Source organism: Ptychodera flava, chromosome 2 (assembly GCF_041260155.1).
Source record: "Ptychodera flava strain L36383 chromosome 2, AS_Pfla_20210202, whole genome shotgun sequence".
NCBI classification, from domain to species: domain Eukaryota; kingdom Metazoa; phylum Hemichordata; class Enteropneusta; family Ptychoderidae; genus Ptychodera; species Ptychodera flava.
The window spans coordinates 48,369,543-48,491,438 of NC_091929.1; the positions used below are offsets into that span (position 1 = coordinate 48,369,543).

At 37.9% G+C, this 121,896-nt stretch overlaps 5 protein-coding genes and 1 long non-coding RNA gene across 13 annotated transcripts; 4 read left to right on the forward strand and 2 right to left on the reverse strand.

Moving 5' to 3' along the window:
• The first annotated feature begins 4,903 nt into the window (after positions 1 to 4,903).
• On the forward strand, positions 4,904 to 5,768 carry LOC139148859 (uncharacterized). Its single transcript, XR_011556026.1, has 3 exons — positions 4,904 to 5,040; positions 5,427 to 5,521; positions 5,652 to 5,768. It is a non-coding gene; the product is annotated as an uncharacterized lncRNA (long non-coding RNA).
• Positions 5,769 to 24,127: 18,359 nt separating this feature from the next.
• Positions 24,128 to 95,568, forward strand: LOC139122657 (uncharacterized). Of its 5 annotated transcripts, none has more exons than XM_070688260.1 (5): positions 24,128 to 24,239; positions 26,367 to 26,495; positions 26,984 to 27,027; positions 91,843 to 94,010; positions 94,508 to 95,568. In XM_070688260.1, exon 4 carries the CDS (start codon positions 91,861 to 91,863, stop codon positions 93,625 to 93,627), a length of 1,767 nt encoding a protein of 588 aa, XP_070544361.1. In that variant the 5' UTR covers positions 24,128 to 24,239; positions 26,367 to 26,495; positions 26,984 to 27,027; positions 91,843 to 91,860; the 3' UTR covers positions 93,628 to 94,010; positions 94,508 to 95,568. The 5 variants fall into 5 exon arrangements, 4 of the variants coding, with proteins under 4 accessions (XP_070544361.1, XP_070544370.1, XP_070544376.1 ...); XM_070688269.1 differs by lacking the exon at positions 24,128 to 24,239 and adding an exon at positions 24,252 to 24,472; XR_011549515.1 differs by lacking the exons at positions 24,128 to 24,239; positions 91,843 to 94,010; positions 94,508 to 95,568 and adding exons at positions 24,257 to 24,472; positions 28,186 to 28,964.
• On the forward strand, positions 39,348 to 48,405 carry LOC139150716 (NACHT, LRR and PYD domains-containing protein 10-like). Its single transcript, XM_070723134.1, has 5 exons — positions 39,348 to 39,802; positions 43,590 to 43,815; positions 46,691 to 46,759; positions 47,066 to 47,770; positions 48,308 to 48,405. Exons 2-5 carry the CDS (start codon positions 43,662 to 43,664, stop codon positions 48,403 to 48,405), a joined length of 1,026 nt encoding a protein of 341 aa, XP_070579235.1. The 5' UTR covers positions 39,348 to 39,802; positions 43,590 to 43,661.
• LOC139122643 (mucin-4-like) lies at positions 70,129 to 83,587 on the reverse strand. Of its 3 annotated transcripts, none has more exons than XM_070688238.1 (2): positions 83,155 to 83,587; positions 70,129 to 73,021 (listed from the first exon to the last, which is right to left on the reverse strand). In XM_070688238.1, exon 2 carries the CDS (start codon positions 72,816 to 72,818, stop codon positions 70,311 to 70,313), a length of 2,508 nt encoding a protein of 835 aa, XP_070544339.1. In that variant the 5' UTR covers positions 72,819 to 73,021; positions 83,155 to 83,587; the 3' UTR covers positions 70,129 to 70,310. The 3 variants fall into 3 exon arrangements, with proteins under 3 accessions (XP_070544339.1, XP_070544330.1, XP_070544349.1); XM_070688229.1 differs by lacking the exon at positions 83,155 to 83,587 and adding an exon at positions 78,936 to 79,137; XM_070688248.1 differs by lacking the exon at positions 83,155 to 83,587 and adding an exon at positions 78,515 to 78,666.
• A 5,865-nt stretch (positions 95,569 to 101,433) lies between the features above and the next one.
• LOC139122683 (uncharacterized) lies at positions 101,434 to 110,198 on the forward strand. Its single transcript, XM_070688301.1, has 2 exons — positions 101,434 to 101,591; positions 104,040 to 110,198. The coding sequence occupies exon 2, from the start codon at positions 104,111 to 104,113 to the stop codon at positions 108,068 to 108,070; it is 3,960 nt and encodes a 1,319-aa protein (XP_070544402.1). The 5' UTR covers positions 101,434 to 101,591; positions 104,040 to 104,110; the 3' UTR covers positions 108,071 to 110,198.
• Positions 110,199 to 113,766: 3,568 nt separating this feature from the next.
• Positions 113,767 to 121,601, reverse strand: LOC139122692 (PRELI domain-containing protein 2-like). 2 transcript variants are annotated; one of them, XM_070688311.1, is made up of 6 exons: positions 121,451 to 121,601; positions 119,213 to 119,270; positions 117,319 to 117,392; positions 116,815 to 116,975; positions 115,938 to 116,043; positions 113,767 to 114,862 (listed from the first exon to the last, which is right to left on the reverse strand). In XM_070688311.1, the coding sequence occupies exons 1-6, from the start codon at positions 121,523 to 121,525 to the stop codon at positions 114,812 to 114,814; spliced, it is 525 nt and encodes a 174-aa protein (XP_070544412.1). In that variant the 5' UTR covers positions 121,526 to 121,601; the 3' UTR covers positions 113,767 to 114,811. The 2 variants fall into 2 exon arrangements, with proteins under 2 accessions (XP_070544412.1, XP_070544421.1); XM_070688320.1 differs by lacking the exon at positions 121,451 to 121,601 and adding an exon at positions 120,986 to 121,335.
• Between the last annotated feature and the right edge of the window lie 295 nt (positions 121,602 to 121,896).

Consider the following 121,896-nt stretch of genomic DNA (forward strand, 5'->3'; position numbering starts at 1 on the left):
AGTGGATTACCCAGTGAGTCATAGCTAGTGTATTGCGCAAGTCCAGGACCTGACTCAGTGGGAATTCCCTCTTCCATGCATGCGCAAACGCGTAAGGGGGATTCCCATCTGACTCAGTGGGGAATTCCCTCTTCCACGCATGCACAATAGGCAAACGCGTAAGGGGGAATTCCCTGTAGTTAAATAAAATTTAATCACAAAAAACAATATTTACTTACTACTTTGTCAAACACACAAAGATTACGTACACGAATGCGAAAGGCAATTACGCAACACTGAGTATTATACACAACTAGCCAGTGACGACACAGAACAAACAGTAAACAAAGTAACGAACTATTAAACAAAATGTACGAGAACAAACACATCGATCGTCATACTTGTAAGTATCTTGATCCAGAAAGCATAAAATCCGTACCCCGCAGTGGTACTTATTGCCTAAAAATACACAAACCTCGGCAAAATTCTAAAAGACACACTATTCAATACAAATTTACTGAAGTAAAGAAACATAGAACAAACAAACTGAACCACCAAACGGACTCACAAAGAGACCCAAACATTAATATACTTGCCTCGCTACTCGAAGAGCAAGACCACTAAAATGCATTAAAATAATTTTTCACAAACATAAACTAAGGAAAGAATCTACAGTGCGACTGATGAGAAACCACACTCGGGTTTCAAAACGCAAGCCTCAAAGGGCCACTCTATCAACTCTGTACACAATAGGTCCGGCTGCGTCTCGCCATAAGCTTTCCCCACACAAACAAAACATTACCGTACACACTGATCCAAACTTCCCTACAAATATCCGAGGCGAAACAAACATTTTTGTTAACACAAACAATCGGATAAGAATGTAGGAACACATTTTTGAAACGAATCAAACACAAACTCGACACAAAAACATTTGAGCCATGGAATGAGAAAAGGGCCCTCTTGGCTAAAAAATCACTTTTTGAGTTTTTATCATAATATTATACTATGACACTTAAATTTTCATTTGATCAAGTTTTTAGGGTCAGGCCAGGCCTAATTTGCATATTTATGCATAATTTGCATATGTAATGAGTCAGTTTGGCTTCAGTAATGTTGATTACAAATACTTATATACAGCTAATTATTCAGGTTTTCCTGCAATTGTATGTTGTTTTCAATATTGAATACGATGTATTGTATTTCTGCCATATTGCAGGGCTTTCCTTTTCAAAACTAGACTTAATAAATTAAACAAACAATGATTGAAAAGGATGGAACATTGCCAGCAACTACAATATTTTAAAGATAAACTGAGAAACTAAGAAAAATATAACCAAGTCTCTCTAAAAAGGACAGTAGCTTTTTCTTTTGATAGTTTTCCAGTATCTTTGTTCTTTATATCAAATATTTTTGTCATTCTGATTTTAATAGTATGTTAAAACATTAACATTTGTCAAGCTATATTAAGTAAAACACATGACTGTAAGCCCGGACTAAAATTCATGCTGGCGACAGGATCACACATTTTGTGTGCTTACACTTGAGCATGTCTATGTGTGATTCTTTAAATCTTAACAAGTCATCACATCAAAGAGAGTACGACAAACGCTGTGAGCTTTAATACTGAAAAATTCATCGATCATTTCATCATTCATAATGTCTGTCTCTGTAATATTACTGTTGACCATAGTTTCTTCGAGTCCGGGTATTCAATGTCATGGCTTACACTGGCATTTCCGCTGCCAGCAGTACTCATACTGATACTGAATTCGTCTGCACTGTTCAACACAGCCGTCAACACTCATCGATAGAAAGATATTTATGTGCAATGTCCACGAAATAATCCAGGCCAGGCGTTTTGTCCAGAACTAATAACAGAGTCGCATTTTTAGGTGATAATACCTGCCTCTGTTAGACTCATTGGAGAAATACGACCCTCAATGCTGACGACGACAACGTCGACTGTGCCACGCTCATACATGTAAACAACGTTCAAAATGGCGGCTAAAGTATAGCGTTGATAACTTACCCTATTCTTAGAGGTCATATGATTACCCACAAGTCATCTGAGTGGGCAAAATGCGGGATAAAATCCATCAGACTCCGCAATGCATGAGTGGAAATTAGCTGTTTTCATGCGGGAACTTTAAACGCGTTTTTCTATTATTATGCAAATTTGCCGAGAGGGCCCTTTCTCATTCCACGGCCCATTTTGGATAGTTAGGTGGGAGCCTCTTTCACACTTTTTACATTCATGGCTCTTGTGTGGGGGGTTGTCAACCTGATGTAATCGCAAATCCTAAATTTCCATCTGATATAAGTATGTACGTACACAAGAAAAGTAAACTCATGAATTTTAATAGACGGGGTGGCTGAGACCAATTTCAATCAAGATTGGTCGCAGCCACCCCGTCTAAATCTGTGTGGGGAAAAGTTGTCATGTGGATCTACAGAACGAGTCTCTCCGAGAGTTTTGGTTAAACAGGATGGACATATTGTGTGCGCATATTCTAACCATTGTAGAGGAAGTATCACGGGTGTCTGCCAAAAGGTGTTACCGCTTGAAAATGGAGAATTCATGAAAAATGTACTTAGTTGTCTCAGAAACGGTCAGCGATTGGGGTTTGTTTCTCTTACATTTTATGAGAATTTTTTTGACAATTCGTCATTCAATGCCCTGATGGATTTAAACTTTGGAAGTTTGATGTTCATTATAAAATGAATACAATGGATTTCAAGTTAGCTGATCTTTTTTGAGCTGTTTCCAACATCTGTATCTGCTAATGAGAGAGTATCACCAGACATTACTCTTATAGTCTGTGGGACGACCCGGGCTATCGTTTCAAAAAGATCACTGAACACTCAAGTTTAAATCGAATCAGCTGAAATGATGAATTTCCACCATAAAGAAATAGAAAAACGATACTTAACCCAAATCGGTTTGTCCGATTGTGTGAAATTTGGCGGAAAAGTTAAAAATATATAATATATGCTAATAGGTGTCAAAGGTCATCATCGATGTTAAAGCTTGTGAGTAACAAGCGTTTTTATTGGTGGAGGCATCAATGAGCCAATCACGTAGTCCGATACATACCCTTTCAAAATGGCTACCTCCACAAGCATGAAATGTGTGTGTCACGTCGCTGACATACAAGACGAGCCAATCAAGGCTTTTACTGACCACTCTTGGACAAAATTAATCGAATGCGCTGAGATTTGGAAAAGCTCTGATGGCTTGGAGCGGGAAATTGCACTCCAGTTGGATCATGAAGCACGAGATCAGTCCGGCTTTCACCTTGGGTGCTATCAGCGTTTCGCTGGTAAACGTCGGCTGGCACAGGCAGAGAAACGCAGAGAAAAAGGTAAGCTACGTAAAAACGCTTGCCACAAGTGAACCGATGGAACTGAATGATGAGAGTGACAACAAGTGTCTCCTGTAAAGCGATACTTAAGGTCAAACCCTAGTTCAAGTTCCATTTTGTCAGTCAAGCGGAGAAGTATTCACGTACTGCCACCGATGTGTATATTATGCAAGGGTGAGAAACGAAGGGTTGACCCGATTTCAAGAAAGAGGTCAAATGAAAGACTTGTCGCCTGTGAAAGCGACGGACGTACATTACTTAAAGCTGCCGAATTTAGGAAAGACGAGAAACTTCTACTGCAGTTGAGAGGTCAAGACTTGGTCAGTATTGAAGTGAAGAATCACAAATCATGCTATCAAAGTTATGTCAGATGTGTCACTTATTCATACCAGAAGAAAAAAGAGGAAGAAAGTGGTATCATGTATGCACCATCCTTCAAAACGTTTTGTGATGAAGTAGTGCAGAGGAGACTAATAGATAATGATGAAGTTGTTCCAATCAAGGTGTTGAAAAATATCTTCATTAAAATGATCAATGACATTGAAGATATTGATGCATCATCATACAAAAACATGTATTTAAAGAAAAGACTCAAACGACGATTTGGTGATAAAATCAAATTTCTTCGACCTCACATGCAAAAATGTGAACTGGTAATGGCTCACAAAGAATCAGATTCAGGAGGCCGGATCCTGAACATTACTCATACAGATTCTGAAAGCGAAAAGACGAAGCAGAGTCACAGTCACTAACAGCACACTCTAACAGTCAGCAGCATGAAATGCTTGAGATGATTCACTCTGCCATGAATATACATGCCACTCTAGAGAAAGCTCAAGGTGTTGCAGAGTGGCCTCCTCGGGCAGAAGATCTAACAATCCAAAGAAGTAGAGATATTGTACCCACCAAACTTTTTAATTTCCTGGCATGGTGTACTGGCTATCACAGGACTTTCACTCACAAGATCGTGTTGATGTCCAGGCTGATGTTGAGAACAAATTGTTATCAATCTGTCAGGACATGATGTTCTTGTCTTCTCAAGGACGTAAACTCACCCATAAACACTTGTCACTTGGTATGGCAGTTCGTCATGTGACTGGACCTTCATCAATAATAGGATTGCTCAATGGTTTAGGGACTGCGTTTCACACTCAAAAGTGTTAGAGCATGACACAGCACTAGCTATCCAACAACTCCATGGCGATGGTTTGCCACCAGGTTTTTGTCAAGAAGTCTTTACAACATTGGTATGGGATAATAATGATTTTGGTGAAGAGACACTCAGTGGTAAGTACAGCTGATTACTCAGGTCTCAAATATCACATGAGTTCTGCATTTATTTATGAAATTGAAACTCTGTTACTGTTTGTGTTGTCTTTAATTTCCCAAGTAGATCATTAGTGTAAACAACATCTTCTGACACAATTTCTGTTTTAGGGAAAGGAACAACTCACAATACAAATGGAATTATAATTCAGAGGAGTCTTGGAGATGACACAGATGACAATGACAGCAACCCTTCGATATCAGTAGCAGTCACCAAGTCAAGCAAAGGACGCTTCAAGTTCCACCCACCAATATTATTGAATACCATGGCAGACCACGCCATGGCCCTGCACCGTCAGGTTGTACATTATGAACTATATGCTCATCACAGTCATTGTCTTCGATGCAGGCATGGTCAAACATTATCGTTGTAAGTAGCACAAATAAATGCACAACTCATTTACATCTCAAAGTTTTACATTCACAATATTATACATCAAATGTGTTTTTAAAAACCCCTTTCTTTCATTAAACAATTAAAAAATGTATATAAACAGTTAATACAAAGACATTTTACACATGCCCATCCATACTCCTATATCCTGTTAATATCCCCTTTATTTACATATTAAATCTCCCCTGTGTTAAACAACATAATTTTCAATGCACTGATATTTGTATTTTCATTTCCCAAACATTATATAAACAGTACTATATATATATTGGACAAGAATTGTTGCAGTTTTACAATATTGTTACGTCACTATAATGTTACACTGCCCTAGAGTAAAGCTTAATTTTTCAATCTACCTGTAGGCTTTAATGTGGATGAAATTTTCCAGAATCAGGGCAGAGAACAAAAAATTCCATTGAAGAAAGACTTGGCATTCTGGTTATGCAAGACTGTGCAGGTTAGTATACATTGTATGTTGTGTATTTCAGATAACATGTCAAGTTCTATGAATAAATAATTTTTTATGTTTTAACAAGCCAGTCATAGTGTGTTTAATAAAAGTAATACTTTTATTTTTTACTTTTAAGGTTGAGGGAGAGGAGTGCAACGTTTTACCCTCATGGACTGGATTTAATCAGAAACTGTCAGGCAGTGTCACCCCACCTGTCAGCAAAATTGGTTATCTGCCAGTGATTGATGCCAGTGATTGTTGTCACCATGGATCAAGCAATTTACTCAAAAGCACAAGAGATAAGCTGGCAGAATGAAGAGTATACACAACGTCTAATTCTACGTCTTGGAGAGTTTCACACAGCTATGTCATTTCTGTCTACAATAGGAAAGCGCTTCAGAGATGCTGGGTTAGAAGATATAATGATAGAATCCGGTATTTTAGCCCAAGGCTCTGCCAATGGTGTTATGAGTGGCCATCATTACAACCGAAGTGTTCGCTGTCATAAACTGGTTGCTGAAGCTATGCACCGTGTCCGCTTCAATGAATTCCTTGACAGCTTGACTGAAGAGGAACATTTAAGAGTGATCACTAGCCTTATCCAACTTCGTGAAAGCTTCCCCCATTCGCTCATCGATGAAGTGGAGACAGAAGATATTAAGCTATTACAACAGAAATACGCAGACCATGTACAGAAGTGCTGTGAAAGTAACATCAATTATGCTTTCTGGAATTCCTACTTGGAAATGGTACAGCTTCTACTCCTCTTCATTCGAGCAACACGTGAGGGTAACTGGCATTTACATCTATCCACACTAAGAAAGATGTTACCATGGTACTTTGCGTATGGTAGAGTTAACTATTCACTCTATCTTCCGGTGTATCTACAAGAAATGTCAGCTTTGCCTCAAACGCACCCAAACGTATATGAGAAATTTGTGAAGGTGAGTTTGCCGTGCAGCGATCTGATGACCATCTATTTTCGATGACTCCATGTGATCAAATTATTGAACAAACTTTCAATCGTGAGTAAAAGACAAAAGGTGGACTGGTTGGTTTCACACGAAACAAGGGTGCTCTCAACCGATGGATTCTCAGTCATCCAGCACGTTCAGCTATTGCATCAGGTTGCTTCACCCAAGCTGGTAAGACAGACAAGCAGTCAGATCACAAAGACCTGACACAAGCCAGGATGAAGAGAGATGAATCTGATGTACAAGAGGTGATATCAACCTTGCTGTCAATGGGGTCACCATTTACTGGTGATAGTGATGACCAGCTTGTTCATCTTACAGTTGGTACATTGGCTGGTGAAGAAATCACAACAGATCTCACCACAGCATATTTCAAAGGTGAAGAGGCTTACCAACAATTTAATAAGGAGCGTTTAACACATGGATCAAAGGATTTGCTTGACAAAATGTCTGTCCTGAGGGGTAAGACATTCGCAGATCTTACTAAGAAAGCAAAGTCCAAAGTTACCATGAGTTCGCTATAAGGTAAAGAAAACCGTAATCTTCTTGGGAGGATGCTGGTCATTGCACAGGTGCGACACCTTGATCTTCGTGAGGTCATGACTTATCCCCTTGGCCATGTCCAGCAATGTTAGCCAACTTTGATGAAACAATGACGAAGACAAACAAGGCTGTCCTGGCTCATCATCTTCAATCCACCTTTCCAGATGCAGTGTGGAACACTTTCTTCGAGATTATGGTCCACAACTGCATCTGGAAAGGTGGATTGAAGATGATGAGCCAGGACCATAATCTCGAAGGAAAGTGTGCTGTTCTAGAATCTAGAACAGCACACTTTCCTTCGAGATTATGGTCCTGGCTCATCATCTTCAATCCACCTTTCCAGATGCAGTTGTGGACCATAATCTCGAAGGAAAGTGTGCTGTTCTAGTCGATGCCATGGCCTTAATACAGATGCAAAGTAAAGTGCAAGCTACTTTTGGAGAATTTGCAGCCAGCATATTTTACCAGTTGGAGCAATCGCATCAAAGTATGGCGCCACAAGAATAGACTTTGTCATTGATCAGTACAGAGAACCATCCATAAAGAATGCAGAAAGAAAACGTCGAGCCACCACTGGTACCTTCAATGAGATTCGTATCACATGTCCATCCCTGAACATGCCAAGGCAATTAAAAAATTTCCTTGCCTCTGGTAAGAATAAAGAATCTCTCTTACTCTTTCTGTTTGAATCATGGAAAGAATATGAATCAGAGTGCCTGCAGGGTATCACCATGTATGTTACCAAGGGTGAGCTTTGCTACAGATTGCGTTCAGCAAATTGTGTCATGGATGTAACTGAAATACCAGAATTGCAGTGTGACCATGAAGAGGCTGACACAAGACTACTACTTCACGCTCAACATGCATCACGTGTTGGGGAGGCAGACAACATTGTCATTCGCAGTCCTGATACAGATGTCTTCATGTTAGCCGTGAGCTGTGCACATCAATTACAAGGCCAGCTGATATTACATCAAACCAGCAAAAATGGTCAGATAATACACATCAACAAGGTAGTAGAGGCATTGGGAGACAGAACTGCAGAAGCTCTTGTTGGTCTTCATGTATTCTCAGGTTGTGACAGTGTAAGTGCTTTCAAAGGCAAGGGCAAGAAGAAGATGGCAAATATGTTGCTGGCTAATGATAGCTATACAAGTACATTCCAACAACTTGGGGCAGCATGGATACTTTCTGATGAACTGTTCACACAAATAGAATCATTTGTGTGTGATGTGTATGGCCAAATTAAGTGCAGTGATGTAAATGAAGCAAGATACAATTGCTTTCGTCTTGGTTCACAAAATGATTGTGCCCTCCCTCCTAACAGAGATAGTCTGAAATTGCATACACAGCGTGCAAACTACCAAAAAGCAATCTACAGGCGATGTTTGCAGGCCAAAATGGATGCACCAAGCCCACATGGACATGGATGGATAGTGCAAGACTCAGATGTATCAATCCAGTGGATGACACTTCCCATGCACCAGATTCTGTCATCAATTTTGTAAGCTGTACAAAAAGTCTGGATGCTCGTCAATATGTTCTTGTAGAGAGGTGGACCTTCTATGCACAGAGTTATGTCAATGTTTTTCATGTTCAAACTCACAGAACGATGAGGAAAGTGAACCAGGAGATGACAGCGCTTCAGACATTGACAGTGACAATGAATGAATTGATAGATGCCTTGAAAAATAAAACCACATTTGATATTAATTTTACAGACAGTTATCATTATGAACATTAATTATTTCAAACTCTAATTTGAAGAGGGAAGAACTGTGCATTTATAGTTCCACCATGGTGAAAACGCTGTCACAGGTATATGTTATGTTAGATGATACCAATGTCTTGATTAAAGAGTCTCTTTGTATTGAACTCCCTATCATTTTGTCAACTCCATTTCAGACCTTTTATTCATGCACGTTAACAATTGAAAATATCCTCGACTGTGTTTTAGCATTGCGCTGCCTGACAAGAGTTAGGGTTGTAGGTGGAAAAATCACCACTACTGATAACTCTAAAGAAAAGTGGATAGACTTAAGTAGTAAAGAGTCACTAGAGATGTTGACGTTCAAAGGCTGTGATTTGAATAGTAGCTGTCAGTCTGCTTCCTTATGCACAAAGCAAGAGATGAAGTATAAACCTCTACTGATGCAGGTTTGGAAGATTGTCAAGCGGAACATTAATCGAGATTGGACTATTTATTTTGTCAGTGTTTTTGTGTTGTTGATTTGTTTGTTGTTTTGGTCCTGGTGATTTACTTGCCTTGAATTATAGTGATTTCTGGAATTGATTTGATGTCATATTGACCATTTTTGCAAAGATAGGTATATGTGTTTGTATGACCATGTACATTTTATGTCAAACATGCTGATCGGTTGTATCTGATAGTGATTCGATTCATGCATAATTGCTAACTTGTCTGAGGTATTCTAACATCCTCGGGGAATTTAACAAGAACACTTACACCCGAAGTGACCAGTTCTGACACAGTTGTAGAGTTTGCTGATCAGTGGGAAGCACCGTGGGGCAGTGGTTAGGGTACCGGTCTCACTATCAGAGGATGGTGAGTCCAAGACATGCTAGTCCAGAGTAACAGACTCACTGTCGGAGGATGGTGAGTTGGAGAATGCGGTATGGTGTCACAATAATTCTCTCAGCCTTACGATATCCTGCATATAATCAAAACTAATTTTACCTATCTTGATATTCCACTAATGCATATCTGATCCACCTCACTGTCAACTGCAAATCTAATATTGATATAGGAAAAATTACTATTTTAATTGTTGTAGCTCCACAAAAACATAACATTTAATATGTTTGCTTATGAATGTATATTAACAAGATATCTGCTGGGCATAGACGATGCCAATGTGAACGTCCAAATAAAAACCCCAGGCTTAAAGTTCTACGTCATGTCATACATTTTGTTCTTTTATTCCATCTTTAGACACACAAACACTTAGTTGCTATTTATAATATAATAATAATAATAATAATAATAATTTATTCATTTATAAAGCGACTAAATCCACACAAATAGTGTGATCAGAGACGCTGGGTAAAATACAATCAATTTTAAAAAGGTTACAAGAATTAAAAACAAAACAAAACAAAAAAAATACAATGAATGAGTTCAGTTAAAAGCAGAATTAAAAAGAAATGTTTTAAGACTTGATTTAAACTTGTCAGGCTTGGGGAGCGACGAACCTCAATTGGAAGATTGTTCCATAAAAAGGGGCGGCAATACTGAACGCACGATCCCCATATTTCTTTGTGCGCGACCTGCTTTGACACAGTTTAAATTGGTCAGCGGACCTTAGATTACGGGTTGGGACGTACAAATTAACCATGCTAGAAAGATAAGTTGGACCGAGTGAATGGATACATTTAAAGGTGAATATAAGAATCTTAAAAACAATACGTTGAGACACAGGCAGCCAATGCAACTGAAACAAAATCGGGGTGATATGCTCAGTGACTCTTGAGCGAGTTACAATTCTGGCAGCTACATTCTGGATACGTTGAAGGCGATCAATTGAATATTTCGGAAGACCATAAAGAAGCGAATTACATGAATCAATGCGTGATGTCACAAAAGCGTGAATCAACTGTTCCGTGTCTGATCTAGAAAGATATTTGCGAATATTTGCAATGCGTCGTAAGTGAAAAATAGCTGAGCGGCAGATATTGTTGACATGAGGGTACATTGTAAGACCAGAATCCAGGATAACTCCAAGACTTTTTGCCTGACTTTGAGCAGGAATCAGGGAGTCACCGACCCGTATCCCCTGTATTCTATCATCCGAAGCATTACTGGAAGATGCAGAGAAAGTTACAAATTCAGTTTTATCATCATTCAAACAAAGGAAATTAGCAGACATCCAGGACCTAACTTGTGAAATACAAAGTTCAAGATTGCTGGCTGTCGCAGAAGCTTCATTGATCTTAAAAGACATATATAATGATGAATCATCTGCATAAAAACTATACAGGCAACCATGACTTGCAACTAATTTCCCCAAAGGAGATGTATATACATTAAATAGTATAGGGCCAAGAACGGACCCTTGTGGAACCCCGGTATCAATTTGACGGAAACATGATTTTGTGGAATCGATAATAACACACTGGCTACGGTTAGAAAGATATGAGCGGAACCAATTAAGCGCATTTCCTGAAACACCAAGAAGGTCTGACAGCCGACTTAATAAAATATTATGATTAACGGTATCGAACGCTGCAGAAAGATCAAGTAAAACCAAAAATACATCACGTTTTGCATCAAGTGCTAACAATATGTCATTAGTAACCTTTAAGAGAGCAGTCTCTGTGCTGTGACCAGCTTTGTACGCAGATTGTAACGGATCACTCAGGCAATGACTAGCAATATGATTGGTCAGCCTAGTAGCAACTATGCGTTCTAATACCTTTGATAGGAATGGTAGGTTAGAAACAGGCCGATAATTTTTAAGAATCTCATGATCAAGAGATGGTTTCTTGAGAAGAGGTTTAACAACAGCATGTTTAAAATCAGTGGGTACAATACCATCACGTAAAGAGTCATTGAAGAGTTCATTTATGTACGGTAGTAACACCTGTAGGATTTCTGGCTGCTTCAGGATCTTGGTAGGAATTGGATCTAGGCAACATGTGGACGAAGGAGATGACCGAATGGTACGCAAGACTTCCTCAGTGGTTGTTGGCATTAAAGATTCGAAGCGACACTCGGGTTTCAAATCGCAAATCGGTGACGAGCGTTGATGGTGAAGATCGTCGGATGACTGGCTCAAGTTCGAAACTAGAGACTTCACACGATGTAAAAAGAAATCTGCAAAGCGATTGGCGATTTCTGACGGGTTATCATGCTTCGGAAGATGTACAGATCTCCGAGGTTGGCCGATTAACCGTTCAACGATATTAAACAACTGTTTCTGGTTGCCTTTGCTATTGTCAATCAAGTCTGAATAATAATGACGTTTGGCGTTTTCAACGAGGCGAACAACGTGAGTCCGCAACTCTCTGTAAATCTGTCGATGTACTTCTAGTTTAGATTTTCTCCAAATCCGTTCAGCTTTCATTCTTTTTGATCTTGCATTCGTAACAGACTTGGTGATCCATGGTGCAGGTTGTCTATTTTGAACAAATTTCACACGCGTAGGGGCATGGTTGTCAAATGTGTCACGTAATACGCGATTCATTATGTCCAATTTTCTCGATACCTCGGTGTTTGGCTGAAGCTGAATTGATGATGAGAGATCATTGGCGAATGAATCAGCAGAAAAACATTTCATGTTTCTTGATATTATACGCTGCCGATTTTCTGCAGAGCAATGGCGATGGTTGACAGTGAAAAGCAAAGGATAGTGATCAGATATGGCATAGATAGGTTCAACTCGGACGTTGGTAATGGTAGTATCATCAATGCGTGTGATTAAGTGGTCAATGGTACGACCAGCACGATGAGTGGGACCGGAGATCCATTGACGCAGGGAGAAAGAGTCAAGTAGATCACGGTACTTCCCGGCACTTGTGCAATTGTGATCGTCGACATGGAAGTTAAAATCACCAACGATGATTAATGGCGAATTTTTGTCAAGGTGAAATGACAAAAAATTCGTAAAATCCTCAACAAAATTATCGACAGTAAGACCGTTTGTCTTATTTGGCGGAGGGCGGTACACAGTGACAGCAGTTATGTGCGATGACGGAGTCTTTATACGCAATTCCAACACTTCCATCGAATTAAATGAGCTGGTTAGCGGAACTTGTGACACTGATAATGACGAGTCAAATATGACAGCGACACCTCCTCCACGTCGACTCCGAGGAACACTGATGATGTTGTAACCGGCGGGAGAGAGTCAGAAACTAATGATAAATCACTGGCGTCGTCGCGAAGCCATGTTTCCGCTAGGAAAAGTACGTCGAGGTGGCATTCATGCATGAATTCCTTGACGGCGGTAGGTTTATTACACAATGAACGGCAATTCATGAAAGAGCAACGAAAGGAATTGTGTTGTCTCTGAGATGAAGCAGGTTTTGAAACCGACAGTGGTGGGTTTCTGTGCATTGTTTCAGCAGTGATTGTTGTACTGACAGGGATATTAACGAGGTTGGCATAGTTGTTTGAGAAACTGTGATTGGTGGATGGAAACGTTTCAGCAGGTGATGAGGAGTTATCTGAGTTTGGATAGGTCGTTGCATTAGTCTGCCAGCAGTGCAGCCTCGCCTGGTACTCGCAGTCTTACAGATGTTCAGATCTTTGAGACACTTCCACAAATTAGCATTAATTCTCGATAAAGCAGGACTATTCATAACATTCCATCCAATATTCATCAAGGTGGCAGCGTTGTACAGCATCGAAGGCATGGTTCACAATGGCGATAGTAATTCGATGTAGTTGCAAAAGACAATTTCAAAGTTCAGGAAAAACTCAGGAACCGCAAAATTGACAAACTTCGGAGTTAGGTAGATGTGATGTAGGAACATTCATGAACAAGCCAAAACTAGAGGTAGACGGGATCCGGGCGGAAATAACGTAAAAAATGGGTCAATAAAGGAGAGGTAGTCGAGTGCAGCTCACAGCGCAACTCTATGAGTAAAAATAGAGTATATATACCACACAGTGTTATGTTTAAAACTTCACCAGGGGTGTTCGAACAATAGTTCTTTTACCGGTTCCATGATGCAGTGCGCGCCAGGGTATACAAAGCGTACATTACGCATAGAACTTTTAGCCGTAGGGTACACGCAGGGTACGTTACTAACAGAACTCTTTGGCAGATTACACCCTGACCTATATTTTCGCCGCTGATGGTTAGATGATACACGGGGCATTATTTGGTATTGCAAATTTGTGTCATTCTTCTATAACAATCCGTTGTACAAAACAAATTAGCATGTTTTCGCTGTTTTGAGCTTATATACGGTGTTTGATAAAGTCACTGCAATGCATTGCGGGAGAACCGGGAAAAGGTCTATACTGTTTTGATGTCAGTGGTTACCAGGTCAGATACTTATTCCCTTTTTCATATTGAGCCTGGTTTGGTTTCTTCAAAAATGTTCGAACCATTACAAAGTCTTGTTTTTTTATCGGTAATTAGAAAATTGTGTCATCCTTTCCTGTCATCAAAAGGAAAAAGTTGTATCATTGGAAAATAATTTGATATTTTGTTCTTTGAAATAAGTTCATTTGTAATATAACATACTGTACAGAGTAATTCTAGTTTGGACAAAAAATCTAGTCAATAAACAGTTACATTCAGAATTACACTAATATAATTGAACAGACAGAATAATGATGAACAATAAATTTCAATGTACATACAGAACAAAATAGTGAAAAAATACACGAAAACTTACAACTAAGATGCAACAAATATATGTGCTTTTGACTTTGCTTTTTTCATTAGTTTTACTCACCGTATTGTGTATTTTGTAAGCAATTTTTTCTCATTAATGTTGATTTAAAGCAATGATTTACTACATTGTGTTTGTTATGTTGTACAAGAAAACCAGGTCAACTTGACTTTATGTTCGTACTGTTGAACCAGTTTAAACCTTTACTTCATGACCACACACTGTCGATATTCATTATTTGTATTCAAATCTGTCTCTTTTAGTTTAAAGTTATAGAAACTCAATTTGTCTTCCACGCCACGACAGCATTGCCATATCCTGGATCAGCTCAGCAGAGAGTATTTTGTTAAATATAGCATTCTTTAGTCACCAGGTTTTTGACAGAGAATTTCCATGTTTGACAGTTTGTATTGTAATATGACAATGTTGTATCATCATGGTTTATCTCAATAGCATTCAGTATTACACAAATACAGTTGAACAGAAGAAATAATCTTGTGAGAAGAATATCAATTTACTAACGATAAAAATAATTAAAAAATAAAGGGTACAACTAAGATTCGGTGAACATGCATGCATTCTTCTTTGCCTCTGTCATTACTTTTGCTTATGATATTGTATATTTTGTATTATGTTATTTTTTCATTGTATTTAAAATCAACAAAAGTGTTCAGTGTTTTTAATATTGGTTTAAATCAACTGTTTACGACATTTTTCATTTTAAATAGGACTGAATCAACTTGACTGAATGGCGTGAGTAATGTAGAACTGTAGAACCAATTATGACTTTTATTTCTTGACCTTAAACTTTCAATAATCGTTATTTGCACACAGAGCTATCTCTTTTTATTAGAAGTTATAGAAACTCTAATTGCTTAACTTTTATTATAATATGCTTGGCTGGAATCCGGCAATCTGATTGGCTGGAGCCGGGGTTTATATTCTCAACAAGAAGACCTGCGCGCCGCGTACAATTTTTGAGCTCGCGCAAATTTCGAACGCCAACTTGAGAGTTCAACGCGCCGTAATGTCGAACAAGTCTATGGCTTCAGATTGTTTTTGATCGTTAAATTTTAGCTAGTGCAGCTTGATGACCAAAATATGAAGAGTTTCTGTAAGCAGCGGAGTCTGTGTAACAACATCACAATTTTTTAAAGTTTTATGAGCGTTTTTTTTTAAGAAAAAATTCTTCAAGTTCGATGTCTAATCGCGATATCGATGCGTTGCGTAACCGTAGTTTATGAATGCAACTGTGCACGCGCGCGCGTTCTGAAACGTTCTTTTTTAGAGTTTGTATGAGGCTGGGCGCTCCTGAACTGTTGTTCCAACTTTGGCCCTAATAACGAAATTGTGCACTTGTTTTTAACTTCAACATATTATAATGAGGTTATAAACGGTGCGCTCGGGTATTTGGTTGCGGATATAAGACCTCTGGGCTGAAAATTAGCATATTTGGGTGAAATAATCACCTCGCTTCGCTCGGTGATTATTTCCCGCCAAATATGCTAATTTTCAGCCCAGAGGTCTTATATCCGCAACCAAATACCCTCGCTTGCCGTTTATAACCTCTAATGACATTGCCATATCCTGGGTCAGCCGAACATTGAGTGTATTAGTAAATATACCATCCTTTCTTGACCAGGTTGTTGTCTGAGAGTTTTTAATTTGACAAGTTGTATTGCAATGTGATAATGTTGTATCATCACGATCTATCAATTCTTGTACAATTGTCAACGAATGATTGATGCTGTTAATAGTGGGATGCCTTTGTCTTATAATAGTGAGAACATGTTTTTTATCTATATTTATATAATAAACTTAACAGTCATTTACTTATCACTGCCATTATCAGACAACTTTCAAAGCCAAGAAACACTGGGTAGCAACCAACCTGTAAATAATATCAATGTACAAACTTTTGTCTTTCAAATACAGGTACATTCGTTTTATTTTGTAATAGCGCAGTGTGAACACTTAGGTTTTTTCTCTATGTCTAGATTATTAAATATGCCAGTATCACTGCTTTCATCAAATATCATTTGAAGACAAGACATACTTGTAAAAAACATCAAAAGTACAACATGTTTGTTTCTTGTATATTCCATTGTCATGTTTCTGACATAGGCATTTCTTTTAATATGCAGTGATGTGAGAATAATTTTCTGTGATTTAAACATCTTTCGAATAACTCACTTAGAAGAACGTGATTGTATATTTTACGCCCTTGTAGAGAAATAAACTGCATTAATATGAGATGATACAGTGTGTCATTGGTCTCTATCATACATTGTCAGTCTAAAGATTGTCAATGAGTCAATCATCTCTACATCAGAGAAGATAGTCATAAATGTCATAACCTGAATGAAGTTGTATCAATTATTGGTAAATTTTAGACAATTATCAAGTATGGTAAAAAGAAGTACGAAGCAATTTTCTTACTCAAAATGTATCCACAAACAGTCAGGTTCTAAGGAATGACTCATCTGTTTTTTTTAGGTTTTCATTTTCAAATGCAAATTTCTAAATTGTAATTTCATTGTGTTTCAAAATAACTCGGCAAATTGAAATGAGTAGGAAAACTTACAGGGAGCTAAGGTTCCTTATTTGATTGTTTTTTTTGTATGTGTATGTATATTTATATTATTTCGATATACAATAAAGAATAAAAAAGAGTTGCATTGGTGTTCATATTTGTCAACAAAGGAGCTTACTGCCAATAAAGGACTCACCCTCAGAAAGAGTGAGCGTACGGTCAGAGAGGTTTATGGACAAACTTGAGTGCTTATTCTCAATGGCAACGGCGGGGTATGCTTTATTTCATGATTTGCATATCGTCTTTAGGGGCCGTCGATAATAAAAGCTGACGCACAAGAAACGTAATTCCTTAGTTTTTCTTGAAACCCCCCCTCAAAACGAAAGTTTTTATGTGAAATCAATTTCGTACTATGATGGCGTTTCTGACAAACCTACACGCACATCTCCAATCAGCACGCCCATGAAAAAATACCGGAAGGGCATATTAATAAATAAACCTCCAGTTTACGTTTCACTATTTAAGACAGGTAATTTAAATGTATTTCGCACGTAGGAAAACGTTTCACGTTCATGTTTCACGTTGAAGAAGCATACAAGTTTTTATTTCACATTCATTTTGTCTTTTCTGTCTCCGTATTTTGTGGTCATTCTGTTCTCGATGAACGCGAAGGTAGTTTTGCGTTCTCGCTGTAAAGTCGCACTTCGAAAACAATAGCAAATCCTTATGCGATTTTGACGCACACAAAACGAAATGAGCTTTTACCCCTTCCAGCCCTCCTAAACGAAATAATTACGTTTGTCGTACATCAGCTTTATTATCGACGGCCCCTTAGTATGCTTATAACTATCTTCGGGGCGGTGAACCTAATCTCCACAAAAGTTTCACCAATATTGGAAAAGTTTAGACAGGCTACAAAAAAAAAAAAAAAAAACAACAAATCAAACAAGTGTCTGCTTTCTTATTGATCTGGGGTCACTCAGGGTCATCAATCTCTCAAGTTCAATTGAGTTAAAGAGTTTTATGCATGCCATGCTTCTTTTGTCCCCATTAATTTCGGGGAAATATTGAACTCATGCCTGATTCTTTCATATCTAAATGTCTTCCGGAAAAAATGTAATACTCTTAGTGTTATTATTGGATTAAGGTGGTACGCACCTCAAAAGTTTGCTCAACGTTTGCTCAAACTTTCCTAAAAGAATCTTTCAGCCATTTTCTCACCAAATCAAAAATCAGGGGTCACCGTACAAAATTTGATACTAGGGACACATATTATCTGAGATTCCCCGATGTTTGAAATTTAAAACGTCCGTCATCCCTGTTTTAACTAAAAAAGCAAATATCAAATTTTCGATTTTCGAAAAAATAAGACGGTGAAAGTTTTCTACACTTAAGAGCTTTAAAATAGGACCCCTCAAATGGTAGATCAGAAAAGAATTGGAAAAGTTTGAGAGTCCGAATATCTGTCCCCTGGGTGCGTTCTACCTTAAATTTTACCTACGTTTTGAGGCTTTTGACATGCTAGGCGGCTGTATGTTGAGAAAAGAGTCAGTCATACGCTTGAATATAAGCAAAATCTCCAATGCAAATTTATTTATTTAGATTTCAAGAGATCAAACCGGAAATTTTGGACATTTTGGCAACTTCGTCCGCTCCGGTGGATATTCCCCCTTGGTTACCCAAGGACGCCCTCACATGGCCAAGGATTCAACTTAGCTTCCTTGAATGGGATAACATTTTCTGGCGCAAACTGCTATACTTTCCATTGCGGAAAACTCTGATGCGAGGCAGTCTCTCTCATCAGATTCAATATCGATTGAAGCAAGTGGAAGCAAGTTAAGATTTGTCAAACTCGAAATTTGTTGACGTTTCAGCTACAACTATGCAAACAGGACGGCTATTGATCTCTGACGTAACTACTTTTCTTACTCACTATCTTCGTCAATGCTAGGTAATTTTCAGCAGAGACGTGTTGCTAATTGTGATATTATTATGAATTACAAGATGTCTTACTAAAGAAAATGAATGTAAAAGGGTTAACGACCTTTGGGTCACTTCTGATTTCTCGACTGTCTATGGCCAAATTTACGTATATTGCTTTGCAGAGCGGAAGGCGGGGCGCGACGTAATTTCAATTATGTCCTAGGTAGGGAGACATGTCAATTATTTTTTCACTTACATAAATATTTTGATACAAATGACAAGCCTGGATAAAACGATAGCTAGGGTCATTTAAACTTTGTTGCACATCGTAAACAGTATGCATAAGTATCTTCTTGTGTAAACAAAGCAGTCGCGGACCGACGTAGTGAACAGATCTCCAACATGTCTCCACAAAGGTTACACCATATTAGAAAAAAGTCTAGGCAGCCTACAAAAACAAAACGACAAAGCATACAATTGTTTGCATTTTGATTGGTCTGGGACCACTAAGGGTCATCAACTTCTCAATTTCACTTTAGTAAAAGAGTTTTACGCATGCCATGCTTTACTGTTTTTGGTCCCAATTGATTTGGAGGAAGTATTGAGCTGATGCCGGATTGTTTTATAGCTAAATGTCTTCTAGCAAGAATGTAACACTCTTATTATCGTTTTGATGGATTAAAGTTTACTTACGTGTGGAGGCTTTTATCCAAAAATTACTTGCTAGGTCGCTTTATGTTGAGAAAAGTTCAATTATATGCTTAAATATAAGCTAAATTTGCAAAATTTAAGCAATTTTATTTATTTGAAATTCAAGGGAAAAAAACCGGGAAAATTTGGCCAATTTTGGAATTTTGTTAGGCGGACTTTCTTTTTGTTTTGTTCCAAAGAACACCTGCACACGGATGTACACTCAAATACCTTCTTTGAGAGGGACGTGGTCACGAAGTGCTTAATTACTATATTGAGGCGTTCTCTCTCCTCAGACTCAATGTCCGATGAAAGCAAGCCATGATTTTTCCAACTTGAAAACGTTTAATGTTTGAGCTCAAACTAGACAAATAGGGCGGATGTTGGTCTCTGACAGACCTACATATCTTTCGCTATATATCTTTGATAATAACAAGTTATTTTCAGCTGACCGAGAAAGGCTGCTATTTATGATATAATTTTAATAAAGCCGCCACCGTAAATAGCGAATATCGAGTTTATATAGTCTTGCGTCAGCGAAAGGGGGGTCGGTTAGAAAACCTGGCGATACATCCAATTTATAATACAATTGTTAGGGACTTGTGATCAAAATATTACTGGAAGTCTTACGAAACCGAGTGAGTCCCAAAAGGTTGATGACCTTGGCAGGTTACCTAAATGTCGTCAAATTGATTTGGATTCTGAATACTTTTGGTGAAATTTTGATCTGAAATCCGTTTATAATTGATAATATAAATAGGTACATGTATTTAACTCGTGTGGTAACAAACCCGGTGAAAACCATTGGGGTATCCTACCCTCCCCAACCCCCTGGCCCTCCCACTGATGGCAGGCGATATGAATTTTAAAGGTAGTGGCTTTTTTTTCAAATTTTTATCACAAATAACAACTTTCTGATCTTATTTAAATAACTTTGCATTGACGATGATAGTGCCAAAGAAGAGTAGTTCTACCAGAGGGCAACAGCTGCCCTATTTGGGTAGTTTAAGCTCAAACGACATAAATTTTCAAGTTTGAAAAATAATCGCCTGCTTCAATCGATATTGAGTCTGAGGAGAGAGACTGCCTCACCTCAGAGCTTGCCGAAGTAGTCAGTCGTCGACTTATATAGAAGACCCTCCCCTGTTAAAGTCAACTGATTTGTACAACTTGAGGGCGCACTTTTACTCTAATTTCCTCAGCGTATGCCATTCTGATCGCTTGGGATCCGAATCCGATATCAAGAAATATGCATTTTCGAAGGTTTTGCACGTAAATATTGAAATGAAGGGTCAACAAGATGAAATCTACTTTCATTCCTGGCTGTTTCATCTAAACACTTACTCAAGTTTATCCTTCTCTATTCCTCAACAACGCTGCATGTCAAATTAAGGCGATTTTACTGAAGCCCAACTAGTTTTATCTTTAATATTTTTTGTGATTTTACTTCGAAACTTAAACAAGTCCTCGGGAATGTACTCATTGACAGGTGTGTGTACAAGTATTATTAACTGCCCAGTGAGACTGCATGTGCAATTTTGAACAAGATAAATAATAAATAAGTTACCAAACATAAATTATTATTGTTATAGACTTTATTTCGGCCTCGTCCATATAACAGCAAAAAGAAAATCTGGTAATAAATATATACAGTTTGGTTAATTTATACAAAAAGAAGCTTATTCCATAACTTTATCGTTTCAGAGTTTAAATATAATGAGTCATACACACATCGTACAATCTCATTACTGCTTCTCAGAAGTCTTTGCTTTAAACCATAAATTTGCCTTCTTAGCAAGGCATCAAAGTTATTGATTCTGTTAGATATAAATATAGAGCTTGCACTACTATGATTATCATAACCCAATAAAAGACGAGCAGCATTATTATAAGCAACTTTCAATGTCCTCATAATATTAACAGAATATTTCATCCAAATTGGACTGCCATACAATTGATAACAATATGTTTTGAAAAGGACACTCTTGACTTCAAAAGTACATCGAGAAAATGTTCTCATAAGCATATTAGCTGATATATAAAAGTATCTCATATCGTCACTCGATATCGTCATCATCACGAAAGTGATCGTTGAGAGCAAAACCCAAATGTGTCTTCTTTGTGACAAATACTAATTTAACTCCATTGAGATACACAGAAGGAATGTGACGAATCATAGAAGAATCGCATCTCACACACATACATTTGGTCTTTTGTTATTAAGTAAAATATCATGAGTATCACCACAGTCACTGCAAATATTGACTAACTTCTGAGTTCCCTTGACAGAAGGACTAATCAGACAAATATCATCAGCATACATTAAATGATTGACGAAAAGTCCTCCAATGTTACAACCTGTTTTGGAATTAGACAGCATAAGGCTCAAATGATCAATATAGATATTAAAAGCTTTGGTGACAAGATCCCACCTCGCTTTACACCATTGGAGACAGTAAAACCACTGGAGGTACATGCACCCCAGCGAATAAAAGTCTGTTGAGTTCGATACCATCTCAGGAGAAATCTGACAAAATACACTGGTACTTTGCGATCAATCAACTTTTTGAAGAGAACCCAGTGGTTGACTCTGTCAATGCCTTGGAGGCGTCCATGAAAGTGACAATGACATTACTACCATGCTTTCTATAGTAATTGATTACTTCTTTAAGTACAAAGACACACATATCGGTCGAGTGACCAGATTTGAAACCAAACTGGTAATGTGACGTTTCAAGAAAACATTCAATATTTCTAAGTAAAATTAATTCCATGAGCTTAGAAGCAACTGTCGAAACTGCAATCGGATGATAGTTTCTTTTGTCATTGATATTGTTGTTTTTGGAACTAAAACAGTATCGGAAAGACGACTAGGGCAAACACTATGCACAAACATCGCCGTAAAACACATACTGAGTAAAATGGAAACTTTAGTGCTAGCATACATAAAATGCTCAGCTGAGAGATAGTCAGGGCCAGCAGATTTACCAGCCTGTAGTTTCCCTATGGCATCGCTAATGTCACTAGGGTAAACAATGACATCATTATCGAGAGTACACTTTTCAACAACATCTAACACAAACTTCTGGTTATCTGTCGTATTCACTGAGTTGTAAACGCCATGGTAATGGTTACGCCACATATCAGCAATATTAGCTTCGCCAGTACAGCCACCCACATTGTTTGGCCTGGACGAACACTTTTTACTATTAACGGAGTGCCAAAATTTTTTGTGATTTCCACCAAAAAGATTTTTGGCCATAGCATCTGCTTTCATTTGCTCTTCATTAGCTCGACACGCCCGTAACGCATACTTAAAGCGAGCATGAGTACAACGTTTAAAATCATACAGTGGACCATGCTTGGGTTTATCAGACTCACGCCATAATTTAAATGCGTCACGGTCAATTTCATGAATCTCCGTTAAATGGTCATTCCAACCAACAACTGCACATCTTTTACTATTTTCGGTACTCGAGCTAATTCGGGTGCCAGCAAAATGTAAACTATTAATGATATTGTCATAAAAATCAGAATTACTGTCAGCATGATTCTTGTCTTTATAGTGAATATACAAGAAGTCTGTCTGAGACAGCAGTGTACATATCACGTGTCTGAGACAGCAGTGTACATATCACGTGTCTGAGACAGCAGTGTACATGTCACGGACAATGGCACCCCATGCAAATACAGCAAAAATAGTGTACATCGTGCATAAATCAAGTGGAATCTTCAAAGAAACAACAAAGTAGTCCAATACATAGTGCTGAATATTTGCCACTGGTACATCACATGCTTTTTTGTAATATTACCAGTTTTTAAAATTGCGGAAAATCAAAATAACGGTTAAAATTTACAATTCAATTTTCCACTTAAGAATGGTTTTATAAAGTAGTAAAGGACTAATGGGTAGAATTTAAAGAAAAACAGAGAAAATAGGAAATCTTATTTAGGTCAACAAATTAAGAGTTACATCTAGTTTGCTTTAACATTATTATTTTTTAAAAGAGACATTACATAGTTTATATCCGCTGTCTCTCGACAGGTCGCAAGTCAAAAATATCGAATATATCAGTGGATGTTATCGATTGCAATTTGGTATCGTCGCTTTTTTAAACGATCTGAAATTTATATTCAGTCACAGTTGTCTCCAGAAATATCGTTCGTCAAAAATTTGCTTTACCGTTTAATATTACAGTATCGTCTTGAATTGTCTTATTTTGACATTGAGCAGCACAGATGAGATGACAAACCAGTCATTGAGTAAAGAGCAATGTAGGGTTAACAAAGGAACGAGAAAAAAAACCGTCAAAATCATATCGTATTTCTTGCTGTTGATAACACAAATGGATAAATATGAAATTCAAAGTAATTCGCGCAAAAATAAAGTGACTAGGACAATTTTCATTAACTCGACTACAACAGTGCCTTCCAAAGTGGTGGATGAAATACCTGCAGGTCAAAGGTCGGACAGACATATCGTTCGTTGAATATTATCTGAACAGCAAACTGATGGTTAGTCACAGAGTTGGTTTATTGCTGTTTGCGTACAGACACACGTCAGTGTTAACTCTAATGTAAATAGAAAGGTTAACATACCGGATAAGTCAAGTCCCGTTTGATATTACAAACAAAAGAGCATCGCTGTCTGACGATGCTGCACACCTGAGATACAGATGTCCACTAATCATGATGGGTAAGCCAGTACTTGTTTTTGAAAGATGGATAAAAATTATTTTATCTCCATATCAACCGTTATTTTGACTATAATTTGCTTAATTCTGAGTTATAAATAAGCTTGTCATGACCCTCTACCGTTACTGCTAATAACATCACACCCATAGGTCTGTACGTCAGAGTTCATTTTATGATTAACCAACACCAGTTGTAGATTTCCATCGCACGTTTTGGCAACTGACATCAAAGTTGGTGAGTACATTTCAAGTGTGTAAACAGGGGTATACCTTCCTCGGGAGGATATTTTGTTTGTCCTCAACCATGGCATTTGGTTGTTTGAGGACAAACACGGCTGCATTCCTTCCCAAGGTCACTTGTCACTACTCCGTACTTAGTACTACGGGATGGACCCGCCATTCTGTCCTCCACTTCTGATTTGTTTGTCAGAGTAGACATGTTAGGTTCTGAATGACGCAAGGATCTCTATTCAGTTTACAAAACACTTGAAATATGTGCTCTTATAATTATATCATATATATCCATATACTGTATCTAGACGTGTCGTATCTAGCGTTCTTGTCGTCGCAATCTCTTGGTAAACTCCGTAAGAAAATTGCGTGTCACGTCCAGAATACCGTATTAGAAAATAAAGACAAATAAAGACACTGGTTCAATGCCTTTTGAGATGTTTTCCTTTGCAATTATTGGTCTAGGTGTTCCACTTTAACTTGCCACCGACTCTCAATTTAATTTAAAGTTCGCAAAGTTGACTTTTAATTATTTATAGCTCAGAAACAGTGTCTTTATTTGTCTTTATACGGTATTCGTAAGATTTGTAGACTTTCTGTCGTAATTAGATCTCCACAACTTTGCAAAGTTTAAATTAAATTGAGAGTCGGTGGCAAGTTGGAACACCTTGGCCAATAATTGCAAAGGAAAACATCGTGAAAGACATTGAAACATTGTCTTTATTAGAATGTTTACAGAGCAGCACGGTCATTGTGAAAAGCTAATTAATTAGCTTGCACACCGTATCATCATATCGCTTTTCCAATGTATTAAAATTTCTCTGTGTTTAAATTTATCGCGTTGTCCAACATTGGAAGGCGTCTTACCGTAAAAACACGTAAAACCGTTACGTTATCACTGAGAACAACAAGTCGTGACGTTGGTGAAAACGCATCCTTACTCAAAGGAAATATTAGTCAAATATTTACAGAAAGCTTTTGTCACATAGGTGTGTTAATATATATCTAATATTGATATATGGATTCTTGAGTCAGCAGTTGATAACCGTTGTGCGATCCCGCTGTCGTCATTCTATTGATATGTTTTCAAATCAATAATTACCATTCGTTATCATTTCCTTTGAAGGTAGTATGCACCTCGAAAGTGAAGGACTTTGTTCAATCTTTCCTCAAGGAATCTGCCAACCCTGCACTCTCTTTCAAAATCAAGAATAAAAATTTGAATCACCCTGGAAATTTTTGTACTAAAGAAACACATCCCCCAAGATTTATAGATATTTGAAATTCAAAATGGCCGCCATCGCTGTTTAAACGGTAAAGTTTTCTTACAGCATGAGCTTTAAAATCAGCCTCCACAAGTGGTAGATCAGAGAATTGTAAACGTTTCGGAGTCCGAATTGCTGTCTCCGGGGCGCATTCTACCTTTGTACTTCAAAAGAACGTGATCAATTCAACACATATGTGGATCGAAATTATGCCGAATAAAACAGAAATTACAAGTACTCATTGTTTTGTCGATTTTAATCGTGAAGTGTCTCACAAAGCAGTCAAATGGCAGCCATAATATTAGCATTGACGATATTGAAACCGTCAGGAATACAATAGTCTGTCAATAAGGATAGGTGCAGGACTGAATACTCGGTAAAATTAATCTAGTCATAAAATGTCAATAGAAACGTTCTGATGCTGAGATGCTGATATACAAAGAAATGTCAAGACACTAAATGATGATGTCATTATCTACATCCTGTCGCAGATCGGTATACTTTATATCTCACAGTAACCAAGTTACTGGAATGTCACTTCGTGTGTTTGATTTTGCATACGGTAGTACTGATGTTTGACTGTGCCTAACTCAACCACTCCTTGGTTTGGTTCGATTTTTCCATTCCATGTAGGTTTGTCTCCTATGATGACGTCACTGCTAGCCCTGCTTATCCTTCTCCTATTGGCTGGTTTTCTATCGGTCATTATTTATTTCACTTTGCAAGTCAAGTATCTGCGTGGAAAAGACTCACCTAACAAAAGTAAGACTCCGATACGACTGCCGTTAATTTATTCAGTCCAGAAACGAAGTGTGCTCAGAAAAAACAATCTTTCTTACTCTCTTCATAAATTTCATAATTTGCTTTTAAAGAGACTATATCTGTCATCATTTGTGATATGTTTTGTCCCGGAAAGTGACAGCAATGTCGTACTTTGATTATGTGTACAATATTGCAATGTTACCGTTGACAAATAAATTCAGTTTCGTACTGAAATTCAAAGGTTAATGATAATTTATAAGATTATACACTTTGTATTGTGTAAACTCTGAAATTGTTCACAAATCAATTTTCCGGACTTTGGAAATTACATCGGTACATGCTGTGTTGAATATTGAATACTAGACATCTCTACATAAATTGGAGTGGGGAGTGGGGCCATGAGGCAAGAACCTTCATCTCACAAACAGGACAATTATGGATCCCACATCAAAAGTTACTGTGAATTTATTTCTCTTTCTCCAATATAGTTCATCCAGGCGATGACGTTGAAATCAACGGCATGAAATTACACGTGAGTATCTTACCAGGATCTGATTGGTGTACTTCAACTCTAGTCAAGTTCAGGGGCAGCCAATCATCCATCATGTGAAATATTACCATAACACGAGAGGTTTTTGAAAGGTGAACAAACTGCACGAGGTAGTTTGAACGAAAGTAAATATGAATGGGGAAACTGCAACCAATTCATAACTGCCGCTCCACTAAGATTTGAATACCCCAAATTTACCGTATATTTCCCACTCCCTTCCAGGAAAACGCCCCTGCAACTGGTCTCTTCCCATTGAAAAGTTTCCAACTGCTTCCTCGTCGTCGCATGTATGATATAAATGTGCCTTGCAGTTTTTTCTTCAAAATTACGGACATAGAAAAGGAGTTATGGCTGTCCGTTTACCAAAGAACGTGTGTCAGTTCAGTAATATCATTTACCTCATGATGATTCTTTATTGAACATTCTACACAATAAATGTGATTATTATCCCTAAATGTGGCGAGCGCCCTCTGGTGCTGCTCGCTCCCCTTGTACACCAGTACAGTCTTTTCTCAAATACTAAACTTTCTGTTCTCAGATCCAGGTTTTATTGATCAGTTTCCTATGATCAGAAGCATGTCCTCTTATCCCCAAAGGGGGGGGGGGGTGTGCAATATCATAGGAAGGGATTGCAGACATATGTACCGTCGTTTTGCCCCTCCCCTCAAGTAGACTTTTGACCAAGAGAATGTTGATAAGATCATAGCCCCTCCAACCAAGATAGAGAGAGACTTTTGACCGTTGCCTCGACTCTAGCGTCCTATCATTTTATAGAAAATGTGAATCATGATCTAGAGAGTTGGCCAAAACTGTAAACTTTTGACTCCAGCCCTTTTAAAGGAAAATTGCAGAGTAAGTACTTGGTCTACCGATCAAATTCTCCAGGGTGCTACTGAACCAAAATCGTGAGTGGCCCCTCCAATAATTCGAGTTCTAGTGTGCTAACGAGCTTGTCTCTGATGTTGTTGAAATGCAATGCGTGAGCTTACTAGCCAAGAAAGACGTTGCAACTAAGTAATCATATTGATGTAATTAAGAATGAAATACAAACAATATAATTCTTTATTGAACTTACGGACATACTTAGGCAACAAGAATCATAAAACTCAGAGAAATTGACGAATATTTTTCGTGTTTCAGTTTGCGTCAGATTTTTCAAGTATAAAACGTCCGTCGATCGAAGTCCAGGATGACATTGATGCAAAAATTACGATAGACAGACCAGGTTCAAGTTCACAATCAACTTCATCGTGGTGGACGGATGTCTAACAGATAGGCCTATGCTGCCTATGGCAGTCGAACTATCATCAAGTGCGTTCCTCTGTGGAAATACACCCTCACACAAACATGGTTACCCCGTACCGCCGCAGTGTTGAGGACCATGAGATTGCTAAACCGCAAATGCTCTAACAAGCCTCACCACAGCGTACATGGTACACGTAGCAATGTCATAGAAATTCGTACTGAGGTCTATCTTTGTATGGAAAGCCGCATTTCCCTATTAAAGTGCGCCCTCTATTGCACAACATGGCAATATTCGACGAGCCAAACCTGACCCTCCAGGCTACTGTAAAAGAGTTTGTGAAGCTCATTCCAGCTGTGAAATACTGAAGCTGCTGGATTCAAAGACCTGTACCCTGGATCTGAGGATGCAATGATGACTGTTGGTCCAGATCGGTTTCCTCCAATGACGTCATACACTTGCTTTGAAATCCATATTTTCAATCCAGACATTATTGATATCATTTACTGCAATATGGGACAACAATGATAGCATCAGACTTTTTCCTTGATTTATATCAAAAGTCTTATTCTCCAATCTTGTATTTTAAGAACTAATGACTTACAGATTTTCATAACATTCAGCTTATCACCAGAGGGTGTTGAAGAAATTATTAAATTTGAAATATTAAATGAAATTTATTGCTTGTTTTTGTAAAGTTAAGTCTGTGAGTTAAAAATATTTTATCTTTGTTTTTATTTATAGTTACTTACGTTTCAACACATTGACAAAACTAAGATTTTTCTCATTTCAACAATTCTGAGTCACTGCAAAGCTCCTGGAAATTTGCATATACTGCAATCTCCACTTCTCCATTGATGTGAAATGTACAATGAGAAAATATGGCATCTGCATTTTTTGAAAATCAATGAAAAGTACATCAGATGATTGGCACGACTATCTAAAGTTTAAGCAATATCTCTTGGTAACACCAGCATTAGTGTACTGTATGTAATCTTACGTACAGTCAAAACATTGACAGCGGCAGCTTTGAATGATTCAGTTCATCGAGAAATGTCATTTCACATTGTCCTTATGATATAGGATCATATAGGTGCATTGGTTTTTTGTAGTCTGGTCAAATTTCATTTAGACTTGACGTTGAAAAGGAATATCTTTACATTAATTGAAATGGTTTGTGTGCGTGTGTGTGTGTGTGATGTCATAGTCTTTGCTCTACAATTCTTGGTTTTGTGAAAACAAGCCTCTTCCCATCATGCTTTGCACAGATTAATTTAATGTTGAAACTAAATACCTTTCAATTTCGAAAACTTTGATTTATATGAACTGGATAATACTCTTTGTTTCAAATTCAGCATTTTCATTCATTTGCAAAATGCTATTTCTCCTTTTTCTCACAAAATTCAGGTTGAGAAATGCCCTTACTGAATGTGTCACTACAGCCTGGAAGTGTGTTATATCAATGTGATCGTTGAAAACTCAATTATGGTCTTGACAAGAATTTGTTCACATAAGGCAGCTGTCATTATCTACGGCGGTGTTGGGGTGGAGGAATTTCATCAGAAACTGAAATTTTGAGTACCCCCTGCCAACCTTGATGAATTTGAATATCCCCTCTCTAACACAGAAATTTTGACTGACCCAACCCCAACTTAGAAAAGTTATATATCAATACATGACTTTTGTACAATTTACAAAAATACAGCAATAGTAAAGCCCTTTAAATCCTAATGTACCCTGCTAGATTATCATCGGTTATCTCATGACGGTTGAAAAGGGTGAAACCAACAAAATATAATTCAAGGTCACAACAAAATATACGAAAGCTCACACTATGGGTATGATGAAAAAGTTTTTTACAAGGATATCTGACTGGACAGGGGAGAAAACACGAAAAGCTCAGGGGAACGTGTCAGAGGGGGTTGTCCCCTTCTTGCGTGGAAATTTTGAGAAATTGATGAGCACAATGGAACAGTCTGGTGCAATCTGACAGGTGTTTTCAATTTGTCTTTTGTTTGTCATTTTACTGAAAAAATCATGTTAAGAAATCTCATATTAAACATGTCAACATGATAACCTTGAAGTGTGTATATCTAATGTTATTGTGGAAAACCTGGACTTCTACTATGTGTTATGTTAGCAAGGGTAATTTGTATAAACATTGTATTTCAATACAATGTGGAGACATATATATAGTAAACTCTGTTTTCTATGACAACATTGATAAAAATGTAATAAAGATTTGACAGGATTAGAGTGTGTGAGATTAGATGTGCCACCAACAGTGTAGAGCAAAGATTGCAATAGATTTACAGAGTGTCAGCATAGAATTGCCACAGAATTATTTTGCATAGTTTTGTCACTATATCTAACACTATCTTCGGTTTCAAACCCTTTCACCCCTTTCAGCACCATTGTTTAGCCCAAAACCTTTTGTTATCAAGGGCAGTTGTTGACCTATTTACAAGGCTTTGGGGTGAACAGATTTAGGATCACCGTGTAAGCTTATACTGTCCCAAAAGAGCAGGTCAGTGTCCTAGAATACAAGTTTGAATAGGAGGTCTAAATGGCTTTATGAGAACACAACCCCCTAGCATTGTGGAAATATGCAAAATTCTTTGATGTGGATCCAGTATTTATCAGTCTACCCTACACTTCTGAATGTACTCTGTGTTTTCACCGGATAGAAAGGATGGACTCGCACACACACGGGCCAGCAGAAAGCAGTACAATGTTTAAAGTTTGTACATGATCAGTGAATTCTTTTGGACTAGTAATTGAACAGAAGAAGTAATTTATGTTATTTGTACTTTTTTTCAACTAGTTATAACTTACAACCAATATACTGTCACAACTATGAAGCAATCGAGTCTGATGACACAGTCACATTTAAAAACAATAGAGTACCATGGGAAGTGGAACAATAACTTTGGAAGAAATTCCAATATCATATTTGTTGTCCACATCATCACTTTCAAATACCCTATTTGAAGTATGTATTGTCAAACACCTGTAATATCACAGATTTAGCTACGAAGTTTAGTAAAAACATTATTCATAGGTTTCTCATGGGCAACCATGTAGGCCTATAGTGGAACTAAATGGGATCAATTTGGTTCACAAATCTTGGACACCCTTTGTACAGTGTCCAGGAAGTTACCGCGACCAAGTTAATGAACAATTACGTTATTATTGATGCATGGATCATCGATGATTCATACATCAATATGTTTCGAACTATATTTGAGGAGGGTCACAATATTTCCAAAAGCTCCCATATGGTGGAATACTGGAAATGTAATAATGTGACTACTCAAGTGCCACGATTGTTACTCTATTATGAAATTATAGTCCTAACAATTATGGTGTTTATGGAGAATAAGATTTATCAAACGTAATGTCAAGAGAGAAAGAAATCAAGAGAACGAACGGAAGACACGAAATGAATGCACCGACTCAGAGAAGGCCTCTTTTGCTTGTATTTAAAACTTCAGAGAAATTAAACATGCTTAGTTGACAATAAAAGCACAACTTCTGAATATTCTGTAATTAAGTGACAGTAGGATTATTAATCCATAAAGAAAACAATATTAGCAAATTTCTGAAAGAAAATTATTGTATTTATTATAGTAATGAATTGGAATATCGATAATATTTTGAATTCACAGTGGGTATGTCTCGTTGATAACCATCACTACTGAACAACAGGGTTGTTAATTTTTTTTCCAAGTGAGGAACGATGTGCTTATTTTTTTTCTACACTGTAAAGTGAAGTGTTCAAGGATAGAACACCAATTAAACGCCTTTTTGTAACACTTTTTGAACGCCTCTAGACGTTCAGAAATCTAACACTACGTGTTCAACCAACGTTCAAATTTTGAACATACGTGTGCAGATTTTGAACGCTACGTGTTCATCAGACATTATATTGAACACCATGGTGTTCCATATCTGAACACACGTTGCACAGGAAATGTGTTCAAAAAATGAACGCTTTTACGCGTTCAAAGGGCTGTAACACTTTTTGAACGCATGGACGCCGTTCAACGATAAGTGTGTTAAAGGCTAGAACACATGATGCGCGCTTGTTGAACACCTTTAATTTTGGGCGTTCACGGGTGTTCAAGCCTTGAAATAACATTACAGACCATTGATATCCAGTAAAATTATTTTATTCTAAAATACACGAAACATTTCTAGAGTGAAATACAATAATTTACTGTAAAATGGGCAAATAAACATTGCAACTTTGTATGTAAAGTTTGTCAGAGGAAAAAACCAACAGTGTTAACACCTTCCTATAAAAAACATAAGCAATAAAAATCACCATATTGTGGATGACGTTTTATGTTCATACTTGTTTAAAATGTACAAAATAATCTGAAAAAGCTCAAAATTTGGCATACTTATTGTGTTGAAAGTACATGTATGAAATGCATACTCCATTTTTGTAAGATGGTTTCTTAAGACATTTCCTCTTGTATTGTATAGACAATTGTAAATTTTGAAGAAAAAAGAAGTTAGTCAAGGCTTCTCTGGTGCACATGGTATATAGTTGTCCACACTAAAGTAAACACAACATGTCAAGTTGTCAAAGTGTCAGAGTAAGGCACAACATGAGCATGCAGAAAGTGGGAAAGTGGGTCCTTGGCAGGGTAAAACCTATTTCCTAGTCCAACAAAGTCCTTCATAAACAAAAAGGTTTGTTTGTTTGTAATATCTTTAAATAAACCCTGAAATAAATGGGTGACATTTCAAAAATATACTTCTCAGAAATTTAAAACATATTCATAAAGACCTTTCAAATTCTGGTGTACCCTGCTATTAATTTTTATACAATTTTTTTTACCAAAAATGGTAAAAATCACCCTTAAAATGAACAAATGTACATTTCTTCATAACTTGAATATATCACATTCTGGTAATCCCTTTATGTCTTAAAAATGTCTGAAATATCTTTAATGTCCTAAAATTACAAAGTTGCAAATTTCTGCATAATTTGAACAATCTGAAAACGACTATCAGTAGAGATCTATGTCCTAAATATCAAAACTGTTCGATTAGCAGTGTTGAAAGAGATTTTTTAAAGATTTTTTGACCAAAAAATGACAAAAATTGCCATGAAATATAAAAATTTGAATATTTCATCACAACTGGCACAAATTTGACTAACGTCATTTTTAGGGACATGTTTACCAAATATTGAAGACGGTAGAAAAATAGAAGAAGATTTTTTGCAAAAGAATAGCAAAATTAGCCTCAAAAATATAAATTTGCATATTTCATCATAATTTGAACATATCTGATTAGGGTAATCCCTTGGGACCTGTAAGCCAAATATTTAAGGATTCGTACAGGCTGTTTTGAAGAAAAACCTTTGGATGTACAAATTTGAGGACAATGCTACACATCCACCTATTTAGCTGACAGCAAAGCTAAAAACCAGTTGCTAAGTACAAGAGACGTGTTGAGCTACAATACAAAATAATCTACGGTTTGGTAGCACGCTATGATCAACTAAATGTTACAAGGGCATAAGCTTTCAAAGACGTGAAGTCTCCTTCATCAGATGCAAGGGCGAATGAAAAATTGAAGCAGAAAGTGACAGAAAATTCAGAGTGAAAATTTCAGAAATATCAGTAATTCAGAGCGGACATTTTTACTCTGGATGGTCTGTCGCTTTCAGCTTTAATTTAAATAAGGGAGACTACACGTCTGTGAAAGCTTATTCTCCGACAACATTTAGTTGATCATAGCATGCTGGCTTTGATTACTTCAGAACAAAAATACAGAAATTTATCAAAATTCAGTTACTGACCCTGGAAGTTTAAATCTACATTAGAGATGAACTGAGGTTCTCAAGCTTGTTTCCAGACAGCTACCTGTACATTCATCTTCTTCGTTATCTGTACCACCAGCTTCTATAACAACTCTTCGATTTTCAGTTAAATCCAACTTTTTACATCCTGAAAAAATGCAACAATAGGTAATATGGCGAGATGAAACTTTAAATGAAAGACAAGGAGCTGATTAGGTTAAGGAAAAGGGGAGACTTTCATATACAGTGCCTCTCTTCAATACTGTTACAAAATATTTGCTGCTTCTTGTCATCAACTGATTAAAATAAAAAAGCCAAACTCTCATATGCTGAAACAATACATTGTATACTCTACGATGTTTAACTGATGTTTTACATGCGATTGTGTTTGCTAAAAGACATGTATCAGCTGTGATTACGCAGCAGTACTATGCAAGGCGTATCGATAGCGCTCAGGTCAAGGGTTATCGCTACAGATGTGTTTTGATGACCCTTGACCCGAGTGAGATCGATCGATAGGCTATGGCCAAAAGTACCACTGCGTAGTCACAGCTAATTGTTGGTATAGCAGCCATGAAAGAAAAAAAAAGGTTTCCTCACGTAGTTAAGCTATTTCAAGGTACAATACAATTAATTTCAAAGGACGATAATATAGATGCTTCAAAAATCTAATACCTTTTACTATTTTGGAGAGGAAACTTACCCTTTCTGGTCTTGCTTCCGCACGATCACGACTTCAGGGTGCGCTTACAAGAAAAATGTCGCAACTTCCGTTTTGATGCATCATGGGATAGGAAAAGGCACAAAACTTGAACACCAAGTGTTTAGAAGTAGAACGCCTCTTGCACGCCGATGTTAAAATTGAAACGTTCATGGTGGTTTTCAGATTTTTTTTCTAATTTTTGAACTTTCAACCCGTAATAAACGAGTAAAATTATTTTGTATACTTCCTTTTTTAGAAAAAATATGCTTTCAGCAATTGTAGGCCGGAAATATTTTTCACTTAGTGTGAAATTCGTTACACCAAAATCCGTGTACGTTTACTGGACAGTGAAGCAATAGTAAATTTAATATAGCCATTGTAAAGTAAAAAACACAAAAGATTGTTAATTGTTTTACAGTATTGTAAAATTTCTGTGATGCTCAGTTTTTGAACACTTGAAGGAGATGGTTGTTAACACATAGTGTTCAGGTTTAGAACATCATTGTTAATATTATGAACACTGGTGTTAACAATATGAACACTAGCCGTTCAAATTTGAACACCGACATGTACATTTTGAACGCGTAAAGACGCGTCTAGCGTCCGCTATTTTTACAGTGTAGTTGTAAACTGTCCTGATCTAATGGTACATCCCCAAGCATACAATTGTTTTCCTCATCACAATTGCAAAGCCTTCATTTCTTGTTATTTCGTCATTTAGGGCAAATTTTCCTTCTTTGTTCATCGAACTGAAGGCGACACGAAATTTATGAAGTTGAACTAATCACAGTCTATTCAGTCAAAATCCCCCACAACTCATCAAAATATTTTGCTCTAGCTGTCATTCTGATTTCTAAAGAGGTTTTGACTTCGATACTGCTTTATGGATGAATGGCAATACAATGTTTCCTCTATCTTGAAGCCAAATTGCAAAAACCGCGAAAAGTTGTTTGTTGCTGAAATATCTGTCTCTAGATCAGTCACAACTAATGATGACGAATTTTACGATGCTGGCGACAGGCTAGTATCCATTATCTTTGTTTCTGCAAATTTTGCTTAGTTACGGTGTACATGCAAGTATACGTGTCTCTACAATGATTGCAACTGGTACGCTAAATTATATAAAACTTCATGAATTTTTTTGGATTATTATTTTGATATTTGAGTATTAGCTGAAGTTAAGGAATATTGCCGTCAACTTAATTTTGTTAACGGCTTACAACAGAAATAAATATATAAATATAAACAGATATATGAATAAAACCATAGACTGTACTCAGCTGTCTATGATCAGACTTTTCTGTGCTATGATAGAACTGCAACCTCTTTTTTGCAACGCAGCGGTTGGTCGGAGGGTGATTTGAAAGAAGCTCAGCTGTGATTGTCTATCTACTGTCAGTCAGCAATCGTTTGAAATAAACAGCACAGCGTCATAGCTCTGTATGGAGGGCTGTATGTTACCGGCGTTATACACACAGCCTAGCCCTACGAGTATGGCGAGAGTGTCCGGCTTTGGCTACGCCGCCTCCCGCTAGCAAAAGCCGGACACTCTCGCCATACTCGTAGGGCTAACACACAGCCCTGCCATGCAGAGCTACACAGCACCAGCGCCGCGACACGCTGTTGTGGAGATACGGCCGAGGTTTCATGTCGAAAGTGAGGGTCTCGTCGGAAATCGCACTTAAAGATGCAGAGAAAATAGTTTTTTAACTAAGAGGTGATAGCAGGCAAGAAATTTAAATGTGCATTACAAGCCATTTATGTTGATTTATTCAATAAATATCGGCTGTAGAGGGAAATCCGTCTCCGAACTCATAGATACGAGCGTATAGTTTCCACTCCATTTCTCAAAGTCCTACTTTTCTAATGCATGCACACAGCGGCCGTCTTATATCGGTCCATACGTGACAGTATAGCAACTAAGCCCAGATATGGTTTCCATATTGTATACCAAATGATACGATTAGCATTAAATCTTACGATAATCTACATTTTGCATTACGCATGATGTTGCGTTGAAGCAGGCATGCTCTCCAATTGCATGACCCCGAATGACCGATTACGAGAGAGGGAAAGTCCCCGCAGTCCCTCTATCAATTCACCCGATAGGTCAAAGGTGTTAGAGCATCAGGTCAAGGCTACATTATGTTCAGCAGGCAGAGATCATTTAATATACGGCTAGTTTTCAATCGGATTCGAACCCACAACATACGGCATCAGTCGCCTAGCTGAGAGGCCATAGACAGAACCGCTCGGCTAAATCTCCACTCCCAAAAAGAGTGGTTCAATAGCCGGCTAAGTTGTTACATTTTTCTGACTGAGACCGCTCAACACGTTGTAGAGTTCGTGAAGCACTCACGCACGCATGCTCACTATCATACATCGCACATACACACTATATCGAAGCGAAGAAACGAATTTCATCGCTTTAACTGGGCGAACGATAACCTCGGAGACAATTCTGTCCACCAGCAGTGTTACCAACCCAGGGTAGAAAATACGGCTAGTTTTCAATCGGATTCGAACCCACAACATACGGCATCAGTCGCCTAGCTGAGTGATCTATTTAAGAGTGGGTTAGTTTGATATGTTCTATCCATGATTGATCGATAATATATCGTGAGTTATTTAATATTTTGCTCCTAGTTTCAAAAAGACCCGTATGTCGAAATGAAATGTGATCGGACGAACATAAAGTGTCTGAGCATAAGCTGGTCGAGCCGAAACTAGCTGCTCCAAAGGAGATATACCGACCCTTAGGTGTTTTGTGTGAGAGTAGGCCTAAACTGAGTTAGTTTGTAGGATGACATTTCATCAACCCATCAAAATCCCATTCTATTTAATGATCATCATATAATAGCGAAATGGAATTAAAACAAACGCAGACATTCAAAACTCTGGCTATTGTTATGGTAGTGAAATCTCTTTGCCAGTTTTAAGATTGACTGTAACGAAATTATCGGATCGTACTTGATCGTGGCGTTCAAATATCCGACTTTCAATGTTCACTTTAGGTAGCCAAATCCAAATGCTTGTTTTGAGTTCGTTCTTTTGATACCATCAATATAATCGCATTTCATCCAGATGTTCCCAAACCCGACTATTTAAATATTTGTTGTAGCCTAAATCTGTGAAATCTGAGTGCTTGTTATCAGTCTGACGAAATGATCAAATCGTATTGATCGAGATTTTCAAAACCCAACTTCTGGACAGAGTCCTAGTACTTCTATCGGCAAGAAAAGTACACAGGACAATGAACAATGAAGTATTTTAATCGACCATGATTTCACGGCGCATAGCTGTCGTGCATCTCGTCATCATCGTTCCAGTCAGAATATTGGTGTACCGATGGTCTCATAAAGGAACTATTGAGACTACTTATTCGATTCGATAATCTAGGGGTCCGCAAGACTATGGTATCAGCCATGGCTAAATGTTTATGACATGAATAAGTAACAAGATTAGATGATTTTGGGAAATAGGAAACAAAATCAGTGCAACAAGGCGATTAATCATATACACTGAAAGCACTTGTAAACAAAACGATTGGTATATTTATCTCTAATTCCATGAATGTTGGTTAACGCATCTCCTCGATTCTGCCGTTCAAAGTCATTATTATTCAAAGACTTACATAGTATCTTTGCATATGCAAATGCAAAGATATATCTGTAACTTTCTAAAACTCCATCATAATTACTGACACTGATACTTATAATTCCATTGGACGACTGGTACACATATCAACACCTATGAAGTGATCATTCGCTGATCTCGATGGATCTCAAAATTGTTACGTACACCTAGTACTTACAGTCAGGTCAGATATACTGTACACGATGCCTGCCAAATTCGCCTATGCAATACTTCGGTTCGTCTATGCACAACTGAGGTTCGCCTATTCAATACTGTATAGTGCTGGCATGAAATGATTCCATTAAGAATTGAAATACTCTTTGCTTAACTGCCTCTGTGTTATGCTGATATGATGAGATACTTTAATTATGCAGTGAAATGGTCAAGTTATAATATACAACATACCGATGATTAGATTTATTTATTTATTTATTTATTTATTTATTTATTTATTTATTTATTTATTTATTTATTTATTTATTTCGAACTCCAACACAAATACGATACAGTTAAAAAACCATATACATCCGCACTTACAGGAGTACACACACTGACTATATAAAAACTGTCACTACCTCGGCCTACTTTCATTAGCTTTCTGATTCTACGTGGAAAAACACAATTTGCAAAGTTTATTGGATAAATATATCAATTCTGTGAGGTTTTCAATAGTTCATGAGTGGTTTCTTAGCAAATAAAGAAGTCACCCGGCAACACAAATGTAACGGATATCAAAAATAGTTTGATATGATTTCTTCCTCGATTAATAATGCAGTAGAAACGGCAATAGAACCAACACAACAAATGTCAGCAGGTCAGCGATCACATGTCAACACGCTGCGCACAAAGTTTTCCGTCTGCGCAGGAAAAAAACATCCTTTGTTCACAGTGGTTAGGGACCTGCTACCATCCAGGGACCTTGTTTTTGTCGGCAGTGCGTTTCGCATTTCATGTCCGACATGGCTGCGGACATGGTATTCTTTAAAATGATTTCTTCGGCCGTAAAATGACATTTCATTCACGAACGACATCCAGATGTCACGGATCAACCCTCTGCGTCGGTTATACGACGATTTGACTGAAAAGTTATCGAAAGACGAAGTAAGGCGATTGCGAGATTTGTTGTCTGAAGACCAGATTACAACTCGTGAAAAAGAAGATCTAAAAACACCAACTGATATTTTCACCAAATTAGAGAAATCAGGTCATATATCTGAAACTGATTTGAAACTCCTGAAAGACTTGTTAGAAGCAATCGGCCGCCGTCCTTTGGTCAGTGAGGTCGAAAGGGTGGAGAAGGAGTTACAAGTATGGCGTATGGAACGTTTCAGCGATGAATCGAAAGTCAAAAGCACAGGTACGTTTGTCCAGTTGTTCAGCTATTTCCAAATTTCATGAATCAGTAGATATAGAAATAGGTTTACACTTGATGTCACCATCTCAAATTTAATTCTGACAAAATTTGGCAATATCATGTTCTTGATCGTATATAGACAAATAGAAAGACAGACTAGCAGCGCGGCACACCGTTGATTCAAGGTCGTCTCGATAAACTATGGCCGGCGCCTTTTCATATTAAAATGAACTTTACAGGTATCAGACTTTTTGGATACTTCATGCGTGGTTGATAGTTCCACGAGACCATATTTTTTCCCTTGTCTTTGGTTTTGACAACACGACACGTTGATGGCGTCGTGCTGCCTGTCGCGTAGCACCCATGTTTCAGATATAAATTTACTTTGTGTGCTCTCAGGGCAGAAGCACTGCTTCACACCAATCAAATCATAACACACCAGCAGTTTCATAAATACTTCTCCCATGATAAACTTATAAAGACGATATGACTGACCGTAAACCATCCAGTAATATCTTACAGTATCGATAAAAGACTTTCAAATTTGGTTCAAACACACTCATTATATAGTCATAAAAATGTGAGAGGAATTTTTAAAATGGTAAAACTCAAATCCCAAAGCTCAAAACTTTGCCGTTTACGCCAGCACGCCAGTTCCGCTCAGCATCACACGACAGCAACAACACGAACTTTGCCTAACATACTTTCACATTAAAAATTAGCAAAATCCGCAACTACCGAAGGTGTATGGTCGGCACTCTCCGGGAAAGACAGTCGAGAGCTACCTGGAGCGGGGCTACATGGAGGGGTTATGTAACCTTCACACATTGAACAATACCATTTGCTAGTCTGTCTTCTGTCTTCTGTTTGTTTGTGGTTATCGTAATTCCTTCCTTTTGTTGTTGGACCACCTTGACATATACACTGATATTCATTCAGCACTGTCGAATTCAATCCTTTAAGGCACTGTTCGCGATCACTGGGATCGCGTTTGTTCTAGTCTGTAAGAGGATTACTGAGGTGTGGATAGCCTTTTGTTTTCTTTTGAAATTGTAATCTGGTGGGTAGATTTTCTGATGAGACAATCTGCTGCCAGCACAGGCCTTTAAGGTAGACCTTGTCTGTGCATGAAAGTGTAATGTTTTGTATTTGATTCAAACGAGATACACGGGAAATTGTCTAGCATAATGGCTACAATACTTTTGATTTTACAGGTTGTCGATGAGATTTAAAATATCGCTAATATTCATTTTATTGTGCCAATGTACAGTGTTGCTAAACCTAACAATCATTTACAATAGGGCCGTTCACAGTTTACGTCACTGTTCTCTCATTAATATGCAAAAATAAATATTTGTCCGCATTTTTAGATTACGCTTTTGAAAATTACGCATGCAAGAACGACGAAAATACATCTCAGTGGGCGACTGCTAGTGCAACAGTGAATACTAAAAAACATATTCACGACTCAGAGTACAAGCTGCAAAAACAGCCACGCATGCAACATTGATAAAATTTGTCCGCATTTCAAGCTGCGTGTCCGATGTCGCGCGCGTACAGCTATATTTAGTAACAAACCTGTAACCGTGAACAGCGCTATTTGAGTGGCAGATATGTTACTTCCGATGACCTGGTCATTCCTTCTAACTTACACCGTACTCATTTCCTTGACACCTACCATGAGGTAGCTAGGTCCTCATAAGGTGGACAACATGACAGTAACAATATTTCAGGTGCAGTTGAGCACTGAATGTGTGCTACTATTTGGCGATAAGATGTATATCAGTTTATAATCCAAGCAATATTCTACTGACATGCAGTATGAATACTAACGTTCATATCTCGTCTTGTCAATCTAAATTTCAACGTAAAGTTTTGACCATATATAGGTATGGTGAAGCTTAGTTTAGTATATGCATTATTTTATCGACAATAACTCAATAAATTAACTCAACAACCTTGCTTTTTTAGCCGTTTTCTGCATGCTGTATTACTTTTTAAACAACATTGATAAGGGAACAGGACACGTATTGTAAAATTATAACTTGTATGCCGAATCACAAAACAAACATTAAAATATGCTCTTCGAGGTCTAATATCTTAGGTCGCCAGCAATTAAAATCTAGACCATACCTATGCGATATGATCGCAAAATGAAAACCCAACGTTGCCTTAATCTAGGAGTGACATGATAGTGTCGTGTCTTGTCTATCCACGAGTATGCCTGCAGAATATCTCTGGGTGTAGAAAATTGCAGCGAACATTTTGAAACAAAGAAAGTGGCTGCTATTAGAGTGGTAGCTTTATATTCAGTGCTTGACAAAGTAAATGACAAAATCGAAAGATAGATCATTTGTATCGAAGACGTTTTGATGGACCCAATGCATACAGGGATAAAATTTCCAAAAGAGGATTGTTTTGTCAAATTACTGTGATCGTCAATAAGTAATTTAAGCAATAACCCCCGCCGCAGGAGGGTATACACGAGATTTTGGTACAATGCGCGACATATAGCACGAGCCGATAGGCGAGTGCTATATGGAGCGAATTGTACCAAAATCGAGTGTATATCCGACTGCGGAGGGGGTTATTGCTATTATATTATATCAACTTGTGTGTCTTTGTTGTCTTGCTCCGGTATTTTCGTCAGTTTCAGCCCCAAATGCAGAAAACGGCCGTCTGAGAGATCGAACGTCGGAAATTCATCGCCCGAGACCGAGCATTTTTATAAGTTTGGATTACGTTGACAACACACGAACACAATATCCTACGATAACATACGCATTACGTTCATCAAAATTTCATTAATATTTACATGCAACGCGAACTGCTGCAGATACAGAAATGGGTCAAGAGTTCAAAGTAAAAGAAAAAGTAACAATTTTTTTTCATAAATTTACATAAAAACAATAGCGCTGGCTTTTTGGCGTACTAAAAATAGATTTGTCGCATTCACTGTCAGTCCGTGCGCCAACCGTCGTAACATTCAGACAGAGGAGATGGTGCAGTGAGGTTACAGGTTCTATTTTTGATGGATATTTTGGATGGATAATTTGATGGATAATTTGTACCAGAAAATGTGCAGTTTTGAAATAACCCAGACATGGATTACGGCAACTGTTCTGAACAGTTACAATATGCGAGCAGAGTGTGTTGCCCGATTCAGCGAGAGCTGGATGGACGCTGACACAGCGATTTTCGTCGCAGTCGCCAGGAATGATCGCATTGTTATTTTGAACTTCTTGGGCTACATCGTTAGAACATCCTGGTCTGTAACAGCCCAAACTTAGGAAGGAATATCTGACGTACCGTTACTGTGAGGAAGTTTCAATTTATTTGTGAATGAACGAATAGTAGCTTCATTTAAATAGCGGTATGTCCCGTCTGGACTCCTGCTGAATCGATCAAGCAAACTACACAGTGCACTGTTACTCTATACAATTTTGTACATCATCATACCCAAATAAATGCGTTGCTTCGGAGATTTCTTTCATCATCGACCGCTTATTTTCACCAAGAGGTGAGTTAGAGACCCATATTTTACCTCTGTATCGAAATTCGAACTCGGTCTTTGAAACAAAGCGGACTGTTTGGGATTAAGTTCAGAGCTACGTCGTTCAAATGCACCGACTGGGCAATTTTCAAAAATGCTGGTTTAGGGGCCCGTTTTACCACCGCTATCAGTGCTAAAACAGTATTTTAGCATCGTTGGAATGAGCTCTCGTCCAATCAGAATGGCGCATGGTAGCATGATATAATATAAATATTGGTTTCCTTTCACTGACAACAGATGTGCAATTCTCGGTTGGTGGCGATGTTACAGCCAGCAGTGAAATAAGTTCAGCTGCAGTACAACAGAGAGATGGTTAGAACAATGGAAGACCCTGAAGGTGAACCTACAAGTCTACAACATCACATAGATAACCACAGTTTACGCCACGCACAGTACATAACTACAACAAATGTGCAGGCAAAACCACAGTTACAAGGACAAGAACAAGCTGATGGCAATACAGGTAATACTATGCTGAAATCTTGCTTTATGTTGATGATTCGTTATGATATATTAGGTTTTAAAGATTAAATAGTAAACTTTCAAATAAATGTCGGAAAAAAATTACATCACCCAATATAGATGAACATGACATTGGCAAAGATGAGTCAAACACCATCTGTGGGATTGATGTACGGAGAATGTGAATGTGGCACTGCTTTGGGACAGTTTTAATAGGATTTCTGTTATTTGCATTTTAGCTCATATTTGGTGTTTATATAAATACCAAAAAGAGCTTATATGGTGAGTCGGTGGCGTCTGTATTCTGTATACAGGGTTTTACATTATATATATAATATGAAAACTTTGGAAAGCACATGCTGTTTCAGAACAGACACAGACATGTATGTGATGTTATTAATAACAGTATTTGTCCATCTCATCGAAAACTTTTTAGCCCTAAAAGTGTGATACACTGTTTTGCGATGATATTGTTAGGCGAGCGGTTTTGAATGTGATGTCTTCGCTAGGTGACAGGGTGCCTTATGTTTGAATTCGAATCCGATCGAAATCTACTAAATTTAACTTTCCTTTTTTGGTACCAAGGGGAAGGGGCAACAAATGTTAAATAGAACCTATTTATGGCCATGTAGCTAGGTAAATAGCGAGGTATGAAGGAAGGCAGGCAGGCATGAATGATGCCTTACCCTCAATGTGCTTTAACTACTTGAAATCAGCTGCGCCCATAGCGTGGAAATGCATCGCAGGTTGAGAAGCTCCCTCTGTTACAATGAAAATGCCAGTCTAAAAATATGCAAACAAATGCAATTGAAATGTGAAAATGATAAAAGTCTTGTCCTCAGTAACTATCGATTGGATTCCTATGACGTAAGCTTGTAGTAACCCGAGGTACATTTATGTATATGTACAATTTTTAATGGAAATATCATGACCTTTTTAGTCCCCCCGGACACCGTCCGGGGGACTTATAGGTTCGGTCATGTCTGTCCGTCCGTCTGTCCGTTCACGCAGATATCTCAGAGATGCCCCTAGTGATTTCATTCAAACTTAGTACAAGGATTATTACTTATATCATATATATGCATGTCAATTTGTTTTGTGATCCAATCAAGTATGGCTGCTTGGCGGCCATTTTGTTTCCTGTATTTGATGTCAGTGTGTACGTTCAAGCAAATTTCTCAGTGATGCTGGGAGCAATTCCATTCAAACTTGGTACGTGGATTACTCCATATATTATACATATGCACATTGTATCACGGTATTTTTAATCACAGACCTAATTAATGAACAGGACGCTTTTTTCTCCGAGGCCTTGTAATTAAAGTACCCATTAACAAGTGGGGACTGTGTCATCAACGATGACTTGTTGTAATTAGGGTGGCAGCCAAGATTGGTTTTATGTTGTCACCACCATGGAGCTCATTCTCAGCCACTAAGCCTCATCTGTATTGCAGTATTTTTAATCACAGACCCAGTTAATGAACAAAATTCTATCTTCACTCTAATAGGACCTGTAATCAAATTACCAATTACCAAGTGTGGACTGTGTCATCAACGATGACTTTTTGTAGTGAGCAATTGTTATATTCTATTTTGCCCATTTTTTGAAAAGAACTATATTTCCGACATTATTTATTTAGATTCCAATAAAAAATCCGGCTAATTCGTATTTGATTGAAGTCATCCTAGAATGATTAATGCAATAAAGTCAGAATATTTAGTCATATTTGCATCAATTCTCTATTCAGAAATCACTCTCCAGAGTGTTTTGGAACATGGTACTATTAGATAATATTGTTTAAATAAGTTACATCGCATACTTTTTGACATTTCATTAATGTTGGTAACCTTATGCAGCGATTTACGAAATATGATAAATGCATTTTGATAGCAAACTTCAGAACGATATTTATTAGATTCCAATGCTGTAGGGAGTGTTTACATGATGTGTAACTTGTCAAAAATATTACAATCTTGCAGCGCCACCAAGCTTTACTAAGAATGAAAACTTCACATGTTTCACATTTCCTGTTATCTTGTGGTGGTTTAAATTTAAGTTTACGTACCTTAGCCATATGGAGAGTTCTCTTTATTTAACCGTTTTCCTGCCAGACAGTATCACTTCCCCATCAGCCAAGTCACCCACTTGGCTTGGTATGTTGTAGTATCTTCAGCCCAAAAAATCAAGTTTACAGTATTTATGTTTTCAACAGCCTTCAAATGTACAGTATTATGTTAAAATACACCATATGGAATATGCTGTGTTTCATTAATTTTAACCATCTTGACCTGATGGTGAAATATGGACTTGGCATGAAAGAGTTAAAGTACACAGAGTCTCACTTCATTGAACATTTCTTCCAAAACACAAATTATTTTCCTAGTGGATATTCATTCATAAAATATGCTGCAATTTTAAATACTTTGTCTGGTTTTTTGGATGCAAAATTGTTCATTAAGCTTAGACACTAGGCTGAAGATTTCGTTAGAATTTTTTTAAAATGCAAGATTATTTTTCAGCGAATATGTCAACCATTTGGACTAATTTATTTAGAAATCATGTAAGTATAACATTCCAATCAGATGTGTCAGTTTCAAAGGATGTCTTCATGTTTTCTATTCTGAATTATGATGAAAATAACTGTGCCCTGGGTACATTAATAGCTAACATCTTAGAATAATCTGAGTTATGTTTAAAATACTGACTTGCTTAATAACATACATACAGGTCATTGCCACACAAAATGAAAACAGCAGCACAATGTCATTAAAACTAGTTTGTAAGTCCCTGATGTCAATATCAAGATAGCATTGAAAATTCTAATCTTTGTAATTGGTTTCACTTTGCTGTATTATCATTAATTTACAATTGACAGGTTCTATACCAAGTAAACGCCGTAAGGGTTCTGCAGAGTCAACATGCATTACTGAATCTAAATATCCAGGTACGTAGAATATACAGTATTAGCATCTTTTCAGTATTGTTGGTCTCAATTGAAAATTCTGATTGGTAGACCACGTCAAATGTTGAATAAAATATGATTGTATAAAATGCGATAATTGCTATTTATTTTAAGATGTCATAACTGTGGCTCGAGTGTAAAGTCGTTAACGAAGCGGTCAGAAAGGGAATGAGGGAATCAAAACTGCAAATTACAAATTAAACTTGAAATACATCCATTACAGCAAATAGAGTGGCAAGTGTAAGGAAATCAGTACAGACATTGTATTTGTGTATTTCTATATTGCAGATGCTGTGGTGAGCTGTGAAAAGTATTTGAAGTCTCTTTACGTAAAGTTATCTGAGATTCTTCCATTTCCATGGTGGGACGGAACAAACAGATTGAAGCTTGAAAATGTCTACACTGAATTGGAATTGCAAACGAAGAAGGGAGAGAAAAGAGAGTTCTCAAGACGAGCTATTTTCTCATCGAGAAAGGACGAGGACAGCCAAACAACTCCGAAAAGAGTGCTGATTGAGGGCGATCCAGGGTATGGCAAATCAACATTTTGTAAAAAGTTGATATATGATTGGGCAAAGGGAGATACTGAATATTTAAATCGTTTTAAGTTGATGTTTCATTTTGAGCTGACAGATTTGTTACATTCTGATGCGCAAAGTATTAAAGATGCTATATTCAATCAATTATTAGAGGCTGTCAGGGACGAAAGCGAAAGACATGAGCTTTGGAATTTTGTTCAAAGCAACCAGGAAAACGTATGCTTCGTCTTCGATGGGCTGGACGAAGTTCCAACGGAAGATCTGCCGCGATTTTTTAAAAAAATGATTGCAGTAAAATGTAGTCTCCCTAAATGCCCTGTAATTGTTACTTCTCGAAAAATTAGGGTTAAAAACTCAGAACAAAGGTATGACATACAATTGTCGATCAAAGGGTTTGATTATGAGAAAGCAAAGGCCTTCATTAAGAAACACATTGACGAAATGAACTCACACGGTACAGAAGTAACAGCTTCAGACTTTCTGCAGGAACTTAAAAAATCTAATCACAAACAAGTTTTGATAGATTTCATGCAGAGTCCTTTGAATACCCTAATGTTATGTGACATATGGATACATTCAAAGAAACTGCCCAACACACGTACAAAACTCTATGAAGAAATCATTGATTATGTTGTAAAAAGGTACAGAGGAAATCACGATTGTAACTCACATTTTGAAGAGGAGATTAAGCAAGCTTTGCTTTTAATGGGGGAAATGTCGTACAGGGGTTTAACAACTTATGAAAGAAAGGTCTACTTCAGTGAAGAAGACATCTCTCACAATCGATATATACGTGAGTTAGGACTCCTGACAAAAGTATCAGAATTTCCATCCAGGTACGGTTTTTACCATTTAACATTCCAGGAATATTTTGCATCAATGTATGTGGCCCACCTCTTATCGGTTGATAGATGCAAATTTATAGATGCAATCACCTTATTAAGTCAAGAAAGAGGTTTATATTATAACAACACTGTATATACATTCTTAGGTGGCAAGTTGCAAGATAATGTTGATCAGATCTTTAAGGCAATGCAGGAAAAGGGAATCTTTCCAAATGAATGGTCCTACTTTGACCCAAGGAAGTAATGTATGAAAGTTGTTGTAAATCAACTTCAGTTTTTGAACATTGCGCCAAGTTCTTGCCAAGCATCCTAACAATTGACTTGGACATGATAGATAGTCATTCCGACAGCAACAGACTAAATGTAAACATCGCTATACTGCAATGTAATCGTACAATATCCAAAAAAGTTTGGTTCAAACTGAAAGTGAAAGCCGATAAGGTGGCAATGTTTAGTAAATGTTGTGAAGCCCTTCAAAAAAATAGTAAAAAGTTTGATTCTATTGATGTAAGCTTAATTGTTGATTTTAATGATTGTAAAGTCAAAGGTGGAGATCATATTGAAGATTTCACTTTCATCAATAATACTCAGCATCAATCTCTTGCGGACTTAAATCCAACAGACATTAATGTCATAAAGATTGGTTTCATAAAGATTGAAATATCCAAACACGTCAAATCAGCCAATGCTTTCACCAATTGCCATTTAATAGCAATACTAAAAGGGTTATCACAGGTGCCTACCAAATGGCTGTCAATTCATGACTTGCCTCTTGGAAATTTAGAATTCGTAAGAGGTGTTATTGCTTCCCTTAGTAGTAACAAGATAGGCGACAGAATTTCTATGGAATTTTGTAATGATTGTGCTGATGATTGGTCAATGTTTTTATTGATAATTCAAGCACAGTTCGGAATATTTCGTATCAATTTCAAAATTAATGATATGGATTTCAAATTAGTGGATCTTCAGAAGTTGCTCTCAACTTTTGCATCTGCTGATGAGAAATTATCACTATGGGTTAGTATTCGTCTGAATTTTACTAAGGAAATAATATCTCGTGTAACTGATGTGGTTGACACACATGATGGGGTTGATATTGATCCTTTGATTTTAATAATAAAAGGTTCCAGGGACTCAAACAAGAAAGACATATGTCCTAGTATTTCCTCAAATGAGGAAGCTACGGCGAAAGTGTCCGAGTCTGCCAAAGAGCTTGACATTAGAAGATTGCCTCCTGGAAGTTTAGATTTAATGAGAGAAGTGCTTAACTATCTGAATGGCAATAAGCACATCAGGTCTATTTCTATAGGATTTAGTGAAAGACGTTTTCGTTATATTTTGGATAGAGACGTAGACAAGTCAAACATTACAACACACTTTGGAAAGTTTTACATTGACTACAATAGCAATATGATGGAGTTCGACTTAGCGGATCTCCTCAGTTTGGATTCAACGTTAACACCTGTCGAAAATGAAAGCATATCGCTAAATTTTGAGATTTATTCTGATGTAAGCAAGAAAACGGCTGATATTATTCGCTGCCTTCAATCTGCCGATCTCGAACAGTTACAAATGATGATGGAATATCCTATGCCGTCGCATCTGTATCGAAAGAACGAGTCTATCCAAGATTTCTGGTTAAATGAGGTCACAGTGTTGCATCTGTATCGAAAGAACGAGTCTATTCGAGATTTCTGGTTAAACGAGGACATGTATGCGCATATTCAGACCATTGTAGAAGAATTGTCACGGGTGTCTGCTAAAAAGCTACATATAAGGACTTTACCTCTTGGAAATATAGAATTTATGAATCATGTAATTGGTTGTCTCAGAAATAGTCAGCGACTGGGGTTCGTTTGTATCACGTTTCATGAGATTTGTTTGACAATCGGGCAACACCAGCCCTGGGAATGAAATTGTCCTTTGGAAACTTTAAAGTTCATTACAAAATGAAAACGATGGATTTCAAGTTAGCAGATCTTCAAGAGTTGTTTCCTACATCTGTATCTGGTAATGAGAGAGTATCACCAGATGTTGTGTTGACATGTTATTTGGAGGATGGTGACAAGTTAGACATCGCGGAGGTGCTTTCCAAATTTGAATCAGTGAAATCGGGCAGTTATCATTAAACATAAATTCTGAGTCTCTCCTTGAGGATTTAAAGAAGATAGACTTCCACTTTAGTACTGCCAACAGGGTGAAAGCGTTATCACGAGTGTCTGCCAATAAGCTTGTTATTGAAGGATTGCCCTTTGGAAATTTAGAACTTATGAAAAATGTATTTGGTTGTCTTAGCTGTTGTAAGTTGCTCAAGACTGTTGATGTGACATTTCTTGATAATGACCTTTTCTCCTGGTATGACTCTACCATAGAAATCTATGCAAGGATTGGAAAGTTTCACCTTTTATTCAGAATGAATGGCATGGATTTCAATCTCTTAAGTTTACGTCAATCATTGACACAAAGTTTATCGCTGGATTACAATGGTGTAATTTTGCTGTTACAGTATATTATGATTTAAATAAAAGTGCAAACACAGAGTTAAGAGAAATTTTCAAAAAGTTGGTAACAGTTAATATTGCAAAGATGTCATTGCATATGTCGTATGATACTAACATTAGTATTGAAGACATTTACTCACGTACATCTGATATGCTGCAAACTTTGTCAATGATTAATGCAAAATCGTTTGTCATCGAAGGACTGCCTCATGGCAATGCTGAGTTCACCGAATCGGTACACACCGATCTTGAGAAAAGTTTATGTGATAAAGTGACGTCGACGCATATATCCTTCAGACCGCCGTGTTGTACAAAATGTAAACTTGGGTCCTCTCACCACACAACCGTTACAGCTAGGAATCAAAAACACATCCGTGAAATTTGTATTTATGAATCAAAACTCGATATCTTCAGTTTGTATGCCGAACTTCACAAAGAACTTTCAACTCACGATCAAAGATTCCTCATAGATGCACAAATATATTGCACTTCAAATATTGAAGACGACATTCAATATATATTAGCCGCATCGAAGAGTATAATGTTCAACAAGATAGAATATGTTGAAGGATCAGATAATAAGTCACCAGCCATTGACGTGTTAGAGAAGTTAACTGACGTGAATACCAGGCAATTGTCGTATAAGAGTAATAATTTGTTCGGTTATGAATTAACATGGTCAGTTGTCAACACAATGCTGCAATGTCAGTCTGCTGAAACATTCGCTATATCATTAGTTCAGGAATTTAATGACATCAAAATATCAGAGAATATTAAAAAGCTAGTCAATGACGGAATCATCATCCATGGAGTAAAATGTTTGGTAGAGAACTGACCATACAAGGCACGTATACCGAGGAAACAAACACTCAGTCTAAAGTCATTGAAGTGGAATTCACTTTGAAACACGAGTTTGACAGAGACTTTATCTGCGGTGGAATGAACTATATCATTCTAAATGACACCAATGCGTTCATTCACGTGTACATGAAAATTTTTTATGGTTTGCATACAATATCTGAACTAAAGTCTCTTTGTATTGAACTCCCTGACCTTACGTCCCCTCAATTTAAGACTCTTCGTCCATGCGAGTTTACAATTGAAAATATCCTCGACTGTGTTTTAGCATTGCGCTACCTGACAAAAGTTACCGTCGTTGGTGGTGAAATCACCTTTGCTGATAGCTCTTCAGAAAAGTGGACAGACTTATGTAGTATAGAGTCACTACAGATGTTGACGTTCGAAGACTGTGATTTGAATAGTTGCTGTCAGTCTATGATTGACAGTTTCAATATAGCAGACGAACGCAGATGTAGCCAGCTGAGGATAACACTTCGTGATTCATTATGCTTGCAAAACATGAATTTGATGAAAGACATGTTATTGTCGAAAAGCTTTGACTTAAATGGTACGTTTGGGTTAGACTCACAGGAAGACATTCTATATAGTCTGAGAGGAAAATCTGTCAGTATTTTTGCCTCCACATCCGCAAATCTGTAGGTGAAGTAACGCTTCATTACCTGTCACACTATATCTGAATTCTTACTTAACCATTTCGTAAGACTGAACAAGACAAAAACCATCATAACGAGATTTGTAAAATAATATATTTATTTTATGTTCCTCTTCAGCACATCACACACCACAGAACTATTAGATAGAGCTGTAAGGTACGATAAAATGTCCAAATAGAGTGCATTTGATGAATATAGGTACCAGTAAACTGTAACTGTTTATGGTGATTAAGATCAAACTTTTATGTATTTCATGGAAATAGGCAAACCAAATATATAAACCCTCTCGGGCGTAAGTTTTGGAGATTGTCTAGATGAACCTGTGACAATGATATACAAAGAACATAAATGTTGACATGACTATCTTAATTGTATGGTAAACCCACCGATCAGTTGTATCTAACAGTGATTCTATTCAAACATGTGAAAACCTACCTGTGGTAATCTAACATCCAGGGGAAATTTATAGATACGCTTACACCCTAAGGGACCCATTCTGACACAGTTGTAGTCTAAGTGTGACAAAGTAATTTGAAACCAGTTGCAATAATTCTCTCAGCATAATGGTACGCTGCATAAAGTCAAAACTTATTATTTACCAATCTGGATATTACACTAATGCACATCTGATCATGCTCACTGTGTATGGCAAATCCAATGTGGATATAGGCAAGATACTATATCTGTTTTGTAGCTTTTCTCAAAGCATCATTAAAATGTTTGAACAAGATACTTACTGGGCATAGACGGTGTCAGTGTAATCATCAAAGTAAGAAACCCATGTGTTGAGTGATGTCATACATTTTGTCCTATTATTCCATCTTTAGACACACAGACACTGGGTTGCTAGTAAGAAACCCATGTGTTGAGTGATGTCATACATTTTGTCCTGTTATTCCATCTTTAGACACACAGACACTGGCTTGCTAGTAAGAAACCCATGTGTTGAGTGATGTCATACATTTTGTCCTGTTATTCCATCTTTAGACACACAGACACTGGGTTGCTAGTGAGAAACCCATGTGTTGAGTGATGTCATACATTTTGTCCTATTATTCCATCTTTAGACACACAGACACTGGGTTGCTAGTAAGAAACCCATGTGTTGAGTGATGTCATACATTTGTCCTGTTATTCCATCTTTAGACACACAGACACTGGGTTGCTAGTAAGAAACCCATGTGTTGAGTGATGTCATACATTTTGTCCTGTTATTCCATCTTTAGACACACAGACACTGGGTTGCTAGTAAGACATTTTCCCATGTGTTCAGTGATGTCATACATTTTGTCCTGTTATTCCATCTTTAGACACACAGACACTGGGTTGCTAGTAAGAAACCCATGTGTTGAGTGATGGAATACATTTTGTCCTGTTATTCCATTTTTAGACACACAGACACTGGGTTGCTATTTATATACCATGCAGTGTTATATTTAAAACTTAGACTGGGGAACGACAGCACAATACTGTATGAATTGTTTTGATTTTAGTAGTTACATGATGTTTAGTGTACCAGGTCAGGTACTTACTGTCTTTTTCATGTCGACCCTGGTTGAGTTTTCTCAAAATCTTTCCATCATTACAAAGTCGTGTGTTTTTGTGCTATTTTTATAATTGTGTCATTTTTTGTTATTAACCCTTTGAGCACTGTAATTTTTCCCACCAAAATTTAGTGCATTATTGAAATTTTTGAATTTTTCTGTAATTTGTTTGATAATTTTGGACCAAATGGAAAACACATTTCCTTAGCTACAGTTCTTATCAAAATTTTGACACAAATTTGAAAAAAATTGACGGAGATATATTCTGTAAAGGCATCAAAAATTGAAAATTACAAATGACCTCAAAAGAGAGATAAAACTGCAGCAAGTGTGAAGGAATACAGTAAAAAATTGGCCGACTAGCGGGAAATACAGTACTCGTTAAAATAAAGAGCAAAGTTAAAACAAATACAGTAAAATACTAACCGACCAGCGGGAGATAAAACACTTGCAAAGTAGAGACTAAAATGCGCAGACGTTTCGGGTGCAACCCTTCGTCAGTACTAAAAACTCGCTAGGGAAACGTGAAAACACAAGAAAGAAAAACAGCCAATCAAACAAGGGAACGATCAAACGCGTTAAAATATGCATTCATACCGGCTGGTGCCAGAGTACCGAGTTTAAAAATAGTGGCCTGTTCGAGTTTATGGCGGGTAGAGTCTGTGGTGGAGATTATAGCAGACACTGCCATGTCGGACCGACCGCGGTGGGGTGGTGTACAAAAATGCTTGTACACCACCCCACCGCGGTCGGTCCGACATGGCAGTGTCTGCTATAATCTCCACCACAGACTCTACCCGCCATAAACTCGAACAGGCCACTATTTTTAAACTCGGTACTCTGGCACCAGCCGGTATGAATGCATATTTTAACGCGTTTGATCGTTCCCTTGTTTGATTGGCTGTTTTTCTTTCTTGTGTTTTCACGTTTCCCTAGCGAGTTTTTAGTACTGACGAAGGGTTGCACCCGAAACGTCTGCGCATTTTAGTCTCTACTTTGCAAGTGTTTTATCTCCCGCTGGTCGGTTAGTATTTTACTGTATTTGTTTTAACTTTGCTTTTTATTTTAACGAGTACTGTATTTCCCGCTAGTCGGCCAATTTTTTACATCAAAAATTGACTTTGGCGCTCAAAGGGTTAAAGGGAAAAGGTGGTAATTTTTGACGATAATTTTATATGTTTTGTTTTCCTTCGTTGAAAATTGTTCATGTGTAATATCAAAAATACTGGATAAAGTAATTCTAGATCGGACTAAAAATCTAGTCATAAACAATTACATTGAGAATTTATACAGTGTTACTATTGAACAGACGGGATAATCTTGTGAGATGAACAAGAAATTTCAATGTATAAGTAGAATAAAACAGTGAAAAAATACTTTCAAAGTTAAAACTAAGATTCAATAAATATGTGTGCTTTTGACTTGTCTCTTTCAGTTTACTCATTGTATTGCGTATTTTGTAATGTTATTTTTTATTGAAGTTGGTTTTAACCAATGATTTACTACTACCGTGTTATGTGTTTTCAGATGTTATACAAAACAAAAAACACAACTTTACTGAATGATGTCAGTACCTTAGAACTGGTTGCAACTTTTATTTCATATCGATAATCATTACATACACACCAATCTATGTCTTTTAATTAAAGTTTTAGAAACTCCATATGTCTTCATTTCATGACTTGCCATATCCTGGGTCAGCCAAGCACAGAGTGTATTTTTAAATATACCTGTAGTATCCTTTCTTGACCAGGTTTTGACTGAGAATTTTTCTTTTTTGACAATTTATAATGCAATGTATGTGTTTGTTCCATAATATTGTGTACATAGTTCTTTTTTCTCTATAGATATAAACTTACCAGTCATTTTGTCACTGCCATTATCAGACACCATTTAAAGCCAAGAAAGATTGAATGGAAACCAACTTTAAAATAATATCAAAGTACAAAATGTAGAGAAATATGTAGTTTTGTCTTTGAATACAGGTATATGCATTTTATTTTCTAATAGTGTATATTCTTAGTGTTTTCTCTATCTCCAGATTATAAAATTTAGCAGTATTACTGCTCTCATCAAACATTACTTGAAGCCGATATATACTATATAGAACCTTACTTATAAATAATACCAAAGTACAACTTGTTCCTGACGTTGGTATTTTTTGTATGCAATGTTGTGTTATCAATTTCAGTGATTTAAAGTAACTTTTGTTGAGTAACTCACCTTGAAGAATGTTATTGTAAAGTATATTATACATGCACATAAATAAAGTATTAAGACATGATATAGAGTGTCATTGGTCTCAATCATCCATTGTAAGTGTGAAGACATTCAATGTGTCAATCAACTTTACATCACAGAAAGAGAGCCATATATGTCATAACCTGAATGAAGTTGTATCCATTATCCCATGACCTGTGAGTGCAAGCGTACCGTACTAGCAGTATTTGCATGAGTGCTGCGGTGTATTCGGCGTCAGACCTTTCACAAGCCTCGCTCATGAAAGGCCTGCCGCTGAATACTCCTGAGTGGAAGAACTGTTGACGAATACACCGCAGCACTCGTGCAAATACCGCTAGTACAGCACACTTGCACTCACAGGTCATGCATGGGGTTCTGTCATAGTATTGGTAAATTTTAGTCGCTTTATCCAGTATGGTAAATAGAAGTGCCAAACATTTTTGTCACTCGAATGTATCAACAAACAGTCTGGTTCCTAGGAATGACTCATCGTTTTGTTTTCTGATGAAAATGTCTAAAGTATTATTTCATTATGTTTCAAAATAACTCGGCAAATTGCAAAGAGAAAGAAAACTAACAAGTGGCCAGTTTGTTCAGAGGGGGCTCAGGTTCCTTGTTTGTTTGTTTGTTTATGCGTGTTTGTTTATTTGTTACGTGTGATTATTTCCATATACAATAAAGAACCAATAAATAGTTCCATTTTTGTTCATATTTGTCAATAAAGAATGTGTTTGCTTTGTTTTGTCTGTTTGTTTGTTTACAAATATAATCAATAAAAGATACTCTAAAATATCTCTGAATGCTCACGCTTTCTAAGGACTCATCCTTAGAAATGTTGACCATTCAGAGAGAGTTGTGGACACACATGAGTTCTTACTCCTAATGGCAAAGGCGGCGTATGATTTATTCCACATGTGGAATGGTATTAGAAACTTTTTAAAGTATCATTTATTGACTATACTTGTAAACACGCATAAATAAACAGAAAACAAACAAAGATGGAGCCTCGGCCCCTGTGACATAGCTACTTTTCTTTCGCACTATCTTCGTCAATGCCAAGTTATTTTCGGCTGAGACAGGTTGCTATTTGTGATATAATTGTGGATAAATAAACTTCCTTTAAATTGCGAATATCAAGTTCACATTGACTGGCATCGGCGGAGGGGTATGGGGGATAATCGGAAACCCGAAAGTTTTCACAGGTTTAGGAACAACACGAGTTAGAGACATTCACTAATTTATTTCACCAATTATTCGGGATTTCTGATCAAAATATTACTATAAGTCTTACAAAACCAATAGAGTCCAAAAGGATGATGACCTTTGGGTCACTTGTGGTCATCCAACTTACGACTGCGCCAAATGTATATTGCTTTACAGAGCAAAAGGCGGGCGCGACGCAAAGTCGGTTATTTCCAAGGCTAATATACAAGTCAATTATCTTTTCATTTACAAAAACATTATGACACAAATAAATGATAGCCAGGCCCAGGTACACTTTTGACACGCCGTTTATAGTATGCTTATAACTATCTTCGTGGGTAACCGCAACATTCCCGGACCGTGAACTAATCTCCACAAAGGTGCCACGAGAGGTTACAAAACAAAACAACAAACAAACAACAACCTGCATTTTGGGTTGATCTGGGATCACTCAGGGTCATCAATCTCTCAAGTTCACCAGACTAAAAGAGTTTTATGCATGCCAAGCTTTGCTGTTTTTGGTCCCTATTAATTTTTGGTAAATGTTAAGCCAATGTCGGATTGTGTCATAGCTAAATGTCTTCTGGAAATAATGCAATACGCTTATTTTTATTGGATTAATGTAGAATGCCCCCTCGAAAGTGAAAGACTTCAACTTTTGTTCAAATTTTCCTCAATGAAGCCTTCGGCCTTTTTCTTACAAATCAAAAAACAAAAATAAGGGGTCACCTAACAAACTTTTGTATTAGAGAGACAAATTGCCAAAGATTCCCCGATATTTGAAATTGGAAATGGTAGCTAACCCTATGTTAACTCGAAAGGCTAATATATAATTTTCAATTTTCGAAAAACAAAAACGGTGAACGGTTTCTTACACTAAGAGCTTTAATATGTGCTCCTCAAGTGGTAGATCAGAGAAAAATTTGAAAATTTGTCAGTCGAATATCTGTCCAAGAGGTGCGTTCTACCTTCAAGTTTACCTAGGTTAAGGCTTTCCATCCCAAAATTGACATGCTAGGCGGTTGTCTGTTGAGAAAAGGGTCAATTATATGCTGAATGTACGCTAAAGCTGCAAAGCAAGTTTATTTATTGATTTGAATATCAAGAGATCAAACTGGAAAATTCGGCCATTTTGGCTACTTCGTCCGCTCTTGGGGATTTTTAATTTTTTTTAAAAAAGATCTCTTGCGGATTGTTTTGGTTCGGCTGCCCGAGAACGCCCTCACACGGTCGAGGGTTCGACTCACCTTTCTTGACCGGGGCAGCATTTTCTGGTGCAAAATCCCATAACGATCCATTTTGGAAAACTCTGAGGCCAGACAGTCTCTGTCATCAGACTCAATATCGATGGAACCAGACGACGATATTTCCAACTTGAAAATTGTTGTCATTGTGAGCTAGCACTATGCAAAAAGAGCGGCTCTTGGTCTCTCAGAGAAAGGTTACTATTTGTTATATTATTGTTATGTAGGTCATTTTCACCCACACTCATCATGACCTGAGTTTAATTAGTCTAGAACATTCTCAAGGTTACTGCCTTTACCGACCTCACAACCTTGAATTCAATTAGTCATGTTTGGAATGTTCTAGAAATTTAGTTAGCTGTGTAAGAGAGATAATTTTAGAACAGTAATTAGCATGTCAATAAAAGTTCTAGACTGTTCTTATATGCTCTTATGTAAGCACATGTGTATAAAAAGGGACGTGCACAGCTTCCAGTCAGACTTTGGGGATCGTGTCTCTTGTGTGTTACTAAACTCCAGCAGTAGTCATTCTCAAGACTTTTCAAGACCTTCACTGCCAACGCTGGATTTATACTGTGGACTTTGTGCAACTTCAAGCCTGCAAGCTGAAGGACTGTTCATTCATCCGACTGACTGTTACAACTCTGAGACTGGACTTTGCCGTCCCAGCTGAGATAAGTAGCCTGTACACTTTAAAGCTTGTATTCGATCCCTAACTTAGCAATTAGTTTTATTTTCGTAATAAATTTTGTTTAAACGGAAACTGCTGAGTTCACCCTTTTGTTCGTTTTCTCTGCACGTAACACTATTGTGAATAAATAAACTCCGAGACTCTCAAAGTGCGAATATCCAGTTAATATTGACTGGCGGAAGGGTGTTCGGGGAGGGTCGGAAACCCCGTTCAAAGGTTTAACAGGGTTGGGCACCACACAAGTTAGAGACATTTACACATTTACATAAATTATTATGGATTTCTTATCAAAATATTACTAAGTCTTACGAAATGAAATGAGTCCCAAAGGTCGATGACCTTGGCAGGTGACCTAAAGGTGGTCAACATTTTTGGACTGATTTGGTTTCTGAATACTTCTGGTCATATTTTGATCTGAAATCCCTTTACAATTGATAATACAAATGTGTATGTGTCTCAAAGTGTTAACTCGTGTGGTAACCGACCCCGTGAAAACCATAGGTTATCTTACCTTCCCCAAGCCCAAGCCCCCTCACAACGAGGCCGGCAATATGAATTTACGTTCGTAATTTAAGGTTATGGATTTTGTCACATTTTTATCACAAAGAGCAACCTTTCTGATCTTAAATAACTTTGCATTGACAATGATAGTGCAAAGAAGAGTAATTATGCCAGAGACCAACCGCTCTTTGAGCTGAAATGTCAAACATTTTCAAGTTTAAAAAATAATTGCCTACTTTAACGATATTGAGTCTGAGGAGAGAGGCCTCTAGCGCTTTGCCTAAGAGTTTTCCCCAATAGTTAGTCGAAGACTCATATATAAGACCTTCTCCCCTCACCGTTTCGGTCGACTGGTCTGTACAACTATAGATGGCGCACTTTTAATCTAATATCCTCAACACGTACATGTATATTGGCCATCCTAATCGCCTTTGATCCGAATCCGATATCAAGAAATATGTATTTTCGAAGGTTTCTTCACGTAAATTTTCGAATGAAGGGTCACCAAGATGAAATAATCGTTCATTGCTGGTTGTTTCATCTAAATATTTATGCAAGTTTATTTTGTCTATTCCTCAACAACGCTGCACTTCAAAACCAGGCGATTTTACTTTATACGATGTCGCGCAGCCGACAGGGCTATCCCGTTCGTCTCTATTACCCAAGAAATGGCTACGGCTATGAAAACGATTTATAGATATAACTGTCTATTTTTATTGTCTTTCAAAAGAGACATTACATATTTTCATTCCTGCTGTATTTGACAAGTCGCAAGTCAAAACTATCAAAGATATCAGTGGATGCTATCGATGATACTTTCGTATCGTCGCTTTAAAATATCTGAAATTCATCTTCATTCACAATTGTCTACAGAAACATCGCGCGTGAAAATATTTGCCTAAGCGAATGATGGTTACAGTATCACCTTGAAGTGTCTTATTTTTTAAAGTACCTGTAGACAACCTTCGTATCTTCATCTCGTATGAGCTCGGTGTCTCTATTTATTATCATGTTGTTTAGACTAAGCTTGTGACCATACACACGTCCTTACTTAACCAGATATGAACTGAATTGCCTCGCGTGCACATTTTGTAAAGTACTTCTTGGGGTATTGGCTTTTATGACATTACATTGTTTTTATTCCCGAAATTAATCCAATCTATCTAAATTTACTGGCAGAGGTCGCGTTTGCGTATAAATTCTGCATATTTCACATATAATTGCCATGTAGAACGAGTTGACCTACTTCACAGTATCTCAATGCGCCCAAAAACGATACAATCATCTGTGCCGCGCCGTGTAGCAGCAAAATGAGTTCGTGACCTTTGAAGTACGCGTTTCAAAAAATAAATACCCATGGGAACCTGCTCACCACGCCACGCAACTCATGTACAGCTGACTATGGTGCACTTGTCAGGCGATGGTCGATGATTCTGGTTATTGCCTATATTGTCAAGTTCAATGCCTAATTTACGGAAACACGAACTCTGTCTAGTGTATTCGAAGCTCTGCGTAGAGGTTGTGCACACCGCCTCTACCACGTGCTGTCCTGTGGACAGTGTGGTACAAGCCGTCGATCCGCTATCTGCGGACTACGTGCTGAAGTACATTGACTGTTCATGTCAACGATCGTTTCTCCCTCTGCAGAGTTTCTGTATCCCGTTCAACAACGCTGTACCTCGATCACACGATAGTGACGCTATGTAGCTGTGCAGTATTGAAACTTATCATAAAATGGCCACCTCGTCTAACAGTAACACGTATTGTCAGGATTATCGTACGGAAAAAAGACTGCAAAACTAAGACTTATGAATCTTCATCAGAATTGAACACATCATGATTGTACACGAGTATCAACCGTGAATGCACGTTGAGCTCGGCAGTTACACAAGCATGGTACGCTACATGCATAGCCCTACGAGTATGGCGACAGTGTCCGGCTTTGGCTACGCCGCCTACCGGAGGTGGGAGGCGGCGTAGCCAAAGCCGGACACTCTCGCCATACTCGTACGGCTAGCTACATGCACTGCCGCGATGCCGATCGTATGCATTCCAAGGCCTATCCCGGAATTTGTTTCACAAACAACCTCAAAGGAGAGCAAACATACTTCTATGGACAATGACGAATACGTTTCTTGGCGAAGCAAAATCAAAACAGTGCAGCAGTACATGAAGTAGGTCATGGCCTTGGACTCTGTGCACGAACCTGATTGGACACTTCAATACCTTTGACCCAAAGTATTATTCATCAGCCATGAGGCTAGGTAGAGAACGTATTAGGCCAAAAAAAAAAATGAAATGTTTCTGGTCAGCGCGCGCGTCACTTGAACAACAGCGCGTCACCCTTTTTTTTCCTGGTTTGAGGCCGGCGGCAGTGGCAAACTACATACTGATTACTATAAAACACGAAACCAAAACGGCTGAAGAGAAAGAAAATTCTTTGGGCACATGATCAGTGACTGCATGAACAGTTTAAATGTTACTATATTGATAAAACTACAAAACTCAGTGTTATCCCCAGGCCATAGCGGTCCCGCTACGCTTTCGCCTCTCCCCCCCCCCCCCGCTACGCCTTGATTCTCCCCGCTACGCTTTAAAATATTCCCGCCATCCTTTAGTTCACACGCTCTGCGTAGCTACCAGCTGATGCATGCATTATCTACACATAAGCGCTCACTGCAACTTTTAACCTGGTGAAAGAGTGGAAGGTGTGAAGTATGGTATGCATCAGATAAGTTGTCCGGAAGTGTTGAGAGGAACGTTAAAACAATAGAAGAATCGGCTGGGTTGTTCACAAATTTTCTAGAACGACTATTACGACCAACAAAGACAGTATACATCGCGGACAAGTGTTCACAGAGGTAGGCGGTTGTAGCACTAGCAGGGCCTTTGATCACATTCCCATGCTTTGATCAACGAAATGGACCGCAAAAGAAACAAGAGTTGACTGGTGAGGTTGATTATGATTGTACAACGATGAGTTTTGTCTGAGTACGATCACGATCGGGATCGAGTTCACATTGCATAACTTTCAATATGGCGGCGGCCATGTTGGTCGACAGGTTTTTAAGGTGTTGACATTGATCCTGGCGTCGCGTTTGGTTCCACTCTGACACGTTCTCTGAAAGATTTTACACCTGATTTTCGAGGGATTCTAGTTGTACTTAGTTCATGTCTTGTGATCATCTTGGTGGTATTTTTAAATCAAGAATCGAACGACGATGTTCAGTGGAAGTAGAAGTTATGCGGGGGGGGGGGGGGGGGGGGGGGGCCGCTGGTTGAAATCTATCCCCGTGATGAAAAATTATTCGCGGTGTTTGTCGTTCAAAAATGATATAAAACTCAATTGCATTTGAATTGCTCTTTGTTGGCAAGTTTTGACAATTTATTAGCAATATATGTATTAATGAAACTCCAATCAGACGAACCATTTCTTGCTCTCAAAGTTTCAATCTGAATCTTCTGTTTTAATTGCAATTGTAATTACAATACTGTGATGATTTATTTAAGTGTAATAAAGAGTTTCCATGATGTTCAAACTGCACACTTGTGTGTTACCATTGCATTTTGTTGTGAGTGTACATGTATGTGTGGATGCATGTGCAAGCTTACATCCATATGCAAATATAAATTAATGATATGCAAATGATTATGCAAATTAGCCGCTAAGCTTTGGCGCTTTAACTGACCCTGCTCCCTCCCTTGAGGAGGAGGATAAAAAAAAAAAAAAAAAAAAGCCGCGTCGCCGCACCATTTTTAAAGAAAGGCCTGACCAGAAACATTTCTTTTTTTTTTTTTGGCCTTACGTACGCAGTGTACGCTGTGTGTTAGGAACGCACACAGGGAATGCACACAGGGAATGCACAGCGTACACTGCGTACGTACGCAGGGCTAGCGAGAGAGTTGCCGACATCGACGGTTATTTACGAAAAAAGAATAAAAGACTGGCATTTTTGGAAGCGATCGAGTAGCTGCGGTAGGCAGGGATACGACTTGGGCCCAAGAACGCTGAATTTCGGCAGTAATTTGGCTTTTCACGTCAAGTCCAAAAATGGATTTGAAGTCACCAACTCTACGTACGGGTCTTTGCAGGGCTGTGGTGAGCGGGGCTATTAATAGCTGTAGCGGAACACACAGCATCGTACGCAGGGCTAAGAACGTATGTACTCATTTCTGGCGATCGAGCAGCGAGGGAAACAATCAATTACCAAGGATGAAGCTAATTGCTAAACGATATTTTATCTTGAATAGTGAGTTGAATGAGTAATAAAATATCATATTTTTAATGTTCAATACCGAGGTTGAAACACGGAGGGACCGTGGTTGAAACCAGATCTCGAGCTATCCAGCTGTAGCCAACCTGGACAAGCACATTTCACAGCGCCCTCAAACAGTCGATTGTTTTCACTTGTCATACGCGGCGTAACAGAAAAATTAAAACTTTCATAACTTCATTAATATCCAAGCCACGCCCACCAAAACCTTTTCAGTTCTAGCCATTTGAATTCTGAAGATGTCTACCAAATTTGACTGAAATACGTTCAGCCGTTTTTGAGAAAATGGACCAACAGACAGACAGACAGACAGACAGACAGACATCGCTGCGACATAACCTCGCTGCGCGCATGCGCACGCGAGGTAAAAATTACAGAGTATGTACTTGGTCTACCGATCGAATTCTTCTGAGAGTTTGTGAAGCTCATTTCAGCTGTGAAATATTGAAGCTGCTGGATTCAAAGACCTGTACCCTGGATCTGAGGATACAATGATGACTGTTGGTCCAGATCGGTTTCCTCTAATGACGTCATACACTTGCTTTGAAATCCATATTTTCAATCCAGACATTATTGATATCATTTACTGCAATATGGGACAACAATGATAGCATCAGACTTTTTCCTTGATTTATATCAAAAGTCTTATTCTCCAATCTTGTATTTTAAGAACTAATGACTTACAGATTTTCATAACATTCAGCTTATCACCAGAGGATGTTGAAGAAATTATTAAATTTGAAATATTAAAAGAAATTTATTGTTTGTTTTGGTAAAGTTAAGTCTGTGAGTTAATGATATTTTATCTACTTTGTTTTTATTGATAGTTACTTACGTTTCAACACATTGACAAAACTAAGATTTTTCTCATTTCAACAATTCTGAGTCACTGCAAAGCTGCCGGAAATTTGCACATACTGCAATCTCCACTTCTCCATTGATGTGAAATGTATAATGAGAAAATATAGCATCTGCATTTTTTGAAAATCAATGAAAAGTACATCAGATGATTGGCACGACTATCTAAAGTTTAATCAATATCTGTAGGTAACACCAGCATTAGTGTACTGTAGGCAATCTTAGATACAGTCAAAATATTGACAGCGGCAGCTTTGGATGATTCAGTTCATCGAGAAATGTCATTTCACATTGTCCTAATGATATAGGATCATATAGGTGCATTGGTTTTTTGTAGTCTGGTCAAATTTCATTAAGACGACCGTTCAAAAGGAATATCTTTACATTAATTGAAATGGTATGTTTAAGTGTGTGTGATGTCATAGTCTTTGCCCTACAATTCTTGGTTTTGTGAAAACAAGCCTCTTCCCATCATGCTTTGCACAGATTAATTTAATGCTGAAACTAAATACCTTTCAATTTCGAAAACTTTGAGTTATATGAACTGGATAATACTCTTTGTTTCAAATTCAACATTTTCATTCATTTGCAAAATGCTATTTCTCATTTTTCTCACAAAATTCAGGTTGAGAAATGCCCTTATTGAATGTGTCACCACAGCCTGGTAGTGTGTTATATCAAATGTGATCGTTGAAAATTCAGTTTATGGTCTTGACAAGAATTTGTTCACATAAGGCAGCTGTCATTATCTACGGCGGGGTTGGGGTGGAGGAATTTCATCAGACACTGAAATTTCGAGTACCCCCTGCCAACCTTGATGAATTTGAATATCCCCCAGGCTCTCTAACAGAAATTTTGACTGACCCAACCCCAACTTAGAAAAGTTATATATCAATACATGACTTTTGTACAATTTACAAAAATACAGCAATAGTAAAGCCCTTTAAATCCTAATGTACCCTGCTAGATTATCATCGGTTATCTCACGACGGTTGAAAAGGGTGAAACCAACAAAATGAAATTCAAAATGACAACAAAATATACGAAAGCTCACGCTATGAGTATGATGAAAAGGTTTTTACAAGGATATCTGACTGGACAGGGGAGAGAAAACGAGAAGCTCAGGGGAACGTGTCAGAGGGGGTTGTCCCCTCTCTTGCGTGGAAATTTTGAGAAATTGATGAGCACAATGGGACAGTCTGGTGCAATCTGAGAGGTGTTTTCAATTTGTTTTTTGTTTGTCATTTTACTAAAAAAATCATGTTAAGAAATCTCATATTAAACATGTCAACATGATAACCTTGAAGTGTGTATATCTAATGTTATTGTGGAAAACCTGGACTTTTACTATGTGTTATGTTAGCAAGGGTAATTTGTATAAACATTGTATTTCAATACAATGTGGAGACATATATATAGTAAACTCTGTTTTCTATGACAACATTGATAAAAATGTAATAAAGATTTGACAGGATTAGAGTGTGTGAGATTAGATGTGCCACCAACAGTGTAGAGATTAGATGTGCCACCAACAGTGTAGAGCAAAGATTGCAATAGATTTACAGAGTGTCAGCATAGAATTGCCACAGATTGAGTGTCCACTGTCTCACAAAGTAATGCTGCAAAATATTACACAAGAGCACTTAAGGTGCAAACTTGAAAATACTACAAAGATTGAAAGCAGTCCAGTTCGTCCAATCAACAAAGACTTTATTGTCTAATAAATGATGTTAAATAATTTTTCAGAAGGCAATAGGTATTATTATAACACTTGTTAAAAAGTCTTTATATTAGTATAAAATATGCAATACATGTCTCTTCTCATATACATGGACCTGTTGATTGTGTTTCTTATGTTTTCTTCTACAAAGTTAGCACCATTTACTGTTCTAGAAATACCAATATTTGAAACTTTTTACAATAAACACTTTTGTACTTTGTGAAATAATTGATATTTGTTTTAATACAACCTTTTCTTGTCAAATGTACTTTCGTTTATAAATAAAGTGAAAAATTTAAAACTTTAACGCTTCTTTGATAAATGTGATGAAGCAAAGCAATCTGCTATTTTGTTCATCACACAATGAACCTATCTGAAAGTTCTTGACACATTATCTAGTCTTTCCCTCAGAGAGTCCTCCATTTTGCAGATAGTTTTTACAGTTTTCAAAGCTTGAGCGAACATCCTTAAATGAAGGGTTCCTAAATCAAGACAACTCAATCTATGAACTCACTGTGTGTGTATTCCTGAACAGATGTATCCCATACTTAAAATATCAATACAAATCATTTTCTACATAACAGTAGAAAATTGTCATAAACTTGGTGAAGTAAAACAAATTCTTTTCACAATGCCCTTGAGAAAAATGTGAAAACAGAACTGTGGTTGAAATGGCAGAATGAAATGGCAGTATGAACTAAATTTGTAAATAAACATTTAGAACGATAAACTTCAGCCTTAAAACTGCTGCTGTAACAGAAATACTTAAACATTCAAACGTTTTAAACATAAGACAGCTGATCATTTTGATCAATAAAGTGACCGTTAATTCTGACATGTTCACCCCTGATGCAAAATGAACTATTCTGGTATTGAACAAGAACAGATTGGATCAAACCATTGGTAGCAAAAAAGACAGGGGTGAGTAGATATGGCGATGTTGTAATCATTTTCAGTACTATAAACGTAATGTAATGTTTTTGCATAGTTTTGTACTATATCCACTATATCCAACACTGCTTTATCTTTGGTTTCAAACACTTTAACACCTTTCATGACCATGGTTTAGCCCAAACTTATTGTTATCAATGGCAGTTTTGGACCTATTTACAAGGAGTGGGAGGTGAACAGATTTAGGACTGCAATTGGTACACTGTATACCGTACACACTGTCCCAATCTTCAATACACAAAATCAGTTGGTGTCTTATAATTAGCATAGAGGTTTTCTTAGGGGTCTCAATGACTTTATAAAAACACAACCCCCTAGCATTGTGGTAATGTGGATCCAGTATTTATCAGTCTAACCCTACACTTCTGAATTTTCTGTATGTGTTCGATGGATAGGCAGGATGGACCGCACACATATGGGTTATCAGAAAGGCTGGGCAGTACAATGTTTAAAGTTTGTACATAATAAGTGAATTCTTTTGGACTCGTAAATGAACAGAAATAGTAATTTTTGCTTTTTATTGGTGTTTATACTTTGTTTATCAACCAGTTACAACTTGCAACCAATATGCTTTGTCACTATGAAGAAATCCAGTCTGATAACAAAGTCACATTTCAAACCTAGAATCTAGGAAAGAAAGCTCCATTGCTTGCAACTTTCAGTACTTTTGTACTGTTTATGAAATAAACATTCTTTTAAACAAAGTCACAATGCCTATAGAGTAAGACTTGTCAACCCAGACTGTACATGTACAATGTAACATGTTATTATTGGTGACAAAGTTTTGATCTGCAACAGAATGTTGGACAAGACCAGAATGCCAAAAAATAACACAGTATGTGAATACTCAAGCCATGCTTACTTTGTCAATTCTTTGTATGCACTTTAGGTGAAAGAGTACCTTGTAATCTGGAGAAAATAGATGAAAATATTATCAAACATTTAAGTTTTCATTCCTTTGAATACTCTATTGATTTGTCTTGTATTGATTTGTCATGTACGAACATTCAAAGTGTACTTCAGGCAGTATGCACCTTGAAAGTGAAAGAAAAACTTTGATGGTGAAAATATTTTGTAAATCTAAATCTTTAAAATAATGAGCCCAGGCAAGAGGTACATGTATATCGGGAAATAATTGTAAAACGAAGAGACTCAGAATATCTCTCTCTGGGACAACAATAAATCTAACAGCGGAAATTAATGCAAGTGAATGCAAAGAATGCTGATTTTAAGCATCGACAGTCAAGTCTTTCTACTCTTGTCTACGTTTCCAAAGACTGGCATTCAAAGTAAATATTCATTGCAATAACATCCTTATCCATCAATGAAAATGGTGATTGTTTTAACAACGGAAAAACCATCATGATAATTTGAGCTTTATCAGCACCATGACATCAAGATAAAAATCATGTATTTACCCACTCAAAGAAATCAAGCATTCTGATTGTCTTGAATGCTGGAATACTGTATTAACACAGCAGGTAACATTACCAAAACATAAACTAAATATTACAACAAAAGGCACAACGTTAAAGCCAAAGTAACTACATCATAAAAAAGGTATCGGTTTTTTTAACCCAGTTTGGCATTTTCAAAACAAATTAATAGAGAAAATATACTTTCTAATAACTGCTATCTTATTATCAACGAATGAACATAGTACTTTTCTATATACAATGTTGTTGTACTCAGATTTGTGTAAAAAGTACTGGCCTATTCTTTTGCTTCTACACCCTAAAACACGAATGTCACGCTGAAAGTTACAATGACCTTCTTCATCAAAAACTGAACATCCCTGTCAAATCTGGACACAATGATCACATGACTTCAAACTGAGACATGAAGCAATGCTACAGATAAGTATTGTAAATTTCAAAATCAGAATTTCAAACTAAACTTTTTAAATGCTCTTCAACATTTAATGGTTGATTTAAATTTAAAGTTTAAAAGAATATATATCTTGTTGCTTTGATCTGAAGTCATTGAACAAAGTAACTTGCAAACAACAGTGTTGTAACTAGTTCTTTGACAGAGGTGATGAACACTTCTATCTGACAAAAAACTTATCTTTCTCAAAAATAAGATGAAACATCGGTACTTTAAGGTAACATTTCAGTTTGCTCATAAAAACTTTGCTCAAACTGTATTCATATCGATATCACAAGAGTATTACAAGAAATGAATGAAAAGGTTGATGGAATGTCTTCATGAAATAGCAAAACTTCAAAACAGCAAATATATAACCATATGTATAAATGTTTTGCAGATAGACAATACACAAAACTTGTCACTTTTGCTGTAATTCAGAGGGAAAGGACAATGGTAATTTCAGTTGCTCTCCCTTGCTGAATCAGTGACATACCATCCATGTAGTTACAAATGTATTGGTTGCAAACAATATACCGGTACAATTGATATGAAGTAGAAAACGAGTACATGGCAACTGTGACCTTTGACCGTGGGCTATCCCATGATGCAATGGTGTCAACAAGCCTTTAAACTTTACACAGAAGCTTGAAAAAAAAACAATTGGGTGGTCTGGGAATATGAGTCAATGTTATCAAGCTGTTGACCTTTTATTCAAATTTGTCTTCTTTTAGAACAAATACACATCTTTCACTATGAGTCAAGTCGTTTTAGTTCCATACATACTATAATTTTGATGACTGACTCAAGATGATTTAAAGAGTGCGATGCTTAATTTTATCTACACGAAGTAAATCTCTGATTGTTTATACTTGTGTGAGTGTCATGAAAAAGAGCGCCACCAACGCTGAGTGAACACGATTCACTCACATCTTTCATCATATATGGAGGTAACTTTGAGGTCACTGAGTAATTTTGATGCCACTTGCATCATCTGAAAAACACATCCAGTCTGAATCTGACTCTGAATCAGCCCTGACACTACAGAAAATGAGGTTTCAGAATGTGTTCATTGAAGGCAATAGCGTCCTCAAACTTGATCTGACACTTGCGGCACTGAAACTGATGACCTGGAAGATGACAAGCCCTGTGAAGCATGTACAGTGCAACACTTTGATACCAAACTTTACAGTCTTTGCAATGTGGCTTTCCTTCAAGTGTCAAATGTTTCTCTGTCTTACTGACTTCCTTTTTCATTTTCTGACTTTGTAACTCATCATTGGCAGTGTTTGTAGTCTGCGTGGCAAAATCTCTGGTCATCAGATTTCTGTCATTTTCTGCAGACACATTGGTACCCTTGTCAACCATTGGTGGCTTTGCTTGTGTACCTTTATCCTTCAGAGTTGAACCACTTTGCATTGCTTGATTACAAATCTTTGCAGCCATCACTGGACTTCTACTAGGTATCACTCCATCAGGACATTTGGCATACCTGCCACAAGCTGATGGGGTTCTCACCGGGCCTTCATCATGCAACGCTGTGTTTTCCATTGCAGAGCTACTTCTTTCCGTTTCAGGGCTCTCCGAGGAAAAGGAAAATAAATTTGTCCAACTGTAAGTTTCAGTTTTATCACTGGATGCTGAAGAAATTAATGAATAGCAGTCAGCGTCACGTGTCTGCACTAATGGAAAATCTTCTGCTGTGAACGAATCCACTGGTTCAGTTTTGATGGTCTGTTTCTTTCCAAGATCTCCACTTGAACCTTGCACCGATGAGTTGTACGTGAATTGGTCAGGTATCTGGTGTGCCTGGTTGCCGTGACTTGTTGCTATGGGAGACTGGATCTGTACAGAGGAAGTGCTGGGACTTGTCAAAGACGTAGTCAATGGAACAGTGACGGGTGTATTTGTGATTTGAGGTGGGTTGTCATGATTTTGGACAGAGGACAGACTTTTACCATTTCTGGCGTTGAGATCCTGCAAATCAGTTACTTGTGTGGATATCTGTCCTGGTGAGGATTGGTAAACTTTGTGTCTGTATCTTCCGCCTTCAGTCTCATCTGTTGTAGTTGTTGTTGAGGAAATTAATGGTATGTGATTTGTTTCGGTCTGGTTGTAACTGGTTGAGAATTCATCCACAGGTTCAATCTTGATGCGTGAAATGAAAGTTTTAATTTCCACTTCATCAGAGTTATGAGCATCGGAAGTGGAACTTTTGTCACCATTTCTGCTGACATTTTCATTTAAAGGGCGAAACTTCCAAGAAGAGTTTGTTGGAGAAGCAGTTTCCTGGACATTCGTTTCTTGACTTTGTAACACTGGTGATGTCTGGACGACGGAATTCTGAGTATTTTCAATGATATTTGACACACCAGGAAGCTGGACATTTCCAGGGTCAAAGTTCATCCTACTGACATTTTGGTCTGAGTTTGGACACATTGATTCTTCATCATTATTAAAATCTGCCGAGTCATTCACTTTAAGTGTCACTCTTCTCTTCTTGGAAGTGTCTGGTTCTTCAGAAAGAACACTGTGCGGCCTCTTGGTCTGGTCATGTGACCCTGTGTTGTCTGGAGTTGATTTATCAGACCGTTGGTTTGTCACGTCAGCCATAGAGCAGACACTCAGAATGACGGGCATGTTTAATGAGTTGGCTTGCACATTATTGTGAAATGCCGGGTTATTTTCTGATTTCTCCTGTTGCAAGTTTGATTGTGCCATCTTGAGATCTACCGATGCATCTTGTTGATCTGGAGACTTGGTTATGCATTGCCCAGCCTGCTGTGGAAAGTCCAAATTTTGTTGTTTGCCTGGTGATGCATTAAATTGGCTTAGTCCTCCTGATTTTGCATTTAATTGACTTTCTTGGAGCAATTGTTTTAGCTGTGTTGGCTTTGCATAGTGTTGTTGACACCAAGGACGGTGTTGGTGATTTCCTGATGGTTGCATGAGTTGCGGCAGGTGAGATGGTAACTGCACTCTGTGTTGCTGAGCTTGGTCATTCAACACGAACTGTCTGTACTGAAGCAAGTATGGACTGGTCATCCTGTAATTTGGATGTCCCTCTGCCTGTGATGGAGACATTTTACGATGGCTGATATAGTTCCCTGCTCTTAAGGCCTGTTGCCATGGGAATGTAGGTGTACCTTGATGTCTGTTGCTGGCCATGTTTGGTGGCTGGTTTCTTGCATCTGGTTGACGGACATGTGATTGAATTTGAATTTCTGTCTCATTGCATGAGGGCGCCCTTTGTGACTGTTCTTCAGACACTGTTTGTTTTTGCAGTTTGCCAGAGTTGTTACTCTCACCAGAGGGCAGCAAATTATTCTTGCCTTGCATAACTTCTCGCCCAGACATGCTACGTTGAGAAAGTTTAGCACTTGGTTCTCCCAATTTTAGGTACCGGGTGGCAAAATCTTTTTGTGTTTTATGTCTTAATTTTGGCGCAGCTTTACATCCACGCACAGACGAGATTTTTTCACTATCAGGAACCTGAGGAAATGGCTGCCACACACCACTGACAAAGCCATTTTTGGATCCATCATGCATGTCAAATGCTACAGTTTTCTTTCTTCTCGTCTGGTCTCCCAGGATTTCACAAGAGGATTGTAATACTTTCACAATAATTCTACTCCATAATAGTTTCCGTTCACATCACAAGTGAGAGTATATGCTTCAAGGGTAGTTGACACACACAGCACGTATACCTTTCCCTGATCTGTTATCTCTTTACAGACAAATTTTACCAACTTCTGAAATAAAGTGAGAAATAAAAAAAGATATTTAATCATGGTAACTTGATAAGTTAAACCATCTTAAACATACTGACATACAGACAACATAGATAGACAGAAAGATGTATATATATATATATATATATATATATATATATATATATATATATATATATATATATATATATATATAAACACACACATACATATATTATAAGAAAATTTACAGTCATTTGGACTACCAAACTGGAATATCTGTTGTAGGAACGCACTACAACACTCAACACTCACTATCTCTGACCTCTGGTCAGTTGACAGTCCACAAAATTTTTTGCCCTTATGGCAACATCTTTAGGCATTGTTGTTATGGTAATGCCTCCATCAACCATAACCTTTGATCAGTATTCCTGCATTTATGTACTGTTTATATAAGTTGTGCGCAAAATCTACGATGCTAATGTTGAAAGCTGAATATGGGAGCAGACAGAATTAATTTATCATCTTTTACACATTGCACATTATGTGCACGTCTCTCAGCAGTCCAGTACATACAGAAGCATTTTTCAGGAAGAAGGTATACACACAGATGTGAATCTCAGAAAATAGTCTGGTGAGTGAGGACATGAACCCAGTCAACTCCACTGACAGTCTGCTTCATACAGACATGTCATGTGTCACAGAAAACAGTCTGGTACATACAGACATGTCATGTGTTACAGAAAACAGTCTGGTACATACAGACATGTCATGTGTCACAGAAAACAGTCTGGTACATACAGACATGTCATGTGTCACAGAAAACAGTCTGGTACATACAGACATGTCATGTGTCACAGAAAACAGTCTGGTACATACAGACATGTCATGTGTCACAGAAAACAGTCTGGTACATACAGACATGTCATGTGTCACAGAAAACAGTCTGGTACATACAGACATGTCATGTGTCACAGAAAACAGTCTGGTACATACAGACATGTCATGTGTCACAGAAAACAGTCTGGTACATACAGACATGTCATGTGTCACAGAAAACAGTCTGGTACATGCATAGATGCGTCTCCAACCACAGTCCCTCCATTGACTCTGGTCATACATTTTAATATATAAAGATGTGTCTTACTCTCAGCAAACAGTCCTGTAAAAATATGTCTAATCTCAAACCACCATGGACTGTGGTCGAATGTATTTCAAAGAGTTTCTATGGCAATCATTGTTGGAAAAGTCTCAGAGTGGATATGTTTAGATACATACATGTAGGGTGGATTAGATTACTATTCATTAATCTTACACATCAAAACACATTTACAAAAACAAAATCTTTGTTTCATTGAAATCCACTTCAACCTTTTAAGCATACATATCAACACTGTGTGTACTATAGTGACATTTCAATATGATACGCATACCACAGTTTTGCAGCCGCTGTAGTTGCACAATTATTGGCCTCACTACAATGTGACCACACAGTATTGTGATAGTCAAGGTAGGGAAGAACTAGTGTATGTACTGTGTAAGGTAGTTTGAATATGTAGAGGTACGATTGGAGCTATCCTCTCTTGAGAAAACCTAAGTCATCGTTGATGACACAGTCCCCACTTGTTAGTTGATACTTTGATTACAAGTCCTCAGAGAGGATAGAATCCTCTTCATTAATTAGGTCTGTGATAAAAATACTTTGATACAGATGGCGCTCAATGGCCAAGAATGAGTTCCATGCTGATGAAAACATAAAACCAATGTAGGCCACTATCCTAAAGGTCATTAAATGAGTCAACTAGGAATTAATCGACAGGATGTTGCAAAACATTTTTGCCTACTAACCTAACACTAACAGATAATCACCGGTACCATATTTCATAAAGTTTGATGCAGTATTTACAACACTATGAGATCAACATCTGTATCAAGTTTCATCAAATTTGACGTTGTATTTGTGGATATATCACTCTAATTAGGAAAGTTCATTACATATGCAATTACAAATTAATTAAAACGACATTGATAAATGTCTTTTTCACTGTTATTGAATGTGAGCTTAACATCCGTACAAAGTTTCATGAAATTTGATGCAGTATTTCTTGACAATCAGCCTAATTATGAAACTTCAATAATTGACATGATACTGCTAAATGACATGAAACAAATTGACGAGCATATATCTGAAATGGGTCAATGTCCTTGTACCAACTTTGAATGATAGTGGTGGATATGTCTGAGTTATGACTCTGTTTATGAAAAAATCGTAATAAAATGGCCACCTGGTGGCCATATTGGATCGTATCAAAAAACATATCAATGTGCATATGTATGACATAGGTCAATGTCCTTGTACCAACTTTGAATAAAATCAGTTGAGATATGCCTGAGTTATGGCTCTGTACATGAAAAAATTGTAACAAAATGGCCGCAATGCAGCCATATTGGATTGTATCACAAAACAAATTAACGTGCATATCTATGACACTGGTCAATGTCCTTGCACCAACTTTGAATAAAATCGGTTGAAACATGTCTGAGTTATGGCTCTGTACATGAAAATATCGTAATAAAATGGCCGCCTGGCAGCCATATTGGATTGTATCACAAAACAAATCGACATGCATACGGTATGTATGACATTGGTCAATGTCCTTGTACCAACTTTGAATAAAATCGGTTGAAACATGTCTGAGTTATGGCTCTGTACATGAAAAAATCGTAATAAAATGGCCGCCTGGCGGCCATATTGGATCGTATCACAAAACAAATCAATGTGCATATGTATGACATAGGTCAATGTCCTTGTACCAAGTTTGAATAAAATCGGTTGAAACATGTCTGAGTTATGGCTTTGTACATGAAAAAATCGTAATAAAATGGCCGCCTGGCGGCCATATTGGATCGTATCACAAAACAAATCAATGTGCATATGTATGACATATGAAGTAATCCTTGCACCAAGTTTGAATGAAATCGCTCCTGGCATCTCTGAGATATCTGCGTGAACGGACGGACGGACGCACACACGGACGGACGCACGCACGCACACACGCACGGACATGACCAAACCTATAAGTCCCCCCGGACGGTGTCCGTGGGGACTAAAAACTAAGTGCTCTATCAATCCTGTTGAATATATTAATTTATATGCATCTCAAAATTCAAGGTTTTGTCTACGGTATATGAACACCCAGATAATCAAGGCTATAGCATAAACTTCATCAATCAGACTGTCAGCTCTAAGTTGGTAATATTTCAATGAGATTCATTGTGTCTGCAAGTAATCATATATTTTGTCTTCCCGGTGTGAAGGCTTAACCTATTAGCAAATAGCCAATCCCTCACCTCAACAAGGCCCTCTAGTATGGTAGAAATTTCATTAATTTCTGTACCAGCAACATACCAGTAAAACATTGTATCATCAGCGTATAAGTTAGGAGTACAATGTGACAGACAACTAGGTAAGTCATTTTCATAAACCAAAAACAGAAGCAGGCTAAGTATAGATCTTTGGGGAAGTCATCATTCATGTTGACATTGTACGAGTTTCAGAATAAATTCTATTAATAAAAGCAACCTGGGTTCTGTTATTCAAGTATGATTGAAACCAGCAGCAAGCGTTGTCATCAAGACCATACTGGTACAGCTTAACCAGGAGGATGGCATGGTCCACGGTATCAAATGCTTTGCTTTATCAAGAACCACCATGCCGACCATCCTACCTGAATGAAGCACATCATAGAAGGACTCAGTCTGTCTATGTATAAGGTAATCATATACTTGGTTGTGAACATATCATTCTAGGAGCTTAGAGATCACTGGCAATACAGATATCTGGCAATAATTTCCAAGTTCCTGTCTTGAGCTTTTCTTAAAGATTGCAAAAATTCTTGCTGATTTCCAGTCACACGGAATCTCGGCATCAAAACAATAAGTAATACTATACGAAATGGCAGGAACTGACATTTTCAGAGGTTGCACTTGATAGTTGTCTAGACTAGTAGCCTTACTTGTGTTCAATAGACGCAAATCTTTAAGAATGTCACAAGGTGAGAAAGGTTCAAAACAGAACCTGGTTTGTCAAGAGCTATAGTAGTAGAAGCTTTAGTTTAACCAGTGCATTTCACAAAGTCCGCAGAGCATGGTTTCAATTTAAACAGTCTGGCCTCTGAGTGCAACATGGGGATGCAAAGAAAAGCAATGTTGGATTCAGTAAACAGCTCGCATCTTGATGACATTGTTGTTTGATGTTGACAATAGCATTTTCCTCTCATCATTTTTACACCTTTTCCTGCCAAGTCCATATTTCACCATCAGGTCAAGATGGTTAAAATTAATGAAACAACATATTCCATCAGGTGTATTTTAACATAATACTGTACATTTGAAGGCTGTTGAAAACATAAATACTGTAAACTTGATTTTTTTTTACTAAAGATGCTATAACATACCAAGCCAAGCGTGTGAAAATACGTCATGTTTTATTTGGCTCAATACCGCTTTTTTACTGACTTGGCTGATGGGGAAGTAATACTCTAAGTACTGTCTGGCAGGAAAAGGGTTAAACATTGAACAAATAGCATCGACAGACCTGCAACACATGCTTTGGTTCTGTCAACTCAGTAGTTCCTCTGTTGTCAGTTTTGCAGCAAATTGCAATGTCTGTTGTCAGACAGACATGCTCCTTTCTGATTATGAGCAGTCTCCCCTTTGCAGCAAACACCAACTATAGCTTTTTTCATGTCCCAGCATAAACCCATACTCATTTTTTTTTGGTCTATGGTCAAAGTAACATTCCCTTTCTGTGTTTCCTCTGGCTTCTGAAATTTTTTAGTAAATTTACGAATATTGTATTGAAATTTTTCGTAAATTTTGAAATTTATAAGTATACTAACCATTCCCAAATGGAATATCATTCAATCAAATTCAAATTAAGTCCACATGTGCTTAGACAGAACTTTTTTGAGGTTTGGGGTCTTCAGCTCTCAATCAACTAGCTGCTTGCTTGCATTCGTATATTTACGAATCAACAATGAAGAAAATTAGTAAATCATCTAGAAAAGTAGTAATTTTACGAACTTGAGAGTGGCAGCGGAAACACAGCCTTTAAAGTTATCCAAGATATTCTCTACTCTTAGTGCAGAAGTGATGTAATCCCTGACGGACAACCTTGGGGAATAGAGGTCAAATGTTGGGTTTACACTGGATATGCAGCCGAACTGAAACAAAGCAGTGTCTAGTCTGTTTCTCCATGGTTTCATAGACCCATACTGTTTGGGTAAGGGCCATTTCTTGGATGTGTTTGTTTTAGGGGAGGAGCTTCTTGATTCTCGCTCACATGGAAGAGTAAATTTCCCAAGATTAATGACCAATCCTCTGCGTAAGCCACGAATAGATGGGTTGGCACTGTTGGGGGTGACGTTGACTGATGTACATGTTCTTGTGTCATTGTCAATTCATGCGAAAGTGTCAACACATGAATGACTCACAGACTCATCCTTCCAAAACTCTTAAGTTGTTCTAACTTACCTTCTTGCTTGTCTATACTTAGACATCAACACAGAGATATACTTAAATTCAGGCATGTTTTGACAATTTGTTAATTACTGGAGGAAAGTAACTTAGAAGTAATGTCTCACAGTTGAAAGTTAATTATCATCGACTGGCGCTGCGCTCTATAAATTAAGCAAGCGGCGTCGCGTCACGCTTGTGTCAAAACACAAAAGTTCAGTTCACTGAACTGTGACTGAACTGAACAACCAGGGATCGATCCCCGGTCGTACGATACACTCAGCCATTTCATGCCGACATTTGTTGGTAAATAAACGTACCACATGACCAAATGCTGCAGCTCGGCAGGTAAAAATGACAACCAGGGGCAGGGGCCGAAGTTGTGAACAGTCACTGAGCATGGAGTAGGCAGTGATTGTGATACTATTGTTTATCCTACCTTGCAAAAGTTGTGAAATCACCGCCTGCGTGTGGTATAACACACTCGATATTCGAACAACCTGTGTTCTTTCAAAGAACGTTCCTCCACTTCTGTAGAGTGATCGATTTTCACCCAATGCATGCACTGACTGCTTTACCCAAGAATGACTGGGGCTGAAGAGCCAGAGGAGTTCAGAGTTGATGTTTTGGCGCGATCAAAGCCCTTTAACTCGCTTTGAAAAAGTCATAATCGGTTCAGTTTATCTGCACTGCACCATAGACAGTGGAGGGGGGAAGACTGCATGCACCGCATATCCGCCGGCGCCAAGTAACATGATATAGCGCAGCCAGCGGCTGAAGTGCGACAGGATCAAGACGGAAACATATCGAGAGCAAAGATAAGAGAAAAATTGTGAACACTTGTTGAGTTTATGGATAGGTGTTGTGACCAGTCCCCTGCGCTTTAGCATTGGTCAATGAGCTCCACGTGACTAATTATATTAATATTCAATATTTGTCAATATTTGGAACGTTTATTCAAGTAAACCGTGTGAAGTAATGATAATAAAGTTTGCAAAATATGATCTGAGCATAAATTTCAATATCGCTGCCCGCGATTGTCACAAAATATACAAACGTCAGAGCAACATGAACCTTCACTGTTCCATTTGCACCTGTCCTTGTGCTGGTGTCATTTTATGCATATATTTAATTTTCATAGTTTCATCAGAACTAATGGCGTTTTCAAGGTACAATTTTGATTAAGATAAATTTCCAAAAATTTTGGACAAATATTTTACTATTCTCAACGCTTACCCCTGACATCATTACGAATCAGTCCTGTGGCCATGGCCAATTCATTTTCTAATATTCCGCGAAGACGATATATAATTAGTGTAGCATCTCAAAGTCGTCTTTCGGACGAAGGCCGAAAGACGTCGAGAACGAGATGCTATAATAGTATTTGAAATAATTGTGGTAGCTTTGAACAATGTTTTCATAAAGTTTCAAAGAACGAGCAGCACTGGCAGCAGACGACATATTTCTGTCTGTAGGCCTATCAGCGCGCTTTACCCTTGTTCGCTCTGCATGCTATATCTTCACCATGACGTCAATTGACGAATGGTCGAGCTTACCTTGATGTTTCATCTGTACGAATATCTTTCCTCAAGGCGCATCCTACCTATAAAGACTCTTCATCGCAGGAACTATTCAAATTTCCAGAGTGTTCCTTTTAAGCTTATTCGGGAAACGCAAGCACAGTCCCCCAACACACCAGGACTGAACAGTGTGTTGTTGGCCTACTTTAGATTGGTTGTGACGTATGAGGGGACAAAGGTTACGATAATTAAGGTGGACTGCATGTTGCCAACACAGTTTTTTTACAAAGGAATATTCCACATCTTAGATCACAGGGAAACCCCCTCATACTCTATATTTTCAAAAAGCAGAGAATCGTAAGTTTACTATGGTAGTGAAAGTTTACTCGAAGGATGAAGAGGGTATATATATTTGGTACAAAACCTAAATTATAGTATTAATGATAAAGATTTTCTGAAATGTAATATTTGACGTAAAAGAAAAGTATATGAAGAAAAAACTATTTTATTCTGCATTATCTAACCTCATTCTAAAATAGCGTGGGTTAAAAGATTGACATTCAAAACGTGATTAAAAATATGATTAGCAAAATTAAAATGTGTCTTATGCAAAATGTAAGAATTTTATTTCCATATCAAATAATTGTTTTGTAATATGGCATTTAAAGAACATAGTGTGACAATTTCAGATAATTTGACCCATTCTGAGTGAAGTTAATTCTTTGGAAATCTTGAAATTGGAAGACAAGAGAAGCCAGGAAATCAGGTGATTTGCATACATGTGCATTAATTAACACTTCTTTTTCACGCAACTTACAACTGCTTGGCAAGCTCAAAGGCGAACCAAACCAACATTATAATCTTTGGTTAACATATTAATCAAAATTCAATGAATATTTGCAAAAAAGTTATTTTTGAGCAAAATACACTGACTTAACTCTGTACTTAATTAGGCCCATTGAACTGCTCATCAGAAAGCGTGTATAAGGGTTGGAGGTACTGGGTAGTCACGGTCAGAACCGCACTGAGAGGTGCAGTGGTGGGTGCAATGTAAACACTGTATCCAATTGCAAGGTATGTTGGCAATTGATGAAAGCAAAACATGTATAAATGTTATAGCTATGTTGACGTGACGCATCCCCGATATCGTACATGTGATACATTGTTCGAAAAATAAGCAAGTCGCACAGGCGTCGTTCTGACGACCTTAGATTTCGGAGGCCTTTTTTCAACCCAGGAACTCCGAAACCATGACGATAGAAGAATCAATCGAAGTAGAACTTATGGACAATAGGAATCTTTCACTGCCCTTGTAATAAGGTGCACACAAGTCGTCGGTGCATCATCAGTCATTTCATAGAAACGCTCAGCATGAACACAGGGAACTCTGACTGGATAAGGGTAAACAAGTATATAAAAAAAAAATGAAAAAATTGGAGGAAAGGGTCAAAAAGAGAACAAATATACAGAATAAACAAAAACAAACAGGTTAATAAACAAGCAAAAATGACTGACGGATGAATTGTGAGACGTCCATAAAACAGACTACACCTTGCTATTGGCATTGTTCTCCTCTCTATAGGGCATGGTTCTCCTCTCTATATACTCTACCTTTAGCAAGGTGAATCTAGCTCCGTCAGTCGTTTGTTTGTTTGCTTGTTAGGCATGGAAACTGAGTAAGCAAGTATTGATTCCAAACTCCAAAGGAATGTTGTTCACATACATGTGGATTGCGGATAGTGTAAATGCAAAAATCTACATTATCTGCAATCTTAAAAAGATCACAGCCCTCATCTTCATCACTGTTATTGATGTCTGAATCACATGATTCACAGACAGATCAGGGGTGAGCAAATCAATTTTTGAGTCACCAGCCCCGGGCTAGTTATAAAAAATTGCGAGCCCAGCTTCAGGTTCCACTAGCCATGACTTGGTAAATTTTGTGAAGTTTAGGGTTTCACTACCCGCTCCGCGAAGCCCGGCCCTGGATGCAACCACAGGTGTCAGGAGTTGCCAGTGTACATGGTTGCTGCGAAAACGAGCCCTGCCACTCCTTGACGTGTTCTGCTGGGAGTGATGACCAATGACCAAGCTACCCGAGTGGCAGAGGCTACGGATTCGCAGCAGTGTACATGGAGTCTGCTTCCCCTTCTCTCTATGTATACTACGCTGGCAACTCCAGGCACCTGTGGATACAAACAGGGGCTTCGCGGATCGCCACGCGACGAGCGATGCGCCCGATGTTCTGGTATCAGCTCAACACTAGTGATGGCCTCGAAATCCGAGGAGTGGAGTTGGCTTATCCCACTGTGCCGGAAACTGGAATGTGTGTGAGATATACAGACATAAGCTTATCTCTCCGCCCTTTAGGTTCACACAAGTCCGTGTATCATCATCCATCTCATACTAATAGAAACCCTCAGCATGAATTGACAGTGACACCACAGTAAAATGCGATTAGGGTTTTTTTTGAGACAAAAATTCACAATTCGAACAAAAACTTTCTATTGTGCGCGCCGCGATGGGCCTGCATTATATTTGAAGGCTACGCAGTGCAGCTGTGAGAGGGCGCGCTGCCGACACGAGGGATTCACGTCGCGTCTTTCAACGGCTTGACAGGGAATAATGCGAATCGCAGGGTCTGTGCCACTTTGGGTTTTTGCGACACCGCACTGACTTTCTACAACTCATCTTCTACTCCTGCTGACTAACTCGACAGTTACAACATTGATTTTCATTTATTCTGTGCTATATTGAAAAAAAAAATTGTAATGAACTGTCAAGCTGCCAACCCTATCATCTATTTTGACAAAATGTAATGTCTTGATCTACAAAGATCCACGGATAAGGTAAACTTGCAATGTATCTTTTTGTAGGTTTAATAGCCCAACAAAAATACACATCGAACACATGATCGGGCCTCTTATTACTGCAAAGTTGATATCTACCTTTCGATTAGTCACCGTACATGAAAGTACCCACTTTCTACTGCACTATAAAAGAAATTCGATCAGAATCGGCCGATTGTGACGAAAGTTTGGACGAGATCATCGTTTTGTAGATTAAACCTACCAAAACTACGAAACGAACCACACATTTGACCTTTGAAGGATAAACCAAACAGGAGTTAGATCTTACTTTGCTTGTTTCACAAGACGGGCATGAGCCAAGCGCTTACTTCATATTGTCCTTCCTTTGTTGTTTCAACCAGATATATGCATGTGTTGTTGTAAGTCCTTCGTTGCTCGTTGAACACTATAGGGACTGTTATAGTCGTATCTCGCCGGTCTGGGGAGTGTACTCACTGCTGAGAGGTACTTCGAGATCTTTGACAGAGTAGAGACTCACAGAGTTGTTGGATATCAATGATGGTGGTTTATTACCTGAAGTGTAAAGTTTACACATCTGATGCCCAGCTATCTCCGACTGAAAATAGTGGGTGATCATCCCTTTTTAAAAAGAAATCCTAACATCCTAATTAGATCAAATTAGTTAATCCTCCAATCACTAATCAACTAATATTTCCTGATTGGCTACAATAATTAATATATTCTTCCCTTCAAGAAATACATTACTAAACCTTCTCTGATAGGATATTGATCATATAAAATCTCACATGATCTGCATCTGACATTATCGTTATACAACATTTCCCTTATGTAATCGTCCCAGGGTCCTGTCTGGAATATAAATATTGACTATAAGAATTCACTTTACTGCCTTGACACTAGATGTCACTAATAAAAGTGTCTATCTTTATCCTTGATACTTAGGTGTCAATGACGTAAATACATTAAATGTCCCTAACAACGGAGTTTGAACCAAGATGTGTGAAAATTCATAACGATCATTAACCCTTACACAGACTTGAAAAGTTCAGCCCTCTCGTTCACTGACCTTTGTACAGATTCCGAAATTACAAAAACAATATCAGTAAGAAAAAGAAAATTTAGTCTGTAACAGGACCCTGCATAATAAACCCTATATTCAAATACATTTCCTGATTGGCTACAATAATTAATACATAAATACATATATACAAGGCAAACCAATATACCTTTGTTTTGTATATTAGCCAAACAAAATACATAAATAAATAATAAATAGATAAATAAATAAATACATACATATGTTAAAGAGTTCATTGACTCTGACGTCAATTCTGCATAAAGGTTAATTATCAGGTTCAGACAGGTTCAGACTTTGTTAATCATGTGCGATAATTATACCTTAGGTGAGAAATCTAGCAAGTACATACTGTTCTCGTGTTTATGGTCTTGGCGATTGATACATGTAGGTACCTTGGCACCAAATACGTCAGGGAAAGATTGCATTTTATTTGTATGTAGATAAGGATTGTATGCATTGAATTGTATATACACGGTGTCTTTACGAACACCAGCTCAGACGAAGGGACAACATCTTGAGAGAAGGGACTATCCACAGTCGCTCGAGAGCTATTCAGCTCTGGGACTATTCGCCCCATAGACGAGTGTGCAGAAGCGAGAAATACCCCTGTATACTCGTCTATGGGGCGAATAGTCCCAGAGCTGAATAGCTCTCGAGCGACTGTGGACTATCTGGCAATATGTAGCATCCATTTATAAGAAATAAACGGTGTTATCTTTGAAGACTTGGAGTCTCTACGCTGTTTCTGTATCCCGATATCCTCTCGCATGGCGATTCCCCGAGGACGATAATTATCGATGGCAACAAAATAAATAAATAAACAATAAATAGCGAACATATTCGGCCTCTAAATACTACAGCGTTTGATATCCAAATTTAGATTATTCTTCATACATTAAAATTTCATTTTATTCTACACTTATTAAAAGAAACCCGATCACATATCGACCGATTATGACGAAAGTTTTGGCGCGTTTTTCGTTTCGTATATCAGGTCTACCAAAACTACGAAACTAACATAGGATACCACTGTAGCTCTGCATGGCAGGGCTGTGTGTTACCGGCGTTATACGGCCTCCCAGACCGTATAACGCCGATAACACACAGCCCTGCCATGCAGAGCTAGATACCACTGCATCTTGCTTGTGATGCTTGTCAATGATGTGTATGTATTTACATTTTGTAAAAGAATATTAATCGATGTTTTTTGTCGGTAATTTCCTATCAAGAAATATTAAATGGACATTCGAAGGTTTGGCCGTAAATCGTTTTCTGTCAAAAGTGGCCCGGCCTTCCCCTAAGATAGGTTTATAAAAAGTGAACGTCTCCCTTGGACAGTTTTTCTAAAAAGTTACCCCCCCCCCCTGTAATTGCTGAGGCCTCCCTTATTGTTCACTCTCAGCCCACCATGCATGCAGGGACATGCAGTAGTCATTTCTCTCATCAAAATTGGCCCTATTTTCATAAAAAATACACCCTGAAAATCTTACAAATATTTTCAGATCCTATATTAGCCCCTGTTAAACTTCGACACTGGCGCCCAGCTGTTCCTAGGCAAGTGTTTCAGTCCTGTGGCCACATCACTGGATACAGTTAGAAATTAGATCACTGTATTTGCGATACCTGCACAAGTAGTGCCTCGGGGACGGATATTCGGACTCCTAAACTTTATTCTTTTCTGATCTACAACTTGTGTGGCTCATTTTAAAGCTGTGTGAGTGTGAAAAATATTTTACTGTCTTAGTCTTTCGAAAATCGACAATTTTATTTTTCTTCTTAGACGCAGGGATAGCCATTTTGAATTTCAAATATCGGTAAATCTTGGGTAATTTTTTTCTCTAGTACAAAAATTGGCACGGTGGCCCTCGATTTTTGTTCTTGATTTTGAAAGAGTGTGATTGAAAGATTTACCTAGGAAAGTTTGAGCAAAAGTTTAAGTCTTCACTTTCGAGGCGCATATCACCTAATGGCATGGGTATGACACTTTTGACATTTCAGAGTAGCTAAGAATTTAGTTTTAGAAAGTTCTCATCGGAATGACTCAAAAGCTGGAAATAATAAATTTCTCAGTATGTAAGAACGATTTTTTTGCTGGCAAAAACTTTAGAATGCGACCAAGTCACGTGACTATCAGCCTATACTTTCCCGCCAAAATAACTATGGATCACGGTCCCTCTATCCACAGGGGGCTGTCTACATGTCCGTCCCCAGGGGTGGGTAGGTGTTTCGTTGTATCGCTAATAAAGATATATTCTACCAACCTTTGGTGTTTCGGTCTTAACTTAGCACTGCCCTTGACAATCTTGCGTATACGTTTTATCAACATGCTGCGTCTATTATCTGATGAGTTTGAGTGCCTAATTAGCCAAAGTAATCAAGGGTAAATTACTAATCTGTGGACGCTCTCACCAGATTATCACCGGATTAAATATGACAAAGTCAATAACGAACGCACCAGCAAGGTATAACTGAAGAAAGGGCTGAAACTCTCAAAAGCCGTGTTCACAGAAATCTACTTTACAATAAATATTTCCTAATTTTTCGAACGTCAACAGTTTTCTGACATGTTTAAACGGGGACAGGCCAATTTATGCCTTCGTCGGTTGCTTCTTTGAGCTTTAGGACACTAATCGAAACGGCGGAGTCAGTGTCCCGATGTGGTCCGTCAGACCGGAAGCCGGAACTACAAACCTTTACCTTAGAAATGTTTAGTTTAAGCCCACATGATCGATAGAGGTAAACAAATTAGCCAACATGCTTTGGGATCGAGGGTCAAGCTCATCGGTGTTTATAAACACGGACATGACAATCTATGTATTTTTCCCTACAGCCGGTCATCGTTTGCGGGAAGAAACTCGCCGCTTGTAAACATAAAAACTGACTAGTCGGCAAAAGTATTTTCATGTCTTATATATATGCTTAATATGCTTATTCGTTTCAAGACGAGATGAAAGCTGCGAAGACACATTGGAAGCATAGTAATACTCAACCAGGTTGATCTATACGTTGGGGAGATATTGATGTCACAGTCTTGTCGAACGAAAACGGGGATGTTTAGGCCATAGCAAAGACGATAAATCAGTCAGCTGAATAAAACGAATTTTTTGGACACCATATCTTTTTATGTCAGTTTTTGAACCCGCGTGAAACCCTGCGTAACAATGTAATAACTATATATAATCAAAACCTTTTGGACATATCTTTTTATGTCAACGTTTGGACACGCTTTAGAAATGCATGATATAGCATACTGTATATGTCTGACTGTCGGGGAAACACTTCTTGCGCCGCTGTCGGACTCAGTCGCGCGATCACGGTGTCTTTCCCCGTCTTTCCCTCGCACATTCGCTTTACCAAAAATGTGGGTTTTTTTTTTTATAAAAACCACAGCTTTACAGTTAAGGATGTTAGACTTCGAAGTTTATGCAATCCATCATCATATGGCCGGCCACTGGCTCGCCTTTACATGTTATGTGGGACTTTGCTCGGAGTTCACTACAATTTGACGTAGGCTTCGTCGACTGATAGAATGGAATAACAGAGATGTGTACATCGGACACAAATGCGAATGCACTGTTTTTTTTTCGCTCCGTCGGACTCAGTCGCTGTGTCTTTCCCTTGTACGTCAGCTTTCTCGAAAATGTGTTTTGTATAAAAACAACTTTACAGTGAAGGATGTGATCCCTCGAAGTTAGTAAAACACTTGTCGATTTGATATGCGAAGACACACTGACGACCAGTTATTTATTAGTTCTCAAACCTGGTGAAAATCATTCCGCGACACTAATCGATTATATGTCTTTTGGAGAATGTCCTAAGAACCTGACATGACCCTTGTTTGATGCGTTAGGTAGTTGAGTATAAGGATTGATAAAATAATGTATCAAAATATACACAGATTCACGCGACTGCACTATCATATTCTTGGCAGCTCAATGACGTTTATGGCCGAGAGGGCGAGAGTCTCAGACCCAAGGGAGCATAAGCAGTATGCAGTACATTGCATGCTTTCCATGCAAAATCCGGCTTTGACTAATGTTCCCGTCCTGTTTCCGAGCATAACTTTCGAGCTGCGTAGCTAGTAATGTTGAGGTCAAGGTATCTGAATCGTTCGTGTTCGAAATACTTCTTGATTTGCAGAGAGAACACTCGACCTTCTTGTTTGTGTTTTAACTTAGCACATGGGGTCAATTGAAAAATTCAAAGCAAAATACCGCGGTGTATAACATTTGCAAGCACGTAGTCACCAACCCACAACACTGCTTGTACTGCAGAGCACATGATCGGTCGTATGTAAAACATGTCTTTTGTTATTTGAAAAAAAAAGACTAATACAAAAGTGTACGTATTGCAAGAACGCAGTTGATAAACTGGACAAGTTGAAGGCGAGCTCGAACGTCGAGTTAATAAAGTCTTTTCTGTTCTTGTTCTCGACTAACACGGAATTTTTCAATATACCCGTGAAGTCTGATTCAGTTCGATGCGGTGTTAGACACGTCGACCAACGTGGTTTTTGCCGGGCCAGCATGCAGGAAGAGTATAAACACATCTCCGATACGTTACCAAGGTGTGTTGAACCACGCATTCCTGGGAGGTCCTCCTTTCGGACCTGTTCGTTTACAAATGAATATTCAAGTTTGTTGTGCCTTCTGTTTGTTTATGAATACATGAATATAAAGTGTCCACTAGTTTTACGGACCACCTCTGGACACGGCTTTTGAGAGTTTCAGCCCTTTCTTCAGTTATACCTTGCTGGTGCGTTCGTTATTGACTTTGTCATATTTAATCCGGTGATAATCTGGTGAGAGCGTCCACAGATTAGTAATTTACCCTTGATTACTTTGGCTAATTAGGCACTCAAACTCATCAGATAATAGACGCAGCATGTTGATAAAACGTATACGCAAGATTGTCAAGGGCAGTGCTAAGTTAAGACCGAAACACCAAAGGTTGGTAGAATATATCTTTATTAGCGATACAACGAAACACCTACCCACCCCTGGGGACGGACATGTAGACAGCCCCCTGTGCTCCTATCAAGGGGCCGTGATAAGACATTCCAGCTCCCAAGTGTTGAAGAACAGTCGCGAGTCGCAACCCGCTGCACGCACTGGTTGCAACTCAACCCACAGACCGTCAATCCACGCATCATTAGCGATGACCTCGAAATCCGAGTTGCCTTCCACTCTCTCTGAAACAGGAATGTGTATGTCTGAGATATGTACCGAGATATTATTGTCTTCTCCGCCTTTGCGGTTCACGCAAGTCGGTGGATCATCAATCATCTCATAGAAACAGAAATTCTCTAGGACGAGTTGACCGTGGACTTTCCCAAGTCAGTCTGACAGAGAGACAGCAGTACTTGTGGCGGCGCTCTAACATGGCACTTGAGCTGCTGTGCCTGATCACTGAGCGCCAAGCCTGCTAATACCAAGCTAGCTAGGTAGTCTTTTTCGACCTTTGAACCAAGATGGATGGTTGATTGATTCGTGTGATCGGCAGCTCCTTCAGGTAAATAAATCGTGATTTGTCAAAAATGAATCGTTTGGCGAATCAGGGATGGGTCCTACAAATGATAAAATGGTCTGAAATCCCGCCAGAAAGAAACGTTCTTTTGGGAAAAAGCACGGCATTGTTTCAAATGTTGACGATAATCTGAACACTGAATCCGTGAATCATGAATGGATTTCGTCGAATAGTTTTAAAACGACGATTTTATACTAGGCGGCGAGAAATGATGGCTTTGGCAGTAAAATTTTTCATGGTCACGGTAAGAAATTGGGTTATTATAGAAGTTCAAGATTGAGGATATCGTTGTGGGTTTAAAAAGCTATAGAGCACAACTGTACAAGACTAGTGTTCACATGGTCTGTCGTAAACCTGGCTGTAGCTCGAGGTTTTGCCTGGGTGTGATTTTGCCGTCCGACCCAAATACCCAGGCAAAACCTCGAGCTACAGTACTGCAGCTAGGGTCAAACCATGAATTGCTAAGAATTCAAAAATTCTAAAGGTTAGACCATCATGCGAATAGAGAACGATAGAATTCAAAATGTAATACTTGCGTGTGCACTATGGTTATCACATAGTCCCCGTGGTTATCAGTATGTTGCTTGTATAATATGTCTGGTGAAGTGGAAATATATGTAGAGAAACAACTGCACCTGTTGTCTTGCCAACCTGGACCTGTATCCAGTAGGGGGAACTAAGTGGCTTACATTTATGAGTGCAACAATGATAACCTATCCCTTAGGTTTAATAATATGGCTTGGCATAATCCACTATTTTCAGCCTCAACATTTCTGTCATTTTCCCCTTCAGATAAACTGCAATTTTCTCGACAGCGGGTCATCCGGGTACTTGGGGTTTTTACGTCATTTTTGTGTCACAGCGCCGTGAAGGGGCTCAGATTTTCAACCACCAAAACAATATTCAAAGTTTCAAAATACTTAAATGACATAACTTTTAGTTTTGCTTTTTTCACACAATTTCTGTATCATTCACTCTTCTGTATCATCTGATCTCTCATTCACCTTGCTTGTATGCGTTTCACTACTGACGTCACTCCGCGGTCGAGAATAAATAATTGAAGTAATTCATCCTGGAGAAAATTTCACTTAATGTGCCACCAGGACAGATATTTGGAATCTCAAATTTTACAATGCTTTTCTGATCAATCACTTGTGTGGGTTTGTTTTATAGCTCTTTGAGTAAGAAAAAAATTTCATAATCTTATTTTCTGAAAATGAACGTTGAATTTTGCCCCATGGACTGATAGAGTTCACACAGGTATGATGGCTGTTTGAAATTCAAATGTCTGAAAATCTGAAGTAATTTGTTTCTCTGGTGTTAAACTTTGCACAGTAATCCCTTTTTTTATTCTTGATTTGGTAAGAAAATGGTTGAATTTTTTTTTTGAGGAAAATTTGAGCAAAAGTTGAAGTCTTTCATTCTCAAGGTGTGTACTAACTTAAGCCTTTGAGTGCTGATGTTTCCACCAAAATTTTAGCACAAGATTTTTACCAATTTTTATGAATTTTTCTGTAATTTTTTTATAATTATGGACCAAATGGACATCACATTTCATTTACCACAGTTTGTCATCAAAATTTTGACAAAATCTGAAAAAAAAATTGATTGGAGTGTATTTTCTAAATGTGACAATAATTGACTTGGGCACTGAAAGGGTTAAAACAGAAACTCTAGAACTTTGACTCAAACTTTGCCCAAGGAAACCCTCTCATCCTTAAAGGGGAAGTTCAAGCTTGCCGCTTTTTCCCATGATTCAAAATACATGAAGTTCATGAAGCCCTAAACTGCAACTTCTGCCGTTATTTTTTATCTGTCTTTTGTAAGAAATAATGTGAGTTATAAATGACGAAAATGACTTTTCTGGAATAAGCAATCCCAAAGCTAACACATGATATGTAAAAATCAGCCTTGGTTAACTTCTTCTTGGAGTTTGGTAATGCAAAGAGCTTACCACTTCCACTGTTTGTTAAGTTTACCACTTCCCTATTACTGTCATTGAAAATGTAGAGAACAGTCAGTAAACTGATGTTTTTTGAAGTTACATTTAAGCCTGGCTTTATCAAAGTTCCCATGGGGGTACGGTTACATTGGTACAGTATATACTACAAAGGAAACAAGATTTGATACGCACAGTGTGAGGGTATGAATCACATGATTGATAAGTCTTTTCCCCAAGAAATGTTTCATGAAATGTTTCTATCTGAAAAATCCCTGCTTGACTTGGAAAGATTCCAGGGTTCCCCATGGCATCTCAGTGTGGTCATAGTAAGGTACGCCAATCATGTGACCGTGTCACCAAAATCATGAACATTTCAAATAAAAAAATATGTACATTGTATTTACTACTACCTCTGTCAATAGTTTTGTCTGTGTTTTTAACTGTTGCAGGATAATGAATGATGAATCATGGATGAGATTCTGGAAAACCGAGGTGGCAGTAACCAAGGATACGGAGGAAGTGTGAATCAGGGGTCAAATGTCAGCAACATGGACTACGGTGAGCTGCCGTGCCTGGAAGATGGAACTGCAACAGATAAATCAGATAGTGTGGGTACCAGTCCAATCATGGGGATACCTGACAGAATGGAATACAGGGTCTATGAAAGTCCCAGAAAGACTCAAACTAGACGTACAAAGAAAGCAATGACCATGCTACATTGCGATGAGTGCAAAGCCACTTTTCGACTTCCGCAAGATTTGTTGAAGCATAAAAAACTGCACAAAGGAGAGCAGCTGTTTGAGTGTCACATCTGTGGACGGACATACACACGGAGAGACAACATGAAACTACATATGAGAATACACATCAAAGAGAGACCATTCTCATGTGCCCAGTGCGGAGAAACATTCCGATATCGGCCAAATTTAACAAGACACAAACACATCAAACACGGCCTGCCCAAGGCATATTCACTCACTCCATCAAAGACCAAATCATCGGGAATAGATAGGTCTGTATTGACTGGACTTCTCCCAGATTATAATTTTTATGCTCAGCATAATGCACTCACTTTGCAGAATACAGGTATGCCATCAGTTGCAGGTCCTACTCAGCCTGTTGCTCAAAGGACACAGCCGACATCAATTCCCATAGATCCTAGGAATGCTGGTTACCACAGGCAGAACAACATCACTGGAGTGATGACACATCAACAAACAAACTACTCTCCCTCCATGCCTGTGATTGGTCAGGTTTATTCATTAAACCAATCACAGCTGTCCACCACATCTCCAGTCACGACTGTTGCTACAACTCATACAAGCAAAGCCAATGTGGAAATGAAAGCCGATGACAGGAATAAACAGATGAAGTCACAAAAGCAACAAATGAAATCACAAAAGCAACTGAAGAGTTTTTCAGAATCTGTCAGTTCATTGAACACTGACAGTGACATGCAAGTTAACGTGCAAGATCAGGAAGGTTCTGGAAGCGGTGGTGAAGGGATTAATGATGGATTCACAATTCACTGGAGAGTTTTGCAGTCAGAGGGTGTACTGCAGAACTCACAACAATCCCCAGATTCTTTAAACAGAGCAGGAACTATGAAAACTGGTGGAGTGTTTGCAAGAGATTTTCATGAAGGTCAAAGTGATGAGGCTGGCCTTCAGCCAACATTGAGTACAGACTCTGAGGAATCAGGTCAAAGGTCACTGCAAGGTCAGGATCAGGACAATGCTCTCATCATTCATGAGGATAGAGAAGAAGGTGTTGCCATGGAAATGACTGAAAATGAGAAAGATGAAGATAAGTTGGAAGAGACTGAGAGAAATGTTACATCTCCCCAGAGACTAACAATTCCTAGAATAGGTCTTAAAATTGGGAACAGAAATTTAGCAAGCACTTTCAACAGAAGGAAACAAATGTTACCGCTTCGTCTGTCTACGGGACGCTCTCAACTGAAGACAGTAGGAATGAAGAAAGACAATGAACAGAAAGTTGTAAAACCATCAGAGGAATCGATAGATGAGACAGAGTCAAGCTGTGAGTCTTGTCAAAGGCTGAAGGAGTTCCGGTGCCAATATTGTGAAATTTCATTCCCGGACTTGTCAACTTTTATGATTCACCGTGGCTGCCATGGAAGAGAGAGTGCTTTCCAGTGCAATGCTTGCGGTCAATGTTGCAAGGATAGAGTGGAGTTCAATGCTCATATTATCACCGGTCATTTTATGTAGCTGTGTAGTCTTACTGCTGTTTTATTCAAAGGCAGTGATCCCATTGGCTGTCATCTTGACCCGCATCATCTGAGTACACCAAAAAATCACATAAGTAGAAAAGTTGTAGTTTTCATTTTTATGCATCCATGTGTGCAAGATTTACAGAAAACACTGCCAAGACAGAGTAGCTGTAATTTTTCTTTAATATTCAGCAACATGATATTCAGGTGCTAAAATCTGAAGAAACAATGAACCAATCAGTACAGAGCACCACAATGAGGTCACAGGTATGCAACAATTGTAGGATAGTAGACATTTTACCCATCAGAAACTTGCCCGACATCAGTCCCTAATCCTAGCACAACTGATTGGTGCAAAATATCTCAGTGGTTGGTGTGTAGGTGTGGAAATGCAGCTATCTGTCGGCGGGGTAGCGTGAGTCACTATGCAGGTCATCAAAAGGTCAGCCCCGCCAAGGAGTACTCAATATTTTCACTCTGACAGGCCTTCATGCTGTTCACATTTGGACGCGCAACGTCCTTATTAGCATATCAATAGAAGTCAAAGTCCCCTGCTGGAGTGAAAATCTTGAGTACTCCTTGGAAAATCAGCCGAATTACTTAAACGAACCAGAAATTTTGTTCACAAAAGGAGTTAGGGAATGAGCAATAATCAGAGTTCAGGCAGGTATAGGTCATTTTATTGAATTACACTCACTTTGCTTTATTTTACCGTTCAAATTCTGATACAAGTTGGGTCATCGTATAGACCCATTTTTGCTGCCATTTGGCCCACAGCTATCTGTGGCGGAGTTGACCTTTTGATGACCGTCATAGCTACGCACGCTATCCCACCAACAAATAGCTACGTTTCCACAGCTAAGTGGTTAGTGTAGCAGGTGTGGCTATCTTCATAGCATAGCATGAGTGATTTAGGTTTGCTCATGGCGTTATAGGAGAGTTACCCCCAACATCTACCCATCAGACTTTTACACTAATATATCCCCAAACATTGTCTAACTTACCAGACTTTTTACATGAACCATATCCCTAAACAGTGCCTAACTTGTGGCAGGGAAATATCTGTGTGGTAAATGTCTAAGCAGTTACTGTCCTGATTGATAGCCATGCTGTGATATCTACCTTACCTTTGTTGATAGGCATAAATGATGTTTGCTGCCAGTTATCACTGAGGATATTTCACAGTGAATGTGGAACTATACATGTCCTTGGCTTAGCATGAAGTGAGGTTTTGATCCTTGATGCAAACATAAAGCAGAATCTTTTATCCTTCAATGATATAGACTTTGGCATAGTGAGAGAGATTTCAAGCACAGGTAATAGTATCATAACATGTACAGTAATAAGGTAGAATGCACTTCAGGGACAGATATTCAGACTCTCAAACTTTTACAATTGTCTTCCGATCTACCACTTGTGGGGGCTCATTTTAAAGCTCTTGGTGTAATAGATTTTCACCATCTTACTTTTTCGAAAATCGGCCATTTTGACTTTCAAATATTGGTAAATCTAAAGTAATTTGTTTCTCTAATAACAAAATTTGCATGGTTACCCCACATTTTTATTCTTGATTTTGAAGAGTATGGTTGAAAGATTCATTGACAAAAGTTTGAACAAAGGTTTATGTCTGTCACTTTTGAGGCGCATACTACCTTAGGCCAAAAAAAAAAATGAAATGTTTCTGGTCAGCGCGCGCGTCACTTGAACAACAGCGCGTCACCCTTTTTTTCCTGGTTTGAGGCCGGCGGCAGTGGCAAACTACATACTGATTACTATAAAACACGAAACCAAAACGGCTGAAGAGAAAGAAAATTCTTTGGGGCACATGATCAGTGACTGCATGAACAGTTTAAATGTTACTATATTGATAAAACTACAAAACTCAGTGTTATCCCCAGGCCATAGCGGTCCCGCTACGCTTTCGCCTCTCCCCCCCCCCCCCCCGCTACGCCTTGATTCTCCCCGCTACGCTTTAAATATTCCCGCCATCCTTTAGTTCACACGCTCTGCGTAGCTACCAGCTGATGCATGCATTATCTACACATAAGCGCTCACTGCAACTTTTAACCTGGTGAAAGAGTGGAAGGTGTGAAGTATGGTATGCATCAGATAAGTTGTCCGGAAGTGTTGAGAGGAACGTTAAAACAATAGAAGAATCGGCTGGGTTGTTCACAAATTTTCATTCCAGAACGACTATTACGACCAACAAAGACAGTATACATCGCGGACAAGTGTTCACAGAGGTAGGCGGTGTAGCACTAGCAGGGCCTTTGATCACATTCCCATGCTTTGATCAACGAAATGGACCGCAAAAGAAACAAGAGTTGACTGGTGAGGTTGATTATGATTGTACAACGATGAGTTTTGTCTGAGTACGATCACGATCGGGATCGAGTTCACATTGCATAACTTTCAATATGGCGGCGGCCATGTTGGTCGACAGGTTTTTAAGGTGTTGACATTGATCCTGGCGTCGCGTTTGGTTCCACTCTGACACGTTCTCTGAAAGATTTTACACCTGATTTTCGAGGGATTCTAGTTGTACTTAGTTCATGTCTTGTGATCATCTTGGTGGTATTTTTAAAATCAAGAATCGAACGACGATGTTCAGTGGAAGTAGAAGTTATGCGGGGGGGGGGGGGGGGGGGGGGGCCGCTGGTTGAAATCTATCCCCGTGATGAAAAATTATTCGCGGTGTTTGTCGTTCAAAAATGATATAAAACTCAATTGCATTTGAATTGCTCTTTGTTGGCAAGTTTGACAATTTATTAGCAATATATGTATTAATGAAACTCCAATCAGACGAACCATTTCTTGCTCTCAAAGTTTCAATCTGAATCTTCTGTTTTAATGCAATTGTAATTACAATACTGTGATGATTTATTTAAGTGTAATAAAGAGTTTCCATGATGTTCAAACTGCACACTTGTGTGTTACCATTGCATTTTGTTGTGAGTGTACATGTATGTGTGGATGCATGTGCAAGCTTACATCCATATGCAAATATAAATTAATGATATGCAAATGATTATGCAAATTAGCCGCTAAGCTTTGGCGCTTTAACTGACCCTGCTCCCTCCCTTGAGGAGGAGGATAAAAAAAAAAAAAAAAAAAGCCGCGTCGCCGCACCATTTTTTAAAGAAAGGCCTGACCAGAAACATTCTTTTTTTTTTTTTGGCCTTAAATGTATTCCTGTACCAGTGTATCTGTAATTCTTACTTTGACTGTATCGTTGAAAGTCAAGGAATTACTCACATGGTAAAAATTGTGGTGTCATGCTTACACTGTGTGTCAGTGTACCTGTATCAGTGGGTACAGTACATGTATCAGTGGGTATAGTACATGTACCATAAAGTAGCATCTGAAAAATTAGTGTATTTGAAATTGTAAAATATTTTAGTCATTTTTGCAAATCATGTGATTAATTTATTAGTTGCTAGGGATTCCATGCAGGGTCCACATGCTCCTGGAAATTCCTTCAATTCTAAAGCCTCCTGGAAAATCATGGAATAGTCTTTGAAAAGGAAATTTAGTCCTGGATAATGCAACCAGAACTTTTACAAATCAAAGATGATCAATCATGTTATTATAAAATTGATATGTAAAATAATATGCAAAAATGATAAATTGTAAAATGATATACTGTAAAAATTATCGCTGGAAAATGATAATTTAAACTGCAAAAAGTTCTTTGAATTTGATGTGACATTGATTTTATGGACACTGTACATGTCTTTAATTCAGTGAGGGTCTTATTTCTAAAACATCTCAAGTGATACGTATGCTGTCACACATGAACCCCAAAATTCTGATAATTGTGTATTTAACCAGGATGTAAAGTTTGTCTCTTCAGTAAAAATGCTGCTAGCAGTTTACATATATAAAAGGGAAGTTGCACAGTGCAGTGTGAACAATCACAAAACACTATTTATTCACGCTTTGATGTAAGCAGATCTAACGGCTTGATTTCAGGACCATCAATGTTTTTGCTCAGTTATGTTGTTCAGCTTGCTAGACTTACATACAAGTGTTATCTGTTCAGTCTGTGGTTGTTCTCTGATCTGTCTGATTAATCAGCTTGGCTTGCCCCTCTTGGTAAATGGGATGAGTGTAAAGAGCGCCCTCACATGACATATCTTCCATTCTAGTGGCCAAGGTACTTAATTTTTTGCCATTCTATTAGCAAAGTAAACAGTAACAATACAGACTCAATATTGAGTGTGTGTGCTGGAATGAAAGTATGTGTGCTGGAATAAAAGTATCGTACACTTTCTCTGAACAGAATGTATGCAGGACTAAGAAACTTGATTGCTGGAATGTTAGATGTGTAACCAGTGTGCGCTATGGTCTGGAGATCAGCTACAGTGATACTGTACTGCCAAGTATCTATCTGTCTGTTGGAATTTCACATGTATCTCGATCAAGGATGTGATAGATTGATTCTTCACTTTTTACACAGTCAGAGTCATCATAGTAGAGTGAAAGACATACAGAAACTGATACAGCAATCCCTAGCTTCTACCTGTGCAAAGTCTGGGTGAAATGGATATATAAAGGAAATACATGTATTTATAATGACAGAGCTAAAAAAACATTGGAGAAAGTCTAGTGTATCCTTCATTGTACTGTGAATGTATGGTTGCAAGGATAACACATTGCAGATGAATACTACAAATGCTTGGTTATCTCTTTCATGATTTATGAAATTCGTAATCATTTTGACTTTCTTAGAAGATACATTTGCTATGCTTTGCATCGTCTGGAAGTGTTATAAAATCATGACTTTAATATTATCGAGATTCTCAACGTATTTATAACAAGGACAATTGTTTCTGCAGATGAATACCACTACATGTACCAAGTTGCTTCCAATGTCAACCTGTTCACCCCTAATTCCATATAAACAGGTCCACACTCACCATTGATAACAATAGGTTTGGAACAAACCATGCTAGTGAAAGGGTTTAAACATAATAGCCAGAGAATTTTAATTTGGTGCTCATACAGATACAACTTTGTATAATATGTGTGCAGCCATCTTAGAAATAACAGTGAGCTCAAAATTTGTCATCAATGCATGTAGGCTATATGTTTTATTTTATTACAAGGTTGTATTTTTGTCACTCCTGCAAGAAGAAAGATATCGATTTGCAGTCTCTCAGCACAACTCCAACTCTCTAGTAAAGCAACTGTAATTGCATTATCTACTTACTCAAAACACAGTACTGATATTTTGACACACATCTCATGAGATCAGTGCCATGTTGACCAAGAAATCAAAAATGTTGAGTTCAAGCAGCTTGATACAAGCAATGATTGCTTGTACTCTTAATCTCCTAAGTATGATAATTTTGATGCAGATTTTTATCAACACTTTTTCAGCATTCTATGCAAAGCTGAAGTATTTATGGCAGATTTCAAGACATTTCCAAATAGCAAGAGTAAAAGGTACAATTCTGAGGAATTTGTCATTTCATATTGTAAACATTCATTGACTATATACAGATGTAAATAGCAAAACTCATATTACATCTGCATATTGGTTACTAACACAACCAATGACAATCGCCTTGTTCAAATGCAAGAAAAGCTCATCTTCTTTGAAAAGCACATATGGAGTTTGGTCTGTACTGAAATGAAATATTGCTGTGTCTTTAAAGACATGAGAGAATTGGGTCAATAATTTATCTTTTCAGTAGTGATAAAGTTTTACTGCGATTTCTCATTCCACTGATTATTACTGTATCTCAAGGCCTTGGATAATTGAAACTGTGTACATGCAAATGAAACATTGAATTTATGGATCAGGAGGGTGTACCTCAAATATTTTACACAAATTTGCACAGACTGTGTGCTAAAGTTATTCCATGGAAACTATATGTGTGGGTCTCAATCACATTTCATTATTTCATCAGTGTATTTTAATACTTCCAAGGTTTTTGAGATCAAATGTGATAAGTTCTGTTAGCCAATAACACTGTTGTGACAGTGTGTTGTACTAATGAATGGGAAAAATAAACACCTTTTGCTATGATTGCCATACGTAATGGTCACCAACATCACACACACACTTTGGTATAGATCTGTCAAGAAATCTTCAAAAGCATTGCCGTACATTCATTGATATCACCGATTTCATTAAAATGTGTTTTGTCTTATTTAAACAGTCACTTGATTGTGCATGGTAGGTCTGTGAATGACACAGGGCCAATGATGTCTGATTATAGCTATAATGAATGAGAGAGGGCCACTGTAATGTTTGATGGGTCTGTTAATGAGAGAGGGCCAGTGATGTTGGGTAGGTTTGAGAATGAGAGAGGGCCAGGGATGTTGGATAGGTGTGTGAATGAGAAAGGGCCACAAGTGATGTTGAGTAAGACCTGTCTATAAGGGGCAACATCAAAAGTTCAATATAATAAATCTAACTTAATTGCTTAAGTTTGGCCTCAGACCCCCCCCCCCTCCCCCCACCTTTTAACTTAACTGACCTAAAATTGAAAAACATTGCGGACTCATACCCTTTACTTATCCTTTCAAACGACGTACCAATGTACCATTGAATTAAATAAAAATTGAAAACCATTACAAGGTAACAAAAATATGGGTGACTGGATCGGTTTTAGCGTACAAAAATCAGCCTTGAAATCGTAAAATTTGCCAAAAAGACGTTAAATCGTTTTTGACTGCACAGAAATTAATTTGGCCGAACCCCCCCCCCCCCCAAACTTAAGCAATTAAGTTTTTTTTCAAACATCGATCTTTTGACGTCGCCCCTAAGTGAGAGAGCGCCACTGCAGTGATGTTGGGTACTAAGGTCTGAATGAGAGAGGGCCAGCAATGGGCACTGGTCTATGAATAAGAGACGGCCAGTGATATTGGACAGGTCTGTTAAAGAGGTCCAGTGATGTTTATAAGGAATGGCTGTGAACGAGAGATAAATACAACAGACTAAGGGCCAGTGAAAGGTCCAACTTAATTACACTCTCCAGTGTGACTGTCTGTCCAAGCTTTTCCTTTCTTCCCAATCAGTAATACAGTTATGTTTAAATTCCAAGATTTACACACATTTCCATTTCATCATGATGGCTATATTTATGATGATGTAGATTTGGAAATTTTCAATGATGTATTAATGTAAATGTTTATAACTAGCTTTTATCTTCATCAGTCCACCCTGCACAAAAACTACATTATTTATTAATTTGATTATTCATAATTGGAAAATCAAGCACACCTTTACAATTCCATAAATGGAGATACCATCCCCTTCCCTCATCTACCTTCAGTGCGTGTGTACATGAGAGAGAGAGAGAGAGAGAGAGAGAGAGAGAGAGAGAGAGAGAATTCATTCTTTTATTCATTCATTCATTCAATTTTTTTTCATACCAGGGTTTAATATAGCTCTCCTTCCTCGGAGCATGGAGGCAGGCTTTTATGATAACACAATAAATAGTTGTTCATGCATGTAAAAAGGTAACATTGATCATAGACCCTAGGGTCTACGCACTGACTGCATTGACACCTCATTCACCTCGGCAGTATAGACACCACTCATAGTCAAACATTGACGGCTGTACGTACGTGTACATTTCGCAAACCACTTGACCGGTCGCATTCTATTTTTCGTGAGAAAAAAAAATCTTGCGAAAATCGCGTCCTGTAATGACACTAAAATATGTTTCAGTCACACCTTCGACAACCATGACAATCCAGCGATTACCCCAAATGCGTTCATAACATCAAGCAGCAAGTTACCCGGGGTGGATGTTTTGTGTTGACGACGACGGACGCCATATTAGTACTATCAAGGATTCTTCAGGCAGCTAGAGGGTCTGCATGAGGGAGCTCAACATGGCCGACGTTGTGTGAAATCCCAGGTCTTTGTTTGCAAGAATTTAGCTTTCCTGAAGATTTTTCAACACTGTGGTCGTTGATTTTGTCTCATCCCAGCTACAAGGAGTGGTGAGTTACCGACAGTTTCGGTTGATTTCAATTTTATTCAAAAACAAAAGAATAACGACCTTTCGAAAAATGGCGTCGCTTGCAAAATGGCTTTCGCGTGGTCACGCCGTTGTCTTGCGGGCGGAACAGAACTCGATTTGCGGTCAAATTACGTCAGATAGGGCCTCGGAGATGACTTAAAATTTTAGACAATATAACTTGGATTCTTGATTGAGCATTTTTAAGTTATTTATGGTTAAAATTTGTTAACTTTTAGGAAAGAACGACTGTAATTAACGACTCTGTCGTGGGAGGGCGCTGCGACAAACGCAGACACTTGTCAATCAAACACTTTGCTTGCTTCCCTTCGCGGCGATTATTTTGCGTTAGCAGAACGAGGGCAAGGCAGTATTTGCTACCAAAGGTTGCATGCGTATTTACAATCCAGCGTTTCGAAATGAATGGTGCAGTGACTCAACGTTATCTTATGGCTCCAATTTTTTGGTGGATTTTCGTTGCACAGGACGTCGATGTCTGTAAAAAGTGTCAATGTAATATTGTAGGGCTTCCATTTCCGGCAAGTGGTTCAACTACAATAAACATGCAACAGTCTGGCTTCAAAATCAAAAATCAATAGAAATATTACGACTATGAATTTTAGTTATTGAAAATGGGCCCTCAATAGTGACTTGAATCAGTTTAAAAAATATTTTTTTGCAATATTTTGGTCGATTTGATGGATAGAGAAGAAGTCTGGAAATAGAAAGCCACTTTGTAGTTTCACAATTTATCAGTTCCGTATATACAGGTACTTCAAATCGGCGTTCAAAATCTGTTTGTATGCATTAAGAAAACCAAGGATTTTCTTGAAAATAGCTGTTCTGATGATCAAATTAAATCAATAACCACTGTATGTCATGTAGTGTATAGCTGCCATAATAGGCTATCTGTTTTCAAATAAATCACCTTTGAAAATTTTGTCTCCAGGGTGACATCGTCACTTTGCTGATCGTTCTGATGAATTTGTTGTTAGTATACCTACCAAGTGACTGATTAAAAAAAGATCTACTTAGGATAAATGTAATTTCTCAAGTATTTTTGCAAATATACATGCAACTCTAATTTAAACGTATAATTTGAGACCTTTTTGATCCACAGGAAATAATATTATTAATTGTGTCAATTGATGTTAATGATAAGCGGTTAGCTTTGTAAACTCACTGTATATTATGAAGTTGCTTAGCTAGCTCTGTAAACTGAAAGTTTATTGATGAACAGACAAGAATAGGTTAGAAGTTCAATCTGTGTCAATACAACCCTCTAATGGTAACTTCCCCACTGTTTGGCATTATATAAAATTGGAACCCCTCTACCGTTTTTGTTGTCCCCGGATAAATTTGCATTCATATCACAGAGGAAACCCAGTAAATTTACCGAGGTACTGGCCTTAACAAAAACATTGAAAATGCCATAAGATAGGTTTTGGTTATACATTTTGGCTATACATTTTACCTGAACGTGAATGCATAGAATCTACGTTGGCGTACACATTCACGTGTAAAAATCCGTTTGGCTACACGTTTCATGACCCATTGCTGTGGCACGCGCAAATGATTCTGCTCAGCTCATCTCCCCTTAGTCTATTTCCGCATCACAGGGACACCTTAATAATGGTTACCCGGTATGCTATGAATCGACGGAGCAATTTCTCATAAAAATAGTGAAAATACATGAGTATCTTTTGAGTATGACACTATCATACATTCAATTAGCAATGTGCATGATTCAAAGTTTATATCATGTTTTGCTACCTAAAAATGAGAATAAATTTTCATGTTTAGCACAAATCGATGACATCATGGCAGAAATTTGTGATGTTATGCGTTCAAGTTTAAATGTATAACGTGTAGCCAAACCTCTCTATTATTACATAGCTGCACATGTGCGACCTAAGACACTTCTGCTTGAAATTTAAACATTTCATTGTTGCATGCATGGCTGTTGTTGCAGCTTGTAGTTGGAACCATAAATTAGTGTGACTTTTGTAACACTAGCAGGTTTTATTTTTGTCGTTCTTTAGGAAAATACAGACAAATATTTATTTTTGCCTATCAACGAAAGAAAAAATGAGATCATTTGCCATCAGCGCTATTACCGATAATAAATACTGAAAGCTGAATATCTATGACATATTTGGTGTAGAATGCAGGATATGAATTATCATCTCTGTTACACTTGGACTTCTGATGCAAAGTTACCAGTTCTTCTCATGTTTCAAAATGAAGTACATAGAATGACACAGGGTTGGGCTTTGTTAGGGCCACAAGCTATCTTTTAGACTGCAGTCTGTGAATAAATCTTACTTTATCTCTTTGACTTTTCATTTTACACACTATACATTAATTCCTTTGACTCTACACTGATGCTTCCAGATTGTAATTTTTGTTTACAATTTTTCTTTGTCTGCAGGTTGAGTTCCTGTGTACCAAACAACTGACATTTCACAGAGACAACCTGTGTTCTGGTCAATATCAGAAAATATGCCAAGAAAGGTAGCCCAGAAAGCAGAAGTGGTTGAGGAGCAGGAAAATGAGCAGTCAGGTGATGAGATTATTGATGTGGAAACAGAAAACCATGGCAACCAGGGTCCGGTGACGCCGCGGAGGAAAAAGATGAAAGACCAGGAGGGAGAGGTCAGTGATGAAGAGGATGAAAGTGGAGCTAAAGAGGCTGATGGGGAAGCTGATCCGGAATCTAGCGGAGATGGTCAGACTGTGAAAGGAAAGAAAGGAAAGAAAAAGGAACAGAGAAGTGAAGATATCTTTACTGCAATGGAACAAGGTGAAGAACCAGCTGAAGAAGAGGCTCCGCCGGCAAAAGTTAAGAAAGTTAAGAAGAAAGCAGAGAAAATCACTGATATCTTTTATGCTTGCAAGTACTGCAAAACGTTCTTCACTGTGCTGGAGGATTATCAGGAACACGAGCAAATGCATCTGGAAGAGGGTCTACTGGCGTGTGGATTGTGTGGCAAGGCATTTGCCCACAGAAGTCTTCTCAACGCCCACATCAAACACCACACAAACAAAAAACTCCATGACTGCAGCAACTGTGGTAAGGTCTTCACATCAAGAGGCAACCTCAGAGCTCACGAGAGAGTCCACTCCGGTGAGAAACCGTACCCATGTGATGTTTGCGGCAAATCGTTTGCCAGGAAGGACAATCTAGATAACCATCTGCGTATTCACACCGGTGAGAGGCCGTACAAATGCTCTCACTGCGGCAAGGGATTCAAGCAGAAGGGACACCTTCAAGATCACGAGAGAGCCCACAGCGGTGAAAAGGCGTACATCTGTGAGCACTGTAACAAGGCATTTGTACAGAAGAGTCAGCTCATCACTCATCTTCTGCAACACTCCAATGAGAAACCCTACAAGTGTAACCTGTGTGATTACTCTTGCAAACAAGTCAGCACACTGAGCAATCACCGAATCAGAGTCCACAAAACAGAGAAGTCATCCAACAAAGGAAAGGCTCGGCCAAAAATCAAAGAAACCTTGCCACCAGTCAGAGATAGCCAAATTGTCAAAAAGATACAAGATTCATCGGGAGAAGAAGATAATGACGAGGACGATCAGATGATTGCTGGTTTTCAGGAATCACCAACAAGTACTAAGACACCTTCAGTGCAGATGCAGAGCCCTGGCCAATATAAAGTCATCTACCAGTGTCCACAGTGTCCACAAATGTTTGAGATGAAAGAAGCATTGGACACCCACCGCAAGACACACACCGCCGATGGCAAGTATGCCTGTGCAAGCTGCCACATTTCCTTCAAAGATGTCGCAGAGCTGGGCCAGCATTTCGAGGAAACACACAGCAAGAAGTCAACTCTGGGTGCGTCACCGAGAAAAGACCAAGCTGGGCCATCTAAGGCTGTCACATCTCCAGCAACATCTCCCAAGCAGAAGAATGTTGTGACACTGATGCCAAAACCATCACCAGTGTCTGCAAAGCAAGCAAACACTGACAGTGATAAAAAGACAGCAGCAACAGCCTCACCTAGCACCCAGAAACAAACACCCCGAGCCAGACCTAGAAGAACCATTGTCATGATGCCGTCAGATTTTGATGAATCTGAAAAATCACCTCGTAAAGGCAGAGGAAGGAAGAGTGCTGCTGCAGATGCAAACAGCGGTAAAAATGAGAAATCTGTAAAGGAAGGTGCCCAGAAAGCAACTGAAGGAAAGAAGGAAAAAGCTGAAACCACTCCTGGCAAAACCAACAAAACTAAACAAGCTGGCAAAGCCATCAAAGAAGAAAGCAAAGCAAGTGGTAAAGAAAGTGGCAAAGGAAAGAAAGTTGAAAGCAAAGCTACCAAGAATACCAAGGATAAGAAATCTGAAGTTGTTGTCGGTAGAGTTACAAGATCAGGAGTTCACCTTGGGCCGCCTGCAGCACAAAGCAAAAAGAGATCTGCTGACTCTAAAGTGAGTGAACCACCAGCTAAGAAAAAAGGTGCAGCCAAAGTCAAGGAAGCAGAGGTGGAACAGAAAAGCAGACGACAAACGCCGGAGAGAAAATCTAAAGGGAAAGTATCCACCCCTCCTGCTAAGAAACAAACGGAGGAGAAGACGCCAATCAAAAAGCCTGGCAGAGGCAGAAAAGACGAGAAAACAAAAACAGACGCTGAAGAAACAGAAAAGGTGGCTGAAAAACAGAGCAAAACATCACAGAATGAGACAGAGGATGGAGATAAGAGTGAGGAGAAGACAGTCACTGAACAGAAAGAGGGAGAGTCTAGTACAGCAACAACTGAGAAGGATGTAGTGGAGAGTGCTGGTCATGTAAGCAAAGATATAGTGGAGAGTGCTGGTCATGTAAGCAAAGAAGTTGTGGAGAGTGCTGGTGATGTAAGCAAAGATGTAGTGGAGAGTGCTGGTGATGTAAGCAAAGATGTAGTGGAGAGTGCTGGTGATCTAAGCAAAGATGTAGTGGAGAGTGCTAGTGATCTAAGCAAGGAAGTGCCTGAAACTGAGACTGAGAAATCTAAAGAAAGCCCAGAGGAAGTACAGAAGGAACCGTTTGGTGAGACTCAGGGGAATTCTGATGATGCACAGAAGATGGATCAAAGCACTGATGCAGTGGATGAAACTGAGCAGGAGAAAGATGCAGAAAAAGTTGTTGAAGGAGAAGAAGCTATGGAGGTTGACAATGCAGAGAGGGTGGTGGTTGATAGCAGTACAGAGCAGCAGGCACCAGCAGCAACTACTGAAGAAACTCAACCATCAGTACAAGAAACAGAACAGCCCAAGACACAGGTAGTTGTCAGCTCAGAAACTGCTGATACAAGTGCTGTGGTTGGCAGTGGTGAGGATGTGGTGATGGAAGACGTATCAGAGTCAGCAAGCACTACACCAGCAGATGTCACCCACACACAAAATGCACCACAAGCAGAAGAGATTACTACATCAGATGCCACACAAATCAAAAGTGCGCCCTCTGTGGCTGTAGATGTTCCAGTAGAAGCTGCACCTGTAGGAAACACACCACCAGTGGTTGATCAAGATGTCCAGTCAGATACCACACAAGTTGAAAGTGTGCCTTCACAAGGGCATCAATCAGAAGTCACTACTGCTGATAGTGCACCACCAGTGGTTGATAGTGCGCCACCAGTGGTTGATAGTGCGCCACCAGTGGTAGAAGATGTAAGAGCAGATGCAGAGCATGTTGTCAGTGTGCCACCAGTTGATGCAGAGGTTCCCATGGAGACTGCTGAAGCTACTGTTGAATCTACAGAAACCATAGTAACAGATGATGCAGGGGATGAACAAACAGAGAGCATCCAAGTAGCACAGGTTAGCAGTGATGTTGATCAAGATAAGCAAGATACTGAAGCCAAGGCAGGTGAGACTGTAGAAGAAACAAAATCAGAGATTAAAAAACCTGACACTGAACCAGTCTGTATTGAAACAGAAGTTGTCGCTGTGTCCATAAACAAAGAAGCAACAGCAAGACAAGATGAGAGTACCGCTGAGCAGAGCATGGCAGAAATCGCAGACCAAACAAACACAGGGCAGGTGATCACGCAGGAAGTTGTAAGTAGCGTGCCTGAACAGGGCATTGCAGAATCAAGCAATGCAGAAGATGTGCAGGTGATACCGACGGATTCTACTGACACTCAGCAAGTAGCAGAGAGTCAGGGAATAGATGCAGCTATCGTGACAGACTCAACACACCCACAGATTTCCACCACAAATGAACATGTTGTCGATGAAGAAGTTGTCGCAGCCAGAGTTGTCAACGAGGAGGAAATCCAAAACAGTGGAGAGGTTGATCAGAGTGTGAATAAAGACGTGGAATGCGCAGCAAAGGTGGCCTCTACCACTGACGGCAAAACTGTTGAAATGGCGGACAGTACAGGCAATGGCCATACTGAAACCCTTGACAAAGTTCCAACTGCAAATAGCAGTGTTCCAGAAATGTCAACTCAGACAAAATAAACATATAAAAGACATTTCGCAGGACTCTGAGCTTTTATATGAAAAGAAAACTTAGATTTACTGCGAAAGAAAACTTTGAATATTCCATGTTCAACTCCAGACCACAATGCATGGGTAGAAAACTTATGTGAGGAAATGTTTGGCAAATATCATCCCAGGAACTGCAGAGACCTTCCCGCCAAAATTCAGATTCACAAATTTATACTTGTCTTAAATTTTGACAAATTTCAGGGTTTATTTTGGACGTAAACAAATGTATTATCCATTGTTTATATACTCCTGTATAGTAAACAGATAAACTAAACATGGAGGGTTCTTTATCTCTGTTGTAATATTTGCTTTTGCATGACATCAACATTGTCGTAGACACTCTACTGCAACACATGGTTGTCGTAGACACGCTACTGCAACACATGGAAGTATAAATTTTACACCAACAAAATGCAACCACCATCCCAAAATAACGAGGGGTTTGTTCCCGTCTGACGCTCTGTGACTTTACATTGCCTCTTCCCAGACTTTGGCAATGAATGTTGAGCAAATGTGAGGCAAATAACTTTTGGTGTATCCTTGCATTTATCATTTCCAGTACAGCCACCACCTTAACATGTTGGATATGCACAAGGGATGTTGGGATATGTTGTGCATTGTAACATATGGGTCCCATACCCACAACTGCAGGTGGGACAACACCCCGTCGTTTAACCCTTTGAACCAGGCTCGGACAGAAATGTCCACATGATGTCATAGGGTACCAGGGGGTCAGGGTGCAAAGGGTTAAAACCAGGTGTACTTTCATCTTACAATCAAACAAGAACTGACGATTTTTGTAATTGATTGTTTTGCACTTGTGTTTACACAAAAAATATCAAAAATAGCATTGCCGTTATTTACGTCCAGATTAAACCTTGAAACTATGAAAAAACATCAACCTAAAATTCTTTTAGATTCTTTCATTCCGTAACTTGCATGTGTTTGAATGTTGAATTTTTGTCAGTATTGTTCACAGAGAATGGTTTCTCCCCGTTAGATGACATAGTGTGACCTAGAAAATAGTTGTGAAGGCAACGAATCATGATCAATGACAATATTGTAAATAATACACATTTTGTAGTAATAAGAAAAAACTTTTTGAATGTTTTTCCTTTTTTTTAACTGTCTTGAATGCTCTGTTACTTATTTCAAAATGTGCTTAGTCAAAACTGAGTAGTTTGGGTTTAACTACAAATATCACTTGACAATAATTCCAAACTTTCTGATATGTGTGCAGCATACGCAGTACAAAAATCAATTTCACTCACGCTTAGTGTTCTCATCAAAAAAATCTACCATAAATTTTTACAGGAAAAGATCAGTTTGGCACGGTGAACTAAATTTGGAAAAAATGGTACTTTTCATGAAAGAAATGTACGGTAACTGCAAAATCCTTGAAGCAACTAGAGTCTTGGTTAATGTGTACACGACACGGTCATATATCATACTTTATGCATTGGATTGCAAAACATAGAAACTTATGCATTACGTTGTTTATTACATCTCTCTTGTGTTTTAGAATTTTCCTTTTCTTTGAAATAATGTCGGCTATTGATATAGCATTATTTCAATTTTAATGATTTGGCAGAGGTCAAAGGTCAAGGGAAGACTGCGACACACATGTTCTGCCACAGTTCATATTTCCTAATCCTTGAAGTTTGTGAATTTTTAGTATCTGTAGAATAGAATCAAATTATGAAAAAATGAGAATATCAATTATGAGATAGGTACATTGATTGTTGTATGGTGAATTTCTTTTTAAAAAAAACTTACAGCAATGGTTCACATAGTGGAATTGTGTAAATGTGATATTTGTCCTCAAAACCTTCAACATAGAACTGTCAAAGAGATTTTGAATTTGTGTATTTTTACAAAATGGATATTCACAGTTTGTGAGGAATTATAGTATGTCTGAATGATTGACAGCTGATAAAACTATTTCAAATTCTAATGAATTGATTGAAATCACTTTGCTGTATTTGCAGATCAGCTATTCTCTTGGTGTAGCTAGAAAATGAATACATTTTAACAATCCTCAGTAATGTTGTACAAGTATTTTATCGGAAATAAACTCAAATAGCTGTGCCGTCTCAAATGACATGGTGAAAATGTGATTTTTTCACTCCCAACTGCAAAACTTGGTTTCAATTTTTTTTTTGCAATGAGTTGAAAGCTAGAGTTCTTTGATGTGATTACTGACCTTCACCAGCCAGTCTGAATCCTCTTATTAACTATCTCTCAGTATGTAGTGAGTATCTTGACTTCCCTCCAGCATAAACTCTACCTTAGTAAGGCACTCTATGAAAGGGCCAATATCCATAGCGTTTGATTTTATTCAGTACTTTTGTTGTCAACTACAGGTTCTTGTTCTACTCCCCAAAGCATGTTGAGATACACAGTATTCAGCATGTCAACTCAGTCTGTACAACTGTAGATTGCATTGTTATTGTTGACAAGTGAATTCTGGTCCAAACTAGAAGTCAAAAGTAAACAAAAACGGTTTATTTTAGATGTATGGATGCTGTGGATTTCAATATACTGCAGGGAAAAGTATTAAAGAATTACTTGTCTTGTAGAACAAAACTAAATACATTATCAGAAGTATGTTGTCCCTTTCCATTTATATTAAGGTAGTGTGCACCTCAAAAGTGAAAGACAAACTTTTGCTCTAACTTTCCTCAACGAATCTTTCAATCATTCTCTTTCAAAATCAAGAATAAAAATAGGGGGTCACCGTGCAAATTTTGGTACTAGAGAAAGAAATTACCCAAGATTTACCGATATTTGAAATTCAAAATGGCCGCCATCCCTCTATAACTCTATGGAGAAAATAAAAATTTTCGAATTTCGAAAAACTAAGCCGGTGAAAAGTTTTCTTTCACCAAGAGCTTTAAAATGAACCCCCACATGTGGTATATAAGAAGAGAATTGTAAAAGTTTGAGAGTCCCAATGTCTCTCCCCGAGGTGCGTTCTACATTAAGAATCCTCTGATGACAAAACTTCAATATTGAAATTAATTCATCTTACATTTGAATTATCTAATAAGTAGCTGCTGTATTTATTGTCTGCCATAATATCAGCAGTGAGCTGAATATAAATTTGGAATATGGTAGCTGGTTCTCAAATGTAATTGTAGTGTTGCTGCAAATGTTGCTAATTCCTGATCCTTAAGACCAAATCATGACAATTGCCTGGATTAAAGAGCCAGACACTGTGTTGTACTTCGTAGTGCCATGATGGGTTTATTGGTCATTTTTTTCATTTCGTATGGAAGTAACATACAACCTACATACCAAAACATATAGCGGCAACTGCAAAGCACTGAAAAATTTGCCAAAAATTTGAAATCTGTTTCAGATTTGTGATATATATATGAACATCAGCTTGTTTAGCTTTAGATATGCGTTATAACTGGAAATTTGTTGAAATGTGCAAACCAATCAAATTTTATACTTTATGAGTGAAACACCCCACCCCTACATCACAGAATGCCTGCTGACAAAACTAAAGAAATGTTGACATGTAACTTTTCCCAATTAACCCTTTGAACCCGGCTTGGACATAAATGTCCGATGAGGTCATAGAGTACCAGGGGGTCAGGGTGCAAAGGGTTAAATACTAAGTTTATTGTCTGACAGATTTTCAATTGCCAGATGTTCATGTCTGCTTTGATCTCCAAATTGTCAATAGTTGTGAAGAGCTATCTATGGATTCCTAATCCTACCTGAACTCCCATTTTAATTTGTTGAAGCCCTTTGCTGTAAATAAACTGTTTGAATGTGACCAGTACTTTGTGTTGCAGTGGTTCTATTGAATCAAAAGGATATGCAAAGACAAGTCACCCAAATATCATGTCATAATGGTACAAACAATCCCACAATCAGTGTGTATGGAGAGAAAAATTCATATTTGCACTATGATGAGCCAGCCCCTCCACTTGCACTGTGGATGAGTGTTTTGTTTTTATTGCACCGTGGTGCATTTGAATTCTGGGTTTAATCCACTATTCAGCAAAACAAGCTTATTCATGATGAAGACCTTGCAGCTGGTAACAAAACATTGTGGCATATCATACACTAAGGCTGCATTTTTAGACAAACTGCCAAAAACTTTTGAAAAATAATTGTATACAAGATAGATAGCCTGCCATGGGATATCTTAGAATACTTTGAAATTGATCATATAAATACTGAAATACCTGTCCAAATCCCAGGTTTTTGCATTTTTAAAGTTTTTTTTTCCTATAGCATGTGCTTTTAATGATGCTTTTGGTATTGTTGGGCAACATATTGTCATTTCTCGACAAAAACTGAGGAAAGATTTTTATCAGCCTGGTACCTTTGAATATCTAACTTTCTAGAAGAATGTGATGTCTGTTGTTTAAGAAAACCCCAAAACTAACCCTAATGCCAATTCCTTGAAAGTTTGTTGTGATGTTAATCCAGTGAGGGAATCTTGTTCCACAAAATTGATGTCAGTTTTTATTTTTAGGGGAGGGGTGTTCCAGGGCAAACAAGTCTTGACACAACTGAATACCAGGATTGCTGACTTTTGAAATGTTTCGGAAAATACATGCGCATCTAATTAATTTTGTATTCACTCATTGCACTGATATTGTGAAAGTTAATTTGTTGTAAATGCTTACTGTCAACCAGTATTAACTGGGAGCACTTTTTTAGACTGTCCGTTGGGGGCGCTCTAACTGTTCTGCCTTCCAACCTGGGCACACTGTGATAAATTGACTCTCTCTCAGTCATTCCCGTCCTGAGATCTAATTTGTACAACTAAATAACACCAATCTTGTTAACAGAAGTTTTGATTGTAAAGAAAGCAAGTCACCCCTTCATTAATTTGGCTAATGATTCACAATGGATTTTCTGACTTATTTGAGTAGAGCCAAGGCGCTGTTGTTAGCCAGCTGTTTGGAGGACAATATTTCATTTTCAGTCAGAACAAAAATTATTCCTGTAAAAAGTGATTAGCAGTCACTTGTCGTATTTGATTCGATATCCATTAATGTCACAATCCATTAATCAATACCTTCATTGCAACTTCAATCAAAAACTTTTGTTTATATTTTTCATTACGCAGTTCATAGACCCATTGAAGTATTGAAATACATAATCTTTGTTGTTATTTTTCTCATACGTACATAGAGAAATACAAAACTCTCAGTGCCATCAAATTTTGCAAATTTATTGATTCATATCAAGTTTGAAATGTAATTTCCTGCTTCCTTTGTTGTAAAGCAATGAAAATCCAGACTTTTTTCCTCTCCACAGCCTCACTAAGACTGACATAAATTCATAAAAGGTAATCTTTGGATGTCTTAGTGTTCATTTACTGAAAGCGTTCCAGAGAAACCTGCTTTGGTCATGGTATCCTTCGAGTGTGTGATTTTTCTTCACTGGGAGAATTGCCATGGTGCATTCTGATATTTGTCACTTGGTAATTAAGGCTATACAGTACAGTACAACCTGTTTAAACAGAACCCTCCAGGGATTGAAAAAATTGTTCGCTTCAGAGAGGTGTTTGGTTTATAGAGGTCCTTTTAACATAGAGTTCTATTGGAATGGGACTGGGAAAAGGGTTCAGTTTAGATAGGTTTCCAGTTTAGACAGGTTTCACTGTAGTATGAATGGTTAAAAAATGATACAAGAAGCTTTTGAAAAAACTTTATTACATAGTGTACCACTAGAGGACAACATGAAACTTTGAAAAGGTTTTGTTGCTCTGTATGTGTTTAAAAATCTGAATTCATTCTTTCCATCCTCAGTTTTGCATCTTACAATGGTCACTATGGGAACAACAAAATCCTGGATAAAACACGTCACATTACTTACCTCCCATTGACAGGTGACCATACACTGACAACATACACTGCATGATTACTGTATTTTTATAAAATATTATATCTGAACAACTTAAAATTATTACAACAGTAAGGCTGGAATTAAAACATTGGTTTACTATTATTGCAATAAAAAACTAAAAAATATACAATAAAAGTACGACTGTATAAAGTTGTTTTTCACAAAGTAATTTTCTAGAAATGTAGCTTCACATTGTATATTCAGTATTTTGGCAGTGTTTCAAGTATTCCAGTGTTACTATTAGCTTACCCTTGGACACACAATGAGTTTGACCTTCAACTTGACCTTGACACTGAGCCAAAAGACATTTTACACTCTCCTATAGAACAAAAAATTGACACAACCTCAGAACGATGGGTTGGATCTGTACATGCATGGAAAATATGACAGGATTGTAGGTCCTGAATTTGCTGTTTTAGTTCTTCAAGCATTTCTCTGTTTTCTGGCACATGCCAAAGCAATTGTTCCAAATAATCGGGCGGAACCAATAAACCCGCACTCTGCTGGAAAGTCTGAGTACATAACTCAGTATTTTCTCAATTCTGTCCGACTGTAGCTTCAAATCCTAGACTAATTATTACTTCACAATGTAATGTTTTTAACTCAATGGAATGCATTTCAGTTGTAATATTTCTGTTTACAAATGCTTTCTTTAAAACCACAGCTGATTTGATGAAGAATGCTAAAAAGAAAGTATACATAGAAAATTCAGAAATATAACATGAACTTTAAAATAAAACATTAACTTTTTAAAAATAAATGGAACTTGAAATCTTGCTGTGTAATCAGCTTTAATGTTCAAAGGGCAGTCTAGGACAGTGTGCATGATGGGAATTATTGACCTTTGACCTTCTCTTCAAGTAACTCATCCATGACTCGTAAACTCTGAAAAAAGGAATAAAACAAAGGGAATTAGTTTACTGTGCTCAGACACAAAATGAAGGTACAAAGTTATCGTTCTCTTTAGTAAAGTTAGACTGTTATAATGAGTCTAATAGGATTAAAATATTTTTCAATCTGTACAGAAATTGTAGCAAAATCACCAATGGAAAGAGATTATTTTGATATGACTGTTAAATAACCATGTTAAACGTTGCATATACACATGTCTTTAACAGGCACATTTCAAATTTCCATGCTCTGTTAAAAGGCATTTAGGAAAACATGGTTGTATGTCATTATATCATACCAGTATATTGATGGCGTAAATACAGTGATCTGGTTGGTCGGGACACAAAATGTGGTATATTGGTGATATACCACTGCTGGCATGAGCAAAAATCCATTTTTGATGTTCCACGCCAGAACTTCATTATACTGTTATGATATAATAGCAATAAAGCACACCCAGCGATGGTATACCACTCGATTTTGACCATTTCACTTCATATATGCACATATATGCACTCGCTATCGCTTGTGCATATATGTCATGAACTGGTCAAAATCTCGTGGTATACCATCGCTGGGTGTGCTTCATTGCTTAATTATCATGCAGCTGCATTATGCTAACTTTTGATGAGTTTTTTCATTATTTTTCTTTTAAATATCAATTGCAAATTCATATTCTACTCTCCAAATAATGTTGAGACACACACTATTCAGCTTGTCAACATAGTTTTAATATGTGTTAAATGCACTGTTGTTGTTTATATTTGAATTCTAGTCTGGACCAGAATTCATTTTGTAAACAATAACAATGCAGTTTACACATGTACAGGATGAGTTGTCAAACTGAATACTGTGAATATCGACATGTTTTTGGGGAATAGAAATTATGGTTGACATTAAAAACAAAAATAGTGAAAAAATCATCAAAAGTTAGCATTACTGGCCCTTTAACAAATGATTTTCTTTTTCAAAATTAAAACAACATTTATTCTGTTAAATCTTACAGCAATCAAACTTCAGTGTAAATTCTAGAATTTTACCAGTTCAGAGGATTTTGTGAAATTTTTACCTTTTTGACTGCTCTCTCAACAAAACCTCTTGTAAATACTTCTAATATTTTGGAAAATGGACCAAGACTACAAAAATTTACCCCTCCTTTTTGTTCTATCATTGTCCTGAAAGAGAAATGGCAAACAGAAACGATTTTAAGTCCTCCTACGGAAAATTTGAGTTAATGAAGCACATACTACCTTAATGAAACAGATATAAGATGATCACTTCATCTATCAGTGTATATCTGCACTCACAGCTGAAATTGCTTAGCCAATACTGACATCATGGCAAAATATTACAAACAAACTAAATCTATTTATATCCAGATCAAGTTCTAAACTCTATGAAGCTTTAAAATGTTGTAATCTGAACATTAATCTTTCCTTATAGTCCTGAGATGTCTGAGATGAGACTGACAACTTGATGAGACTAGCTTCCATTCATGATAATTTTCATCACAATTGGCTCTAAAAGAACAAATATGCAAATTCACCTTATAAGAACAAAATTCATGTACCCCTAAAGTAGCATTCACATAACTTTGCATAAGCTTTTCTGAAAATCATGAACCTCAAACAATCCATTGTCTTCACTTAGTATATAGCTTTTTTGGAAAATGTATATTGTGCAGCATTCACAAATGTACACAGTGAGGGGGGATTTAGGATGGGGCGTTAAAAAATTTATCAGTATGTTGGGTGATTTCAAAATATTGTGATTGAAGAAGATGGAGAGGGGATACCTGAAAACAAGAGAAACCTAAATTTTCCAAATACTCCCTCTCCACCAATGATGTTTGTGAATGCTATTTTAGCAAATGACAGAATATTTCCATCAGTGTTGCTTTCATTAGGATCTCTTGACAATACATCATTTACAAATATGACACTAACCAATCACAGTTGTGTTTGTGTGGTTTGAAAACTGATTCCTCCCAGCCCTTGGCATAATTGCTCCATGTTATGTTTCGACTTCGTATCTTCATCATTCGCTGGTTGTGATCAATCCATGCTTCCTCTTCAAGAAGTATGTCGGAAATTTGCATCACACGGAACTGGTAAGGACAATTAAATTTACAGGAGTAATAGTGTCATAAATAAATAAAGAAATAAATAAAAAAATAAATAGATATATACCAAAAGTTCAACTAACTTATTATTCCATGACTTGAGATTGTACATAAAAGCAGTAAATTGTACATTATCCTTTGTACAATGATTTATTTATGTCTGTGTTCACTTTTCTAGTTCGGTTTCATCAAACTTATCTTTCCAGAACAAATTGATTGTCTTAGCTCATTTCTACATTTATCAATTCCATGTTCCATTCTTGTAAACTTCTTAAAAAGTCTAAATAAAAAAAAACACATCGAATCATCACAAGAATATGAGTCCTACCTGTCTAAGAATGGATGGAAAAATATTGGCACAAGTTGCAATACGCTTCAAATAGACAACACCTGTACTATCATCTGTAATATGAATGAAAATATCCATATTTAGTTGTATTGACAAAAGTTATTTTTACATATAACCTAATATTGACTCCTTGCATTAAGGGCAATACCACTAATTATTGACTTCTGAAGGAGCTGCCATGATTTACATGAAAGCGGAAGGCAAGTTTATCTTTAATATTGCCTCACCATGTAAAAATAATGATGGTTGTCATGGTGGTCAGTTGCCATGGTAAAGTGAGTAAAAATACCGCAATTATACGGTGTCGCTCACATTTGATCAGAATTGGTACATACCAGTATGGGTACCAGCTTTTAGATCAACAATAAATGTTGTTTCTATCTGTTCAGTGCAGGAAAATTCTACGTTGATGTTATGACAATAATTTCTGCACAGTACAACCAGAAAAACAACAAGAATGACAGAAGTTTGACATACTGCTACAGAGAAATTGATGTTTTGATCAAAAAAGAGCAAAAATTATCCTAAAAACACAAATACTGAAATTTCACCACATTTTTTGCTAAAAGCTTCTCAGCATGTCAAAAGATGATCTGCAACATTTCGCGAAATCTATCAGCAATATAAATCACTGGGCCATAAGTAGTTACAGCACGCAATCTTATTTGCGCTAGTGATTGGATGTACATTGTATCTCAGACAGCGTCTAACTAAAACAAATTATAAATCTGAAAATTTACTTAGTAAAAAATATTAGCACAGCTTTTCTCATTTGGAAAAATTTTTTTTTAGAAATTTACAGTTGTAAAAAAAAAGTTCACAATTTCAATTGTGACCACCCCCTCCCCAGATCTAATGGTCCATCCCTTAGTTTGAGCAGGTCTGTTAATATGTAACAGTTCATAAACAATGACAGGAAATGACTACAGGTCAGTGGAGTATCCTGTTTCAGCCATTGGCATGCGACCACTCATGAACATTTGCAGAATTTCCCTTTTTCTTACCTCATTTGCACATTTTTGACACTGATGTGTTCATTTGAACAAATTCACATCTTTGCACATTTTTGACACTGATGTGTTCATTTGAACAAATTCACATCTCAACCCCTACATCTACCTGTACACCAAATACTGAGACAGTAGCTTTGGCGGTATGGGAGCCTTTGTGTGTGACGGACATACATCCGCACATACCCACAAATATACAGACACAGACTCCACTCAGACTCATCATATAAGCTCTTTTTGGTATTTATATATAAAACCAAATATGAGCTAATAATATTAATAGTATTAAGTGTAACCATAGAGATTCAAATTGTTTGGTTATTTGTGTAATTCGGTTGATCACTTTTCTGGAATCGGATAAAGAATTTATTCAACCTCAAAGATCCTGCAACATTTTATCTGGCACTTTTTACGTCAAACACTCATACCGACACATTGTACTGTCAGCTGTGTTCACTCCTGAACTGAGAATGAGAGGATGAACTGGCTTTGGTTGGCAATGTAAAATCTTCATTTGAGTAATTCTTTTATAAAATGATGAACTCTTGATATGCTTGCATGTCTCTCTTGTGCTCATGAAAATCTATGAGAAGTTCAAGTTCAAACTAACCACCTGTAGTGTAATTTTGATATTTCAAAACTAAAACCACATATTAAGACTATTTATATGACTTCAAACAGTTCACAAATGGAATCAAATGGAATTGTGGGAATGGTCTGTAACACTGAAGCATACTTTCAGATAGATTCAGTCTGTTATTGTGAACTTTACAAAGCTAAATTTGGCCAAGTAGGAGTAAAACTATTAAGTTCAAGAGCATGACAAAATAATTGTGACAAGAAGTCTGCATGGACTGCCTTACCTATGCTTTGTTCCACAGTTTCAACACTTCTAACCATTTTTTCTTTTTCATTTGGATACTGTGAAAAGAATAATATCAGTAAATCATCATGATATATTCTTTGATAACTGGGAAATGTGTAATGTTAAAACAATCTTGGTAAATGTTGACAACTATTAAACAGGCTTTTGTGTAGAAAGCTGCTTACTCTGGGACGCAGTCTCTACCAGAGTAACCATTTTGAGTGAGTTTCTAAAGAGTCTTTCATTCAAAATCGTAATATTTTATCCAAACTGAAACATTTGACATGAAAATATGCCATTAACAGACAAATGGACCAGTAAGAGACATATCTGTATGAAATGTTTCTCAACTGTCGATCGACACCGTTAGAAATTATTCTGGAGGCTATGCGGACATCGCCCCCACCCCACCCAAGTCCATCGCATACCACCCCTACACAGTAAATGGTTCTTTCCAGACATTTACCAAATCGCTTCATCACATTCTGATCTGACAGCTTTTCGTCTCTCTTCCAACTATTTCAGGTGCAGCCAACGAACAATGCACTTTTAAAGGGGTCCTTACTATGATAAGATATATTGTACATGACAAGTAATGTGAACTGACTAATTTTAAGTCAAGAGGGTAATTAATTAACTGTTCATAATTTGCCCTCTCACTGAAAAAATTTCGACGTCGACTTACCCTCCCGCACTAAAACTTCATTTTTACCCATTCCCACATATTTTTGCCTGTTTCCCGTCCTCTTTGTGAATATTTGAAGCTCCCCTACATTGTAATGAAAAAAATCTGTCGATTTTCCCTTGCCCTGTAAAAATAATTCTCTTTAAAATTAACATTCCCATGCAAACATATACTGCAGTGGCCTTCTATTTGGTTTCCATCCCGAATGATATGGATGACGCGACGCCCTAGGGAAGTCTATTTGACGTTTTTCAATGCATATATCACACAAAAAGAAAATTAAACATTCGTGCCTATAAAAATGTTCAGATTTTGTCTCCACAGGTTTCCTAAAAGGCGCCCTCAATCGATTACAAATATGCAGACATACGTTGCCGATGTTCCAAGAAAAGTTCCCCAGTGCAGCGCAGGACCTTGGTCCGAACATCTTTTGGTAGCTCCATGGTCCGAATTTGTTAGCGGTTCAACTGATGTTATTTTCGTTCATTTTTGGTAGAAAGTATATGAAAATATTCACTGATTACACAGATAAATTGACTTTTCTGTGTTGAAACTCACAGATGACACATATATTAAAATCAACAGAACATAAAATCTTAGATGAATATAGAATCTTGTAGTTTGTGATTATGATAGTTTCTGTAAAATATAAAATACGGCATTGGCTTCAGTTTAGTATGGCTGTTTAGTATTTTCAAAGGCGATTCTTTTGTTTTCTTGTTTATTGCTGTTGAAGATTTTTATGTTGTCTTGTTAGGTTGGTTTTGGGGTTTTTTTTCCATCATTTCCTTGTCGTTTCGTTTGTTCATCAGTTTATGCAGATGATATTTTCTCTTCTTTATCTTTAAACACACAAGCTCCTTCGCACTTTTGCTTCAGGTGAATTTTGTATCAATTAAATGCGAATAGATAGAATAAATAAATAAATAGACCTGTTCTGCCACACACCCTACAAAAAGACGTGGCTCTCTCGTAGTCCATGGCCATGCCTTGCATATTCGTAAAGCCCATGAATTGAACGTGTAAAGTTGCGTAACGCCACGATCGCGACAAGAAAAGAAATCTTGACGACTTCGTGCTACCTACCATGGTATAAAAGATATTTTTTACATCCATTTACCCATACACTGCACTGTCTTACAGTGTTCAACTCTTGGAGTGTCCCTGGATCGTCGGATGTGTTGTATGGAAACTGTTTTGATATTTTGGCAGGGCTGTGTGTTACCGGCGTGTGCTGAGAGGCCGTATAACAACGCCGGTAACACACAGCCCTGCCTTGCTGCGAAAACGAGCCCTGCCACTCCTTGACGTGTTCTGCTGGGAGTGGACCAAGCTACCCGAGTGGCAGAGGCTACGGATTCGCAGCAAAGCCCTGCCAAACAGAGCTATCTTTGCATAAAACAGACACCCCTTAGCAGTTCCTGTAGCGTGGCGGTCATCAGAATGCGAAAATATGACAACACAGTCCCTGGATGGGTGGAGGGACTGTGGACTACCGTATCAGCGCATCTCGATCAAAGATCGTCATCTGTGACTAGACACATGCCTTACCTTATTCAGGTGAGTGGTTACAATTAATTCCACAGGATGTTTGAAGACATGACTGATGCAAACATCGATGGCCATTTTTGAATTCTTAGCTGAACAACATTCGCTTACGTCACCAACCAGCTGGCTTCATATGATGTAACATATGTAAATTTTCGACATACGTACACAGTATAAATTTACATATCAGTCCTTCTGGTAAATGAAACCATTTCCCAATATGCTCCAAATTAATGATATGATTCCGCCGATTAAACGTTTAATAAATAAATAAATCATGTGCATGGAAAAAAGAAACCCAGCAAGGGCGACCAAATACCCCTCTTCCCCAATATATGAATGTTCGGAAATTGCGCATATCCGACAACGCAAATGTGTCAAAGAAAAGCATTAAAAGGGATTGGTCAGTAGATTATTTTTTGCCGACGTCAAAAAGCCTGACACCCCTC

Excerpts from the sequence above, each read along its gene's own strand:
- LOC139150716 (XM_070723134.1), top strand. The coding sequence starts at position 43,662 with ATGGTTAGAACAATGGAAGACCCTGAAGGTGAACCTACAAGTCTACAA. Across the intron at positions 46,760-47,065 it reads TACTGAATCTAAATATCCAG|ATGCTGTGGTGAGCTGTGAA; the intron begins GTACGTAGAATA and ends TCTATATTGCAG. Across the intron at positions 47,771-48,307 it reads TGACGAAATGAACTCACACG|GTGGCAAGTTGCAAGATAAT; the intron begins GTACAGAAGTAA and ends ATACATTCTTAG.
- LOC139122643 (XM_070688238.1), bottom strand. The coding sequence starts at position 72,818 with ATGCATGATGGATCCAAAAATGGCTTTGTCAGTGGTGTGTGGCAGCCA.
- LOC139122657 (XM_070688260.1), top strand. The coding sequence starts at position 91,861 with ATGGATGAGATTCTGGAAAACCGAGGTGGCAGTAACCAAGGATACGGA.
- LOC139122683 (XM_070688301.1), top strand. The coding sequence starts at position 104,111 with ATGCCAAGAAAGGTAGCCCAGAAAGCAGAAGTGGTTGAGGAGCAGGAA.
- LOC139122692 (XM_070688311.1), bottom strand. The coding sequence starts at position 121,525 with ATGGCCATCGATGTTTGCATCAGTCATGTCTTCAAACATCCTGTGGAA. Across the intron at positions 117,393-119,212 it reads AACTGTGGAACAAAGCATAG|ATGATAGTACAGGTGTTGTC; the intron begins GTAAGGCAGTCC and ends TTCATATTACAG. Across the intron at positions 114,863-115,937 it reads TTGAGAGAGCAGTCAAAAAG|AGTTTACGAGTCATGGATGA; the intron begins GTAAAAATTTCA and ends TCCTTTTTTCAG.